At 38.2% G+C, this 105040-nt stretch overlaps 1 protein-coding gene across 3 annotated transcripts; it reads left to right on the top strand.

Annotated features, from left to right (window-relative positions):
- Positions 1-39160: 39160 nt before the first annotated feature.
- Positions 39161-104791, top strand: SPATA7 (spermatogenesis associated 7). 3 transcript variants are annotated; one of them, XM_058165402.1, is made up of 11 exons: positions 39161-39244; positions 62566-62643; positions 70115-70207; positions 77487-77534; positions 88027-88148; positions 89458-89882; positions 90021-90081; positions 94875-94921; positions 96506-96583; positions 100547-100601; positions 103604-104791. In XM_058165402.1, the coding sequence occupies exons 2-11, from the start codon at positions 62580-62582 to the stop codon at positions 103703-103705; spliced, it is 1095 nt and encodes a 364-aa protein (XP_058021385.1). In that variant the 5' UTR covers positions 39161-39244; positions 62566-62579; the 3' UTR covers positions 103706-104791. The 3 variants fall into 3 exon arrangements, with proteins under 3 accessions (XP_058021385.1, XP_058021384.1, XP_058021386.1); XM_058165401.1 differs by having other exon boundaries at positions 89455-89882; XM_058165403.1 differs by lacking the exon at positions 70115-70207 and having other exon boundaries at positions 89455-89882.
- The last annotated feature ends 249 nt before the right edge of the window (positions 104792-105040 follow it).

The raw sequence follows: 105040 nt of genomic DNA, 5'->3' as shown, positions 1-105040 counted from the left end.
AGCATTGTTCCAATATCTCAGGGACTGCCACAAAGAAGAGGAAGTCAAGCTATTCTCCAAAGCACTTGAGGGCAGGACAAGAAGCAATGGGTGGAAATTAATCAAGGAGAGAAGCAACTTAGAACTAAGGAGAAATTTCCTGACAGTTAGAACAATTAATCAGTGGAACAACTTGCCTCCATAAGTTCTAAATGCTCTAACACTGGAAGTTTTTAAGAAGAGATTGGATAAACATTTGTCTGAAGTGGTGTAGAGTTTCCTGCCTAAGCAGTGGGTTGGACTAGAAGAATTCCAAGGTCCCTTCCAACTCTGTTATTCTTTTTTTTATATAATTCTTTATTTTTTAATATAATAATTCCATTTTTAATTAAACAGTGTGTTGTCCTGGTACAGATATCTTTGTAAAATGATAATCAAGATTTACAACAATATTCATTACATTAATATTAATTCTATAATATTAAAATGATAATATTAAACATAATAATCATAATACGTGCTTCTCTCTCTTAACATATCTTCTTTATTTCACTAATCTTTTTCTTTTGTTTCCCTGTTTCTAACTTCCATTTTTATTACCTAACCATTGATAAAATAAGTCCCATATCATATAATATTCAGTTTGTTCTTTTTCCTTAATTGCTAGCGTTAGTCTATTCATTTCTGCACATTCTAATATTTTCCTCATCTCATTCTCATCTGTGGGGATCTCTTCACTTTTCCAATTTTGTGCAAGTATAATTCTAGCTACAGTTAATATATGGATAATTAAATATGCATTCCCCTTACTATATCTTTCGGTTAAAATCCCCAACAAGAATATTTCTGGCTTTAAATCAATATGCTGCTTTATGATTTTTTCCAGCCACATATGTATTTTTGTCCAATTTTTTTTTATTATTTTTTTTTGCTTTTGAGCATGTCCACCACATATGATAATATGACCCAGATATCTGGTGGCACTTCCAGCATTTAGCCGACTTATCTTTAAACATCTTTGCCAACCTCGCTGGTACAAAATGCCATCTATAAAACATCTTGTTATTCTGTTATATATAGTCCATCTCTGAAGATATATTAGGTTCAACTTTTAACTTCATAAACTAGATATCTATTTTTGCAGCTGGAACCATTTGTTTTCATTAAAAGGACTGGAAAAACCCACAGGAACTAAGAACCATACTTTGGCCTTAATGAGAAAAAAAGCTTTACCTTTAAATATTGAAGAAAATTCCAGTTAAGAGAGGTTGAAAAATATACATGAAATTCTAGTGTTACAACTTTGGTGAAGAAATAAGTCCATGGGAAGTCATAGGAATCAAGACAGTGTCATAGAAAATGCATCTTATAGAAATAGAAATTCATAAAATAATTTGTAAAAATTAGCTTAGATTTGTTAAGGGAAAGTGTTACTAAACTACTGTTAACTCATTTTTTGATCAGGTAACTTCCTTAATAGATTATGAGAATATTGTAGACAAAGTACAACTTGACTTCAGCAAAGGATTTAACAAAGTACATGCTGATTAGCAACTTAATTTAAGTGTGTGCAGGATGACATGATAATTGAATGGATACACAGATTTCTCAAAAATCATGCTCAGAAACAGAGATTATGCTGGATATTCTACTCCTCAATGTTTTTCTTAATGTTTTGGATGAAGATGTAAAGGGAATGCTCATCAGGTTTGCACATTTCACAAAATTGTGTGGGTGGTTGTACCTTCTGGAAGACAGGAATCAAATCCCAAACTCATCTCTGTAACTTAGAGAAATGGACTGAAAAATAAAATTGAACAGAGACAAGTGAAAGTCCACTTAGAAGACTAAAATCAAATTAGAGATAAGAGTACATCAATAATAGTATGTAAGAAAAAGATCTTCAAATTAGTAGAGCTGAATATGGGCTTAGAATGTAATATGGCTGTAAAAAAGCAAATGCAATTTTAGGCTGCATGGAAAGTATTATTTCCAAATCAAAATTACTCCATTAGATTCTGTTTGGGTCAGAATACTCTTCAAGTACTCTGTCCAGGGTTGAAGCTAAAAAAGCAGGAAATAGTTATTCTTAGGCCAGATAAAACTATTATGTAATCATTGAGCAGGTGGGTCCCAATCTAAAGGCTAATAAGAAAAGCTATATGCCCAGGGGTGGGAATCACTTACCTTCCCTACAAGTTTGCAAATGTGAGCGTGCTTGTGCTCACTCCACTCACACGCACCTTGTCTGTGCATGTGCATGGCCTTCATTACATCAGGTCGGGTGGGCGGAGCCTCCCGCCGTTGCCGCTACTAATTCGTGCACTCCAGAGATAACCGACTGAATCCCACCACTGTATATGCCCATTGATTTGAAAAGGTGGGAGAAAAATGCCTAGGATTTAAAATACCACATTTGTCTTGATTATTGTGTTCTGTAGGAGGCAAATTTTCAATATATATATAATAATATATATATATATATATATTAAAAAATATATAATATATATATATATATATTTGACGAAGTCTCATTCGTCATCTTCAGGCTCAAGAAGCTCCCAGAAGCACGAAGCTGAAGCCTGAAGATGACGAATGAGACTTTGTCAAACGTCGCCAAGACACTTCAATTTTACGGGAGAAAACCCAACAACCAAAGACCTATATATATATATATTAAAAATATATATATATATATATATATATATATATATATATATTAAAAAATATATAATATATATATATATATATTAAAAAGGAAGAAACAGCTGCAATCACACATTACTCCCAGAAGCACGAAGCTGAAGCCTGAAGATGACGAATGAGACTTTGTCGAAACGTCGCCAAGACACTTCCAATTTTACGCGGGAGAAAACCCGAATAACCAAAGACCTACATATATATATATATATATGACTTCTGCCTTGTCTGCAAAAAAAAAGAGAGAGAGAAGCATCTTAGACATGTTATCGTTGTGACCTTCAGCTCCAATCAATCCTCTGAATACAGGGTTAAGACACTGAAGAACTAAGATTTATTGTACAGCCTGGCATGAAATCTGACACCATCACATCTGAAGACTGATTCCCAGAAATTAGTATAGATTGAGAAAAAGGCAATGAAGATGAGGGGACTAAGAAATAAGCCCTTAAAAAAGAGAGAGATGAATTGGAATATGTAGTCTTGAAAAACATGAATATTTGAAGGGCTGGTTGAAAGGAAATCAGGACTTTTTCTCAATTGTTTCAGAGTGGAAAATAAAAAAGTGAATTAAAATTACAAGAAAGCAAAATTCATCTAAATATCGGGGGAGGGGGGAACTCCTTACAACAGGAACAGTTCAATAGTGAAATCAGTTCCCCAGAGAAGTAAAAGATTGATTGGGAACTGTTTTGGGTTCCATCAATCTAAAGGTCAGAAGCTAGCTTGGATCTCTCCCCCCATCCCCACCCCCCAAAAAACTACGGCAGAATTGACAATAGTAAATGGTAAAGGTTCCCCTCACACATACGTGCTAGTCATTCCCAACTCTAGGGGGCAGTGCTCATCTCTGTTTCAAAGCCAAAGAGCCAGCGCTGTCCAAAGACCTCTCCGTGGTCATGTGCCCAGCATGATTAAATGCCAAAGGCGCATGGAACATTGTTACCTTCCCACCAAAGGTGATCCCTATTTTTCTACTTGCATTTTTTACCTGCTTTCGAACTGCTAGGTTGGCAGAAGCTGGGACAAGTAACAGAAGCTCCCCCCATTATGCAGCACTAGGGATTCAAACCGCTGAACTGCTGACCTTTCGATCGACAAGCTCAGCGTCTTAACCACTGAGCCACCGTGTCCCTTTGACAATAGTACTGGTAATTATTTCTAAATATATACATGAATTAGCATATGTAAATGTTATACAATCTGTGCTCTCCTCTGTACTTGTTTTTAATGACACTTGGCTAGAGCCTAATTCTGCAACATTGAGTTCAAACAGCTGCAGAGATGGTGAACTGTTTTCTGAGTCTCAATCAGGGGTGAAATGCTACCGGATCGGACCGGATCAGGCGAGTAGGTAGTGGAGATTGGTTCTGGTTCACCGATCCAGTAGCAATCATTGGCTGGCCACGCCCCCGAACCAGTCCACGGCCCGCAGTCCAGCCTTTGCAAGCTGGACACCGGAACACCGAGAAGGCAGCTCGCCACCTGCTCGCCCTTAGGTCAGGGGCCGGGGCCCACTCCCCGAGGCCCCGGAGTCGCCACCTGCCCCAACCGGGTCAGGGAATGCACCATTCCCCGACTCCAGCCTTTCCCTGGAGCTGCCGCCCACTCTTCCTTTGCCCACTTGCTGCCCGCTCACCGCCTGTTCGCCCTCCGCCTTTGGTCAGGGCCCAGGGATACCTCATTCCCCTGAGACCCCAGAGCCACCCCCTGCTCGCCGCCTGCCTCAACCGGGTCAGGGAATGCACCATTCCCCGACACCAGCCTTTTCCCGGAGCCGCCGCCCGCTCTTCCTTTGCCACGCAGCGTATACTTACTTTCTTCCAGTGGCTGGCTGCCAGGAAAGGCAAGCGTCCAAAAGTTACTGAAGTCCCTCTCCTTGAATATGCCACCACCATTGCTGCTTGTTCCATGCACCGGCTGCGCAAGCGCACACCATTTATTTCATTTATTTATCAGCGGCAGGTTGGGTGTGCACTTGCGCAGCTGGCGCATAGAACAAGGCGGCATATTCAAGGAGAGCAACTCTGGTAACTTTTGGACGCTTGCCTTTCCTGGCAGCCAGCCGCTGGAGGAAAGTAAGTATATGCCGCGTGATGAAGGAAGAGCGGCGCAGCTCGGGACAAACTGGTGTCGAATGGTGCATTCCCTGACCCCATTGAGGCAGGTGGCGGCTCTGGGGCCTAGGTGAAGGGAGAACAGGTGGCAAGGGAAAGGGAAAAGGCAGAATAGAATTTTTTTTTCCCTACTGGGTTCTGTGGGCGTGGCTTGGTGGGGGGGTTGTAACTGAGTGGGCATGGATGTGAGTGACATTGAGTTTTTGTTTTTGTTTACATTTATATCCCGCCCTTCTCCGAAGACTCAGGGCCTCAGGGAATGGGGCGTCCCTGGGCCCTGGGCCCTGACCAAAGGCGAAGGGCGAACAGGCAGCGAGCGGGCGGTGAGTGGGCGGCAGCTCTGGAGAAAGGACAGAGTTGAGGAATGGTGCATTCCCTGACCCCATTGAGGCAGGTGGCGGCTCTGGGGCCTAGGTGAAGGGAGAACAGGTGGCAAGGGAAAGGGAAAAGGCAGAATAGAATTTTTTTTTTCCTACTGGGTTCTGTGGGCGTGGCTTGGTGGGGGGGTTGTAACTGAGTGGGCATGGATGTGAGTGACATTGAGTTTTTTTGTTTTTTTGTTTTTTGTTTTTTTGTTTTTTTGTTTACATTTATATCCCGCCCTTCTCCGAAGACTCAGGGCGGCTTACAGTGTGTAAGGCAATAGTCTCATTCTATTTGTATATTTACAAAGTCAACTTATTGCCCCCCCAACAATCTGGGTCCTCATTTTACCTACCTTATAAAGGATGGAAGGCTGAGTCAACCTTGGACCTGGTGGGACTAAAACCTGCAGTAATTGCAGGCAGCCACGCCCACGCAGGCAGCCACACCCACTCAGTCACAGGACACACCCACCCACCAAGCCACACCCACAGAACAGGTAGCAAAAAATTTTAGATTTCACCCCTGGTCTCAATGTCTCATTATGAATGAGTGAGATTTCCCTAGGCTTTTCTCCAATGAAAGAGAAGTAAAGCAGAATGTCCAGTGTTGCATCTCACTGAACTGTTTTTGAGAGACACATTTAACAGCTTATAAATCTCCATGTCACCAAAAACCACATCCAAGAGGTTCAAGAAGAAAACAATATAGGACTTCCGGTTTGGCACCGTAGGTGATGGCGGTGATCTTTACGATCACCAACCTCTGGATTTTGTGGAATCGCTAGGACAGCTTAAATCTGCTGTCCAGCGGTTCGAAAAACCCTCTCTTCGGGAGAAGAGGAGGGGGTGAGCTGAGGGCAGAGGTTGAATTTCCCTAAAGCCCCTGAGAAAAAGGGGGTTTGAAGGGTTAAGTTCCCTCCAGCAACCCGAAGAGCTCCAGATCCGAGGATTCTTCTGCTTGGGCGGAACCAATCACCACGACCAAACGCCGAGATTTATTTTGGACAATAAAGGATTATACCGGACAGAGCAGTGGGAGAACTTTATGCAAGTAGCCAAGCCGATTCCCCGATACTTTGTAACAAGTTTGAAAACAGCAAGAAAATGGAGGCGAATTGTTAACAAGTTAACGAGTGGAAAGCGAAAGTGATACTTTCACCGCTTGCCATCTGATCTTGGTAAATTGCATGTTATTTGCTACTTCAACTCTTTAACTCTTTGCTGCCTAGAATCTAGGAGAGATTCTCTTTTTAAATATTGCTTTAAAAAAGCTTTAAAGGACTGTGTTTCTCAGAGGTTAAGAAGATTTAAACTGAATATTAAGTTGGAAATAAATAAATAATTTTATAGAAGATGGCAGCCAAACAATTAAAGTCTACTGTAACAAAGGGCTCTGGAATCTCCTCAGCTGGTGCCTCTCCAGCTCATACAGTGGAGACTAGAACATTGAACTTAGAGGCGGTACAAGAGAATTTAAAAGACTTTATGCAAGAAAAATTTAAAGTAATAACTGAGGAGATGTTGGAAATGAAAGAGCAGATATCAGAAATTCAAGTGGGAAATAAAGAAGTTAAGGAAGGATTTGTAATTGCAGTACAAAGTTTGGCAAATAATGTGATTTTATTGGAAGAGGAGGTTGAAGAAATTAAGCAACATAATTCAAAATTAGATAATAAAATGGCTGAATTTCAAAGTAAAATGGAAAAAACAGATGATGAAATAGTTTTGATACAATACAGAAATATGGAATTTGCTCTAAGAATTCGTGGTCTGAAAGAGAATAAAGAAGAGGATTTAAGGGAAATTTTTTCTGAAGTATTTGCTGAGATATTAGCAGCTCGTCCAGCAGATGTGGCTTATCAAATTGATAAAATATATCGTGTGAATTCTTGGATAGCAAGGCAAAAAAAGTTGCCAAGGGATGTTGTTATTTATTTTACAAATAGAACAGTGAGAAATCAGATTTTGCAAGCCTCATATAAGGGGGAGAAGATTCAGATTGCTGGTCAGGATATTTTAATATTAAAGGAAATTCCACCAAAAATGTTAAGGGCTAGAAAGGAATTTGCCTTCCTGGTGAATGAACTTAAAAAACGTCAGATTGAATATAGATGGGATATTCCAACTGGTATAATAGTATATTATGCAGGGAAGGTACATCGTCTCAATACAGTTGGAAAAGCAGAGAATTTTATGTTGAGGCATTAAAGTTGGAAGTCTTTCTCCACTGGATGCTAGAAGAAAGGAGACTGAAGTGAAGGAAGAGAAGTGAAGCAGGTTCAAGAACAGATTGCGATGGAAGAAGATTTATTACAAGTGTTGGAAATACCTATGACGGGTCCAGATTCAAAAGAACAAAGGCTGACAAGAGCTGCTGCTAAACGCAAGGAACAAGAGATGAAGGCACAACAACAACTGGCAACTACTACAACGGAAACAGTGGGAGGAGCAAGGCCTAAAGCAAAATGTGATTTGCGGCTAGTGTTCCAAAAGTTTCCTTTGGCCGATAATGGCAATTAAACTATTATCTTGGAATGTTAATGGTTTGAATTCACATGAAGAGAAGGAAAGTATTTCATTATTTGAAACAATTTAAAAATGACATTACTTGTTTACAAGAAACACATATTAGATCTTTAGACCAGAAATATTTGATAAATTCAAAACTGGGAGTACATTTTGTTGCCTCCTCTTTGGAGAAAAAAAATGGTTTAGTTATATATATAAAGAAGGATATATCAGCAAAATTAATTGAGGTGGATAAGCAAGGAAGATACATTGCTATTGAACTCTTGTTGGAGGGAAAGAAGACATTATTAATAGGAGTTTATGCTCCGAATCAACAACAAGAAAATTTTTTCAAGTTTTACATAAAAGAATAGTATTTTGGGATTATAAATCATATATATTAATGGGTGATTGGAATGGTGTGTTGGATACTCAAAAGACAAAAAGCTTAAGGAAGATATCAAGCGGGCGAAATTACCAAAGGCTTTTTTTGAAATGATGGAGGACTTGGAATTAAGAGATATTTGGAGAGAACATAATACAGAAGAGAGGGATTTTACCTTCTTTTCTGATAGGCACCAATCATTTTCGAGGATTGATTTTATTTTGATTACTAATGACTTGTATTCTAGAGTGAAGAAGACGAAGATTTGTTCAAGAACTTTATCTGATCATAGTCCAGTTTGGATTGAATTTGATCGGGAAAAGGAGGCTAGGAGATCATGGAGGTTGAATGAGAATTTGTTTAAATATGAACAAAATGTAAATGAATGTAAAAAACAAATGAAAGAATTTTTATTATGAATATGAAAAAGAGACATCTATAGAGATGATTTGGGACTCAGTAAGGCTTATATGAGAGGAAATCTTATACAAATGAATATTAAATACAAAAATAAATTGCAGAAAAGAAAAAGGAACTGGAAGAGGAAATTAAAAGAAAGAACAATTATTGATAAATAGCCCAGGAAATAGTAAAATAAAAGAATCAATAAATATATTGAGAGGTCAGTTTAATATGTTGATGGCAGATCAAGTAGCAATTAATTTACAATATGTAAAACATAATCGTTTAATAATGCCAATAAGCCAGGAAGATGGCTTGCCTATTTAATAAGGAAAAACAGAAAATCACGAGCGATTGATAAAATAGAATATAGGGGTAAGGAAGTTTATCAAAAGAACTTGATTAAAAAGCATTTTAGAGTATTATAGTAAGTTATATTCTAGGGATATGGTTGATGATACAGAGATAGAAAGATATTTACAACAACAAAATATTTGTGAGCTTACAGAAAATCAAAGAGAAGAATTGAATCAATTAATTACTTCAGAGGAAATTTTCTTAGCAATTAAACAACTTAAAATCGGTAAAGCACCAGGAACAGATGGTTTAACAGCTGTTTATTATAAAATTTACAAAATGAGATGGTTGAACCACTTAAAGAGTTATTTAATAAAATTCAAATGGGAGGAGATGTTCCCCCTTCATGGAGGACAGCCTTTATTTCGTTAATACCGAAGGAAGATCGAGATGGTATTAAAGCAGAGAATTATAGGCCTATATCACTTTTAAATACTGATTACAAGATATTTACCAAGATATTGGCTAATAGATTAATGCCAGTGATGAATCAAATAATTCATAATGATCAGTCAGGATTTATTAAGGGTAGGCAGATGAGATATAATGTGAGGCAAATCGTAAATTTACTTGAATATTTGGAACGAAACAACCAAGTATCAGCGGCATTCCTTTTTTTGGATGCTGAAAAAGCTTTTGATAGATTGGATTGGCAGTTTTTGTTTAAAGTAATAGAAAAAATGCAATTTGGGGATTTTTTTATTCGTGCAATTAAAGCAATATATCAGAAGCAAACAGCACAAATAATAGTAAATGGTGGGTTAACAGAAACTTTTAAAATTGAGAAAGGCACGAGACAGGGATGTCCCTTGTCCCCATTACTTTTATTTTAACTTTAGATATTCTTCTGAATAACATACGTTGTTCCGATCGAATAAAGGGAATTAGAGTTAAACATCAAGATTATAGATTAAGAGCTTTTGCAGATGACCTGGTTGTTACTGTATCTCAACCAATATACTCAGTAACTGGTTTAAAAGATATAATTGGTCAGTATGGTAAAGTATCTGGATTTAAGGTGAATCAGCAAAAGACAAAGATGATAACTAAAAATATGAATATACAACAAAAGAAGAGTTAGAAAGAACTTCAGGTTTTGAAATCGTTAAAAGGTTAAATATTTAGGAATATATATTACAGCTTCAAATGTTAAATTATACAAAAATAATTATGAGGTATTGTGGCAGAAGGTATGGAAAGAAATGGAGAGTTGGAAGAAGTTACAACTATCCTTGCTGGGAAGAATAGCGGCTATAAAAATGAATGTTTTGCCCAGGTTTTGTTTTGTTTCAAATGATACGGTGTTTAAGAATGATATTAAATTACAGGAATGGCAAAAGGGATTAGTAAATTTGTATGGATGGGCAAAAACCAAGAATAAAATTAAAAGTAATGCAGGATATAAGGAAAGGGGGTCTTAAAATGCCTAATTTAAAATTGTATTATGAAGCAGTTGTTTTATCATTAATTACTGATTGGATTAATTTAACTGAGGAAAAAGTTCTGAATATAGAAGGTTATGGTTTGTTATATGGGTGGCATGCCTATTTATTATATGATAAGAAAGTTGATAAAATATTTAAAAATAATATAATTAGAAATGCATTATTGAGGGTTTGGGGGAAATATCAATACAAATTAGAAGGAAAGATTCCAATATGCGCAAACCGAGACACATGATAGAAAATATAAATATATATCAAAAGATGGAGGTAGTTACTTATAAAGAACTTCTTTGTATGGAAAAGGGGAGTTACAATTAAAATCTAGAGAAAAGATGGGGAAGAAGGAAAAATTATACATGGTTCCAATATGGACAACTACAAGCTAGATGGAAATTAGATCAAAAATAGGTGTTAAGCAAATTGAGGATAATTTGTTAAAACAAATGAGAGATCAAGGTCAACAGCATATTAAGAGGTTGTATAATGTATTAGTAGAAATAGATTCAGAGACTGATTTGGTTAAGGATTGTATGATTAAGTGGGCACAAAATTTTCAGCAACCAATAATGTTGGAAACTTGGGAAAGAATTTGGGTGAGGAATGTTAAATTTACACAAGCGCAAAATATGAGAGAAAATTTTTATAAGATGTTTTATAGATGGCATTTAGACCCCAAAAAATTGTCATGTATGTATCCTAATGTACAGGCTAAATGCTGGAGATGTGATTGTGAAGATGCTACTTATTATCATATATGGTGGACTTGCAAAAAAGTTAAAGCATTTTGGATTAAAGTATGGTGGATCATGCAGAATATTTTGAAAAGAAGATTAAGTTTACCCGCAGTTCTTTTACTAGGAATAATTATGGATTGTACAGCTATAGAGACTAAATTGATTCTGAACTTAATAACAGCCGCAAGACTTTTGATTGCTCAATATTGGAAGAAAGAAGAATTACCTACAATTGAAGAATGGACTCTTAAAGTATCAAATCTGGCAGAAATGGCAAAAATCTCTGCTTACTTGAAAGACTATACACAAGAAAAATATATTTTAGAATGGAAAATGTGGATTGATTATATTCAAAATAAGTATCAGATAAAAAAATATCAAATAGCATATGAGTAAATTTAGGAAATAATTTGTATTAGATATATTTTTGAAGGAGAGGGGAATTGAGAGTGTGAATAAGCGTGGAGAGACTAGAGATTATAATTTAGGAATTATTTTAGATTATGATTGTTAGTTTTGATACCCTGCATTTTGTTCTGGGAAGTCGGGGTGGGGGGTGGGGGGTAAAGGGGAAGGGAATTGGGGGGTTGAGGTTAGTGATGGAGTGATGGTTAATGTACAGGGATTATTGAAGATGTATAAATATAATTAATGTAGGGTCGGGTCTGACCAGTTGCCATTTTAGAACGGTGGGGAGGGAAAAAAGAGAGAGTAGGAGGTAGGAAAGAGGAGAAGAGGAAGGAAGAGGGGTAGAAGAGGAAGAAGAGTGTAGGGTGGAGGGAGGAGAGGAGGTAGATAAGAGAAGGAGAGGAAGGTTTGGAAAGTAAAAGAAGGTAGAAGAGGAAGAAGGTTAAAAGGGGTGGTGACTGGGCAGGCCCGACTAATTGTATATAACTGTACATTGGATGAATTATTTGATAAGATTGTAAAAATAAAACTTTTTTATAAAAAAAAAAAAAAAGAAAGAAAACAATATATTCATCATTGTTTATTCGTCGTTGTCTGAACTGTATCAAAGTAGATGTAGCTCATTTTATAGTTAGGGTGAACCAACCTGATTCTTTACAAGTTGCGCTTTGTCCTTTTCAAAAAGTCATTTAAGAAGTAGATTTGCAATTATGGAGGAGCTTTCTGCCCATTTTTAAATGAATCCCCACTGCAATATTTTGAAGCAATAAAGCTTGATATACAGTTAGTGTGAATAAAGCAGAAAATACATCTCATGTTACCAGGGTTATTGGTTTTTTTAGGTTTTTGGGGGGGGGGGGGGAGTCCTTATATTATATTATTTTTTCAGCAGTTACGTGTTTTTCTAATAGACTATACATTACATTTCTGGATTCTGAACTGCATTTGTTATCAATTTCTGGGTCTAATTCAAGGTGCTGTTAAAGCCTTACATGGCATGGGACTGGGTTTTTGAAAAACTGCCTATCCCTGATTACATCTGCCCATGCCACCAGATCCAGCAGGGCGAGCTTGTTCTATGTTCTGTTGCCTAGGCTAGGGGTCTCCAGCCTTAACAACTTTAACCCTGGCAGATTTCAACTCCCAGAATTCCCCAGCCAGCTGTGGAATTCTGGGAGTTGAAGTCCGCCAGGCTTATAGTTGCCAAGGTTGGAGGCCCCTGGCCTTGGGAACCACATTAGGCAGATTCAAGGCAGCAAAAAGCTTTTCTGCCTGACTAGGTGGTTCAGTGGCTAAGACACTGAGCTTGTCGATCAGAAAGGTCAGCAGTTCAGCGGTTCGAAGCCCTAGTAAAGATCTCCTGCGTGAGCAGGTGGTTGGACTAGATGATCTCCAAGGTCCCTTCCAACTCTTACTATTACACCATGTTATGGAATACTCTCTTCTTGAAGTGAGCTCCATCCATTTTCTCTTTCTGAATATCCCTCAAAACCTGGTTGTGCCACCAGGCTTCAGTATCCCAGAAGACTAGTGAACAAGTCAAGTGGCTCTGTTAACTATTAACATTCCTTCATCCAATTCTTCTTTTTTAAGACTTTTTATACTTTTTAATGTTTTAATAAATCACCATCATTATTTTAGTTATTTAACTCTTTTTGTTGTAATCCACCCAGAGTTACTTATTTAGTAAGAGGGGCAGGTAATAAATCCAGAATGGTTTTACAGTTTCATAGAAGGAGAATAAAATTGCTGCACTGTTGAATTTCCCAGCATGTTACTTTTGTTAGGAGAGGACATTTTAATATGTGAAGGAATTAAAAACAAAGAGAGAAACAATCTTGTCCCATCTTTACCCATGCCTGATTCAAGAACAATTGTAGAGATGGTGGGAAAAATGAAGAAACAAAGAATACTGAAAATCTTTTTCATTTAATTTTATCTTCAAATGGTAAAGCCAATCCACTACAGGGCTTTTCACTATAAATAGAAGTTTATGGTGTTAGTAAAAATAGACAGAAAGTTTTCCCTCCTCTCATTTTCCTGTGGGTATTAGAGAGTCATTCAAACATTAGGAAATATTTACACATGAAAATACATTCAGTAGTTATTTTATGGAACCTACAGCAGAAAGATGGGGAAACTGTTACAAATCCATGTGGATATTGGGTACCTAAAGAAGCTGTTAATAAATGGCATATGAGTAAATTTAGGAAATAATTTGTATTAGATATATTTTGAAGGAGAGGGAATTGAGAGTGTGAATAAGCGTGGAGAGACTAGAGATTATAATTTAGGAATTATTTTAGATTATGATTGTTAGTTTTGATACCCTGCATTTTGTTCTGGGAAGTCGGGGTGGGGGGTGGGGGGTAAAGGGGAAGGGAATCGGGGGGTTGAGGTTAGTGATGGAGTGATGGTTAATGTACAGGGATTATTGAAGATGTATAAATATAATTAATGTAGGGTTGGGTCTGACCAGTTGCCATTTTAGAACGGTGGGGAGGGAAAAGAGAGTAGGAGGTAGGAAAGAGGAGAAGAGGAAGGAAGAGGGTAGAAGAGGAAGGAAGAGGGGTAGAAGAGGGAGAAGAGTGTAGGGTGGAGGGAGGAGAGGAGGTAGATAAGAGAAGGAGAGGAAGGTTTGGAAAGTAAAAGAAGGTAGAAGAGGGAAGAAGGTTAAAAAGGGGGGTGGTGACTGGGCAGGCCCGACTAATTGTATATAACTGTACATTGGATGAATTATTTGATAAGATTGTAAAAATAAAACTTTTTTATAAAAAAAAAAAAAAAGAAAGAAAACAATATATTCATCATTGTTTATTCGTCGTTGTCTGAACTGTATCAAAGTAGATGTAGCTCATTTTATAGTTAGGGTGAACCAACCTGATTCTTTACAAGTTGCGCTTTGTCCTTTTCAAAAAATCATTTAAGAAGTAGATTTTGCAATTATGGAGGAGCTTTCTGCCCATTTTTAAATGAATCCCCACTGCAATATTTTGAAGCAATAAAGCTTGATATACAGTTAGTGTGAATAAAGCAGAAAATACATCTCATGTTACCAGGGTTATTGGTTTTTTTAGGTTTTTGGGGGGGGGGGGGGGGGCCTTATATTATATTATTTTTTCAGCAGTTACGTGTTTTTCTAATAGACTATACATTACATTTCTGGATTCTGAACTGCATTTGTTATCAATTTCTGGGTCTAATTCAAGGTGCTGTTAAAGCCTTACATGGCATGGGACTGGGTTTTTGAAAAACTGCCTATCCCTGATTACATCTGCCCATGCCACCAGATCCAGCAGGGCGAGCTTGTTCTATGTTCTGTTGCCTAGGCTAGGGGTCTCCAGCCTTAACAACTTTAACCCTGGCAGATTTCAACTCCCAGAATTCCCCAGCCAGCTGTGGAATTCTGGGAGTTGAAGTCCACCAGGCTTATAGTTGCCAAGGTTGGAGGCCCCTGGCCTTGGGAACCACATTAGGCAGATTCAAGGCAGCAAAAAGCTTTTCTGCCTGACTAGGTGGTTCAGTGGCTAAGACACTGAGCTTGTCGATCAGAAAGGTCAGCAGTTCAGCGGTTCGAAGCCCTAGTAAAGCTCTCCTGCGTGAGCAGGTGGTTGACTAGATGATCTCCAAGGTCCTTCCAACTCTTACTATTACACCATGTTATGGAATACTCTCTTCTTGAAGTGAGGTCCAGCCATGTTCTCTTTCTGAATATCCCTCAAAACCTGGTTGTGCCACCAGGCTTCAGTATCCCAGAAGACTAGTGAACAAGTCAAGTGGCTCTGTTAACTATTAACATTCCTTCATCCAATTCTTCTTTTTTAAGACTTTTTATACTTTTTAATGTTTTAATAAATCACCATCATTATTTTAGTTATTTAACTCTTTTTGTTGTAATCCACCCAGAGTTACTTATTTAGTAAGAGGAGCAGGTAATAAATCCAGAATGGTTTTACAGTTTCATAGAAGGAGAATAAAATTGCTGCACTGTTGAATTTCCCAGCATGTTACTTTTGTTAGGAGAGGACATTTTAATATGTGAAGGAATTAAAAACAAAGAGAGAAACAATCTTGTCCCATCTTTACCCATGCCTGATTCAAGAACAATTGTAGAGATGGTGGGAAAAATGAAGAAACAAAGAATACTCAAAATCTTTTTCATTTAATTTTATCTTCAAATGGTAAAGCCAATCCACAACAGGGCTTTTCACTATAAATAGAAGTTTATGGTGTTAGTAAAAATAGACAGAAAGTTTTCCCTCCTCTCATTTTCCTGTGGGTATTAGAGAGTCATTCAAACATTAGGAAATATTTACACATGAAAATACATTCAGTAGTTATTTTATGGAACCTACAGCAGAAAGATGGGGAAACTGTTACAAATCCATGTGGATATTGGGTACCTAAAGAAGCTGTTAATAAATGGCATTAATGTTGTATTATGTGTTAGCTTTAGATCAGAGGCAGCTTGTCTCTGAATACCAGTTAAACAGGTTCTATCTGATTGGAACATGTGAGAATAGCACACTGGACTAAGAGAACTTCTACAAAAAGCGTTTTTTGTGGTTTTAAGCTTTTGTGTTTTTTCCCCCAATGATGTACAATTGCCTTCGTGCTGAGAACGCATGAAAAGATTGATGTATTGCTTGAAACTATTGCAAGTGCAAAATCAAACAAAATAACTTCCCTCTTGCCAGAGATCATCATGCACTGGTTATGAACAATAAAACCACTGTTAGAACAGTACTACAGAACTAAGAGCATGTCTGGGGCTAAATTACAGGTCACAACATTATTCCTTTTAAAATTGGACTATCTCCTAACTTGATATTTTATCAGATGAAATCACTAGGGATTTAACAGATTTCAACAGATTAAATCACGAAGCAATGCCTGCCATTCTATAAACCTCAGTCCTATTGCAGTATTACTCCTCTCTCTCTCTCTCTCTCTCTCTCTCTCTCTCTCTCTCTCTCTCTCTCTGTGTGTGTGTGTGTGTGTGTGTGTGTGTGTGTGTGTGTGTGTGTGTGAAATAAAGCAGGAATGCCTTATTTCCAAGAAAGTCCAAATAGCATTGACAGCGGTGATTTATATTGAGAATTGGTCTTGATGCCTTCCAGCGTACATTGGATTGCCAATCCCATTGACCTCTATCCATAATTAGAGATAGTAAATTATATGGAGATTATACCTAAAGAGCACAAACTGGGAATATACATTGTAAATTTGATTCTAATCAAATGGAGAGGCAGCTAAGCCAAATTCTTTCAGGAAATGGAGTTGTACCAACATGTATAATTTCTGATTGGATATGCATAAAACCAATAACTAAGCAACAATGCATGGCAATTAGATGAGGCTACTGTTTCAAGTGATTAGAATGGGCTTGTTTCACCATATATAATTTAACTACAATGTAAATGAAAGAAAAGGGGGAAATGCTACCTTAAAACCGAAATAATATATTGTAATCTATCTCCCAGCGTCCGGTGCGTTCCCATAGAGAGGGACTCCTCAGGGTGCCCTCAGCCAAACAGTGTCGACTGGCGGCCCCCAGGGGGAGGGCCTTCTCTGTGGGGGCTCCTACCCTGTGGAACGAGCTTCCCCTCGGGCTTCGACAACTACCTGACCTTAGGACCTTTCGCCACGAACTTAAAACCTATCTATTTCGTATGGCTGGACTGGCTTGAGTTTAATTTTAAATTTTAATTGAATTCTGATGGGTTTTAAATTTCTGTAATTTTATGGGGTGTAATGTTATTTTAAATTTTTTGGCAAATGTAATCAGTTTTTTAAGGGTTGTTTTAATTATTGTGTATGTTTTGTTTGTATTTTATGTGCCTGTTCACCGCCCTGAGTCCTTCAGGAGAAGGGCGGTATACAAATTAAAACATTATTATTATTATTATTATTATTATTATTATTATTATTATTATTATTATTATTATTATTATTATTATTATTATTAATGTACATCCCAAACACTGCAGCTGAGTGGTCGCCTTTAGCAACAGCACTTAGACTTATATACTGCTTCATAGTGCTTTTACAGCCCTCTCTAAACGGTTTACATATTGTATAGTATATTTCCCCCAACAATCTTGGTCCTCATTTAGCATTTATTTTTCTTCTTTGCAAAGGGCCAGGTTGAGCATGTACAGTGGGATAGAGAAAATGACAAAGGTCAGCTGATGTGATAAGAGTGTAGACAGCGGGGGTGGCTGGGCTGGGTTGGGGCTGCCCAGGCATTCGACATTGTGGGGGAGTGGCTGCTTTGTGATGCACCACTGGAGCTTCCCCAGTATGGAGAGAAAGATGGGGAGAAAGATAGACAAGTATGGAGAGTTGCAGCATCACTGCAGCTAGTTGTTAGTGGAGGCAGATTTTGATCGCATCCCAAAATTCATAATTCTCTTTGTTCAGCATTGTCATAATTTCAAACAGTCACTGAACAAATGATCGTAAACCGAGGAATACCTATATCATTTAATAAGAGAGTGGGATACATCTTAAAGGTCATTTAGCAAAACTTTCTACTCAGCACAGGCTCTACTAAAGAATCTATGACAGATGACCACTCAGTTTCTGTCAGAAGACCATTGACAGAAGAGAACTCAGTATATCATGTGGCAGTATGCTCCACTAGCTGACAGCTTGAATAGTTTATTCTGATTTCTAATCTGAACCTATTTCTTTATGATTTTAACCATTTGTTCTGTCTTATGGTCAAGTTAAATACAGAAGAATTCCTCTTTCTCTTCTACGTGACAACCCTTCAAATACCTAAAGACAGCTATCATATATCTCCTTAGTTTTCCTTTCTGTGGGCTAAATATCCCCAAATATCCTTTAACTGTTTCTCAAAAAACTTGTTTCACCATCCTGCTATCCCTCTTTTATGCTTACTCCAATTTGTCATAGTCCTTTTTATATATATATATATATATTTATATTTCTTTTTGTCACAACAGTATACACAAATAATTGTCATATATAAAACAACATATCTTGAAATATATATATATATATATATATATATATATATATATATATATATATATATATATATATATATATATATATATATATATATATATAAGTAAAAAAAAATGCATCAACTTTATTAATTTGATATAATGAAGGGAACAATAGGACAGGAACGGTAGGCACTATTGTGCTCTTATGCATACCCCTTATTTGAAGGATTGTGTCCGATTCGGGACACAAAGGTATTCCAAATGGAGTCTGACCAGGGCAGTCTTGAATAGAACAATTGTTTGCAGTGATCTGTGTTTCTATTAATGCACCAAATATTGTATTTGCATTTCTTCCAGCTGCATCACATTGCTGGCTCAAATTTAACCAAGACACCCAGAATCCTGTGGTTATTACATGTATTACTGCTAAGCTAAAACTTCCTCATCTGGGAAATACTTGTGCCTTACATCTTTCATAGCCAGATAAAAGAAATTTACATTTCTGCCTGTTATATTCCATCTCATTCATTTAGTGCGCAATTCAAGGCTGTTTAGAACTTTTCAAACTTCTCTCTTTCATTTCAAATACTGGCTACTCTTCTTCATTTTGTGTCATCTGCAAACTTTATGTATAACTTCATCTTAGCAACTGACAAAAATGTGGAACAGGAGACAACACAGAGTTTTGTGTTACTGCACTCGATTCTTTCCTCCAAGCTAAAGGGACACTATTAATTAGCACACTTAGCACATAGTCATTCAACCAAAGATGAGTCCATCCAACGGTGGCATCATCTAACATATTTACCATTTTATGAAGGAGGATACCATTTAATCAGCTTTTCTGAGGTCCAGGTGGCACTGTGTCTATGATATTACCCTGATCTGAGAAGCTAGTAATTTTATCAAAGGAAATTAGTTATTTTAGCATGAGTTGTTCATGACCAATTCATGCTTCATTCTATTAATTCAAGTACTGTATGTCTATTCAAACATTCACAAACATGTTGCCTATTATCTAAATTATAGTCCTTGTCCATATTAAGCTAATGGCTGTGTAATTCGCTAGGTCCTCCTTTTTCTTCTTTTTGAAGATGGGGTTGACATTTGCTCTCCTTCAATCTTCTGAGATTCGACCAGTCTGGAACAATTAGCAGAGACTACCAAATGTAATCATCTTCACTAGCTCCTTCAGAATAGAATAGAATTGAATTTTTTATTGGGCAAGTGTGATTGGACACACAAGGAATTTGTCTTGGTGCATATGCTCTCAGTGTACATAAAAGAAAAGATAAGTTCATCAAGGTACAACATTTACAACACAATTGATGGTCAATATATCAAAACCATAAGGATTGCCAGCAACAAAGTTACAGTCATACAGTCATAAGTGGAAAGAGATTGGTGATGGGAACGATGAGAAGATCAATAGTAGTGCAGACCCAGCAAACAGTTTGACAGTGTTGAGGGAATTATTTGTTTAGCAGAGTGATGGCCTTCAGGAAAAGGACACGTTCCCGTGTCTAGTTGCTCCAGTGTGCAGTGCCCCACAGCGTCGCCTTGAGGGTAGGAGTTGAAACAGTTTATGTCCTGGATGTGAGGGATCTGCAAATATCCTCACGGCCCTCTTCTTGATCCGCGCAGTACACAGGTCCTCAATGGAAGGCAGGCTGGCAGCAATTATTTTTTCTGCAGTTCTAATTATCCTCTGAAGTCTGTATCTTTCCCGTTGGGCTGCAGAACCGAACCAGACAGTCACAGAGGTGCAAATGACAGACTCAACAATTCCCCCGCAGAACTGAATAGAACTGAATTCAAACTTTGGAATATAACCCATTTTGTTCTGGGGAGCTTTAATTCATTTAACTTCATTTTTTTTTCTTAATATCTCCATGTCTATCCTATCTGGCATTTCTCTCCTTTTCCCAATGGTATAACTCTGATCGACTAGAGATTAATTTAACTTTGTAAAAAGGACAGACACAAAACAGGCATTAACAAATTCTACCTTCTCTCCATTTCCTAATACTGCTTCACCACTGCCCCTTCCCTATGGATCTACACAATAAGTCCAATCTTTACATTTGTTCAGGGACTTGCTGAGCGCTACATTGTGCTACAAAATTACTTCTAGCAATTATTGGGTAGGGACAAGCTGGCAAACATGTGGAAGGGGTCCAAGATAAAGCAACACTGCTGAGCTAACTAAGAGAATCAAAATAACTCATTCTAGTTGTGTAATTATTGAATTACTCCCCCTCACCTAAGGCACTGAATATGTTGCTTTTCTTAAAAATTATATTTGAGCCAAATTATTCCCGCACTTTGCCCTTTATGCAAAGGACATTTCCATTGGGTGAATGCAAGTTCTACCTAATTGCAATTTCTAGATTTTAGCCCATGAGGTAATCTTAGTGGAGCAAAATCATATTCAAGGTAAATGTAATCTATTTTCAATGCGAATAATCACTTTTAGCATTACTTTTGGCAAGCGCCATCCTTTAAAATATGTCTATTAATGAAGCTTAGGACAGACATCATATGAAAGAAGCTATCTGTGTGAAGAGAATGCGCTGTCGATTCATTCTTTAATAGGCATTAAAAGCACCATCAATTGTTAAGAAATACTTTTTACAGAAAACAAAATTAAGGCTATTTTAAAATACTGATTTTAGTCTAGCCTATGTCCACATAATATTATGTGTGACAATTGTCCTACTAATTTTTAGGTATCCTAATGAATTTCATTTCATAAGAAGCCATCACATTTCTAGCAATTGTCCTTATTTTTTGTCTTTTAATTATGTCTTGCCAAACATTTTCAATGTAAGTGAGAATTATGACATTTTGATGATCTTTTTAGGACTTGGAGGAAAATATGCAGATATTTTGGACTACAAACTCATAATCCTTTCCACCTTTGCAGGAGAGGGATGGTAAGCATGCTGGTGCACTTATGCACGCCCCTTAGAGACCTCTTAGGAATAGGGTGAGGTCGACAGTAGATAGTCTAAGGCTAAAGTTTTGGGGATTAGGGGAAGAAACCACAGAGTCAGGTAGTGCATTCCAGGCATTAATGACTCTGTTACTGATGTCGTATTTTCTGAGTCATTTTATATGCTACGTTAGGTCTGACGACGGTGAAGTTCTAAATTGTCTAATCCCAAAATTTGAAGTCTGGTGGCATAAGGTATTCTGTTGTGAGCAGAGGAGTGGATGACTCTTCTTGTAAAATATCTCTGGACTCATTCAATTGTATTAATGTCCGATATACAGTGTGGGTTCCAGACAGATGAGCTTTATTCAAGAATTGGTCTAGCAAAAGTTTTGTATGCCCTAGTTTGCAGTTCAATATTACTGGAGAAGAAGCTACGCAAGATTAGGTTAACAACTTTTAATGCTTCTTTGGCAATGTTGTTACAGTGAGCTCTGGCACTTAAATCATTTGAGGTCCTTAACAGAGTAGGGTCGTCTACAAGGTCGTATCTACCCAGTTTGTATTTAGTTTTTGATTTATTTATTTTTTTGCCAATATGTAAGACAGAACATTTGTTGATTGATGAAATATAAGACCTGGTCTTATTTTTGGGGAAGCACAGGTAATTTACCCCTTCTTTCACCCCACTGAAGTTACAAACATTGGCTCTGGGGCCATTTCCCAAAATGTACCCTTTTAGTTAGATGGACCAAAAGTCTGAACAAAAAGAAGGTACTGATATTTTGTGTGTGTATGTGTGTGTGTGTGTGTGTGCGCGTGCACTTGTGTATTTCATTAGAGGATAGATATCAATGGACAAAATCAAAGATGTCATAATTTTCACAATAAAACTATGTGTAAACGAATAGTTTTGGGCAATCTTTTCATAGTTTCATATGGATTTATGGATTTGTTAGCTGTGGGATTTTATTTATATGTCATAACTATTCTCCCTGCTGGGTTTTCTTTGCAGCTTGAAGAACAAATAAACTAATAAAGACTGATGTTGAACTTAGATCCACCTTTTGATAAGCCATTCTTAAAGTGGCTTCTCAAGATGAATTTGCTGAAAGTCTAATTTGACAGATGCTGGGTACAAAAATGACTCTTTCATTTCCATTGTCATGTTACAGCTTTGAAGATGTGAAACATTCAAAAACCGCATCTAAAGCAAAGCTAAGGATCAAGTTTCATTTATTATTGCCCCACACTCTTCCCCCCACAAATCTCTTAATTTCTATATAATTGCATACTTTGCTCATACAGTGCTGACAATTTTACCTCCCATAGGTGTGGATATACAGTATTTCTACAAGTACCAGGTTAAAAACAGGGCTTTTGAGTTGTTGTCAATGGTGATAGTAGGGGTGGAAAAAATAAATATTTACAGAAGTCCCAGTAATCACAATTTGCAGTTTCAGTTGCAATCTGTTACATCTTCCAATCTTAACATTTTTTGCAGCCAGCTTCCTTATCCTCTAATGCTGTCAAACTGGCAGCCAGTGGGCCAGATGTGTCACATGCAGAACACACCTACCCCAGCTCCGCAAAGGGAAAAAACGTCAGGATACGTCATGTGACAGCAACACACCGAGTTTGACACCTGTGCTCTAATGGAAGCATTCTCTGGCATTCCTTCAATATGTGCCTCAGGTATTCGTCATCACAGTGCTCCTGAGGGAGGGAGGGACGGAGGGAGGGAGGGAGGGAGGAAGGAAGGAAGGAAGGAAGGAAGGAAGGAAGGAAGGAAGGAAGGAAGGAAGGAAGGAAGGAAGGACAGAAACTGTCGGGGCATGACTTTGATATTGTTAGAGCAAAATCAGATGCGGCATTAACTGTGTGAATGAAATTGGCTGCATTTTTTCATGATAAAAATATCAAGAAATATGTCATTAGAATGAGGGCTATGAAAAAAGAGTCATTTTGTTGGTGATTTGATTGAACCTCCTAATTAAATTTCAGAATTAAATTGGGGTTTCAATTCAATTTGTTGAACCACATGTGATGACTCACGTGCATGTGCATGAATATATTTTTTCCAATTCAATTCAGAAATCTGAACTCAATCTGATTCAATAACTCAGTTCAAGTAACTGCACTTAATTGGATACTTTTCTGAATGGGTTTCAAACTGGATTTTGAACACATGACTACAGATCGGTCAAGCTGGGGAGGATACATTATTTTATCTTCTTGCTTTAATCCTGACAGAAAGTCTTTTGTTGCATTTCATGGTTAGGTACTAGTAGTGCCAGAAAGTAAAATTATAAAAAGGGGGGATTCTTCTTTAATTACCCAACATCCTGATGCTGCTCAGAATCCCCTTTATCTACTATTTACAATATACAAATATAGTCTATATGTTAGCTAGTTATGATCCCCTGTCTATTTAGTTCAGTGGATATTTGAATTTCATATTATAGAAATATAGACAGTGTTGGAAAATGGCTGCCAGGCACAGAGGGACTTGCTTAGTCTCTCTCTCCCCCACCCCGTGTGTTTGTGTTTGTGTGTGTGTGTGTGTGTGTTAAAGTGGAGCAGAATATTCAGCACCACACTGGGTGTGGACCAAATTTCACCTAAGCTTGTTTGTGTCCAATAGCAGCTGCTTGCAACCAAGAAATATAATAGTCAGAATAACAGAATGGCAGAGTTGGAAGAGATCTTGGAGGTCTTCTAGTCCAACCCCCTGCTCAAGCAGGAAAATCTATAACATTTCAGACAAATGGTGATGGCCTTTGGGAAAAACTGTTCTTGTGTCTAGTTGTTCTGGTGTGCAGTGCTCTATAGCGTCGTTTTGAGGTAGGAGTTGAAACAGTTTATGTCCAGGATGCGAGGATCTGCAAATATTTTCACGGCCCTCTTCTTGATTCGTGCAGTATACAGGTCCTCAATGGAAGGCAAGTTGGTAGCAATTATTTTTTCTGCAGTTCTAATTATCCTCTGAAGTCTGTGTTTTTCTTGTTGGGTTGCAGAACCGAACCAGACAGTTATAGAGGTGCAAATGACAGACTCAATAATTCCTCTGTAGAATTGGATCAGCAGCTCCTTGGGCAGTTTGAGCTTACTGAGTTGGCGCAGAAAGAACATTCTTTGTTGTCCTTTTTTAATGATGTTTTTGATGTTAGCTGTCCATTTGAGATCTTGCGATATGATAGAACCCAGAAATTTGAAGGTTTCTACTGTTGATACTGTGTTGTCAAGTATTGTGAGAGGTAAGCTTGTTTGTGTCCAATAGCAGCTGCTTGCAACCAAGAAATATAATAGTCAGAATAACAGAATGACAGAGTTGAAAGAGATCTTGGAGGTCTTCTAGTCCAACCCCCTGCTCAAGCAGGAAAATCTATAACATTTCAGACAAATGGTTATTCATTTTAACCTGTTCTTTAAAATCTCCAGTGTTGGAGATTTTCTGGAGGCAAGTCATTCCACTAATTGTTCTAACTGTCCTTGCATTCAGATGTTCTAATAGCAGCAAAACACTACATCTACATGTTCCACTTCATAAAGTCTTCCTTGGCCTACAAAATAATTGGATGGCCAAGTCTCTTGTTCATTTTCAAGAATCTTATACTGCACTGACAGCAACTGCGCCTGAACAATGAATAATTCCACGTACAAGTGGAGGCATGACCTTAACGGTGTGGCCTGTTCACATTACTCCAGATATTAATTTGAAAAATATCATTATTTGCTTTATTGGTTGGTATTAAAAAGTCAGATGGCTGACATTCTACCTTTTCAATATCCCTGGCATTTAATCCACAGCTATGCACTTGATTAAGGAGCTATGGCATTAAATAAGAAAGGGTAATTAGCCCATTTACTATTGCAAATTGCCATTGGTATAGTAGATTATCAGGACTATTTTGCGCCATGTCTTCCCGTCCATTTGAGGACATTGTTGAATGTGAAGGCTAACTTCTTCAGGAGAGATATCTTGGTGCCTAGATTGGACTGTTTTCATTTAGACTATAGATAGGAATTCTTTATGATTTTGTTTAAATTTTCATTAAGAGATAAACTTTTTTGAAGCTTGGAACTGAACTTGGTTTCAGGCATGGACTGGAATACAATTATCGTTCCAGTTCTGAACTTCCCTGAGTTTTGCAATGTATTTTTTATTTCTCCTTCGCATTCTTTCTGTTATGTGGGGAAAATGTCTAAAAAACACATATGGATCTATCTGATACAAACACAATTCACATCTATATTATTTTAGAATGCGTCAATTTTAGTTAGAGTACAGCCGTCATGTAAAAATTCAGATTCTAGATTACGAAGGAGATACAGGTAGTTCTTGACTTACAAGCTTTCATTTAACACTGGTTTTACATTTTATAATGGATTCACTTAATGAATGCTGTAATCAGAAATGGTCACATGATGACTCGCTTTAAGACTGCACTGACTTACTATAGTAATTCAAGTCCCAAATATGGTCGTAAAGTAAGGATTACCCATATTGCTAGTTGTTGCAATTATTCTGTCTTTGAATTTTAGTTAAATATTGAAAGGATAGTATCTTTTCTGTAAAAGGATAGTGGAGAATGTGGTCCAATTCTTGCAAAAGCTCAAAAGAAAAAAAGACTCATTAATTCTACAATACTTTCTTTTCTTTTGGTTAATAATGTACCTCACTATTTCCCATTTTCTAAAATCTTTATGTCTCTCCATTCTATTATATGAACTGCACTTGAGGTACAAAACAGAATTATAATCCACTAATATGTATAATGTAACCCACAGTATAGAAATAATTACTACTGCTAAATTCAGTACTAACTGTATTTTGAATGTATGCAGGCAGTAAGTTGGTTAGTTCTAGATTTCTTCAATTTAGTGTCCTCCAAACATTTTGGATTATAATTTCCATAATTCTCAGCCAGTATGGTCAATGCCGATTCCTTTTTAAAAAACTGCCTAGGAGAAGATGGAAGGAATCAGAAATGTATTTAGTTCAAACCTTACAGCCTGCATAGATGTTGGATTTGGGGGGGGGGGGGAAAGGCATGTAATCCAAATAATTGGTAAAGTAGAACAGGTGGACCCAACCCTTGGTCCATGGTCCACTGCCAGGCTACAGTCTGTTCGGAACCAGGCTGCAGAAGTGGTGGATGAGTGTACTGAAAGCGGCGCATTCACATGTGAAACCATCCCCTCTCCCGCCACCTTCTCCACTGGTCCAGAGAGCCAGAAAGTTTGGGGAACTCTGAAGTAGAGTACTGAAGATTTCTACAGTTTGCATGGTTATTAACCTTCTTTAATATATTACCAAAGATTTTATTGACATACTGTGCAGTTAATTAACTAGGATAATTAAACAAATCCATGCACATTTTTCCCTGTTTGGAATTCCACGAACCAGATACGGAGGTCATTGACATTTAATGCAGTGATCCTGACCTGATTGGAATAAAAGTGATCTAAGAAGATAATTACCCACATTGCAACATAAACCCTAGATCAGCGATTCTCAATGTTCCCTTCACCATGGACCCTTTTAAATACATTTTGTGGCCACCGACCATGGCCACGGACCCCCAAGATTTAATTCAATAACATTTCTTCAAGTCTTTGTGAACCTTCTGTGAGGACATTGCACCCCAGAGCACATTGCAGGGCTCTGTGGCTCACAGGTTGAGAACCACTGGCATAGATCATTCATTCTTAATCTTGGATTTCTAGATGCCTTTTGACTAAAATCCTAATATCTTGGCAGAGATGATGCAGTTGTAATTCTGTTCTGGACATTCAGTATTAGGAAACCTTTTTTCTAGAGGAAATAATCATATAATAATAAATAATTCTCTGATCCTACAGTAAATCTATTTTGATTTACAGTCACCCATGGCAACACTAGGGGCTAGAAAAATCCAATGCTATAAGTATTAGTTTATAAAACTTTGTTATTTTGATTAAAAATATTCATATCTGTAGGCTATTGCCCTTTGTTCCAGTAGATTAATCCTTCTACATGAGAGGGGTGAGGATCAGAGGTGGGTTTCAGCAGGTTCTGACCAGTTCTGGAGAACTGGTAACAGAAATTTTGAGTAGTTCGGAGAACCAGTAGTAAAAATTCAGACTGGACCCACCCCCATCTATTCTCTGCCTCCTGAGTACCAGCTGATTGGGAGAGAATGGAGATTTTACAGTATCCTTCCCCTGCCATGCCCACCAAGCCACGCCCACAACCCATTCCATGCCCACCAAACCACACCCACAAAACTGGTAGTAAAAAAATTTTGAAAGCTACCACTGGTAAGGATGATGAAGAAAGTGATTCAAGATTGAGAAAAAATTGACAGAATGAGGGAGGACCCTGGAATATCCTTTACAGATGGAGATGTAGACATTTGTGCTTAAGCTTTCAGGGATAGGCCTTTTATGGCACCTAATTAGCAAATAGGAAATGTCCAAATCATCTTTACTAACCTAATGCTTTCTACATATGTTAGACTGCAATCCTTCAAATTTACCTGATTGCTATGGAATGTGCAGTTTAACACATATGTTGAACACCATCACAGGAAAGACTAGCATGAAGCACTACATTAGGGCTGATAAGCTTGATATATACACAGCTGAGCTTTTAAACCACAATACTGCTTGTCTGTGTGCCCCTAATTCTTTTGATCATTTGTCTCTTTATTTGCCTGGCTAGGTTTTCTGAGACGAAAATTATTTCCGATAATTATTTTTTCTGGAATCTCAGGATACAATAATTGAATCAAATTATATCATCTTATTTAAGCATTTGTCATTTGCTCTCTGGGACTATCAAATTCAATATCCTCGCTCTATTAATAACTTAAAATAATAAGTTTAAATCAGACTAGAGGTTTGAGGGAGGGAGAGAGGGAGAAAGGAAGGAACTGATAACTACCCATTATTTGTTTGTCAATCATTTATATATTTTCTTATTTAAACATTTTATGCTATTTTCCATTAACATATATCTCAAAAGGTGGTGGGGGGGAAGAGATCTTAAACATACAATAACCAAATGGAAAACTGAATTCAATTCTGTTTGAGGCATAACTTTTCTATGTTTCTTCAGAACAAGCTACTTCAGTTCTCTCTTGTACATTGTGTCATGTTTGATTAGGTAACAGCATTTGGTATTGCATCCAGTATTCTCCACGTGACTATGATGAAAACACATGGGTGGGACAAGCTCTTATTTTTATAAGGTTTAGAACTTAGAAGTTAGGTTTATTGTCACTTTAAATGTACACTAATCGGCATACATTAAAATGAAATTTCATTGCATACAACTCTCAAAGGGTCACCACCTCCAATATACGTTACATAAACATGGCCAAAAAAATTATGCTTACATATATTATATGACACAGAAAAATAACACAGTCTAATTCAGATGTATACATGTAAATGGCGAGAAAAATGAATTTTGCGAGTTCACCAGACGGATGGCATAGGGAACAAAGCTGTTACAGAATCTGGTAGTCCTGGCAAAAGTACTTTGAAAACCTCCTTCCAAAGGGCAGCAACAGAAACAGACCGTGAAATGGGCATGTGGGGTATCTAACAATGCTTTGAGCGCTAAGCTCATAGCGCTCATAAGCAGTATCTCGAATAATGGGAAGCAAGCTTCCAATAATCTTCGCAGCTGTCCTTACCACTCTCTATACGGATCGTCTATCTGAGGAACTGCTATCACCAAACCATACAGTGATACAGTTTGATAAGAGATAGAAAGATAGAAGAAGGATAGAGAAGAAACCTACTCACATAACTTTGAATGCTCTTTCCTACTAGAACAAATGTGATTATGCATCCCTCAGCGTAAGGCTAGCATATTTGGATGGAAACATCAAGGTGACCATGAAATGACAGATTAGTTTCCTTTGCCACCTAACTGACATCCAGTGGCCATCCACATTATTTCAGCTAAGATGTTCATTTAGCTATGGAGGAAGGAGAACAACAACCATACAGTAACCTAATGCCTCTCACTCCCAACTCCCAAAGTCAGTCTAGGATACCATGATCAATGGTACTGAAAGCTGCTGAGAGGTCCAAGAAGCCAGAATTGTTGCATCACTCCAATCCTGAGATCTCCAAAGGAATCTACAACCAATGCCATTTCACTGTTCTGCTCCAGACTAAAGCCAGAATGTAAAAGGTCCAACTAATCCAGTTCTTCCAGGGTTCTTTGTATCTGTATACCAGCCACATTCTCAATAATTTTCCCTAAAAAAAGGAAGATTGGAGACTGGACATGAGTTGTCTAATACTGTTGCATACAAGGATAGTGTCAGGCATGAAAAAACAGGTTCACATATAAAGATTCAAATTAACTGATTTTTTGCTTAAAGTTTATGCACAGGAATCTTCTCAACTAGCATCTGATTAGAACCAGATTAGGGTCAATGGCATTCGGGGTGGGGGATGAACTTGGTTCATTTGTGGCTACATAGCAGTGGTGGGTTTCAAATTTTTTTACTACTGGTTCTATGGGTGTGGCTTGGTGGGCATGGCATGGTTTGGTGGGCGTGGCTTGTGCGTGTGGCAGGGGAAGGATACTGTAAAATCTCCACTCCCTCCCCAATCCAAGGGAAGGTTACTGCAAAATCCCCATTTCTTCCCAATCAGCTGGGACTTGGGAGGCAGAGAATAGATGAAGGCAGGGCCAGTCAGAAGTTTTACTACCGATTCTCCGAACTACTCAAAATTTCCACTACCACTTCTTCAGAACTGGTCAGAACCTGCTGAAACCCACCTTTGATACATAGGGATTCTAAGCTGATCCCTGTTTTAACTCCTTCCCTGATTCTGTCAGTCTTCCTCCTACAAATGCCCTCTCGAGAAGAGGGCTCACCACTATCTCCCAGGGCTGCCTTAACAGCATTATGGGCCCCAGGCAAAGCAGTGTACTGGGGCCCCTACGACAACAACTCACAGGAAAAAAAATGTAAATGGTCGATAAAATTACTGTATTTTTCAGAGTATAAGACGCACCTTTTTCCCTCCATAAAAGGGGGTGAAAATTTAGGTGCGTCTTATACACCAAATGTAGCTCCGCCCACCCTCTGGCCCCACCCTTTGGCCTCTGCCTCCCACAGTTTACCTCCTTGCAGCAAGAAGGAACAGCCCATTTCAGCTTCAGCACAGCCTAATTAGCACAAGTTGGTTGTCCCCGACTCTCAGCTGTTTCAGGCTCCACGGATTGCCATTGCCATTGCCTATTGCTGCGTGGGCCTCTGCTGCTTGCTGCAAGGAGGTAAATTGCTGGGAGTAGGTTTTTTTTTCTTCTGCTAATCAAGTTATGCTTAAAATGAAAGTAAAGCAGGCTATTTGCTGTTTGCTGCAAGGAAGCAAAATTGCTGGGAGGCAGATTTCTTTTTCTTGTTTTCCTCACCAAAAAAAGGTAGGTGCATCTTATAGTCCAGAGCGTCTTATACTCCAAAAAATATGGTAAACATATATTTGCTTGTTAGTATTAATTTTAAAAATGCAGTAAAATATAATAATGTTGCTGTATTTATACAAGGTGCATTGAAGGGTTAACATACTCAGATTAGAATGGGGGCCCCTATGCTCGTGGAGCCCATGGGAAAGTGCCCATGAGGACCATGCGTTAAGGCAGCCCTGCTATCTCCTTCAGGGCATGCTTTTCTGCACAGAAGCATTAATTAGCACTTGGGCCTAACCACATACCGCATCCCAGGATGCTTTAAGCAACCATGAGGAGCAATAGTCCAGAACGCATGTAGCCAAACTCACAACCTCAAAGACCTTATCCACCTCCAAAGATATTGCTGAGCCAGACTACAACTCCCAGTAAGCCAAGTGACTTTATCTGATGAGACTATTATTATTTTTTTACAGCAAGGGCTGCCCCAGCTCCTCCTTTCTCAGGAAGGACCGTGTACCTGAGACAGAGTTGTTTGATTATTCACTGATACAATGAGGACAGAGAAATAATTTCACCACAAAGTAAATCCTAATATAGACTATTAGGGTGCTTGCTAAACCTCACTCTTTGACTTCCTCCAGGTTGAAGATACCTTATCCTGAACATCAGATGGCCTTATCCAGTTGCTACATGAACTTGTTAAACAGGAGAGGAAAGAAAGCATGGAGCCTTGAGACAAACCACCGGGCAGAGACTGTGGTCTAGACCTCTCTTTCACTCACAACAAAACTGGCCCTGGAGGAAGGAGAAAAATCAGTGCAACATAACACCGCCCACCCTCAAACTCCAGGCCAGGGAGAAAAATATTTTCAATTAATCTGACCTTGGAGTAGCTTTTGCTCAGAGCTCTTTGTGCAAACACTGTCCTACTTTACAAATGTAAGGTCATTACATCCTCACTAAATATCTAAATGTACTGATCTCTTAGTTTTCACAGGAATACAATTTCAAAGCCTAACTCTCCATTTGAGTCTTTGTTCCTAGATAGTTGATCCTCAGAAATATAAGATGCATGCCATTTAAAAATAAATAAAAATAAATCAAGAATATGAGCCTCTGTCCAGAATACAGAGTCTATTGGTAAATATAGGTAAAATGTTGGACTTAGAGCTTATCATTCACATCAGAGCAGTAAAAACACTTGCAATTTTCTCTACAGTGGTATAATTATTTTACTATTTAAATGATAGTAATTGCTTCTTGATGTACAGTACATGCATATAAACAAATGTGCATGTGAAACTTTAATGCAAATTGGTGGTTTGTTTCCTTTTTTCAAGACCCCTTTCCTTGTTTTACCAGATTTTTGGGGGCAGGGATGCCTAGAGAAAATGAAAACAGGTGAACAATTGATGACAGAAGAAATGATGGCCATTTTCTTCACTGATTCTGTCATGTTGATGTAGCATTAACCCAGAGTAGATCTAGTGAGGAAATGCTAGATGCATCTGATTTCACATCTTTCAATTTTATCCAGGTGGATGAAGTACTCAACATTGGATGGACTTCTTCCTCTATTGCTAAAGACAGAAAAATGATAGCCTGTGGTTTCCCTGATATTCTCCTGAAGCAGAATTTATAGTTCAGGGGTTAACACATAGTTTCCTGTACAAGAGAGGATAGCAACCAGAGTTGTGAAAATTGAGCCAGTATGTATCCCTCAGGGATACAGCATCACGCAGTACAGGACGAGTTGTACAAAACGCTGATGGATATTGTTTCTGAAATGTGTATTAGATTTGTCAACAAGCTATTTAAAGGCCTCTCTTCATTCACATCCTTCCTGTTGGTCCAAGCTTCTGGATCATTACTTTTAAATTGATGTTGAAGAAAAAAACCACACACAATAATTTAGACTTCCTGGCAAATTCTATTTTGAAAGCATGGTTTAAGAATTTGTTGCATGAAGAAATTAAGGGATTCCAAGAATCTTGTGAAGTGTTTATGTCTGCTATATTCAAAGAAGGCTAGTTCTGGTCAAATGTCCATCATACTGGTAGCTTATACTGGTTGCTTAATCCTTTTCCTTGTTCCATGCTGCATTCCTTATAAATTTCTCTTTCCTTATGTAAACAATTGTTAGCTCTGTAGCAAAATACCAAAACAAAAAAAATCTATATACTAAATAGTATTTGTGTTGTACGGCACAGAAGGCAGGACTAGAAGTCAGAATCTCCCAATCTGTAGCTCGATGCCTTAACCACTACAGCAAAGTAGCTGTCTACATACTTCACAGCTGTCCTGAACATTTCTCTACTTCTTTTAACACCATTTATATTTTTAAAAAATCACTCAAACAATTTTCCATCTTTGCTCTTTCAGTCAAACCCTGGATTTAAAAAGCAAAAGGAGAGTTGTTAGATACCAATTCCAATAATTAATATACATACATACATACATAGGGTACATATGTACACATATAGTGTGTCATGCATTCAATTGTCATATAAATACTGTGCAAAATAAAATAAAGCTGCTTGAACCAGGAGCAGTCAACTTTAGGGGCATAGTAGATATATATGAAATTTGAGATCATGTTGTAGATTATCCTAAATTGATGCTTGGCAATTCACAAAATGGCTGCTACAGCAAGTACACCCAATGACACAATACACATACACAATACACAAAGGACAAAATGCCAATTTTGCTGTGCCCTCAGGCTGATCACAATGTACATCTGTTTGCTTTCTGGACAAGCATCACACTTATAAACATTTCATGAGTTAGTAAAGGTAACACATCTCGCTGTAAAACACTGGACAATGTCTAGAAGACAGTGAAGAATTTCACTGGGATGAAATTCCAGGATTTCTGGATTCCGGGATTTCTGCAATTCATCCACAATAGCTCAATTTTTACTCTCCTAACTGCGGTTGCCTCTGTGCCTATCATTTAATTATTTTAAATAAATTTTGAACCACACCAAATTTCCTATTAAATTCAGATGAGACAGGAAGTCTGGCAACAAGAAGAGGTTATGCCTTTTATCACCTTACTGCTTCTTCTGCTAACTAAAGGGAATTACTAATTGCAATTCTTATTTTAAAACTTTTGTCTCCTGACGAGGGAAGAAATTATATGATTATTGACTCTCATGAATGTGCTATGTCATCAAAGCACAGGTCAACAAGCACAGTAACCAAAACTAATAAATATAAGCTGTGTTCAAAGTTATGGCTTGCTATTCTTGTTCAAAAGCATTCTTTGGTGTTGATCATATTTGTGCTTTTTTAAGCAGAAATGGGAGGAGGGAACAGAACACTTATTAATTTGCTTTTATTTATGAGTCATTCCATGGAGAATTTGCATTAGCTTGTGTCCCACAGTTTGGTTATGTTTATAAAATCAGAACACTTCGCAGGACATTCCCTAAAGCCACATTTTACTGTGTTTTGCTAAATCTCTCATTTTTGGCAGCTGACTTAAAAAAACCCTTCTGTCATCCATATACCACTCTGAAACTACATAGAAAGTTAATAGTTAAGTCTGTATCTTTTGCCTAATAAATAGGATGGTTGCTTAGGAATCAAAACTATTTGGAATACAAAATAAGACCCTTGGTGTCTCCTTCTGCAGCAGTTCCAAGTTTTTTCTTTATTACCAGGTGAAAATGAGAGGATAGTAATAAGTCATCACAAGATATGTTCTCAAAGCTCACAAATCAATGAGAATGACTAGGATTCAGTAAACAATATGGACCTAAACTTCTCTAAGTAGTCCAATTTCCTAAAATATGTCCTTATTCATGGTTATAAATCAATATTTCAATTCTAAGGTTTTTCTCCTGGGCTCATCAGTATTAAAATTAAGCTTACCAGATCCACACCATCAAAAGTTTCGATGTTGTTTTTAATTTGATTAGGTGCTACCCAAGGGGTTCAGCAGGTTTCGACAGGTTCTGGAGAACCGGTAGCGGAAATTTTGAGTAGGTCGGAGAACTGGCAAATACCACCTCTGGCTGGCCCCAGAGTGGGGTGGGAATGGAGATTTTGCAGTATCCTTATTCTGCCACGCCCACCAAGCCACACCCACAGAACCAGGAGTAAAAAAAATTGAATTCCACCACGGGAGCTACCCATGTTGGTTATAAAATGGGCAGCTATCTAAATGTTTTAAATAAATAATAAAACCAGTAGAGGGCAACAAATAGTTGGGCAACCTATGTTTCCTTCTTGCCATCTAGTGGCTTTCTGGATTTCTGCTGACCACAGTATGGTAATTCTAACTTAAAAGTAACTAGATTTTTGCAATAATTTTATTAAGGTTTTTAAAAAGAACAATAAAAGATAGTACAAGATGGAAAGCCGGGGGGAGGAAGAAGAAAAAGAGAAGAATGCCCCTGTAAGAAAATGATTTCCCACTCTTGTCACAGCAAACATAAACCCCCCATAGTTAATATGTATGTTAATATGTATGAGATAAGTAACTACTACTTCTTACCAATTGACAGCAAAAAATGTACTTCTAAAATATTAAAATTTGTGTGTGTGTGTATACACACACACACAGAGAGAGAGAGAAAGAGAGAGAGAGAGAGAGAGAGGGAGGCATAAAAGGGTCCAATCTTCTACTAATTTGTAACTTAACAAGAGACCATTTCCTCTTAAAATAACCAAACAAATTCTAATACACAACCCATTCCAAATGTCAATCATTCCAGAGACATCTGCCCCAGAAAGTATCCTATTGTAATAAAATTCCATATTTCAACTCTAAAATTTTAACTATTATATGGTTCAAAAAAGTTTAAACTGTTAAAATAAACCAAAACTCTGTAATAGTAGCAATTCTAAAAAGTACAACTGAGAAAATAAAAAAGGTCAATTAGAATTACCGTGGATCATCAATAAATTTGCAAGGATTTTTAGCTCCTAACACAGCAATGAAACAAAAAGTCCCATCCATCCTAAATTAAGTAACTGAAGTTTAGGACTGGAAGAAAATGAAGAAAGGGTTGTAAGTTCCATTCAATAAATTCACACCAATTCTGAGACTTTCATGCTCTTTTGTTATGTTGAAAGTTGAAACCCAAATACAGTATCTCTCTTCTCTTCTCTTCGCTCTCTGTGCATATGTGTATACACACAAACTTCTTGTACAGGGTTTCTAGTGAGGTGGGGAAGATAACTTATTAAAATGGCAACCCTAAATTACTCATGCAAATTTTGTACACTTTGCTACAACCTTCCCTCCCCAGTGTGGAAAGTGGACATCCAAAGAATGTCAACCTGCCCAGGAGACCTCTGAAAGAAAGACTTCCACTCCAGAATGAAGATGAGTAGAAGGCTAACTAAGTTTGGAATCACAATTTACTCTCCTCCTACATCACTACTTAGGAGCACGGCATAAGTTCTCACATATATTCTCTATTAGCACTTGAGCAATTGTGATGTTACGGATTTCAAATCAAGTAGAGACATGGTGATACACTACTAGCAGGTGTTCATGTTTTATCTCGCAAGGCACATTAATAGCATATTCAGAAGGTTTTGTGCTTTCTCCAAGATTTGAAAAACAGTACAAAGGATGATTGATTTCTTTGCAACTTGCTGCAGTGAGACATACTTTTCTAACCTTTATTGTGTGGAGCTGAGAACTTGGGGACTAATTTTTTTTATTTAAAAAAAGCATTTCTCTAAATAGAAATAATTAGGGAAGCTTTTAAAACTCTCCAATAAACATGACTACTTTGAAATAAAAATGCATTATTTATGAAGAGCTCAGTGGGATTACTAAAATCACTTAGTTGGAAGAAAATGTTCCCTAAATCAGAGCAGATAGTGCAGAAGTGCAGCAGAAGCTAGACAAGGGCACCAATTCGATCTTCTCGCCTCCAACCTGTGTTTCTATTAGCACATAAGCTAAAAGGGGGAGGAATTATCTTACATTTTGCTTCAGGGTGCCAAAATCGCTACAGCCAGCATTGTTTCCCAGCATAAAAGCAGAAGAAAATATAGAGGGCAGGTATTGAAAGCCAAGGTGGGGAAAGAGACAATCTCAAGTAATGAGATTGTTGGTAATGTTTCTGTTTGGGCTTCTATACAGCAAATTACTTCCTACTTACACTTGAGATACTCTCTACCTAAAAAGTGAACAGCATACAAACCAACCGTAGGATCTTGCCTAGTTTCCATCTACTCAATCCTTTTCACTTAAAATCAAGGGGAGGGTGGAAGGGGGACACAATGAAATCTCCCCAAAGTAAACCCTTGCTAGAACCATATTCCCTTCCTCAGGGCTCATTCATCTGCCCATTACAGGTAGTCCTCGACTTACAACAGTTCACGAAGCAACCACTGAAAAAAGTGACTTATGACCATTTTTCACACTTATGACCGTTGCTGCATCCTATATGGTCACATGGTTTCCATTTGGATGCTTGACAATTGATTCCCATTTATGACTGTTGCAGCATCACGGGGTCACGTAACCCCCCCCCTTCTGCAACCTTCGGAAAACCAAAGTCAATGGTGAGGGTAGGGGAAAAGAGATTTCCTTAAACAATTGTGTTGCTAATTTAACAACTGCAGTGATTCACTAACAGATGTGTCAAGAAAAGTGGTAAAGTGAGTTAAAACTCACCTACCTACCAACATAAATTTCTCACCTAGCAACATATATTTTGGGCTGGATTGTGGTCTTAGGTTGAGGACCACCTGCAAATACCCTTGTGCTAAGGAGGCCTCCTTCTAAAACAGGGATGTCCAAACTTGGCAACTTTAAGACTTGTGGACTTCAACTCCTAGAATTCTGGGAGTTGAAGTCTACAAGTCTTAAAGTTGCCAAGTTTGGACACCCCTGTTCTAAAACAAAGGTAAGGCGGTAACCCTGCTCAGAGGCAGGTAGCCCAGGACCCTCACTCTGATTGATATGAGCATCTGCACTGCAGCTGGTCTCTTTTTTTAGAATAGAATTCTTTATTGGCCAAGGTGTGATTGGACACACAAGGACTTTGTCTTAGGTGTATCTGCTCTCAATATAGCTAAGGAGAATAAAATACATTCATATTGATATATTGATCATCAATTGTGTTGTAAATGTTGTACCTTTATGAACGTATCTTTTCTTTTATGTACACTGCGAGCATATGCACCAAGACAAATTCCTTGTGTGTCCAATCACACTTGGCCAATAAAAAAAAAAAAATTCTAAGAATAAAAAGATACAACACTTAGTGATAGTCAATGTTTTGTTATTGTTGTTGTTGTTGTTAGTTGCAAAGTCGTGTCCGACCCATCGCGACCACAAGGACAACGTTCCTCTATGTCCTCTACCATTCATTTAAACTCACGCCTACTACTTCAGTGATTCCATCCAGTGATTCCATCCAGCCACCTCATTCTCTGTCGTCCCTTTTTTCTTTTGCCCTCAATCTTTCCCAGCATTAGGCTCTTCTCCAGTGAGTCCTTTCTTCTCATTAGGTGGCCAAAGTATTTCAGTTTCATCTTCAGGATCTGGCCTTCTAAAGAGCAGTCAGGGTTGATCTCCTCTAGGACTGACCCGCATCAGGAGGCTCTTTAGTTCCTCTTCGCTTTCTGCCATTAGAATGGTATCATCTGCATATCTGAGGTTATATTATATAATTATATTACATAATTATAATTATAATGAGACTTCATCGAAACGTCGCCAAGACACTTCCAATTTTACGCGGGAGAAAACCCGAATAACCAAAGACCTATATATAATTATAATTATATATATATAATCATACTAGAAAACAAGTAAAAACAATATAAATTGAAAGATACAAGCAACATGGTTACAGTAATAAGTGGGACGAGAGAGATACTAGGAAGGAAGAGAAGAATAATAGTAATACAGTCTTAGTAAATTATAATAATAATAATAATAATAATAATAATAATAATAATAATAATAATAATAATAATAATAATAATAATAATAAGAAGAAGAAGAAGAAGAAGAAGAAGAAGAAGAAGAAGAAGAAGAAGATTTTAATTTGTATACCGCCCTTCTCCCGAAGGACTTAGGGCGGTTTACAGCCTGTTAGACAGTGTTGTGGGAATTAGTTGTTAAACAGAGTGATGGCATGGGAGGGGGAGGGGGACTGTCCTTGTGTCTAGTTGTTCTTGCCTTCCTGCTATCTTATAATACTCTCCACTTCGATTCCTTTTTTAAAAAAAATGCCCCCTCCCGTGCTCGAGAGAGACCCACAACGTCTCCAACTAGCCTCTCTTTTCATCGGAGACTACAGCCTTGCCACCGAAGCTGGCCTGCCCCCCCACCCCCCGGTGACCCCACGACAGGCGGTTTCCAAGCAATTTGTTTGCCCTGCCCGGGTGACCGGTTTATGGTTCCTGTTGTTATGGGAATAATCGCACCACAGCGCGGACCAAGGCCTTCCTTATAGCCTTTGCAGACTTCCTGAGAAAACGCCGAGCGCTTCTCGCCTTCGCCCGGCGCTGTCAGGAGCCGCCGAAGGTAAAAGCCTCCTCTGTCTCTTCTCCCCCTCCCCTCTTGGTTGTTCCTTCAGCCAAAAAAAAAAAAGTCGAGGAGGATGAAAAAGATCCGACTCGGGAAAGCAACGCTCCTTTTACGCGCCTCCCTGTTGAAGTCCCTGCGGTGGGTCACGGAGAAGGCAGGATGGTTGAGAAAGAACCGAGAAAAACTTTCCTTTCTTTCTTCATAAATACTGACATTCCGCGCGCACCCCCAACCTCTCAATTCAACACTGTCCTAGAATAACTTCGCATTCCGTCTGGCACTGACTAGATGTGCCGGTTTTTGCTTCCCTGCCAGACCCAGAATTGTCATTCAATGTTCCTCTGGAAAACACAGTCAGAGGTAGCTCTCCAAAATGAAATGAAAATGAAAAAAGAAGGACCAGGGGAGACCAAAGACTATCTACAATTGACCTCACCCCATTCCTAAGAGGTCTGTAAGGGGCGTGCATAAGAGCACCAGCGTGCCTACCGTTCCTGTCCTAATGTTCTCCTATCCAATTTGTATGGTTATTTCATGCTTATATATACTGTTGTGTTTGATAAAATAAATAAATAAATAAATAAATAAATAAATAAATAAATAAATAAATAAATAAATAAATAAATAAATAAATAAATAAATAAATAAATAAATAAATAATAGCATTGTTCCAATATCTCAGGGGTTGCCACAAAGAAGAGGGAGTTGGGCTGTTCTCCAAAGCACCTGAGAGTAGGACAAGAAGCAATGGGTGGAAACTAATCAAGGAGAGAAGCAATTTAGAACTAAGGAGAAATTTCCTGACAGTTAGAACAATTAACCAGTGGAACAACTTGCCTGCAGAAGTTGTAAATGCTCCAACACTGGAAATTTTTAAGATGTTGGATAACCATTTGTCTGAACTGGTGTAGGGTTTCCTACCTGGGCAGGCGGTTGGACTAGAAGACCTCCAAGGTCCCTTCCAACTCTGTTGTTGTTGTTATTATTATTATAAAAGCTGCCTGAGTTTTGCAAACATTATGGCTGCTTTATCAGCTCCTATATTTGGTGCTCTCTGAGCTTGCTTGTTTTCTTGCAGGTGTTTTATTACCCTGACTAGGTGACATCACTAGCACTGAGGATGTTATCTAGTTTGGGTAATGAAACACCTGCAAGAAAACAAGCAAAATCAGAGAGCACCAAGGACCCCTCATTTCAAACCTGAGCTATAAATATTCTCCTTCATTAGTTCCTGTACTGTCCTGTAGTTTGCCAAGTACGGTAGAAATATTGACCTTAAGGAGCTTGTAACATCTCACCTGATAGTGCATTTAAAAATCCCAAGAGAAATCAAGTAACAAAAATAAGAAAAGGGCTTCTGTGTGATTATACAGACATCTTAACTTAAGGATATAATTTGTCATTCGAGTAGAGACTTTCTTCCTCCCAAGGCTGACTTTCTGTTTAACCTAGCTGGCTGACTATCAGCTTAGATTCCCTGAATAAAACACAGAGGTGGAATATATTTTACTCCCAATATATTTTGGAATAATATATGTTCTCTTCTATTTTTGTTATCAGATCCTCTTTAATACTAGGAAAATGATTCCAGGTACCACAATCTTATTTTAAAGCAATTGAAGAATGTAATCCTATGGACTAATAATGAACTAATTCAACAATCTTTTTATAGCCCAAATACCCATGCATCACAGAGTGTAATATTTTATTGTGGGCACCATATATAATATTTAACAGGTAAAACAGAAAATTTTGCCTGCTGTTAGCCGATGGCATATTAAACTCTGGCTAATGTAGAACAGAACAAGCCAACCAGTTCAGATGCTTATGTTAATGTAGAATAGATGCAGAGAGATCATGTACATGCTGTATATCCATTGGTTATTTTTTAATTAAACTATGTGCTTTCAACAATTTGTAGCTTTTAGAGTTCATACATGATGTTAGAGGAATGTGTTGTTTTGCTGTTTTTGCAAATTAAAAAACAGTATGTTTCCCCAGCAATAGAAAATCTAATTTCTTCCTTGATTCCCTTCAAATCAGCTACACTAAAATAGGTTTACCTTTCTCAGTGATTGCTGGTGTTTAGCAGGATAATGATTGTCAGTCAGAATAGCATAATAGCTTATGAAATTATTATACTATATTGCTAGTCCCAGCTCATAATGCTAATTGGCATGTTGAAGAGCAAAAAGTCCATCTGTTTGGAGGCACTGACATCATCTGGGCCACCTTTCATCACATTAAACCATAAACATTAAGACCTGGTCCCAGAGTTATTTTCTCTTTCCCATCTCTTTCAGCATTTTCCTTTTTTTAATTGTGTTTTTCTTCTTAAAACCTAAACCTAAGGATAGGGACAGTGGTGCTTTTATTATTCTGCAATTTCCTCTTGAAATCTTTCAGCCTGAAGACCAGACACTGCAAATGCTTTAAAGAAGCAATCTAATTAGTTGGCTACTGTTGAAATGTCTGACTGATTAATATTCCTTTGAACTGAAACATTTGCAAGAGAGAATGCCTTGAAATGTCACACATAATAATAAAAAGCGTGAAGCCAGCCATTCTGGTTTGTACATTGTACTTCATATGGCTTAGAATTACATGTGAATTGGTCGCAATGGCTTGCTCAACAAACAGTAATTAAACTATGCCAGATATATTATCTCAATCTGAATCTGAATAACAATTTATGGAACCCCTAGCAGTAAATCATTGTAATAGAACATTTCTGATTCCTCTGAACTGGCATCAGAAGAAAATTTTCTGTAACTATTTCTTTTATCACTTTCATCTGTACTTGAAGCAAGGAAACTTAGCCATGAGTGGCCATTGTTGAACAAAAGGGCAGAGCTCCAACCAAGAAATTTCATAACTATATTGCACATCCATGGGGAAATATGTCTTGTCTCACTGTTTAATAAAATGAAATGTGCTATGTAACACTTCAATAATCTGTGGAGAAAAGCAAGGTTTACACCTGGGCAGGAAAAACCATGGGTGAAATTCAACAGGTTCTGACAGATTCTGGAGAATCGGTAGCAGAAATTTTGAGTAGTTCGAAGAACCAGCAAATACCAATTCTGGCTGGCCCCAGAGTGGGGTGGGAATGGAGATTTTGCATTATCCTTCCCCCAGGAATGGGGTGGGAATGGAGATTTTGCAGTATCCTTTCCCAGCCACACCCACCAAGCCATGCCCACAGAACCAATAGAGAAAAATTTTGAATTTTACCCATGGAAAAAACCAAAGGTACAAGTACAGATTAGGTGGAACCTGGCTCAAAAACAGTAACTGTGAGAGGGACCTTGGACTTCTAATAGACAATCACTTAAACATGAGCCACCGCCAAAAAAGCTAATACATTCCTTGGTTGTATAAAGAGAGGCATCAAATCAAAATCGTATGAAGTTTTAGTACCGCTTTATAAAGCCGTAGTAAGACCTCATCTGGTATACTACATCCAGTCATTACATTACAGAAAAGTTGTTGAAATTTTGGAAAAAGTGCAAAGAAGAGCCACTAAGAAGATTAGGGGCCTGGGGACTAAAACATATAAAGAACGGGATTTGGGTTTGGCTAGTCTAGAGAAAAGATGGACTAGGGGGCAGGGGTGAAATCCTCCAGGATCGGACTGGATCGTGTGATCTGGTAGCGATCGTGGCTGATAGTTCGGCGATCTGGTAGCGATGGCAGAGCAAAGCTCTGCTCACCTGCCCGGGAGTCATTCCTTCCTTGTTTAACCAGGAAGTAACATGTTTTTTACCTTCTGCACATGCACAGGTTTTGCGCATGCGCAGGTCTTTGCGCATATGTGATCCGTGCACGCACTTCCAGACTGGTGAGGAAGGTAAGTAGATTTCACTCCTGCTAGGTGGGGGGATACAATAGCAGTATATCAGTATTTGAGGGGCTGCCACAAAGAAGAGGGAGGTCAACTTATTTTCTAAAGCACCAGACAAGGACAAGAAACAATGGATGGGACCCAATCAAGGAGAGAAGCAACCTGGAATTAAGGAGAAACTTCTGAACAGTGAAGACAACCAGTGGAACAGCTTGCCTTCAGAAGTTGTAGGTGCTTCATCACTGGAGGTTTTTAAAAAGAGACTGGATAGTCATTTGTTTGAAATGGTATAGGATATCCTGCTTGAAGAGGGGGCTGGACTAGAAGACCTCCAAGGTCCCTTCCAGTTCTGATTCCCTAACAATCCCAGAATTTATTAGCACAATGTTGAAATGTAGCAATATTATGATTATTATTTCATGTCCTGAAATAGAGAAGGAAAATAATTAAAGGATCCTAAATAGTGGAATGAATAGTAAAGTTGCTGCTGTGAACCAAGCTAATCCTTAAACAAAAACTATGCAAAAGATGTTAATAATTAGCAAAGTTCCAGCCCACAGAGGAAGGCCTCTAGTTCAGGGGTGTCAAACTCATGTCGTCATGGCGGTGTCACATGACATATCAGAACTTTTTTCCCCTTTGCTAAACCAGGCATGAGTGTGGTCAGCATGTGACACATCCGGCCCGTGGGCTGGGAGTTTGACAGCCTTGCTCTAGTTCAATGTTTCTCAGCCTAAACAAAAGTTCTTGAGCTTGAGAGACACTGCTTTAGTTGATTATTCAATCTCTTATCCCCATCAAAGCCAGTTCTTCTTTTCTCCATAAGATATCCTGAATAACTGTTTCCTGTAACAACATATTTGCTGTGATTCCACATCCAATATTCACGATTTATCTAATCATTACTAAAAAACAACAACACCCAAATGAGCAAGGTTCCTACAATGTATTCTATTTGTGTATCCTATAAAATATGCTAAGGCAATGTTGTGGTCCGCCAGCAGCCTGCGGACCTGACAAAAGAGTCAGACAGTGAGAACACTGGGGAAGACAATGGGCCAGTTCTAGAGTCAGGGGAAGGCCTGGACGAGGGCTCTGCATCAGAGGCAGAGATGGGGCCAGTGCCATCTAGGAGCGATGTGCGGACTCTGGAGCCTCCAGAGGCGGACAGCTGAGAGGCAGAGGAACAGGAGGAGCCTGTTCCTAGTGCACGCATGTGAAGAGCTGCCAGAAAGCAAAAGTAGCTGAAGAAAAGAGGACAACTCGGAAGTAAGGCCAGAAGAAGATTGGCCACTCCCATAAGGCTTAAAAAAGCAGCAATGAGCCGTTGGATTCTTTGTAGAAAAGCAACGTTGATTTCCGTGCTTCTTGTCCTTATTCAAGCGTCCCTTGAACTTTGTGGGGGTTTTGCCAAGAAAAGCTTTTGGCAGGTTGCCAAAGACATCAAAGGTTGATGATAAGGCCGACGGACTGATTATTAAGAATTTTGTTTGGATTAAACTGAGAATGACTTAATTCTCAGCTGTTTTAATAAAATAAGTTGTTGAGAACTGAATTGTGTTTAGTAATCACTTCTTGGGCCTTTGTCACAACAGGCAACACCACAAAAACCACATGAGAGGTTGGTGTGAAGTGGGAGCCTAGCGTTAATACTGGTAGTCCTCGACGTACAACAGTTCATTTCGTGACTGTTCAAAGTTACAATGGCACTGAAAAAAAGTGACTTATGTTTTTTACACCTAACAACTGTTGTAGCATCTCCCTGGTCACGTGATCGAAATTCAGATACTTTATGATGGTGGCAGTGTCCCAGGCTCATGTGATCACCTTTTGTGACCTTCTGACAAGCAAAGTCAATATGGAAGCCAGATATACTTAAGAACCATGTTACTAACTTAACAACTGCAGTGATTCACTTAAACCACTGTGGCAAGAAAAGTCTTAAAATGGGACAAAATTCACTTAACAAATGTCTCACTTAGCAACAGAAACTTTGGGCTCAACTGTGGTCGTAAGTCGAGGACTACCTGTAAAATAATGACTGGTTGTATTTGAAATTTATGTTTTAAAGTATTTTAAAATGTTCTAAGAGAGGAATATGGTGTTTTTCATGACACTTTCCTGCTTTTCCATTTAGTAACTGTCTTCTTGAGCTATCTTTTTGTTTCATTGCCATTTTTGACCTATTTTTTTAAGAACCTTTCTCATGGCAATCTTGAGGAAACTGTTGTGACCAAGGCCCAAGTAGTGATTACTAAACACAATTCAGTCCTCAACAAACTTATTTTATTAGTCCAAAACAAAATTCTTAATAACCAGTCCATCATCCTTATCACCACCCTTTGATGTCTTTGGCAACCTGCCAAAGGCTTTTTTTGGCAAAAAACCCACAAAGTTCAAGAGACACTGACTAGAAGCATGGAAATGAATGATGCTTTTCTACAAAGAATCCAATGGCTCGTTGCTGCTCTTTTAAGCCTTATGGGCGTGGCCAATCATCTTCTGGCCTTACTCCCAAGTTGTCCTTTTTTCTTCAGCTACTCTTGCCTTCTGGCAGATCTTTGCATGCTTGCACTAGGAACAGGCTCCTCCTGTTCCTCTGCTTCTCTGTTGTCCAACTCTGGAGGCTCCAGAGTCCGCGCATCACTCCCAGATGGCCCTGGCCCCATCTCTGCCTCCGATGCAGAACCCTGGTCCGAGCCTTCCCCTGACTCCAGAACTGACCCATTGTCCTCCCCAGTGTTCTCACTGTCTGACTCCGTTGCCAGGTCTGCGGGCTGCTGGCGGACCACAACAGAAAGAGAAGATCAGAATTTATACTTCAGCTCTTTTTTTTTTGCACAACTTCTGCAAAGGGTGCGCAACTTGGGCGTTCTCCTGGATGGTCGGCTGTCTTTTGAAGACCACTTGACGGCCGTCTCCCGGACAGCTTTTTTCCAGGTTCGCCTGGTCCGCCAGTTGCGCCCCTTTCTAGACCGGGATGCCCTATGCACGGTCACTCATGCCCTTGTGACGTCTCGTCTGGATTATTGCAATGCTCTCTACATGGGGCTCCCCTTGAAGAGCACCCGGAGGCTCCAGTTGGTCCAGAATGCGGCTGCACGGGTGATAGAGGGAGCCCCTCGTGGCTCCCATGTGACACCTCTCCTGCGCAGACTGCACTGGCTACCTGTGGCCTTCCGGGTGCGCTTCAAGGTTTTGGTAATTATCTTTAAAGCTCCATGGCATTGGGCCGGGATACTTACGGGACCGTCTACTGCCACTGATTTCCTCCCACCGACCCGTACGCTCTCACAGGGAGGGACTCCTCAGGGTGCCGTCAGCCAGGCAGTGCCGGCTGGCAACACCCAGGGGAAGGGCCTTTTTTGTGGGGGCTCCCGCCCTGTGGAACGAACTTCCCCCAGGACTTCGTCAACTTCCTGACCTTCGAACCTTTCACCGCGAGCTTAAGACACATCTTTTTATTTGCGCAGGACTGGACTAGGATTTTAAATTTTTAAATTTGGTTTTAATGGGGTTTTTATTATTCTATTGGGGTTTTAATATTCGGCCGTATTTAATAAGTTTTTTAATTGGGGTTTTAACTTGTATTTATGTATATTTTACGTGGCTGTTAACCGCCTTGAGTCCCTCGGGAGATAGGGCGGTATATAAATATGATTAAATAAATAAATAAATGTACCTGCTTCCAAGAAAAGCCTTTTTGGGATATAAGACTTTATCACTAGTGGTGGCCAATAAAGGAATAGGAGCTTAATACTACTTTTATGTCAGATCGGGGCTTTGCACAGTTCTCATCCGACCAGCCAGGAAATAAGATGAGGGGTTATATCAGAAGTTTCCATTTTTTTTCCAGGCTACACAACCTGTTAGTTAAAGATAACAAAACCTTGGAATTCCTTAACAAGAGGCAAAGCTCTAATGACAATAAATTGGCATATGTATGTATCAGAAGTGATTTTCACTTATCTTCGCTACCAGTTTGGAACTGGGAGCATGCGTGCATGTTTGCTTCGCTTGCGTGTAGCGCTTCTGCGCATGCGCAGTGTCCATGATGACATCCAGGCAGGTGGGTGGAGCCTGCCACCGCTGCTACCAGTACACTCGAACCGGGGCGAACCGGTAGAAACCCACCACTAGTATGCATGCATGTATGTACTGTATGTATGTATGTATGTCCTTTGTCTCTCACAGAACTCGAGGTTTCTAAAAACATGGTTTGAAAACTCTGGTTTAGATTAATACAGCATCGAGTACATACATACACAAAACTATTCATAAAAATATTAGCTATTGTTTCTGGCTTCTGGGCACAGAGAAGGCTCTAGGCTAAAACAACTACAAAATTAAGCTGCCATAGCTGCACCATTCCCCCCACCCCACCCTTTTTTTTAAAATTAACTTCCTTGCAGCTGTATGGATATATGAATGGAGACAGAAAGATCAGAGAAGTTAAACACTGAACCTGTCTGTTCATGGTGATTTTGACCTTGATCAGGCCATCTTAGCTTTTATTCTTACACATGCACACGCACATGGGCGCACGCGCATGCACACACACACATGGAGGAAGGGGGAAGGAGGGGGACGGGGGGGAAAGAGGCAGAGAGGGGAGGATGGGAGAGAGGGAGAGGAAAGGAGGAGAGGAGAGGAAGGGAGGGAGAGGGAGAGAGGGAGGAAGGGGGAGAGAAGGAGAGAGAGAGAAGGATGGGGAGGGAGGGAGTGGGAGGGAGGGAGAGAGTGGGAGAGAGGGAGGGAGGTTTATTTATCCCTCCGGGATGCCTTATGCACAGTCAATCACGCCCTCGTGACATCTCGCCTGGATTACTGCAATGCTCTCTACATGGGGCTTCCCTTGAGGGGCATCCGGAGGCTTCAGTTAGTCCAGAATGCGGCTGCGTGGGTGATAGAGGGAGCCCCTCGTGGCTCCCGTGTGACACCTATCCTGCGCAGACTGCACTGGCTACCTGTGGCCTTCCGGGTGCGCTTCAAGGTGTTGGTGACAATCTTTAAAGCGCTCCATGGCATAGGGCCGGGCTATTTACGGGACCGCCTACTGCTACCAAATACCTCTCACCGACCCGTGCGCTCTCACAGAGAGGGACTCCTCAGGGTGCCGTCAGCTAGGCAGTGCCGTCTGGCGACACCCAGGGGAAGGGCCTTCTCTGTGGGGGCTCCCACCCTCTGGAACGAACTCCCTCCAGGACTTCGTCAACTTCCGGACCTCCGAACCTTTCGTCGCGAGCTTAAAACACACTTATTCATCTGCGCGGGACTGGATTAGATTTTAAAGTTATTGGTTTTAAGGGGTTTTTACTATTTATATTGTTTTTAATAATTTGGCAATAGAATAAGTTTTTTAATCGTCGTTTTTAATCTGTATTTATATGTATTTTAATTGCCTGTGAACCGCCCTGAGTCCTTAGGGAGATAGGGCGGTATATAAATAAATAAAATAAATAAATAAATAAATAAATAAATTTATTTTTTATTTATTTATTTTGTCACAACAATATATGTAGGTATCATACAAAAAGATTATATAGTATATAAACACTTATATGAGTAAATATAAGGAGGTATAAGCATATATATATATATATATATATATAGGAAGAAGAAAAGAAAAACAATAGGACAGGAATGGTAGGCACGTTTGTGCTATTATGCACACCCCTTATGGTCCTCTTAGGTGACGTCAATAGTAGAAAGTTTTTGGTTAAAGCTTTTAGGATTATGAGAAGAGACCACAGAGTCAGGTAAAGTATTCCAAGCACTGATGATTCTGTTACAGAAGTCATATTTTCTGCAATCTAGATTAAAGCGGTTGACATTAAGTTTAAATCTATTAGTTGCTCTAGTATTATTGCAATTAAAGCTGAAGTAGTCTTTGACAGGAAGGACATTACAATAGATGATTCTGTGAGTTAAACTTAGGTCTTGTTGAAAGCGACGGAGTTCCAAGTTTTCTAAGCCTAGGATTTCAAGTCTGGTGGGATAAGGTATTTTATTGTTTTCAGAGGAATGGAGAACTCTTCTTGTAAAATATTTCTGGACACGTTCAATTGTATTGATGTCAGAGATGTGGTGAGGGTTCCAAACAGGCGAGCTGTATTCTAGAATTGGTCTAGCAAATGTTTTATATGCTCTGGTTAGTAGTGTGGTGTTTTTGGAAAAGAAGCTACGCAAGATTAGGTTTACAACTCTTAGAGCTTTTTTTGCTATGTAGTTGCAGTGGGCTTTGGCACTTAGATCATTTGACATGAAAACTCCAAGGTCTTTAACGGGATGGGGGTCGTCTGTAAGGTAATGTCCATCTAGTATGTACTTAGTGTTTGGGTTCTTTTTTACTATATGTAAGACTGAGCATTTGCTGGTTGAAATTTGGAGCTGCCAATTTAATTTGTCCCCATAGTTAGGTTGTCCCCATAGTCCTGGAAATGATAACTTCATAAATGGCTTGTGGCTAGAACATAAGCATACTCTTCTTTCAGAGTATGTGGAACTATTTTCAGTTTCTTAATTTGTATCACCTGGTAGATAACTATGAAGTTAGGTCATACACACAATTACTATCTAAGAGAATAATCTTCATTGAAATAATCTAACTCCTTGAATTCTGGTTTAGAGAAAACAAAAGATATGACTTTGTTCCATATAGTGATCCTGTGATAAATGTATTCAGTATTCCAAGATGGCTTTTAATATTTTATTATTTCATTATTTAATAAATACATTTTCATTATTTAATAAATAATGATTTTTTTTAAAAAAAAATGATGAGATAGATAGAAAATAGATAGCAAAGAGTATAGATTCTTTTTTTTCCCCCTATCACAGCAATATAGACTTTCTCAGGACATGGAACTCCAATCAGAATAAAAAAATTTAAGATCTAAATCATCCTATCCATTTGTTTAACTGTACCACTTAATCAAGGGGGTAGAGAAGCCACGGCAGTTACTATTGATTTTCTATGCTATAGTGGTAGCACAATAGCTACCTGGCGGTGATTAACTCCTGTTCTATTTTTAAGCTACAATAAATCCATTAAATGCATTTGGTTTAATCAATTCAACTCAGTTGACCAATAAATGTTTAGAACTTTTTAAAAAGCAATACGTTCAACAAGGAGTCATGCCTGAGTCACAAATGAGGTTTGATTTAGAATAAATGGAGATCTTTTCAGAAATGGAACAGATAATTGAAGGGAAACCATTGTTTGCAGCAGCAGTCCTTTCATCGTTAGATTCCAGAAAGGTCAAGATACAGCAATAATACTCGGCATGTGAAATCTAGATGTACTGGATGCTTTCATAAAACTAATTCTGCTAGCAGATTAATACCGTAAACAATATCTAAAAAGCAAAGAAGGATTTGCTTTAATTAGAGCTGGAATAAAGGTCCTTTTGGAGAGATTCATAGATAATGCAGAGTTGAAGTGTATTCCCTTTAACTTAAATTTCAAGAAACTTGTGATCAAATTTGAGGATGAAGGACAACTCATCTACCTTTCCCTTTATTTTGCTGTCATATTTTGTGAATTCTGCTTGAGGAAGTCTCTGGGGGTTCTTTTTGTGTTACCTTCAACTATGCCAGGGGTCTCCAACCTTGGCAACTTTAAGACTTGTGGACTTCAACTCCCAACCTATCTGCATAGGTTGGAGACTGGAGGCACTGATTTGCAATGGTTAAGCTACTAAATTTTGGGATGCCATGGGGATCAATTTTTTTTTCTTTTAGACTTTTACATGAAATTGCAGGGAGAAGTTATCTATCAGTTAAGAGTGTGGCATCTCCAGCATGTTGATGGTATTTAAATGTATATTACTAAATTAAGCCTGCCAAAGTCTTGTCCTGATGCCTGAAGGTTCTTTGGCTTCACAATTATTGCTGCATGCATGGATGAAAGTCATCACCAGGAGGGCTCCATCTGGAGCAGAAGGATCTTGCTACAGTGATTCACACCATTATTACTGCTGGATAGAATACTGTGTTACATAGGGCTGCCCTTGAAATTTACTGAGAAACCGCAATAGGTTCAAAATCCAGTGACCTACTTCTCCAGTGACTTCTTTTCTAATGTTCCATGCCTTGACTATATTATATCTGTATTATCTTCCTTGCATTGCTTATTAGTAAGCTTTCTAGTACAATTCAGAGTGCTACTTCTAGCCTTTGTTGGAAGAAATGTCCATCTGGGTTCTGTTCCAAGTGGGGAGAAAGACACTGGAAATATGGAGGCTGCTTGGAAAGCTGCTTTAATGGAGCAGAATCATTAACCACATAGTTCTGGTGTAGCTGAATACATGGAGCGGGGAGTGAGTGTTATTTATACCCTCTCTTGGGCTTTGAACTTGAGCTCCCTGTTCCTGTGGCAAGGGCTGGTTGCTGTAGGGGTCGTGTGCAAATCCTAGGAGTTTGTCTGATATAAGTCTGGTTGAACTCTGCTGGGTGATGTAATATCCCCAGGTGCCATGTGGTGAGCTCTGCTGCTAGATGGGTAGAGGGCTAATCCTTTTATGTCCTGAGGGTGAAGATCTTTTGTCTTGTAGATAAGATGGCCCAGTCTTTTGTTTTGTAAATAAGCTGGCACCAAAATATCTGCTGGGGATAGGGAGCTGGGGCTGAGTTTCTGTCTCCAAGGGCATGTTTCTCAATTTCTCATCCAGGGAAGTATAATGTTCTGCCTTTTTAATATTTCCTAAAATATATCATTCTTCCAAGAGGGATGGGTGCTAACTTTCTTCACCTATAAGGCCCTTTCTGGCTTGGCACCTAGATACTTCAAGACAACCAGAATCTTAATGAATGAAGCAAGCAAACAACATTAAGATGAGCATCCACGCTAAACATTTATTCCCTTGAACTTTTATTTTTAAGTTTTCAAATATGCTGTTTGCTGTGGGCTTAGATTATCTGTTCTCTTTTTTTTACCAAATATTGGCTGAAAGGATACGTCCCCATCATAATCTATCTTCATAGGCTTCGTAGGAGGGGCTTTTGTGATCATGAAAATAAAATCCTGAAATCTGATTGTCTGCAATGTTTTCAATGAGACCCACAGCACAGCAAAATATTTGAGAGGCGCTTTGGCTATGACAGAAGCAATCATTTCACCTGGTTCTGTCTCTATGGGGAGGCTAAATGACAACGAATAGACTACCTACTGTCTATTAGCTTACCTATGTTTGGATGTTACAGGAGGGAATGACAAGTGTGTACATTTTACTACTGTATATAAGCAAGTTATAAAATGTTGATCACTATTTAGAGATAAGGGAAAGACCCAAGTTGGAGTTAGAAGTGGCTTGCACAACCCCACTTTATTGCAAAGACAAAGAAGCACAAGGTAATGACTAAACCATATATTTTATATTCAGAACATCAAAGTTCTGTTTCTTAACATATGATGAGATATGATATTGTTGCCATTACGGAAACTTGGTGGGATGAAACTGACAAATGGAACATACAGCTAGAGGGATATAAATTATTTAAAAGAAATAGACCAAATAAAAGAGGAGGTGGAGTTGCACTATATATAAGAAATAACTACATCTCTACAGAAATAGAGCACAACAATGATGAAAATCATCTTGAATGTATTTGGGTCAATATAAAAGGGGTGAAAAACGATATTGCCATAGGTCTATACTATAGGCCACCCAACCAAACAGAGGAAGTAGATGAACTTTTTGCTAGTCAGCTAACTAAGGTATGTAGGAAGCACATCACAGTAGTAATGGGGGATTTTAACTACCCTGACATCAACTGGGAAACAAACTCTGCACCAAGTGGAAGATCCAACAGGTTCCTAACAAACCTAGCAGACAACTTTGTTTCCCAAAAAATAGAGAAGGCGACAAGGGGATCAGCTATATTGGACTTAATTCTCACTAACAGAGATGAAATGATAGAAGGTGTTGAAGCTACAGGAACCTTGGGGGCAAGTGACCACGCAATATTGGAATTCGACATTAAGCAAATACAAGTAGTAGAACAAAGTCAAACTAGAGTCTTGGACTTTAAGAGAGCTAATTTCAATAAACTTAGAGAGAGCTTGAGAAGGATTCAATGGATGAGAATCCTCAGGGGGAAAACAACTCAAGAAGCTTGGGAAATTTTGAAAAGTGAGATTATAAAAGCACAGTCTAACACAATACCAATGAAGAAGAAAAATAGTAGATCTCAAAAGAAACCAGCATGGATGCATAAAGAACTATCTGACAAATTGAAAGACAAAAAGGACAAATATAAAAAGTGGAAAGAGGGGCAAATAACTAAGGCAGAATATCAGCAAATAGCCCGAGCCTGTAAAGATGAAGTGAGGAAAGCTAAGGCTCACAATGAACAAAGGCTAGCGACAAAAGTAAAAAATAACAAAAAGCTTCTTCCAACATGTTAAAAACAAGAAAAAGTCAAGGAAACAATTGGCCCATTGCTGGGAGAAAGTGGCAAGAAGATGACAAGCAACAGGAGAAAGCAGATCTACTTAACTCATATTTTGCATCTGTCTTTACACAAAAGGAAAAACAATCCAACCTATCAAAACAGCACTACAAAAGCAGATTAGAAACACAAGTTAAAATAGGGAAGAAAATGGTAAGTGAACACCTGTCTACCCTAGACGAGTTCAAATCACCAGGACCGGATGGATTACACCCCAAGGTTCTGAAGGAACTGGCAGACGTGATCTCAGAACCACTGAACTATATCTTTCAAAGATCCTGGAGCACAGGGAGCTGCCAGAGGACTGGAAAAGAGCTGATGTAGTTCCCATCTTCAAAAAGGAAAAAACAGATCCAGGAAACTACAGACCTATCAGTCTGACCTCAATACCGGGAAGATTCTGGAAAAGATAATCAAGCAACGAATCACCGAACACCTAGAAGCAAACAAAGTAATAACCAAAAGCCAACATGGGTTTGTCAAAACAGATCATGCCACACTAATCTTATCGCATTCTTTGACAAAATGACAAAATTAGTAGACCAGAGGAATGCTGTTGATATAATTTACTTGGACTTCAGTAAAGCATTTGATAAAGTAGACCATAACCTACTACTAGATAAAGTAGAAAAATGTGGGTTAGACAGCACCACCACCAGATGGATTCGTAACTGGCTGACCAACCGCACTCAACGTGTAGTCCTCAACGGAACTACATCCACATGGAGGAAGTATGCAGTGGAGTACCCCAAGGCTCTGTTTTAGGCCCAGTACTCTTCAACATCTTCATCAATGACTTGGACGAGGGATAGATGGGAACTCACCAAATTTGCAGATGACACCAAGCTGGAAGGAATAGCCAACACTCCAGAAGATAGGTTCAAGTTACAGAAAGATCTTGACAGACTTGAACATTGGGCACTATCTAACAAAATGAAATTCAACAGTGAAAAAAGTAAGGTTCTACATTTAGGCCAAAAACAAAATGCACCAGTACCGTATATGTGGTACCTTGCTCAATAGTAGTACCTGTGAGAGGGATCTTGGAGTCCTAGTGGATAACCATTTAGATATGAGCCAGCAGTGTGCAGCAGCTGTTAAAAAGCCAACACAGTCCTGGGCTGCATAAACAGAGGGATAGAACCAAGACCACGTGAAGTGTTAGTGCCATTTTATAATGCCTTGGTAAGGCCACACTTGGAATATTGCACCCAGTTTTGGTCGCCACGATGTAAAAAAGATGTTGAGACTCTAGAAAGAGTGCAGAGAAGAGCAACAAAGATGATTAGGAGACTGGAGGATAAAACATATGAAGAACGGTTGCAGGAACTGGGTATGTCTAGTTTAACAAAAAGAAGGACTAGGGGAGACATGATAGCTGTGTTCCAATATCTTAGGGGCTGCCACAAAGAAGAGGGAGTCAGGCTGTTCACCAAAGCACCTGAGGGTAGAACAAGAAGCAATGGGTGGAAACTGGTCAAAGAAAGAAGCAACTTAGAACTAAGGAGAAATTTCCTGACAGTTAGAACAATTAATAAGTGGAACGACTTGCCTTCAGAAGTTGTGAATGCTCCAACACTGGAAATTTTTAAGAAAATGTTGGATAACCATCTGACTGAGATGGTGTAGGGTTTCCTGCCTGGGCAGGGGGTTGGACTAGAAGGCCTCCAAGGTCCCTTCCAACTCTGATGTTATGTTATGTTAACATCTTTACCTAAAGGATTTATGGGAAACAGACATGGGAAAGGATTCCCAGTTCAGGAGGACAAACTGTTTTGGGCTACAGAGCCTATAACTTCTTGGCATTGATAGTCCTGGCTAGGAATTATAGGGATTGAAGTTCAAAATAATTATTTGATACAGATTGCTTACTTTTAAGTGAAACAACATGGGATTGGGTAGACAGTTAGAAGCAGCATCACTTCTAATATAGTCATTCAATCAAAGCATAGAAATTATAAGCTTTTGGATTCATGCATTTGTATGTCTTGTATGTGTTATATGTCTATATAAAGTATAACACATGTAGCATATGAATCCACCATCCAGTTGTAGGTTGTCAGTGAGGAATGAAAAAACCCTTAAAACCTAAAACATTTCTGTCCTTCTAAATTAATCTTTGCCAACTACTGTAGCAATCTTTCATTGAAATTAAAAATGGTTGGCCAAGTATTGTCTTATACAATTGGCTGCCATGTAGAATTTAGCCATAAATTTTAGCTTGCCTTCCTTCCTTCCTTCCTTCCTTCCTTCCTTCCTTCCTTCCTTCCTTCCTTCCTTCCTTCCTTCCTTCCTTCCTTCCTTCTTTCGTCTCAGTGTGAATTTTTTCCTTAGTTACAGTGTTGGTGACTGAACAAAAATAGTTTGTTGTAGGATTGAGAGAGAGTTACTGGCTCAAGATAACCCAGATGGCTTTGTGCCGAACACAGGACTGGAACTCGCAGTCCCCAGGTTTTTAGTCTGATGCCTTAACTACTTCACCAAACTGTCTCTGTATAAATAATTCATATTGCCCTAAAAAGGGAGAAATATACTTTCTAGTGAGGTCTACATTTTTTCAAAAACTAAAGAAAAACAGAGCATATGCATGACACAAGCCTCAATGGCATATCCTAGTCATATCAATCATCATAATTTGTGTTATAGGATAGCCCAATGCTGGACAAAAAGGCCTTTCTCACTTCCTTGCTAATGACTTCTTAATTATAATGTTTGTTTTGATCAGAAGTTAGCTATCCATATCCCATGTGGAATTGAACATTTACTTAAATCAGGGGTGTCAAACTCACATCGTCATGGCAGCATCACGTGACATATCAGGACTTTTTTGCTTTTTGCTAAACCGGGCATGGGCATGGCCAGCATGTGATGCATCCGGCCCACGGGCTCGGAGTTTGACAGCCCTGAGTTAAATTGAAACCAGAGTGGCTAAAATATTTTTATTTATGTTGGAAATGTTAGAAACTTGACATTTGGGGTCCAAGATATGTCCCATGATTCTTTTTATTTTTGTTTAAATCATTTGATTTGCTATTATTTAGAACAGGGGTATCCCATCTTGGCAACTTTAAGACTTGTGGACTTCAATTTTAGAATTCTCAAGCCAGTATGGTTGCCTGAGGAATTCTGAAAATTAAAGTCTACAAGTCTTAAAGTTGCCAAAGATGGGTAGAACAAGGCAATACTTTATATGGATGCTTATGTTAATTTGATATCATAGTTATGCATCATCACTTTCACATCTAAGCACAAACTATACTGTGTAGTCTATCATTTTCCATTAGTGCTGCTGCCTTTTTTCACTTGAAGTGTTGCATTATTTATAGCTATTAGACTCCCATTCCAAGATAGCATTTTCCCATTTCAGTGCAAAAGGATGGCTTTCCAGACTGAATTGTTTCATTTAAACAAATCTTTAAAAAAGGGAGATGTTTGTTTACCAAGTCTGCTTATGCTGAGAAGCAAAGTACGGAAGGCAGGTTGCTATTCATCATTTTTTCTCTGAACAGGTAGACAGATTTACAAAGAAAACACTGAATAAGTCACCCACAGTTCTTGTTTTCTAAGAATGCCTCTTGAGGATAAGTCAGGCTTAGAAATATTTTTGCAAATAAAATAGGACAGTAGTTTGCAGCATGCAAGGTTCTGTTTTTTTAAAAAAAAATCAAAAATCTAATTGAGTCGGGTGTGGCAGAGAGGTGTTCATGAGATTAAATCAATTGAAACAGTTTTTGTGACCCTAATTTGGAGCAATGACTACAGGAGACTAGGACCAAGGAGCTCTGGTTTCTAATTTGTCTTCAGTCATGGAAGAGAGTAATCACTCTCTCTTAATTCATTCTAATTTACAGGGTGTGGATGAAGGGAAAAGCATGGATAAGGAAGTTATTCCTAGAGAAAAGGCAGGATATAAATCTAATAAATAAATCAGTCCTTTGAGATAGTGCAAACAAGAAGTATTGTGAGTAAAATAGTAATAAGTAAAATAAAAGAGTCAATAAATATATTAAGAGGTCAATTTAATATGTTAATGGCAGATCAGGTGGTAACTAATTTACAATATGCAAAACATAATTTGTTTAATAATTCTAATAAACCTGGAAGGTGGTTAGCATATTTATTAAGAAAGAAACAGAAATGATGTATAATTGATAAAATAGAATATAGAGGTAAGGAAGTATATCAGCAAAATTTGATTAAAAAAGCTTTTTTAGAATATTATACTAAGTTATATTCTAGAGATGTGATTAATGATAAAGATATAGATAGATATTTACAGGACCACAGTATCTTAGAAATTACAGTAGATCAAAGGGAAGAGTTGAATCAATTAATTTCTTCAGAGGAAATAGTGTTTGCAATTAAGCAGCTTAAAGCGAATAAAGCACCAGGTACAGATGGTTTGACAACTACTTATTATAAAAATTTACAAAATGAGATGATTGTACCACTTAAGGAGTTATTTAACAGAATACAAAGGGGAGGAGAAGCTCCTCCCTCATGGAGGACAGCTTTTATTTCATTAATACCTAAAGAAGATCGAGATGTTGTTAAACCAGAGAATTATAGGCCAATATCGCTTTTAAATACTGATTATAAGATATTTGCTAAGATATTAGCGAATAGATTGATGCCACTGATGACTCAATTAATTCATAATGATCAAACAGGATTTATTAAGGGGAGACAGATGAGATATAATATGAGACAAATTGTAAATTTACTTGAATATTTGGAAGGAAATAGCCAGGTCTCAGCAGCATTCTTCTTTTTGGATGCGGAAAAAGCTTTTGATAGATTGGATTGGCAGTTTTTGTTTAAAGTAATAGAAAAAATGCAATTTGGGGATTATTTTATTCAAGCAATTAAGGCTATATATCAAAAGCAAACAGCTCAAATAATAGTAAATGGTGGATTAACAGAATCTTTCAAGATTGAGAAAGGGACTAGACAAGGATGTCCCTTGTCACCGTTATTATTCATTCTAACTTTGGAAATATTATTGAGTAATATACGTGGTTTAGATCGTATAAAAGGAATTAGAATTAAAAATCAAGATTATAAATTAAGAGCGTTTGCAGATGATCTGGTTGTTTCTTTATCTCAACCAATACATTCAGCTGTATATCTAAAGGAGACAATTGATCAGTATAGTAAGATATCTGGGTTTAAAGTGAATCAACAGAAGACAAAAATGATAATTAAAAATATGAATACACATCAGAGGGAAGAACTAGAAAGAATAACTGGATATGAAGTATTTATTTATTTATTTATTAATCATATTTATATACCGCCCTATCTCCCAAGGGACTCAGGGCGGTTTACAGGCACTAAAAACAGATAAATAGAATATAAATACAATATAAAACATTTAAAAAACTTATTCTAAAGCCCGTCCAATTAAAAATAGAAATAAAACCCAATTTAAAACCCAAAATTTAAAATCTAGCTCAGTCCTGCACAATTAAATAAGTATGTTTTAAGCCCGCGGCGGAAGGTCCGAAGGTCCGAAAGGTGACGAAGTCCGGGGGGTAGATCGTTCCAGAGGGTGGGAGCCCCCACAGAGAAGGCCCTTCCCCTGGGCGTCGCCAGACGACATTGCCTCGCTGACGGCACCTGAGGAGACCTCTCTGTGAGAGCGCACGGACGGTGGGAGGTATTCGTCGCAGTAGGCGGTCCCGTAAATAACCCGGCCCAATGCCATGGAGCGCTTTAAAGGTGGTCACCAAAACCTTGAAGCGCACCCGGAAGGCCACAGGAAGCCAGTGCAGTCTGCGCAGGATAGGTGTCATATGGGAGCCACGAGGGGCTCCATCTATCACCCGTGCAGCTGCATTCTGGACTAACTGTAGCCTCCGGATGCCCCTCAAGGGGAGCCCCATGTAGAGAGCATTGCAGTAATCCAGGCGAGACGTCACGAGTGCGTGAGTAACCGTGGATAGGGCATCCCGGTCCAGAAAGGGGCGCAACTGGCGTACCAGGCGAACCTGGTAGAACGCTCTCCTGGAGACGGCCGTCAAATGCTCTTCTAGAGACAGCCGTTCATCCAGGAGGACGCCTAAGTTGCGGACCCTCTCCATCGGGGCCAATGACTCGCCGCCGATGTTCAGCCGCGGATTTAGCTGACTGTACCGGGATGCCGGCATCCACAGCCACTCTGTCTTGGCGGGATTGAGCTTGAGCCTGTTTCTCCCCATCCAGACCCGTACGGCCTCCAGACACCGGGACAGCACTTCGATAGCTTCGTTGTAGTTAAAAAGGTTAAATACCTAGGAGTATATATTACAGCATCGAATGTAAAGTTATATAAAAATAATTATGAGGTATTGTGGGGAAAAGTAATTAAAGAAATGGAGAATTGGAAGAAGTTACAATTATCATTGTTGGGAAGAGTAGCAGCTATAAAAATGAATGTTTTGCCTAGATTTTTATTTTTGTTTCAAATGATTCCAATATTGAAGAAAGATGCAAATTTACAAGAATGGCAAAAAGGGATTAGTAATTTTGTATGGAAGGGTAAAAAACCGAGAATAAAGTTAAAAATAATGCAAGACATTAGGGAAAGAGGGGGTTTAGAAATGCCCAACTTGAAATTGTACTATGATGCAGTTGCTTTAGCTTTACTTTCTGATTGGATTAATTTAACAGAGGAAAGGATTTTAAATATAGAAGGTTATGGTTTGTTATATGGATGGCATGCATATGTAATATATGACAAGAAAATTGATAAGATATTTAAGAATAATATGGTCAGAAGTGCTTTGTTGAGGGTTTGGAAAAAATATCAATATAAGTTAGATGGAAAGATACCAATATGGACTATCCCCAGACATATGATAGAGAATATAAATATATTACAAAAAATGGAGGTTATCACTTACAAAGAGCTTTTGACTATGGAAAAAGGGGAATTACAGTTAAAATCTAGGGAGAAATTGAGGGATGAAGGGAGAAATTATACATGGTTCCAGTATGGACAATTGCAATCTAGATGGAAAATAGATCAGAAAATTGGTATAAGGCAAAGTGATGATAACTTGGTAAAACAAATAAAAGATCAAGGTCAACAGCATATAAAGAGATTATATAATGTATTGGTTGAAATTGATTCAGAAATGGAGTTGGTTAAAGATTGTATGGTAAAATGGGCACAAAATTTTCAACAACCTATAATGTTAGAAACATGGGAAAAAATTGGGTGAGGAATGTTAAATTTACGCAAGCACAAAATTTAAGAGAAAATTTTTATAAAATGTTTTATAGATAGCATTTAGATTCTAAAAAACTGTCATGTATGTATCCAAATGTGAAAACAAAATGTTGGAGATGTGATTGTGAGGATGCTACCTATTATCATATATGGTGGACTTGCAAAAAAGTTAAAGCTTTTTGGATTAAAATATGGTGGATTATGCAGAACATTTTGAAAAAGAAGATCAAGTTTGTTCCACAGTTCTTTTTATTAGGAATAATTCCAGATTGCACTGTTATAGAGACAAAACTGATTTTGAACTTAATAACTGCTGCAAGACTATTGATTGCACAATATTGGAAGAAAGAAGACTTACCTACAATTGGAGAATGGATTAGTAAAGTATCAAATTTAGCAGAAATGGCAAAAATTTCTGCCTACTTGAAAGACTGTACACAAAAAAATATATTTTGGAATGGAGATAGTGGATCGATTATATTCAAAATAAGTATCAGATTAAAAATATCAATTAGTTTTTGAGTGAAGTTAGGAATTGCTATGTTTAAGAAAGAAGGGAATTGATAGTGTGATGGTGTGAAATGGAATATGTTTTATGTTATATTTTAGATTATGTTTGTTAGTTACAATACCCTGTATTCTGTTCTGGGAAGTCTCGGGGGGGAGGGGGGAAATGGGCGGGGAAGGGGAAGATTATAAATTGATTGATTGCCATTGTACAGGAATAATGGTAGAATTAAACAAGTTGGAATGGTGTAAAGTCGGGACTGCTCGGTAACCACTCCCGAAGGGAAAGGGCAGGGAAAGAGGAGTAAAGAAGGAAGAAAGTAAGTAGGCAGGTAGGTAGGTAGGAAAGAAGGGAGGGAGAAGAAAGGATAGGAGGAGAAGAAGGAGGAGAAGATAGAGGGTTAGAAAGGATGGTAGTGAGAAGTGGGAAAGAGGAGGGGAAGTAGGAAAGCGAGGAGAAGGATGGTGGGGAAAGTAGAAGAAGGATGAGAAGGGTAGAAACGATTAAGGGAGGGAGTGGCGGTTGAGCAGGCCTGATTGAGCATAATTTGAGTATAGGATCGATTGTTGGATAAGTGATTGTATTGTACACTGGTCAAATTGTGGGAATTATTATGGAAAATAAAAAAAATTGCCCGGAAAAAAAAAGTATTGTGAGTACTTTTAATGCTACCTGCATTGTAAGGTTACAGTAACAAAATCTTCCAAGTCGGAAAGTATCTCCCCACCCCCACCCCGACGCACACACCTTTATTCTCCTAGGGAGAATAAAATAGGGAGGGTCTCTTCTGAAGCATTTTTTATCCCCATTCCTTCTTTAGATTGTGTTTATCAGACTGTTGCCAAGGCTGCAATTTTCCCTTCTGTCTTCTAACATTGTCATATACTATTGCAGTAGAATAGAATAGAATAGAATAGAATAGAATAGAATAGAATAGAATAGAATAGAATAGAATAGAATAACAGAGTTGGAAGGGACCTTGGAGGTCTTCTAGTCCAACCCCCTTCTTAGGCAGGAAACTATTTCAGAACAATGGTTATCCAATCTCTTCTTAAAAACTTCCAGTGTTGGAGAATTCACAACTTATGGAGGCAAGTTGTTCCACTGATTAATTTTCTAACTGTTCTCTTTAGTTCTAGGTTGCTTCTCTTTTTGATTAGCTACCGTATCTTATCTACAGTAAGTACATGCTTTATTGGCTATTAATATTGACTAGTTGATTTTGAGTGTTAACAAGGTTGACCTCAAAGAAAATCAAAATTAATATTTCAATATATCCTAATTGCTTTTTCCCCCCACAGTATCCTGACTAGCTATGAGGATTCCCAACCATTCCTTGATGGGTCCTTTCAGAGGACATATGAGTATTAAAAGCAGTCGTAAGTATTTAACATTTTCAGCAAGAGAAATGTTATGTGTTCCAATTAATACTCTTAATAATGCAAACTGTCTTCAGAAATAACAAAAAATACTCCTATTTAATTCATATATTTATGCTGTCCTTCAAAATGAAAGTAGGCAAAAATTCAAATATGTAAATATGGTACCATTTGATTAACATATTGAGACACTTAAGGTGATACAGAATAAATAATTTGTTACAGTGTTTCTCAACCTTGACAGCTTGAAGAGATGCGGACTTCAACTTCCAGAATTCTGGGAGTTGAAGTCTGTACCTCTTGAAGCTGCCAAGGTTAAGAAACACCGGTTTATTACAAGTTGATTACTTGGATGCCAATGGTTTTCATTCAGTGATTTTAAAAACAATTTCAAATTATTTCTTTAAAAATGTAGACTATGATTTGTAACTGTTTGGTTTTTCAGGATCATTATTTTATCCGTATTTGAAAGCCAGTTAAGTAATTATAGTAAATAGGCAATAGAGTTTGGATAAGTCAGTAAACTATGTTTGGATTAAAATATCTGGACGGCACTTGGAAATAGCAAGTGTAGACCAGTGGTGGGTTTCAAATTTTTGTACTACCGGTTCTGTGTGTGTGGCTTGGTGGGCGTGGCATGGCTTGGTGGGCGTGGCAGGGGAAGGATAGTGTAAAATCTCCATTCCCTCCCCAATCCAGGGGAAGGTTACTGCAAAATCCCCATTTCTTCCCGATCAGCTGGGACTTGGGAGGCAGAGAATAGATGGGGGTGGGGTCAGTCAGAATTTTTACTACCAGTTCTCCGAACTACTCAAAATTTCCACTACCAGTTCTCCAGAACTGGTCAGAACCTGCTGAAACCCACCTCTGGTGTAGACCAATTGCTTCATTGCACAAAGACTAATCAGTGATTTCATCTCTCAGAATAATGCATAATGGATATAATGGAAAGTTTTTGGTTTTGATTGGGTTTCACAGCTTTGACTGATATCTTGCTTTTGGCAAAGTATAAATGTTTATAAAACCAAAAGATCAGGGGTGAAATCCAGCAGGTTCTGACAGGTTCTGGAGAACCAGTAGTGGAAATTTTGAGTAGTTCGGTGAACTGGCAAATACCACCTCTGGCTGGCCCCAGAGTGGGGTGGGAATGGGGATTTTGCAGTATCCTTCCCCTGCCACGCCCACCAAGCCACACCACACCCACAGAACCAGTAGTAAAAAAAATTGGATTTTACCACTGCAAAAGATTCTTCAAATATATAGAGAAAGTTCTAAAGGGATGAAATATTTCTACTCTACCTTTTTTTCCCCTTAATTTACATCAACATTTTTAACAAATAATCTTTATCAGACCTACATAGTTCATCCTGTATGATAAATGGATTCCAAGGATTCCAAATGGATTCTAAGGATAGCTCATAAGAAAATGTAAGATAATCATTAAATCAAACCCAAAACGAAAACAGTCAACTAAATCACAATTGAATGATTTATCTAAAAACCGAATATCTTAAAATCAGAATGCTAAGCACTACAATGATTTTATCCACTTGTTCACTAAATTTGGAGAGTGGAAGCATTCGAAGAGCCTCAGGTGAAAACGGTAGCAAACTGATATGAGGTGAAAGCAAGCCAGCAAATACCTGGATGCTAGAGTTTATTGCACATTAAAAATTCAGAAACAAAATGAAGTGATATGATTTCTTCTGCATAGCCTTAGGGTTGGGAACCAATCTAGAACTTGTACTGGGACTTAGCTGAAATGTCTATCCTGTCTTTAGTAGCAGCCCAACATACAATATGTTGAGATATGTAAGTCTCAGAATTACCAGAGCATGGATATGTAAAGCTTTAAATGTTCTTCTTGCAATTCATGAGTTATAGTTACTTTATGCATATGCTTGATGATGGTAACATTCAAGATGATTGATTCTCTTTTTCTAAGAATTTGTGAAAGCCCAGGCCTGGATCTTTCCCAAATGTTGATGTTCTTATTTCTGCTTGTTTTCTTCTAATTCAGGAAGATAGGATTGGAATGATAAGTACATTGTCATTCAGCCTAAATCCTTGCAAAGAGATGCCAATAACACAAATTAGTTAACTTAATTAAGTCATCTCTATCCTGGAGCTTATTGGGATTATAGCTCACAGAATTCTAAGTCTTCCTCATTTTTATGCTGATGACTGATTGAGTTATTATATTCTGTATGATGTAAACTGATGTAATCCCTACTGGGTTTCTGACTCCCTTCTTCTTCCCTGGACAACTTTAAATGCAGAGGTTGTAATCTTGATACTAAAAAAATAATCACACCCAGGATCTTCATTTTGCATTCGACAGCATCATTTTTATGCCCATTTAGGAATGAATTTAAATACCACTCCTGGTGCTTTGCACAGGTGGTTATTTTATGACGTTCCTATTAAATCTAGGCTAAGGCATACGACCAACCTTAAACTGACTGATACTTTTGTGTGGATCCCACCCACTTATCCAAAAACTTTAAGTGAGCACTGGAGAGTTTTAATTGTGGTTCCAAGCATGGTAGCAGACAAAATAGCCAACCCAGTACATTTCAGCTCATGCATTTTGGCTCATCAGCCAAATGGTAGAGGCATGTTTTATTGCCATTTGTGTTGCATCAATCAAGCCTGATTATTGCTGCTTTCAGATTTACAACAGGAAATTTATAACTTCAGATATGATTTATTCAAAATGTAATATGCCAAAGGAATATATTACAGTTTAGTCTGCAGATACAGGGTAAATTAGTAATTACAAAACAGCAGTTGTAATGTCATAGTGGGTTTGGAATAAGGAAAATATTCTTGCCGAGAAAACTATTGATACTTTTTTCCCCTGCTAATTTATCACTGTTTGTTCTCCCTAAAAATGATTTTATAGATGATTTTAAAATGAAAAGTGTTTTTTTTTAAAAAAAAAAGCACATTTCAGTAACAAATAATTTCTATTACAGATAAGGAAGCCACAGAAGGATCTCAAGGCTACATAAAGCATTACATGCATCTAAATCACAAAATGCATTCTCAGTTTCAAGGTTTTTAGGAGCATGAGTATAAATAGACTTATTTCTAAAAACCTGGAAACTACTGCAGCATACAGAACATTGACTGATAATCATGAATTAGATTATCATCTATTTTCTTTGCTCTTAATATTCTGATAGTTTGCGGAGTAGTTGACATCCTACCTTTAATAGCAATCTATAAATGTAAAAGCCTTCTGCTAACATGGTGTTATTTATGCATGAACACTTTATACTGGTCCAGTCACATGACTTTGGTGATTAACATAAAATCAGTATATAAACCGCCTCCCGAGAACACATTTTGACTTGCATTTAAAGTAGACAGAGACTAAGTGAAACTCATGGTGGAGATGTATGGCCAAAATAAATAAGTTCCCATCTTTGGCAGAGTTAATCTAAAATAGAGCACTAATTAAAACCGATGCAATATGTTCTGGTGGTCTCAGTTAGAATGCCGACAGATGTACAGTATATCATAGAAGTGAGTACATCCCCTCATATTTTGTAAATATTTAAGTATATATTTTCATGTGACAACACTGAAGAAATGACACATGGCTACAGTGTAAAGTAGTGAGTATACAGCTTGTATAACAGTGTAAATGTGCTGTCCCCTTAAAATAATGCAACACAGAGCCATTAATGTCTAAACTGCTGGCAACAAAAAAAAGTGAGTACACCCTAAGTGATAATGTCCAAATGGGGCCCAAATCTGGTACCAATTTACAGCAGGTAAAAAAGGTACAATTTACAACAGGTAAAAAAGTACCCTTGAATATAGCCAATAATTGAAATTTCAGGAGCAAAGTTAGATCCATTGTTAAACGATGCACTGGAGTAATAAATTCATGCAGGGCAAACTAAGCTCATTTTTATGCTGATGGGTATAGATGAATTTTAACTATTTCTAACTCATTATTGTCCTAAGACATCGATATAGCACTTCAAATACTTTGCTGTGCAATGAAAAAGAGTAAAAGTTAGTTATCATTATAACTATACTCCAAATATACAACTAGTTTCCAACAATGTTCTGAATATACTATATATTAAAGACAATAGAACTCTCTGGACAACATGAGTCAGCAATAGGAAATTCATGGACCACATACAGCTCTCAGGCTCTCTTTGGGTAGCCTGGTAAAGACCTCAGCTTCTTGACCTTTGCCCATTATTTATCCGTTGAGCACTGGAAAAGCCTAGTGTGTGCTCAGCTGTGTTCTTAATCAAAATCAATAATGGGGATGGGGAAAATTTCTGAGTTGGATATATTTCATGTTGGATAATAGCAATAGCACTTAGAGCTATATACCTCTTCACAGTGTTTTACAGCCCTCTCTAAGCAGTTTACAGAGTCCACATATTACCCCCAACAATCTGGTTCCTCATTTTATCCACCTGGAAGGCTGAGTCAACCTCGAGCTGGTCAGGATCGAACTCCTGGAGTAAGCAATGAGTTATAGCCCTGCAGTACTGCAGTCTAACCACTGCACCACCACGGCTCAATAATGACAAAGCTTCCTTAGGTAGCTTTTATCCATATCTGAAGTCAGGGATAAACCCTGGATTTCTGCCCTTGCATAAAGCATTTAATAACAGCTTATAAAACTGTTATTCTAGTACTAGATTTCATGAGGATCAAAGAGTTCCAGGATTCCAGATATGACATCTATTTCTGGTGTCCTGTGTTGGCAAGAACTTTTGCACACTTAAAATCCTGGTGTCACTGGGTGAATACATGCATAGAAACTGCCTTCATAATATGATTAATATTTTGCCTTTAGGTTGCAAAACAGGCCAGCTTGACCCTGAATGCCTATCATTTATTAAACTTTCATTAAGATTGCTTTATCCTTCTCTAATGCTGTTAATAAAATATAGAGATTAACATTATAATTAAAATTGCCTGTCATGATGCAATGGATTTACCAATCAATCACTTCTCTAGCTTTCAACTGCAAATCCAAGTTTCAACTGATATAAATAATGTGAATCAGGGAAGAGGAAGAACAACTTCAGATTTCTAACCTAAATTTTGTTTTAAATCAGTGTTATCTACCTGCAGAAAACTAGCCATGAAACCTCTGTGTCACCATTGGAAAACAAACCTTAGTGGAAAATTGCTCTGCTCATAAAAAAGCTGAGAAGTAAACAGAGAGATATTTTACCAGATGTTTTTATAGAGTGTAAAGGGGTGGGGAGGAACCAATTTCATTGTTATTCTTGGTAAGAATTAGGCTTTCCCTATTTGAAATAATTAAAACCACTTATCTAGATTCTTAGCATACATATAAGCATTGGGTAGATTTGGGAGAACAAAATGTTACTTGCTTCAGAGCTAAGCACTTTCTAGAGAAGGTTACAAATAATTTTTTCAATGTATATTTTATTTGAAATAAATCTTTTATTAATATTAAAAACTGCCTCTTATGTTCAATTCCCACATAGGAATTATTTTCTGAATATACCTATACATTTCAAGTGTGCACCTAACCTAAAAAGATTGCTGCAGTTGCTAAAAAAAAATCCAATACAATTTACATTTTATCTGGAAAAAAATGCCTTCCTAAATATGGTTGATTTCATCACTGGAAAAATCCAAAAGAAAATGTGCAAACTTAGTTTCCTGAGCAGATGTTCAATAGTTTAGCTGTTGGAAAGCTTAGTCGTGCAAATAATTAAACAGATAAAAATGGCATGGACATAATTATTGGTACTCAAACCTAATGTTTTGTAACATACTCTTTTGAGGTAATAACAGCAATCAAGGACTTTCTGTAGCTCTAAATATGACTTGTATACTTCTCAACAGCAATTTGTCCCACTCTGTAGCAGTTGACTTAGGTTTGACAGGTTCTTTCTTCCAATTGTGAGTTTCAGCTCTTTCTATAGATGTTCTATTGTATTTAGGTCAGGACTGATAGCAGCCACTTTAGTCCTGTGTTTGATTTAAAACCATTCTTGGGTTCTTTTAGATATATTTTTGGGTCATTCTGTTGGAGGACCTATGATTTATCTATGACTGAGACAGCATTCTAACACTGGGCTTTATGTTTAGAATGGAATGGAATGGAATGGAACAGCAGAGTTGGACGGGACCTTGGAGGTCTTCTAGTCCAACCCCCTCCTCAGGCAGGAAACCCTATACCATTTCAGGCAAATGGTTGTCCAATCTCTCCTTAAAAACTTCCAGTTTCAAAGCATTCACAACTTCTGGAGGCAAGTTGTCACACTGATTAATTGTTCTAACTGCCAGGAAATTTAGTTCCAGAATGCCTTGATATGTTCTGATTTTATTGTGCCCTGCCTAGATTCAATGCATCTAGTATCTTAGACAACAAAACAGCATCATAACATTATGGAAACTTCTCAATTTTTCACTTAAAATCCTTTAAAAGGATTTTTTTCTTCTTCTGTGAACATTGAGTTGCTTTGACTTACCAAAAAGCTGTAATTTTGTTTCATCTGCTCCAAGGACATTCTCCCAGAAGGACTTGTCAACATGCTGTTTAGCAAATTCCAGTCTAGCTTTTTTGTGTGTGTCTGTCTTTCAGAAATGAGGTCTTCCATGCTCTACTAAGGAAGCCACTTTCAGAAGGTCAGAACTGGATGATGAGACTTCATATTGTTGTACTTTGATCTTGGAGCTCAGCTAGAACAGATTTGAAAATCAAACTTCTCCATGCATGTAAAGTGGGAAGAAAATGACACATTTCACTTTTCCCTTTGCTTTTTAGCAATTGGCCTAAGCTTTTTTAATAAGTTTTGCAGCTTTCTTTTCTCTTGTTTTCAGTCATTTTGAGACTTTGTTTCCACCAGAATAATTTTTTATCTAATAATGATAGTGTATAAGATGAATATTTAACCAAGTGTTAAGTTTGGAAAGCAAGAACAGAAATATAAACAGTCATTTCAAATTCCTGAATGTTTTGCATTCATGTACTCTCCTTTATACCAACTAAAGTAAAAGTTTGGAGGAGAGAGGAGAGAGACTAATTAAAAAAACCAGCTTGGAGTTTGTATACCTAGAAAAATGGACATCTGTAATTTTTTTTTCTATTCCTTAGCTTCTGAGGTAAAAAAAATCATCAGCTTTTAAGTCTTTTTAAATGAAGATTGTGTTGGAAGATTAAACGTATAATATTCTTTAAGAGCTATATATAAGAGGTACCATACCAAGAAAAGTGGATTTAATAAGTATACATACAAAGATTTCATTCATTATATATTTCTATTCATTTATTTATTACTTCATGATAAAGTGGTACAAAAAGAAGAAGCCACATTGAAATACCACTTCCTTTACTTCAAGCATCACAATCAGAAAATGCATTTCTCCAGAAGTATAAGAATTCCTCAGAAATTGATGTGCCAGATACTTAAATCCATTAACTAGAGTATTTTTTTTTAAATTTCCTTAGCCTTTTCTCTAAGTTCTTCCTGCAAGCTCTCAAGCCAGTACATTATTCAAGATCACATGGCTATGCATTACAGAAAACTGCTCACCGCCAAAGGTATTTACTACATAAAATATATTTTTTCCTCAGTCATCTGACAATTGTAGTTAAGTGTGGATTCAGTTTAACTAAATTTGTGCATCATAGATCTTTCTCATACCCAAATGTCTTAATATTATTTTTTTAAAGATCACTTCCAAATGTTATATTATATAATTGTCAGTTTTGTCTAAAAAAAAATTTAAAATGAGTTCCATGTTATCTTGGACAAAATCTGTAATCTGTTCAATGCCTGCTTCCTCCGGAGTTCATGAAAGATTTAGCCTAAGCTAACTTAAACTTTCTGTTTCTGTTCTTTAAGATACAAGTAGGCCTTGACTTATGACTGCAATTGAGCCCAAGATTTCTGTTGCTAAGTGAGAGATTTGTTAAGTGAATTTTGACCTATTTTACAACCTTTCTTGTCACAGTTACTAAGTAAATCATTGCCGTTGTTATGTTAGTAACATAGTTGTTAAGTGAGTTTGACTTCTGCATTGATTTTGACAGAAAGTTACAGAATAGAATAGAATAGAATAGAATTTTATTGGCCAAGTGTGATTGGACACACAAGGAATTTGTCTTGGTGCATATGCTCTCAGTGTACATAAAAGAAAGAAAAGATACGTTCATCAAGGTACAACATTTACAACACAATTGATGGTCAATATATCAATATAAATCATAAGGATTGCCAGCAACAAGTTATAGTCATACAGTCATAAGTGGAAAGAGATTGGTGATGGGAACTATGAAACGATTAATAGTAGTGCAGATTCAGTAAATAGTCTGACAGTGTTGAGGGAATTATTTGTTTAGCAGAGTGATGGCCTTCGGGAAAAAACTGTTCTTGTGTCTAGTTGTTCTGGTGTGCAGTGCTCTATAGCGTCGTTTTGAGGGTAGGAGTTGAAACAGTTTATGTCCAGGATGCGAGGGATCTCTTCTTGATTCTTGCAGTATACAGGTCCTCAATGGAAGGCAGGTTGGTAGCAATTATTTTTTCTGCAGTTCTAATTATCCTCTGAAGTCTGTGTTTTTCTTGTTGGGTTGCAGAACCGAACCAGACAGTTATAGAGGTGCAAATGACAGACTCAATAATTCCTCTGTAGAATTGGATCAGCAGCTCCTTGGGCAGTTTGAGCTTACTGAGTTGGCGCAGAAAGAACATTCTTTGTTGTCCTTTTTTAATGATGTTTTTGATGTTAGCTGTCCATTTGAGATCTTGCGATATGATAGAACCCAGAAATTTGAAGGTTTCTACTGTTGATACTGTGTTGTCAAGTATTGTGAGAGGTGGAAGTATGGAAGGGTTTTTCCTAAAGTCTACCACCATTTCTACGGTTTTGAGTGTATTCAGTTCCAGATTGTTTTGGTTGCACCACAAGGCTAGTCGTTCGACCTCTCGTCTATATGCGGATTCGTCATTGTCTCGAATGAGACCAATCACTGTTGTGTCATCTGCGAACTTCAGTAGCTTAACAGATGGATCATTGGAGATGCAGTCATTGGTATACAGAGAGAAGAGAAGTGGGGAGAGCACACAGCCTTGGGGGGGCCCTGTGCTAATTGTACAGGTATTTGATGTGATCTTGCTTAGCTTCACCTGCTGCTTCCTGTTTGTTAGGAAGCTTGTGATCCACTTACAAGTCTGTTCCGGTACCTGTAGCTGGTTTAGCTTAGTTAGAAGAATGTCTGGAATGATGGTATTGAATGCTGAACTAAAGTCTACAAAGAGGACCCTTGCATAGGTCTTTGGAGACTCAAGATGTTGTAGGATGTAGTGCAGAGCCATATTAACAGCATCATCTGTTGATCTATTTGCTCGGTATGCAAATTGCAAGGGGTCTAAGAGCGGATTCGTGATGGTTTTCAGGTAGGAAAGCACTAGCCTTTCAAAGGTTTTCATGACTACAGATGTTAGAGCAACTGGTCTGTAGTCATTCAGTTCCTTGATGGTGGGCTTCTTGGCACTGGGATGATGGTAGAGCGTTTGAAGCAAGAAGGAACATAGCACATCTCTAGTGATTTATTGAAAATATGGGTGAAGATGGGGCCAATTGGTCAGCACAGACTTTTAAGCAAGAAGGAGTTATCTTGTCTGGGCCTGGAGCTTTTCCTGGCTTTTGTCTGTGAAATAGGTCCTGCACTTCCTTTTCTGTGATCACTAGGGGTTGTGAACCCAATGAAATGGGGTCAGTTGTAGGAGGCTTGGCTGTTGTTGGTGTGTCTGAGATAAGGGTTGTGGAGATAGGTGGCTGTAGTTTCCTTTCAAACCTGCAGTAAAACTCATTCAGGTCATCTGCCAGTTGTTGATTACCTTCAGCCTGGGAAGGAGGTTTGCCATAGCCGGTGATATTTTTAAGAGTTTTCCACATGTTTGCTGGTTCATTTGCTGAAAATTGATTCTTTAGCTTTTCAGAGTAGCTTCTTTTTGCTGCTCTTATCTCCCTTATTAGTGCATTTCTGGCCTGATTGTACAGCATTTTATCACCTTTTCTGTAGGCTTCCTCTTTGGAATGTCGTAGGTGATCATGTGACCCTGGGACACTGCAACTGTCGGTTGCAAGTTTGAAAAACAGTTGTAAGTCACATTTTTCAGTGCCTGTCAGCCCAACAACCCTTTCATTAGGGGTGTTACTTGGACATTGCCATTATAACTTTGAACAGTCACTAAGTGAACTGTTGCAAGTTGAGGATTAAAAGGAGCATGATAGCCTTATATTTCTCCGTTAATCTTCTGACATTTTTGTTCTTCAAGATCCCAGATAAGAGTCCCAATGCTATTCTAGTCTGAGATCTTGGACTTGTGGTTTTCTTGCTTTTTTTTTATAAGTCTCAGATTTTATATGGTCCTGAATGTTATTAAAGTACCAGAAGGGATATGGAGCTTTTCTGCTGCTTCAGTTTGGCAATGGCAAATCAAACAATTCCCCTTAAAGAAGAACCATACAGAAAGCTAAAATGGATTTTTTTTATACTTTGGACCACTATTTTTTTTAAAAAAAGTGCTGTCATGCCAACGACTTCCCTAATTTTGCTTTCTGTTTGAAGTAACCTTTAAAATTCATAGCAAAGAAACTCTGATGACTGAAAGCAAAAGAGCCAGATTTCCCCTCAGGTGGGTTCATCAATGTATAAACAGATCTGAACTACCAGAAAGTATTTTAAAGTTGAATTTGTAATTCATACTTGCTACATTCTCTGCTACGTTGAGTAGCTTGCTCTCAGTATAACTGCATGAAGTAGAATAAAAGACAACAAGAAAACAGAGAAATTAATTCAAAAGTACTTTATAACCTTCAGCATTTCAGCATTATTATATTTATTTAAGCAGTTTATCTACTGCCTCAATTGTAGTTTTCTCTAGAAGGTAGGTATTAATAACATACAAAATAAATTCTAATTAATGGTACAACTGGTACAGAGAGCCAGTTTGGTCTAGTGGTTAAGGCACCAAGCTAAAAAGTAAGAGATGGTGAGTTCAAGTCCCTCCTTAGCCATGGAAGCCATATGGATGACTTTGGGCCAGTCACTCTCTCTAAGCCCAATCTACTCACAGGACTGTTGTAAGAAAAATAGGAAGAAGGTGTGTTGGAGATGTTCTCCGCCTTGAGTTTTTCATGAAAATAATAAAGGCAGGGTACATACATACATACATGGTTTTATTAGTCTATTAGTCTAGCTCTATATGTCCCTATGCCTCTGTACTCATTCTCAAGGCATTCTACAGAAACCGTTTCCCCCCCTCTAGAAACCATAAGAATTTGATGCTTCCCTTGCTTATGGGTGGGAGCAGGCTATTCTACGGGAAAGGATTTGCCCCAGACAATGCATGTGTTTCCATTGCACCTAGAGGGACTTCTAGTAAATATTCCCTGGCAGTCTGGATCAGTTAGAGAGAATCTAGCTGGTAATTGTGGTCTCTTAGATAGCTGGACACCAAACCATATAGACCAGGAGTGTCAAACTCGCATCGTCACGTGACGTATTGCAATTTTTTCCTCGTCACTAAACCAGTCATGGGCGTGGCCAATGCATGATGCCTCTGGCCTGCTGGCCATGAGCTTGACAGCTCTGTTATAAAGCTTAAAAGATAGCAAACAGAAACAGAAACACAGTGCCATCCAGGGGTAGGTTCTACTTATCTGGACTCGCTTAAATTTTATATTATCAAATTGATTTATGGGTTTTAATTTTTTTGTAAATTTTAGAGGGTAATATTTTATCTATAAGTAGCCATATCAAATAGGTTTTTTAAGGGTTGTTTTTAGTTTTGTATTGTTGTTTTCTTTCTGTATTTTATTCGTGGCTGTACACCGCCCTGAGTCCTTTGGGAGAAGGGCGGTCTATTAATAAAACTATTCTATTCTATTCTATTCTATTCTACTACCGATTCACATTGTGCCCGCGCGTGGAAGAAGTTTCTGCGCATGCGCAGAAAGGTTTTGATGACGTTTGGGTCAGTGGGCGGAGCCTCCCACTGGTTTTATTACCAGTTCTATAGAACCGGTCTGAACCGGGGGCAACCCACCACTGGTGTCATCTATTATAGGTCATGCAGAAGCAGTATAACAGGACAGGCCTGGTGAACATGGGCTGCTTCATTCTGTACAAGCTAAAGTTTTTGGGTTGGTTTCCAAGGGCAGTCCCAAGTCCTTGCATTATTGCACTAGTCTAATCCAGAGATGACAAGGATCCCAGTATCTGTCCTCATACTTCACATTCCAGATAAAAGATTCCAGGAGATAAAATGTTTAGGGGTTATTTCCTGACCCATGGAGATTTCAAAGCTGATTTCTTCATCGCTCCCCTAATGAAACTGCTTTCAACTTAATTTTCAAACATTGCAATCCAGTTCTGAGTTCTACTGGAGAATCTAACATTGCATTCAAATATGTGAGGTGGGTCACTAAGCAAAATCTCTACAAGAAAAAGTTTAGGTAGCATACAGGAACATGCTTTCTTTTTGATAATCCTATGCAGATCTCTGAGGGGTATGAACGAAACAGCATATTAATAATACACTATCTCCATGGGTGTTCTATTTGTTTCATGGACTACAATCATGCAGAAAAATATATATTTGCTGATGTATAGGCATGCTTTGGATTAAGAAGACATTTTTCTTCTAGCTTGATTGGTTTTCATAATTTTCATGATTTTAGAAACTATACATGTTCTTCTCCTGATCTGTCTGAACTGCCCTATATTATAAGAGAGAAGAAATTGTAGTGGTGTTAAGTCCAAGAGAAGTGGTGTAGGGTTTCCTGCCTGGGCAGGGGGTTGGACTAGAAGACCTCCAAGGTCCCTTCCAACTCTGTTATTATTATTGTTAAGAACACCCTGCAGTATAGGATTCTCTAAAACAAAGAGCCATAGAAGTTGCTCAGGGTTGGATGCCAACTCTGGGTGGAAGGGGGAAACTAATCTGGCTTCAGCAGAGATCGGCAGTTGTGAATCCTATGACCTGTATTTGACACCACTTCTGTTTTTCCTCTCCTATCAAAATAAAGCCTTGCTCTGTCAGGAGAACCCTGATTCTTATTTATTTATGTAATCAAGGTTCAAGGCCATCCAACACCTTGACAACCCCTGGCAGCTTACAAATAAAAGAAAACCATTTGCAAATAATCAGGTCACCCTCTTGAAAAGAATGCACTCCACCCCCTTCCCCCCAGGGAACCTTCCAGGCTGTATAAAAGAAAGGATAAGTGGCATGTCTAATAAAAGAAAGAAAAGGGGATTCTATACATTGCTGGCTTAAACCCTGCATATACTGATGACCATTTATTTCTGCACCAGCATCCCTGTCCTAATGTTCCCTTTAATTGTATTCATTTTATGTATTCAATTCATGCTTATACTTATATATATTATCTAATACGCACTCGACAAAATAAATAAATAAATAAATCTCATCAAAACTAAAAGGAGAAATTCCTAATATTATATGGAAGACGTTGACAGTCTGCTCTGCCATTCCACTGCTCTATGATCTTGTGATACAAAAGCAGGAAATGGACATCATCCATAATTTATGGCAGCAGCTTTGGAGGGGACTCTAAGGACCCACTTTCTGGGAGGCTGCACATAACCTTGTTTTAATTAATTAATTAGAAGAAAGTATTCCCTCTGAGCTGCAAAGGCTTTCATCTATTGACCTTCATACATCTTTCTGCATCTGCTAGCTAAATTGGCCCTAAAGATGATAGTTTGAAGTCATCTCCTGAATGAACATGTTTATACATTTTAAATTTATTTTTTATATTTGTTCAAATCTACTTTAATTTTTGGGTGAATTGAAAAACCACTATTTTCACTTTTTTACTTAATGGTCCTATCATGGTTAGCCAGTATAGATATATAGAAAAGAAAGGATAGAATAATCTTTAATATACTAAAGGAATGAATGAAAAGATATTAACAGGGCAATAGCTTTGAATTAGTATTGTACAGACCTGCAGAATATGCATCTTGCCTAAAAACTGGACTGTCTCTATTCTATATCCATTATTACTAGACTAAAATTTGCTGAACTGTGGAAATTCCTCTTATTATTCAAGCTGCCTGCCTCCATTTTTAATTTCCATTTTTGTAAAGCCTTTTTTCTTTTACTAACAACCAAGATTCAAGCAGTAGTAAGCTCACCATGCGCAAAAGGATATGCATAATGTTTGTAGCAAGGTCAATTTGGAAACGTATGTAACCACTGTTTAGAAACATTTGTTCCCACTCTGTATTGAGCTAAAACAGAAGCTCTATTTATACTATTCGTTTATAGGTCTGCATCGTTTCTTCCCTTTCTGAAACAGTTTTAATGTGTATCACTTTTTAAAAAAGTATACAAAGTGCCAAAGAAATAAAGGGAAAGTTGTGGAGGATACTTTGAAAACAAAAATGTATGCCGATAATGTCCCTGAAACACTGCAGGTAGATTGCGTGGCTTAGATAAGTTGAGAAACAGGGTTGACTTCAAACAGAAAAGCAAAAATCAAATCACATAGCTATTCCTTGATATGAATTATGATATGAGATATGAATTATATCTCACGATTACACTCTTTTTTACAGTTGCACTAGTAGACGTTTTCACTTCATATTGAATAAAGAAGCTATCATCAGTTAATTTATAAGTAAAACATCTAAATATGATTCCTTAAGATGTTAATTGAACCCAGGCTATAATAACCTCTGTTTCCTATTGGTTGTGAGCAAGCTATTTATTTCTCTTTTCTGCATTTGAAAATGGAATACTGCATTGAGAAGATAAACATTTTTCTTGTTGTTGTTAATTCAGCTGCTGTTGATTCATCTGCTCCAAAGAGTTTGAACACAAGCATTAAATGTAGGTACAACTTGCTTTGTTTTCCAAATAATGTCTGGTTTCATTTTGTTTGGACTGGAAATGTTTGTTTTGGACTCTTTCTCTCTCTGTCCCCTAGCCCCAGCTCTCAAACTTAAGTGAGGGACGTGTGTACTTCATAGGCGGCTGATTGTATCATTAACAGAAGAAAAGGTTCAGTTACATGAACTCCAGGTTTCTTGCAGGATATCCCAGAATAGCAATAAACTTATCACAGGGGAGCAATTGCCACCTAAGGAGGCTTTTCAAACATGACTGATGGGGAAGAATTTGGACAGGGGTGTCAAACTCGTGTCATCACAGCGTCATCATGTGACGTATCACGACTTTCCCCCCCCTTCACTAAACTGGGAGAGGGCGTTGCCAATGCATGATGCATCCGGTCTGCAGTCCACAAGTTTGACAGCCCTGAATTTATTATTATTATTATTATTATTATTATTATTATTATTATTATTATTATTATTATTATTATTATTATTTATTATTATTTATTTGATTTTTATACCGCCCTTCTCCCGAAGGACTCAGGGCGGTGTACAGGCAGAATAAAATGAACAATACAAAATACAATTAAAACGGAATTTAAAAACTTATTCAAATTGGCCTGAAAATTTAAAAATTTACCAACGCTAAAACCCCATTTAAAATTAATATAAATTTAAACATTTAAAATTCAATTAGCCAGCTGCCGAATGAAAAGATGTGTCTTCAGTTCGCGGCGGAAAGTCCGAAGGTCAGGTATTTGGCGTAAATCTGGGCGAAGCTCGTTCCAGAGTGTGGGAGCCCCCACAGAGAAGGCCCTTCCCCTGGGGGCTGCCAGCTGACATTGTTTGGCGGACGGCACCCTGAGAAGTCCCTCTCTGTGAGAGCGTACGGGTCGGTGGGAGGCATGTGGTAACAGCAGGAGGTCCCGTAAGTACCCAGGCCCTAAGCCATGGAGCGCTTTAAAGGTCGTAACCAACACCTTAAAGTGCACTCGAAAGGCCACAGGTAGCCAGTGCAGTCTGCAGAGCGGTGTTACGGGAGCTACGCAGCCCCTCTATCACCCGTGCAGCTGCATTCTGGACTAACTGAAGCCTCCGAGTGCACTTCAGGGGGAGCCCCATGTAGAGAGCATTACAATAATCCAAGCAAGAGGTAACGAGCGCATGAGTGACTGTGCACAAGGCATCCCGATCAAGGAAGGGGCGCAACTGCTGAACCAGGTGGACCTGATGGAAGGCCCTCCTGGAGACTGCCGTCAAATGGTCTTCAAGCGACAGCCGATCATCCAGGAGGACACCCAAGTTGTGCACCCTATCCTTTGGGGCCAATGTCCTATCAATTCTATTCTGAGTAAAATGCCTTGTACATGAATGGCATCAAATCTACACAAATTGTTTTTGCTGTTACTATTAATAGATAATAAGCAATAAATGAAAAAAAAGGCCTCAAAAGAATGTATGAAAAGATTCTTTGGCATCATTATCCTAATTTAAGGTAAAAGAATTATCTTAATAAGCCGTAATGGCTTTCTCTGCCAAATAACCTTGAAATGGTTTCGGAACAACAGATTTAAGAAACTGATTACTGTATATCAGAGGTTTCTTCCAGTTCTCAGCTCCTCTGTTAATTCTTAGCTTAATTTTTATTACAGAACAAAATATTTGCTGAGCATGCATTCTGCCTCTTCCTTAAAAACATCTTAAAATGATTCAAGAAATGCAGCTACATTAACATGGGAGAAATAGCAGAATCTGCATAGCTTAGTATAAATAGCTGAGGAAGTGAAAAATGATAGCAAGAGTGATTCATGTTATAGGAACATCACTGCTTTGAAATATTAATTAGATGTTTTCAGGGGTAATTATTACTGACTTAACTAGGTACTGTACTTTCAGTAGAGCAGTTTTTGGAAATAAAGTGTTAACAATTTCTGATTTTGCCACTAAATGTTAGTTTTAATTTAATAATCCATTGTTCTTAATTTTATTACAGAACAAAATATTTGCTGAGCATGCATTCTGCCTCTTCCTTAAAAACATCTTAAAATGATTCAAGAAATGCAGCTACATTAACATGGGAGAAATAGCAGAATCTGCATAGCTTAGTATAAATAGCTGAGAAGTGAAAATGATAGCAAGAGTGATTCATGTTATAGGAACATCACTGCTTTGAAATATTAATTAGATGTTTTCAGGGTAATTATTACTGACTTAACTAGGTACTGTACTTTCAGTAGAGCAGTTTTGGAAATAAAGTGTTAACAATTTCTGATTTTGCTACTAAATGTTAGTTTTAATTTAATAATCCATTGTTCTTAATTTTATTACAGAACAAAATATTTGCTGAGCATGCATTCTGCCTCTTCCTTAAAAACATCTTAAAATGATTCAAGAAATGCAGCTACATTAACATGGGAGAAATAGCAGAATCTGCATAGCTTAGTATAAATAGCTGAGAAGTGAAAATGATAGCAAGAGTGATTCATGTTATAGGAACATCACTGCTTTGAAATATTAATTAGATGTTTTCAGGGTAATTATTACTGACTTAACTAGGTACTGTACTTTCAGTAGAGCAGTTTTGGAAATAAAGTGTTAACAATTTCTGATTTTGCTACTAAATGTTAGTTTTAATTTAATAATCCATTGTTCTTAATTTTATTACAGAACAAAATATTTGCTGAGCATGCATTCTGCCTCTTCCTTAAAAACATCTTAAAATGATTCAAGAAATGCAGCTACATTAACATGGGAGAAATAGCAGAATCTGCATAGCTTAGTATAAATAGCTGAGAAGTGAAAATGATAGCAAGAGTGATTCATGTTATAGGAACATCACTGCTTTGAAATATTAATTAGATGTTTTCAGGGTAATTATTACTGACTTAACTAGGTACTGTACTTTCAGTAGAGCAGTTTTGGAAATAAAGTGTTAACAATTTCTGATTTTGCTACTAAATGTTAGTTTTAATTTAATAATCCATTGTTCTTAATTTTATTACAGAACAAAATATTTGCTGAGCATGCATTCTGCCTCTTCCTTAAAAACATCTTAAAATGATTCAAGAAATGCAGCTACATTAACATGGGAGAAATAGCAGAATCTGCATAGCTTAGTATAAATAGCTGAGGAAGTGAAAAATGATAGCAAGAGTGATTCATGTTATAGGAACATCACTGCTTTGAAATATTAATTAGATGTTTTCAGGGTAATTATTACTGACTTAACTAGGTACTGTACTTTCAGTAGAGCAGTTTTGGAAATAAAGTGTTAACAATTTCTGATTTTGCTACTAAATGTTAGTTTTAATTTAATAATCCATTGTTCTTAATTTTATTACAGAACAAAATATTTGCTGAGCATGCATTCTGCCTCTTCCTTAAAAACATCTTAAAATGATTCAAGAAATGCAGCTACATTAACATGGGAGAAATAGCAGAATCTGCATAGCTTAGTATAAATAGCTGAGAAGTGAAAATGATAGCAAGAGTGATTCATGTTATAGGAACATCACTGCTTTGAAATATTAATTAGATGTTTTCAGGGTAATTATTACTGACTTAACTAGGTACTGTACTTTCAGTAGAGCAGTTTTGGAAATAAAGTGTTAACAATTTCTGATTTTGCTACTAAATGTTAGTTTTAATTTAATAATCCATTGTTCTTAATTTTATTACAGAACAAAATATTTGCTGAGCATGCATTCTGCCTCTTCCTTAAAAACATCTTAAAATGATTCAAGAAATGCAGCTACATTAACATGGGAGAAATAGCAGAATCTGCATAGCTTAGTATAAATAGCTGAGAAGTGAAAATGATAGCAAGAGTGATTCATGTTATAGGAACATCACTGCTTTGAAATATTAATTAGATGTTTTCAGGGTAATTATTACTGACTTAACTAGGTACTGTACTTTCAGTAGAGCAGTTTTGGAAATAAAGTGTTAACAATTTCTGATTTTGCTACTAAATCTTAATACTGCATTATGATTTTTACTCATCCAGCTTTAATATCCTTAACTAAACCTTAGATTGCTTGTTTCCAGTCCCTCTTTTCTCATTCTTACCCACCCAATGGAATATATAGACCCGTGATGGCGGGTCGAGCCCGTTGCTCTTCCCGTTGTTCTGGCCAGCTGGCCTTCATAGATGCGGGAGTGCCAAAAACTGGAAGAGCAGCTCCCTGGCATGCATGCACACACCAGGAAGCTGAGCTTCCAGTTTCCGGCATGCACATGCGCACTGGGCAGCTGGTCTTCATGTGTGCATGTGTGCCAGAAATCAGAAAACCAGGTGACCGGCATACATGCACATGCCGGAAACCAGAACCTCAGTTTCCCGGGACACATGCACACCGGGGAACTGCTCTTCCGGTTTCTGGTGCTCCTGCACCTGCGCGCCAGGGAGCTGCTCATTCAGTTTCCGGTGCTCCCCTGCACATGCATGTGTGCTGCCATTTTGGCACTTGGTGCCAAAAAGGGCCGCGGTGTGGCTCAGGCAGTAAGAAGCCTGTTATTAAAACTCAGCTGCCTGCAATTACAGCAGGTTCTAGTCCCACCAGGTCCAAGGTTGACTCAGCCTTCCATCCTTTATAAGGTAGGTAAAATGAGGACCCAGATTGTTGGGGGGGCAATAAGTTGACTTTGTAAATATACAAATAGAATGAGACTATTGCCTTACACACTGTAAGCCGCCCTGAGTCTTCAGAGAAGGGCGGGATATAAATGTAAATTTAAAAAAAAAAGGTTCCCCAACACTGATATAGACTAATAAGGTTTTGTTTTGTTTTTAACAAGTAACTATGCCTGAGAGGTTCTAATTAAAATAACTTCAGAACGATAACCTCTTTCTTTTTTGTTTCTTTCTCTTTGTCTATTTTTAGATTGTAAATCCTTTGGGGGCAATGTCCTATCAATTCTATTCTGAGTAAAATGCCTTGTACATGAATGGCATCAAATCTACACAAATTGTTTTTGCTGTTACTATTAATAGATAATAAGCAATAAATGAAAAAAAAGGCCTCAAAAGAATGTATGAAAAGATTCTTTGGCATCATTATCCTAATTTAAGGTAAAAGAATTATCTTAATAAGCCGTAATGGCTTTCTCTGCCAAATAACCTTGAAATGGTTTCGGAACAACAGATTTAAGAAACTGATTACTGTATATCAGAGGTTTCTTCCAGTTCTCAGCTCCTCTGTTAATTCTTAGCTTAATTTTTATTACAGAACAAAATATTTGCTGAGCATGCATTCTGCCTCTTCCTTAAAAACATCTTAAAATGATTCAAGAAATGCAGCTACATTAACATGGGAGAAATAGCAGAATCTGCATAGCTTAGTATAAATAGCTGAGGAAGTGAAAAATGATAGCAAGAGTGATTCATGTTATAGGAACATCACTGCTTTGAAATATTAATTAGATGTTTTCAGGGGTAATTATTACTGACTTAACTAGGTACTGTACTTTCAGTAGAGCAGTTTTTGGAAATAAAGTGTTAACAATTTCTGATTTTGCTACTAAATGTTAGTTTTAATTTAATACGAGAATCACTTTTGGATTATTTTTAAAATATGTGATGTCATTGATAAGCGGTTGAACTTGAAGTGATTTGTGAAGGGATGACTATAATGAATTTAAAGTGTAATGAGTGTTCTTTGGATGAACATGAATAGAAATGCACTGTAAATTGTGATATATTTAACGGGCCTTATGTACAAGGGTTGCAATGTATGGCTGTGAAAGTTGGATCATAAGAAAGGCTGAGCGCCAAAGAATTGAGGCCTTTGAACTATGGTGCAAGGCCATCAAATTGGTCAGTCCTAGAGGAGATCAACCCTGACTGTTCTTTAGAAGGCCAGATCCTGAAGATGAAAATGAAATACTCTGGCCACCTAATGAGAAGGAAGGACTCACTGGAGAAGAACCTAATGCTGGGAAAGATTGAGGGCAAAAGAAGAAAGGGACGACAGAGAACGAGGTGACGGGATGGAGTCACTGAAGCAGTAGGCGTGAGCTTAAATGGACTCCAGAAGATGGTAGAGGACAGGAAGGCCTGGAGAAATGTTGTCCATGGGGTCATGATGGGTCGGACATGACCTCGCAACTAATAACAATGTACAAGGGGTTGCGGGGGTTGGGGTTTCTTTTCTCTCTCTCTCTCTCTCTCTCTCTCTCTCTTTTGGATATCAAAAATGTTCATAGCTCTCAAAATTGGCTCCTACTTAATCTTTGCTTAGCAATAGAAAAATATATTTTATTAGGTAATTAGAGTGATTTTATGATATTAGCAGCTTTCTGTCTGATGGGATTTTCTGTAACCTGGATTTTCTTATTCATAACATGATTATTGCTGAGAAATACACATCCATTAAAATACTTTACAGGTTATTGCATAAAACAAAAAGCATTATGATAAATACTGATCCTTAATTTAATAATCCATTGTTCTTAATTTTGTTAACATTTAACTTAATAATTCACTGTTCTTAACTTGTTAAAATTTAAATTCAATAATTCACGTCTTTAATTTATTAACATTTAGTCCATTGTAATTCAGAACTTGCAGCTTGGAAGCAGCCTTATGGAAGATGGGAAAAAAAGTAATTTAATTAATAGCAAAGCATAAATATAGAGGACTTTTTATGATAGTTTATGGCCTTCAGAAATTGAAACCAGTTAGAGAAAAAAATGGTGCAGGAGGAAATTGGCATTATATAATTAAATGTATAGGCTTATGCAGTGTGATTGTTTAGATACACAGTCAGTGTGATTTAGCATGACCTTTCATGGTGTATATCAGGGGTCTCCAACCTTGGTCCCTTTAAGACTTGTGGACTTCAACTCCCAGAGTTCCTCAGCCAGCAAAGCTGTTCTGAGGAACTCTGGGAGTTGAAGTCCACAAGTCTTAAAGGGACCAAGGTTGGAGACCCCTGGTGTATATTATTATCTGCTTGGAAGAAGTACCATATTACAGGGTAAATTAAGACCTAAGGGAATAATAGAATACACTATCCATTACTTCTGAACTGTTATAATTTACACATAGATAGCAATTTTGTTAGAAGAAGATAGGAGAGAAATGTTTACTCTCTTCCAACCTCTTTTATCTTCATAGTTGTATGTTCCCAGATTATTTCACCTCCATTGAGATTGTTTGGGATGAGTTTGACCCTGTGGCTCCTGAGGACATGGACAGGTTGCTGGGTAGGTTGAACGCCACCACGTGTTTACTGGACCCGTGCCCCTCCTGGTTGGTACTGGCCACTCAGGAGGTGACACGAGGCTGGCTCCAGGAGATTATGAATGCTTCTTTGGTGGAGGGGATTTTTCCGGCCGCCTTGAAAGAGGCGGTGGTGAGGCCCCTCCTCAAGAAGCCTTCCCTGGACCCAGCTGTTTTAGGTAATTATAGTCCAGTCTCCAACCTTCGTTTCGCGGCGAAGGTTGTAGAGAGTGTGGTGGCATGTCAATTACCCCAGTACCTGGATGAAACTGTCTATCTAGACCCGTTCCAGTCCGGCTTCCGGCCAGGATACAGCACTGAGACGGCTTTGGTCGCGTTGGTGGATGATCTCTGGAGGGCCAGGGATAGCGGTTATTCCTCTGCCTTGGTCCTATTAGACCTCTCAGCGGCTTTTGATACCATCGACCATGGTATCCTGCTGCACCGGTTGGAGGGATTGGGGGTGGGAGGCACCGTTCTTCGGTGGTTCTCCTCCTATCTCTCCAATCGGTCGCAGACGGTGTTGACAGGGGGGCAGAGGTCAGCCCCGAGGCGCCTCACTTGTGGGGTGCCGCAGGGGTCGATTCTCTTGCCCCTTCTGTTCAACATCTATATGAAGCCGCTGGGTGAGATCATCAGTGGTTTCGGTGTGAGGTACCAGCTGTACGCTGATGACACCCAGCTGTACTTATCCACACCGGACCACCCCAACGAAGCTATCGAAGTGTTGTCCCGATGTCTGGAAGCCGTACGGGTCTGGATGGGGAGAAACAGGCTCAAGCTCAATCCCTCCAAGACAGAGTGGCTGTGGATGCCAGCATCCCGGTACAGTCAGCTGCAGCTGCGGCTGACTGTTGGTGGCGAGTCATTGGCCCCGATGGAGAGGGTGCGCAACTTGGGCGTTCTCCTGGATGAACAGCTGTCTTTGAAGATCATTTGGCGGCCGTCTCCAGGAGAGCTTTTTACCAGGTCCGCCTGGTTCGCCAGTTGCGCCCCTTTCTAGACCGGGATGCCCTATGCACGGTCACTCACGCTCTCGTGACGTCTCGTCTGGATTACTGCAATGCTCTCTACATGGGGCTCCCCTTGAGGTGCACCCGGAGGCTCCAGTTAGTTCAGAATGCAGCTGCGCGGGTGATAGAGGGAGCCCCTCGTGGCTCCCATGTGACACCTCTCCTGCGCAGACTGCACTGGCTACCTGTGGTCTTCCGGGTGCGTTTCAAGGTTTTGGTGACTATCTTCAAAGTGCTCCATGGCATAGGGCCGGGATACTTACGGGACCATCTGCTGCTACCGAATACCTCTCACCAACCCGTGCGCTCTCACAAAGAGGGACTCCTCAGGATGCCGTTGGCCAGACAGTGCCGGCTGGCGACACCCAGGGGAAGGGCCTTCTCTGTGGGGGCTCCCACCCTCTGGAACGAGCTTCCCCCAGGACTTCGCCAACTTCCCGACCTCTGAACCTTTCGCTGCGAGCTTAAGACACATCTATTTACTTGCGCAGGACTGGACTAGATTTTAAATTCAAATTGGTTTTAATGGGGATTTTATTATTTTTATTATCATTTTAATTATTCGGCCAATTATAATAAGTTTTTTAATGGATGTTTTATTTGTATTTATATGTATGTTTTTATCTGGTTGTGAACCGCCCTGAGTCCCTAGGGAGATAGGGCGGTATAAAAATATGAAAAATAAATAAATAAATAAAAATAAATTGGAATATGATCATTGAATCCATCTCTTATGATTTACTCATTTGCTCACTTAGCAATCCCACATTCTGGGTTTCAGACCATTTTATAAGCCAGGATGCAGCAGTGAGGCTTATACAGTCTTGAATGAATGCCTTGCCTTCGAAAGTTGTGGGTGCTCCATTACTGAAGACTTTCAAGAAGAGACTGGGCAGCCACTTGTCTGGAATGGTATAGGGTCTCCTGCTTGAGCAGCGGGTTGGACTGGAAGACTTTCAAGGTCTCTTCCAACTCTATTATTCTGCACTGAGATGTTACAGGCAATATCTTTATGGTGTCCCCAACAATTCAAAGCAGTTAAGGAGGCAGACATTGAATGGCCCAATTTCTGAATTTCTGCAGTCATGTTACCCAATTTATTAGCTATCCTTTCTATACTTGCAGTATTTGGAACTACATTTCCTATACCAATTCCTTCTTACCGTATTCCTGTTGTATCTCTTTTTTCTGCAGTTAAATGTAGTACCAACACTGCTTCATAATGTTCACGCCGTACAAATTCTTTACATGATGGAATAAATTTAAACATATGAATCTAATGTTTCTACTTTTCAAGAAAAAAATAAATTCCTCCAAATACCTTTTCTCTTTGCTATCAGATTATTTAATCAAAGTCATCACCCTAAAATTCTTTTGCTTTCTCAGTTCTAATAATTTAATAATACTATAAAATTATCTAATAATCTTATTAGATTATCCAAACTTCAAGTACTTTTGGTATAGCGATAGTCATATAAGAAAGCCATATTAATTTATATTCCACCTTCTTCAAGTCAAAAGCAACAAAGGGATGCCCTATAATTTTAATTTCACTTAACAACCTCTGAAATGTTTGGCCTAATTTTAACTGTTTTCAATTGTTTATGTTTCTTTTTCTTCCCTTTCCTGGAAATTTTAAATCTCTTTTCTGTATTTTCTTCTCTGTCCCTGTCTTTACCTCTTTTATATATATTTTACTTTTAAACATGGTAATGTTCGCAGGTCAACACATTAAATATCAATGAAAAAGAAAGTTTAGAGGGGGAAAATTATTTGGCCCAATATTGTTAATAATAACAACATCTTACCTGTTACTAAAATTTGCTGAGAGATTGATTTTTTTTTTTGGAGGAAAAAATAAGACATCTTAATTTAGTTTTTTCTCTCAAACCTTTTAAATCAGGCATGTGGCCCTCGACAACTAGTAATGCAGCCCTGCAAGATCATAATGAATATATATGAAGTTTGTTATTTATTATATTACATATTTTATACATGGCCCAAGACAATTCTTCTTCACTCGGTGTGGCTCAGGCAAGCCAAGTGGTTGGACTAGCTTGGTTTAAAAATGTATAGTTAAACCATGCTAAAGAAAATGTTGAGGTGTAGGTAAAGAAGGATCTGCAAGCAGATACCCAAGCTTGGTGAGCACCAAGAACTCTACAGCACAACCCTGAGCTATAGATAGTCTCTTTTATTAGAAGATGATAAGGAAAGACAATAACTCTTTGTGTCAAAACTATCATTTACAGACAGAGACCAACAGAAAAGAGAGAAGCTCATCAAAGCTGTTGAAAAATTCAAGAAAGAAGTAGCATTGATCCATTCTATGCCATCAGGTCATTCTAGAGGTGTTTCCACTAAGAATCTCAACGTAAGATGATATCCTATGTAGCCCAGTAGTGGGTTCCACTTACCTTTGCTAGCGGTTCAGAACTGTGAGCATGAACGCACACGTGCTCATTTTGCTCATGCACAGTGCTTCTGCGCACGTGCAGAACTTCTGCGCATGCGCAGACCATCCATGATGACATCCAGGTGGGCGGGCGGAGCCTCCCGCCACCGCCACTACTGATTCGCCCAAACAGAGGCGGACCAGTAGAAACCCACCACTGAGATAGCCTGTTTTGGAGGCAATGGATAGGAAGTGAATGTCTTTTCCAAAGGACTATATTCCAGTGTTTGATGACTGCATGAAAACCAGTTTAGGGTTTTCATTAAGTTAGAGAAAGCTTAATGCCCTAATTGTCTACTATAAAAAAAAAACTTATTTTCCTAAGGTGTTCAGTACAGGCATCAGTAAGAATAATCTATTTTCAAACTGTGTAGTTTTCATTTGATTTGATTTTGCTCAGATTACATTATTACATTTTTTATTTTATTATTACATTATTATTGCATTAATTAATCAGAATAATTAATTAATTAGGGATTGTGGTCAATGTTAAATTTCATTTGTCTTTTCCAACTCTATTTTATGACCCCTTCAGCAAAATGAGCTATGTGATTTGAGATGATCCTGTGAGTTAAAATTATTATGAATGTCAGTAGGATGATGAATCAATGGTGTTTCTTCCTACTCATATTTTCATAATTCTATCCACCATCCTCATTAGGTGTGAAATGATACAATTTGATTTCCCATCTACCTGTCCATGGAAGATGACAGCCTCTTTTACAATATCAGTTCCAAAGATAAATTCCTGCTGATTCCAAATCATATCCTGTTATCATTCTTTTATAACGCATGATCTACCTGTCACCAATTCTTGGCCCCTAATTGAATGAAGTAGGAATGAGGATTCCAAGGAACATTTTAGAATGCCTGTGCTTAAACAAATTTTTATATGCTTGATTTTTTTCTTCCACGAGTAGAATGCATCTTTGCTTTTTTTAAAGAAATAAATAAATCTATTGTGATAAAGCTAGCCCAGCTAAACTTTTACTCTGCTATGTTGCCATTTTTATTGGAGATGTTTGATTTTAAACATGGGAAAACTTCTAAACAGCAATTTCTTCCTAGAGTGTGGAATGGTAGAATTTGATTTCCCACCTATGTTTTTTAACAACCGAATCCGCTATATTTGTTCTCCTTTCTAAGATTTGAGGCATAAAACTCTAGGGTACAGATGGACATTTACATTTTTAAAACGTTCTATCCATTTTTCCTAAATTCTCAGCAGTTACCAAATCACCTGAATTTGGTTCCAAGAGCGAGATCATCTCCTTTGAGAAAAGAGGAGCAGAAGCCTTCCAAACTGTCCAAGAAAATGTATGCAAGTCTCCAGCCCTCGATTTTGAAGGAAGAAGATATTCAAGGTCCAGTTTTATCTCGTACATACAGAAATGCACTCCAGCCATGTGCATTATCTCTTTCCCTGTCTCCTGGGAAATTATGTCAGGGCCCTAAGAAGAAATCTACTAGTGGAGATCTACTGGACACACATGCTGATTGGTTTACGGAGACAAAACAGCCTTTTACCCCAAAGCTCTTAAAAACAACAAGTAAATCATTTCTTTCAAAATATAGATATTATAACCATCCGTGCCGGAAGAAAAGCCTTTCTTCTCATACACAATCACACAAAAGATCAAGAAATGTTTGCAGGTAAAGGGTTTGTCAGCTTATTATCAACAGGTTTAAAAATAGTTGGTGAAGCTGAACCAATCTCAGCTTCAGACAAGTAAATTTTAAACTGCTGTCACTGTTGCTGATATATTTTATTTTATTTTTTTCATCTTCCAGGTCTATGGATAATGAGTGGCTAAGAGCTCATGCGGATGACCCTCCATGCCATCCACTCAAGGTTTCTTATTGTTCAGTAATGGATTAAATTACACAGGCAGTAACATTCATAAATATCAACAGTAGTATTAAAATGTATTCGGCATTGCTCAGTTTTTTATTTATCCATAATGAAGTTTGAATTCTCTACTCCCATGCACTTGGAAAAGAAGTCTCATTAGATTCAGGGAGTCTAATTTCTGAGAACGCACGAATTAGATTGTGTTGTGAATAATGTTATTTGATTCTTCTAAGTAAAACTAGTTATGAAAGCAATTTAAAATTGTACTTCTTTGGGAAATCTGGTATTTCAGAGTGGATAATGACAGTGGTGTTTTGTGACAGTAGACCTAAAATTACAGAACTGCTTTGAAAACACAATGTTTAAAAACATATAAAAGCCATAACTCAATCAAATGCAGACTTCTCCCTCCTAAAGGAAAATGTAAAAACATAAATCAGGTGTTCACTAATGTAGTCAGAAATTATGCGGAAAAAACACACAGTTATTTTGCTTTTCAGAAAAAAGCTGTTTTCCTTTGAAAGCAGATTTTCCCAAAGACATGCAGAATTAAAACTTCCATAATTTGCAGGCAGTATCTATGATTGTAGTCTAACAGCAGATGTGCAGAGTTGCTTTAAAGGAACAAGAGAGCACAAGTCTCAAATTAACGTTTCCCGTTTTCATTTGCTTTTTGGTCATTGCAGCATATAAACATCAGAAAAAGAGAACAGTTTGAAAAGTGATAATACAAGTACTTCATTGGGCTATTTCGTATCAAATGTGTATTCATGTAACATTTAGCACAATAATTATTCTGTCTCTTCCCACTATATATTAGCATTGCTTGTATTGTCTTTGGAAAACATCAGCCAAGCACCAAATGCCGGTTGGGAGGTTCAATTAGGAGCCAGAGAGTTTAGCAATATCACTGGGGAAAAAAATGATTAGGGATCTTCAGATTTTAAATCTTAAAATAAACACTTCATCACCCTAGGTTTTTATAGGTATAAAAGACCACACACATCCTGAATTAGAAACAGCTACCAGGGGTCTACCTCAATCACTGGCATTTTTCACAATAGTTTTTTTTTTAAAGTAAAAGGTATTGATTATACAATATATACCATACTTCATTCTGATACTGAAAAATATTTTGTTCTATCAATTTTTCAGTAAGTACAACTGGATTAGTTGGGTTTGTGGCCTACCCAATAGCTTAAAACAAAGAAGAATATAGTCAGAATCTGTCTCTCTCTCTCTCTGTGTGTGTGTGTGTATGTGTGCTTTGTAGTGTTAAGCAACTCAAGGCAGCACACAGAACAAGCGAAGAACACAATATACAGTTAAAACAACAACAACCAAAAATCACAATCCAGGGAATAAATAATAATAATAATAATAATAATAATAATAATAATAATAATAATAATAATAATAATAATAATAATAATAATAATAATAATAATAATAATATTTTAATTGGTATACCGCCCTTCTCCCGAAGGACTCAGGGTGGTGCACAGCCAAAATAAAATACAAAAAGAACAACACATACAATGCTAAGAACAACCCTTAACAAACTTATTCAATTGGCCAAATTTAAAATACAGTAACACCCTATAAAATTTACAAAAATTTAAAACCCATAAAAGCAAATTAAAATTTTAAAAATCAAGCCAGTCCAGCAAGACGGAATAAATAGGTTTTAAGTTCGCGGCGAAAGGTCCCAAGGTCGGATAGTTGTCGAAGTCCAGGGGGAAGTTCGTTCCACAGGGTAGGAGCCCCCACAGAGAAGGCCCTCCCCCTGGGGGCCGCCAGTCAACATTGCTTGGCTGACGGCACCCTAAGGAGTCTGTTGTGTCTTGTCCGCTCTCACCGCAGCCGGGGTCTGCTTATCTGCTCCCGAACACAGAGGAATTTATGCCTCCCGGCCCCAGTTCTGGCTCCATGCCCAAGCAGGCTGCAGAGGAGGGAGCATCCCCCGGCCCCAGCCTGGCTCCATGCCCAGGCAAACGGAGCAACTAGACCCCTCCCACTCCTCCACAGCATGTGAGCCTGAGGAAAGTTTACTTCCAACAACAGCTGATTGGAGTGACCCTCGCATCAGAAGATTGGATAGGCGGAGGCAACAGAAGGAAGGGAGGGGCAGGCCTTAATGAGTGCTGAGTCATGGAGCCACACCCCATGGCCTATATAAAGGATCTGCTTTCTGGCAGTCTCTGAGTCAGGCAAAGTCGAACTTATCTTGCTGAAGTCACTTACTGGTCTCCTGCCTGCTCTGAGGACTTTGCTAGGACTTTGGGCAGAGCTGCAGAGGCAAGCCTGATTCGGATTTCCCTGACCCGGCCGTCAGCGGAAGAGTGGGACACGACAGAGTCCTTCTCTGTGAGAACACACTGGTCGCTGGGAGATAGAAGATGGCAGTAGACGGTCCCGTAAATATCCTGGTCCTAAGCCATGGAGCGCTTTGAAGGTAGTCACCAATAGCTTGAAGCGCACCCGGAAGACAACAGGCAGCCAGTGCAGTCTGCGCAGGATGGGTGCTACATGGGAGCTCCGAACTGCTCCCTCTATCACCCGTGCAGCTGCATTCTGGACTAACTGGAGTCTCCGGGTGCTCTTCAAGGGGAGCCCCATGTAGAGAGCATTGCAATAGTCCAAGCGAGAGGTAACGAGAGCATGAGTGACCGTGCATAGGGCATCCCGGTCTGGGAAGGGACACAACTGGCGAATCAGGCGAACCTGATAAAAAGCTCTCCTGGAGACGGTCGTCAAATGGTCTTCGAAAGACAACCGCTCATCCAGGAGAATGCCCAAGTTGCGCACCGTTTCCATCGGGGCCAATGACTCGCCCCGATGCAGCATATGAGTGGGTTCTTTTTGACCGGGGCCTCCTGAAAGAACCATACTTTTTTGATGTTTGTGTTGGACAGCAGATATTCCATGTGATCACAAGAAATCTTTATTTGTATTTAATTTGAGATGGCATTCACACCTGAGAGTGTGAAGCCTTTGGACCAATCTGGTAAATAATCAGCTATTTGTGACATACAGTAGGATGTATTCAAAATATTTCCTTCAGTGCAGCAGCCAACATCCAGATAAGCAGGGATTCGTGCTAGGCAAACAATCAAGGAGAAAACAACACTGCAATTAAGGAACTACCAAGGAACAATCCACACCCTCATCAAAATTGTTAGGGCAAGCTATTGGATATAAACAGAAAGTAAACCCCATATTCACTTTCACTGATGATGTTACCTAGTTGGGTAAAGATATGTTTGCAAGCAAACAAGTTCAGAGACCACTACGCATGGGACAGTTTTTTATGTTCATCAGAGGAAGGAGGTGGGGTTTTTGACTCTATATGTATGTGACCAACATCTGTTCCTTATGGGAATGTGGGTTCTGTGTCTGGCAGGCAGACTGCTGTATTGTGGGAGCTTGTTTCCCATTGTTAGTTTCCTGTTGGCAGAATTCTTCCATCATTGCATCTTCCAGCTTCCTGCAAAGACTCAAACGTGGTGGCATCTTGGGGAATCATTGTTTTTTCACTGGTATTTAAAGGGAACAAAGGAGAGTGCCTCAGTAACTTTGCAGATTCTCCTTCTAACACCAACCATTCAGTTTTTTAGAGAAACCCCCAAATCACTAGCCGAGATGCTGATCTAGTGTGTGTGTGCATCAGTGGTGGGTTTCAATTTTTTTTACTGTCGGTTCTGTGGGTGTGGCTTGGTGGGTATAGCATGGCTTGGTAGGCATGACAGGGGAAGGATACTGTAAAATCTCCATTCCCTCCCCACTCCAGGGAAAGGTTACTGCAAAATCCCCATTTCCTCCCAATCAGCTGGGACTTGGGAGGCAGAGAATAGATGGGGGCGGGGCTAGTCAGAATTTTTACTACCAGTTCTCCGAACTACTCAAAATTTCTGCTACTGGTTCTCCAGAACTGGCCAGAACCTGCTGAAACCCACCTCTGGTGTGTGTGTGTGTGTAAATTTAAGGATCAGCAGTAATGAAATTGATTTCAGATCAATATTAAACTACTTTTGTCAGACAGAGGAATAAAAATGGTGGTGTGGAAGTGTCCCTAATTATATCCTGTCAGACAAAGGGTGTGTAAAAATATGCAGGATCTATGCAAAAATCGAAACTGGATTTGATTCAGTCTGGGTATACAAAAGGAACACATGCAGGCAGATACAGATAAAGTATATGCAATGTATATTGTATATTCTATATTTTAAGAGCTGATTTTGTTGTCCTGCATGAACAAGTATTTTCCTTTTATCAATTATTAAGGCCTTTTCAGAGAGACATTTTGTGCCTTGTGATCTTGCCCATTCAAACTGGGGATTTTCCCCCCTAGAAAAGCAAATAATAGCATAGCACACATGCTCAAAATGTAATTACTGTGAAGCTACCTAGGATTTTGCATTGCCTTGAAGGATTTTGCATTGCCTTGAAGCTTATTGTTATTTCCTACTTGTACTTTGCCAAAGGCAAAAGAGCATTGATCCTGACACTGCATCTAGGCAGATGCCTCCTTGGGCTTTGACAAGGGCAACTGGAGAAGACAAAGCTATGTATTCTCTCGCACACTTTGTCAACACTTGGGGTGAATGAGGACTGACCTGTCCTCTGCAGCATTCATTAAAACTTTGCAATGCAAAGTCAAGTAACATGGCTGTTTTGGAACAAATGTTTGCCAAAGCAAATATGTATTCAATGATTTGCCCAGCCTCAATATAAAGCAATGAATGAGATAAAGCAATTGCTTATGTCTTTTTCTTTGTGTTTAAAAATCATAGAAACATTCTGGGAACTCGACTACTGTTCAAACACTTCTTCGTGCAAAGTGAGTTCTGCATTTATTTTTAATAAGGACACTGTTCCCTGTGCAACAAAATATTAAAATTGTGGCTTTTTCAAGAAACCTGAAATAGGGAGACAACTCCTTTGTAAGAACCTAACAAGGGTTCTGAATGACCCAGGCAAAGGGTCCTATGTAGTCTGGCTTTTTCTTTTCTATGGGCTACCTGCTGCTGCTTAGTCTGGAAACAGGATAAATGATCTGTCTATGCTAACATTATCACCTCAATGATGAGAGCAGGTGATATGCAAAACCCACATATGCAAAAAATATCAGGTAGGCATTCCATGCAGATTACCTACCTCTTTTGCAGCCCTTGGAATAGATTTTGCCATGCTTTTTCTGCAGGGTGGTGGTTAGAGAGCAGAGCACTCTTTGCTTACAGAGTGCTTTGCTTACACTCTTTGCCATTGTCTTTCCTAGTTCTAGTATGTTTGGGAAAGTTATTTTAAATTTCTGAAGAACTGGAGTCAAGATGATGAGCTTAAAAGTCTTTTTCAACCACATTTGGGATCAGTGCTGGTTCACTATCAAACTATGCCCTAATGTAAGTTGTTAGGTTTTGCCTTAATGTAATGGATTTCTGACAACGGTTTGGGTAACCTTTTGATAGCCAGATGTTGCACTTGGCTTTGGGGAGGACTGAGGGCCAGATTGGCTGATCCTTGTTAAACTGACTCGAGAGATAGTTTACTTATTCCCTTTCATTTTTAACAAAATATTAAGCTTATTTTAGGGCTTACTGAACAGGTTTTGGATGTTTACATCTCATAATGATGTGGAACTCTTTTTTTTATTTTGTTCATTGTGATTTTAAAAATCACTACAGGAGGTATAAGAAAGACTTTGCCAAAGCCAGAAAAGCTTTGATCCTGACAATGCATCTAGGCAAATGCCTTCTTGGGCTTTGACAAGGGCAGATGGAGAAGACAGAGCTGTGTATTCTCCCGCAAACTTGATGTCAACACTTGGGGTGAATGAAGAGTGACCTGTCCACTGCAGCATTCAGACTTCAGGGGCTATAGCTGCAAATCTATAGCTTAGTGCTATTTATGATGTGATGCAACTATGACCCAAAAAATTCCTTCATTTAATACAGTGTGAATGCAGCTATGAATTTATAGCATCTTGACAATCTCCAGACATGTGAATAGGCCTCTTGAGTAGAATGACAGATGAGATGGCTCCATATGTTGATGTTATAACCCAAACTTCATTCTTTTGTACTTGCATCCTGCTGTCTGACACAGAAACATACGTTACAGAGTTTGTGTAATGACATCATGACACAAGTTTTGCTATTTCCCTCCCATGGACAGTGGATAGTTGGACTCCAACTCCCAGAATTCCTAACCAGCGTGATTGTTAAAATTCTGGAAGCTGAAGTCATCTGGAGGGCAGTAAAGTTGAGGAAACTAACATCATGTCTATATGATTAGACTGACTTTCAGGTAACTCATTTCAATAATATTTGCCACTTTTAATGTAAGTAAGTTGTAGGAAGAAAAGAATTATTAAAACACGAGAGCGGTTTTTCCACGGATATTCTTTTTTTGTTTCTTTTTTAAGAAATGAAGAGTTGAAGTACCTGCAGTTGCTTCAAGAAATTACGAATTATATTTTGCTTAGAAGTTGTTACTGGAAGAAGTGAGTCAGATATTTTTTCAAATAATTTATTTCTGTAAATAGTATGTAAAACATGTCCTCCAAGGGTGAAATATTTTCTTCATGTTGGCCTAACTTCCATCTGTGTTGGGTCTAAATTGGAATAAACCGTTAAAGATTTCAATATATACCTTTCTTTAATTAAAATCACAATATGTAAAATGATCCAACAGTAAATATAGGACAATCTAAACAAATTCTAACAAAGCACTGTTGCATCTTTGTCCTAACAGCAATAATACAACTTTTCTGTCAGCAAATTCAAATGCTTGACTGATTCTTCAAGATGCTGAATGCTTTAATTGCTCCTTTATAAGATGCCTGTGCTCTAACAAAAGAGCAATAGTGGCAATTTGCAGTTTAAATTCATAGCTCTGCAATGTAAAATTCTAGTTCCCTTGCTCCTTACAATCCAACTATTTACCTTATTCAAAGAACAAGAACCCACTTTTATTACTTAGCTTTCCGGTAGTCAGCTCCCCAGTAGGGAAAGCCAAATTTTTCACACCCCTCTTTGAATGATGATGATTCCTTACAAGCTAAACTAAGATGCCATGAAAGTTATACACATAAGGCTAGACAATACCATACATATTTGACACTTCTTGCATCAATTCCAACATATGTACATGTGATTAAACATAAGATGTCTTACACATTAATATGACAATAAGATGTCTTATACATAAGATGTCTTACACATAAGATGTCTTACACATTGGAAAAAAGAATCTAAACACTAAATACAAACTCGATGGACATTATCTTACAGATGACCCCCACCCTGTTAAAGATCTTAGATCTAATGATCTAAGTGCCAAAGCCCACTGCAACTACATCGCAAAAAAGGCTTTAAGAGTTGTAAACCTAATCTTACGTAGCTTCTTCTCCAGAAACACTACACTGCTAACCAGAGCTTATAAAACATTTGCTAGACCAATTCTTGAATACAGCTCGCTTGTCTGGAACCCATACCACATGGGTTCAGACATCAATACAATTGAACGTTCCAGAAATATTTTACAAGAAGAGTTCTCACTCCTCTGAATACAACAAAATACCTTATGCCACCAGACTTGAAATCTTGGGTTTAGAAAACTTAGAATTCTGTCGCCTTCGACATGACCTGTGTTTAACTCATAGAATCATCTATTGCAATGTCCTTCCTGTTAAAGACTCCTTCAGCTTCAATCACAACAATACAAGAGCAAACAATAGATTTAAACTTAATATTAACCGCTTCAATCTTGATTGCAGAAAATATGACTTCTGTAACAGAGTTATTAATACTTGGAACACACTACTTGACTCTGTGGTCTCTTCTCAAAATCCCCAAAGCTTTAACCAAAAACTGTCTACTATTGACCTCACCCCATTCCTAAGTGGTCTGTAAGGGACATGCATAAGAGCACAAATGTGCCTATCGTTCCTGTCCTATTGTTTCCTTTCATTATATCCAAATAATATAGTTATTACATACTTATGCTTATATATATGCTTATATATTATATAGTTATTTTCATGCTTATGCTTATATATACTGTTGTGACAAAATAAATAAATAAATAGAAATAAAAATAAAGATGGAAAATGCAAACAGTAGAATGTGTTTCAAAGTTTTAAGTTGTTTTATTACATACTTAAAGAACTCTTTTGACTGAAGTTATTTAAAGTAGCATTGTATTAGTATCAGGGTGGCCAATATTACTGCAGTAACTTTAGTGCATTAAGCATGTGGCAAAGTAATATCTATTCCATTAAAAATATAGCTATTGATGATAAATTTACTTGTTTAGTACGGATCCCAACTTTCTGTATGGAAGTACTTATATCACATAAGCAAACATTAGCAAAACCCAGGAGCAATGTTACCTCTAATTAAATGGTCTTAAAAATGGATGGTGACATTCCATGATGTGGATGACATTGGAAATGAACCTTGCTTGCCAATATAGCTTAAAGAAATTATTTTATCTCCCATCATCCTTTGTAGCATATGGTAGGACAGTAACTTCATTAGCCTAAGGTTGTTCTGCATTGTAAAGATGCTTTTGGTATAGACCAGTGGTAAAATGCTACCAGTTTGTACCGGTTCAGGCGAACTGGTAGTGATTAAAACTACCAGTTCGGGTGAACTGGTAATAAAAAAAGCTACTGGTTCCTCTGAACCGGTATTTCCAATGATCAGCTGTGCCATGCGATTTAAAATCGCTAGAAAGGAGGAAATCCTGCTTTCTAGTGAATCTAAATCGCAGGGCACAGCTGATGCCTCCCTCGCTGTTCTACTTACCTTCCCACGCCTCCTTTTGGTGTGTGCTATATATGCGCGCACGGTAAAAGTAAAAAAAAACAAAAACATGCGCGCACGGTAAAAGTAAAAAAAAAATGTGCACACGGTAAAAGTGAAAAAAAAAAGTAAAAAAGGGACACGGTGGCTCAGGGGCTAGGAAGTTGAGGCTTGTCGATCGAAAGGTCGGCAGCTTGGCAGTTCGAATCCCTAGTGCTGCCGTGTAACGGGGTGAGCTCCCGTTACTTGTCCCAGCTTCTGCCAACCTAGCAGTTTCGAAAGCATGTAAAAATGCAAGTAGAAAAAATAGGGACCACCTAAGGTAATAGCATTCCGTGCGCCTTTGGCGTTGAGTCATGCCGGCCACATGACCACGGAGACGTCTTCGGACAGCGCTGGCTCTTCGGCTTTAAAACGGAGATGAGCACCGCCCCCTAGAGTCGGCAACGACTAGCACGTATGTGCGAGGGAAACCTTTACCTTTACCTTTATACATGCGCATGCATGCAGTGCACATTTGGGGCACATTTTGCACAGCCAGCAAATCAGTGGCAAACTGGTTCAGATTTCACCACTGGTATAGACCCCTTGGATTTTTCTCTTTACAATGCAGTACTTCATATTTTTTAAACCATAGCAATCACATTTACTATTTTCTGGAACTTTTTCAACTGTGACACCAAAAGTTCAGGAAACAATACTGACAATAATCGGAAGAACACAATGTTGGGGAAGGTTGTTCCAGTTATCACAAAAGTAGTTATTCCATGGTGCAAACTAAATAGATCATCAACATTTGGATTCTTGTGCTTTGTTGAGCAGAACAAATAGGGCTGTTTCAGGAAATTTAAATTCCTTCCAATGCTAAACATTTTTAATTTTAAGGTCAAATGTGTAGAGAAAATAATAGCTCAAATACAACATTGATAATTGTTTGAATGCTGTTTCATATTATGCATTCATGCATAGAATGCTTGAATTAAAATGTGATGGCTTAAAACATGATTGTATATGTACTTTATATAGATGATGTGTGCTTGTTTGTTTGTTTGTTTGTTTACATTTATACCCCGCCCTTCTCCGAAGACTCAGGGCGGCTTACAGTGTATAAGGCAATAGTCTCATTCTATTTGTATATTTTTACAAAGTCAACTTATTGCCCCCCCAACAATCTGGGTCCTCATTTTACCTACCTTATAAAGGATGGAAGGCTGAGTCAACCTTGGGCCGGGCTTGAACCTGCAGTAATTGCAGGCTTTGTGTTCTTAATAACAGGCCTTACCAGCCTGAGCTATCCGGCCCAGCTGGGTGATGTTCAGCAAATATTAGATAATATTGCATCAAAATACATGGCTTATTCAGTGAGGCTTATCAGTGAGGCAAATATGAGTGGGTTGTAAGTCTATGCACATTTATCTTGGTGTAAATCCCACTGAATTGAAATTAAATTATCTCCCTTTAGACATATCACTTTAAATGATCTTGAATCTTGTTTTTCATGGGGACAGTTTTATCTTTGGATAAAAATAACATGGATATTCTTAGGTGACTCTGAAGAGCCAGCAGTTTGTATTTTTAAGTGCCTTGAAAATAAAGTAATATCTGTGTTATTATATTATTGATGTAGTTTGTTTTCTTTTTCTTTCTTTCCTTTTAAGGTCACTAGGTGATATAATTCGAATGCATATTATCAACAGGTGTGACCTTGATGAGGTGAGTAATACTCATAAACACTGCAATATATTCCAGGAATAGTCTTATGCATGCCTAGAAAAATTTATATTATTTAGGCTACTACACTTTTTAATTAGGAGAAAAAAATAAGGTGCCAACGTGAAATGAGAGCTACAAAATGAACTGTAATAAGTTCAAAAGAAAAAAAAGGGAAATGTTTTCTTGTATCTCCAAAGTACAACTGAACAAAACAATATTTGATTGAATAGGAAGCAATCTGCATTCTGGAATAGCCAAAGTCTTGCAACAAATAGTCTTGCAACAAATATTTGGATTTTTCATTTCTGCCATTTGACACAACAGATAAGGTCAGAGCGAATGTTTAACTCTCTACTTATAAGAGGTGGATCCTTACATACAAATTGTAAAGCCACGGGGAAAATGCTCAACTTCTCCAAGTTTCAAAGCATCTTCTTTAGCATGAAGCCTGTACTAATAGTACAAAGTGCATATTGAACGCATGTGAGAAAAGAGGATGTGTTAAATACACATAGAATAATTTTGCCAGAAAGATTTAATTTATGTTATCTGAAATACATGCTCTTTGGAAGATGGACTCCTGTGTGCCACTAAAGGTGAACAGTTGTCCTGGGCCTAAAAAAGTGAAATATATTAGAAAATCTTAACCTAAATTGGCCCAATGTTTATCAGTTCCAGAGTTTGGTTTCCAACTGTGGTCACAGAGGATTGAGTTAATTCTCTGTGACCACAGAGAATGAATTAATAGAATTAAGGAGAAACTTCCTAACAGTGAAAACAATTAGCCAGTGGAACAGCTTGCCTTCAAAAGTTGTGGGTGCTTCATCACTGGAGGTTCTTAAAGACGAGACTGGACAGCCACTTGTCTGTCTCTTCCAGCTCAATTCTGATTGATTGAGATGTTTCTAGGAAATGCATCTATTTGATCATTTGTCCTACTGGTCTTTTCTTTCCTGAGAAGGAAAAAAAGAACCCTACATTTTTATTAGCTTGCTGAAACACTAGCCTTTAGAAAGCAGGTTTTCTCATGTAAGCCTTGAAGTCTTAAATCTCAAAAACTGATTGGGAAAAAGAAGCAGCTATAAAACTGTATTGGCATTCTTCATCAGCATTCTCTAAAATAAGAGGTTATGTGAGACTTAACCAGATTCTCTATAAAGACAATGGTGTGATAATCTAGTTAATTGCAGAATAATTGGATAGTAGAGTGGCTTTCTATGGGATCACAGTAATAGAATGGGCAATTTTAGCAATGGTAAGGTTCAGACAGTAGTGTAAATAGCATTCAGTAGGCTGAACAAAATCTGTTAAAGAACAATTGGAACAGAATTCAAGTTGATTTCTGTAAATTATGGTCCTTGGCAAAAATTACTCATTAAAGGCAATTGATTTGTAATGTGCCCGAACCAAGGCACTCTAGAATTCATCTTTTTAAAGGTGACATCCCACAACTACAGACAGATTTTAGCTATAGAGAGCTTTTAATATTATTGTAACAAATACTGTATAAACAAATTGATAACTGTGGTAATAGCCCTGTAAATTTGTTACAGTAAGCGTCTAGCTTGTTATGGAATAAAAAGTATGGATCTGAAAATTAATCTGTCAAATCCAAGACAGTTGTGATTGGCAGGAATGAATATCTGCAAATTATACATAAATAATGAAAATTATAGCAAGGTAGATAAATTTATATATTGGTAGAATATTACTGAAGATGGGGAAATGATTTATGGAGAAACTTTTAAGATGTACAAATGCTTTCATAAAGGTAGGGTACTGATTTGGTGGGAAGCATGAATGTTTCTAGCAAAAGTAGCAAAAGTTACAAATAGTAGCAGATAGCACCAGAAGGCAGGACAAGAAGCAATGGGTGGAAACTAATCAAGGAGAGACGCAACCTAGAACTAAGGAGAAACTTAACAATGAGACCAATTAGTCACTGGAACAATTTACCTTCACAAGTTGCTGGTGCATTAACACTGGAGGTTTTTAAGAAGAGATTGGCAGTGATTTGCCCAGAATGGTATATTGTCTCCTGCTTGTGCAAGGGGTTGGACTAGAAGAGCTTTCAACGCTATTAAAATAAAATAGAATAGAATAGAATAGAATAGAATTTTTTTTTATTAGCCAATTGTGATTGGAAGCACAAGGAATTTGTCTTGATGCATATGCTTTCAGTGTACATAAAAGAAAAGATACGTTCATCAAGAATCATAAGGTCTAAATACCTTCTGCCCTTAGGGAAGTGATGGTTGGGTACATCAGGAGAAATGTAAAAGTGCTAATTCTGGTTTCCTCCTGCAATTTCAAAAAAGTGTAAGATATATTCTGCAGTGTTCAACAAGCACCCCAACAGATAAATGGACAGTCCCTATCATCCAGTTTTCTTGGAAATTCTGTTGGTTGATGATAAAGTTCTGAAGTAGACTATTCGAGAAATAGGGTTTTTTTACTACAAGGATTCACTACTTTTATGGAGGATTAGGAGGATGTGTTTAATTGGTTAACTAATTTCTTCTTGGTTCACATTAAAAATTATAAATTTGTTGGCAGCTTTAATGCAGCACCAGCTCTCAAAACATCTAGGATCTACAATCAAAGCTTTCCAGCTTGTATGTGGTTCCAACTGGGCATTCCTGCTCTGAATTACAGAGGTCCTACACAGTTCATGTACTTGACACATCTTTATTCATGTTATTGGGGTATAAAAGTAACAGAAGTAAACAAACTGCAGCTTCATTAGAGAGAATGAAGAGAGAAGAAAGTTAGATTGCACATCTCTGGTTCATTATGAGCTACCACATTGCATGAGATGTAATGACATGTTTGGACACTGGGAGCTCTTTAGGTTGAAATTATGCCTGTGCAGGAGATATTTCTAGGAAATTAGTCTGACCTAAACACTTGGATATAGCTATAATAATAATAAACAGTCCTGAATCCAATTTTAAAAAAATCTCTTTCTTTTCTTCCCCGTTTCCCTTTCCCACTTTTTAAAGGTAAAAATACAAAGAATTTTTCAAACCCTGGAGGAAGACTTGAACATTTACACTCAGCTGCCTGATTCGTCTGAGTTACACTGCCTTGAAACACAGGAATAGTGGTTTTAATATAAATTATATATAGGCCCTGTCTATAGCCTTCTAAAATATTATATTCAAACAAGAGTACAGATTTCATAATAAATATAGGGGAAAAATTACTATGCTGAAAGCAATTTAGATAGTACAATAAACCCTAATTAATCTGCTAATACAAATTGGATTTCTAAATTCCTCTAGGCACAAGTATTTTTGTAGACTGTATTAATGAGGTTCTCAATTCTTATGAACATCGATCCTTCTATAGACAAGAATGGCACCGTCCTTTTAGATATATAATTGTACTTAAATAGCTCACACCAAGATACTTACAAACCTACTTCCCCTGAATAGAGAATTAGCACATGTTGACTATAAATACCAAGACAACAATTTGGAGACTTAGAATTTTCTGTGTCTCTTTGCTGCCATCTATTGCTCCTCCACATTTTTGCAATTCTGGAATTGCAACTTATCTCGAAAGAACATGAAAGCTTATTTGCTATCTAATGGTCTGTCCGGACTTTTGAATGTTAGCTCTACCAGAACAACCATCTCAGATGTTAGATTGTGAGGTCAAGCAATACATTTATAATTTGTACATTGATCTTTATTATTTCATTGTTGTAATTACCTGGCTGAAAAGTAAGCTTTTATTTTAAATAGCATTAAAACTTTTTAAGTACGGTAGCTTTTCATCATGTGATATTTACAATTTATATAAAAAATTTACACTGTTTCCATTTATGTATCACTGCATTGTTACAGAAAGATGATATCAGCAAAGGGTCAGCAATGTGGGTCTACCAGAACCCAATTACTGATTTCTTGAATCACCAATTTCTTGTGATATATCAACTAACAAGACTTGATTATCTTGAGGGACTTTAGTCATTAAAAAATTATGGGTTTTTTTGTCTTTGGAGATTCTCAGTCATCCAGGTCATGTTTCAAAAAGGACCTTTGGGGCAATTTTTTTTTTTTTGGTGCCCATCCAACAGCCTGTAGGGTGATTTCTATATGTCAGTTATTATAATTTATTTGAAATGGTTACCTGTGCCTTATATTTTACAGCAGAAAGATGGGCATAGAGAGATTAAATACATATTATGGCCTGTTTACGTTTCAGATTAATAGTGAAATTGTATAAACGTTTATTTAGAAATCCTGCTGAGTTAAGCATGCTGTACATCTAGGAAGCAGAAGAACCTTCCAGAATACATTTAGGAAAAATATCATTGTTCACTTATATATTCCTCTTATGGTGACCACACTGGTCTTCTACCTCCCTTATGTTAACTCAGTTCCAAAGAAACAGTGTCGGTTTTTATCAGAATGGAAACAACTGGGAAAAAG

The sequence above is a fragment of the Ahaetulla prasina genome, chromosome 1 (genome assembly GCF_028640845.1).
Source record: "Ahaetulla prasina isolate Xishuangbanna chromosome 1, ASM2864084v1, whole genome shotgun sequence".
Classification (NCBI taxonomy): Eukaryota; Metazoa; Chordata; class Lepidosauria; order Squamata; family Colubridae; genus Ahaetulla; species Ahaetulla prasina.
This window is presented reverse-complemented; position numbering and strand designations above follow the sequence as displayed.

Bases quoted from the DNA above. Each gene is read 5' to 3' on its own strand.
- SPATA7 (XM_058165401.1), top strand. From the start codon at position 62,580: ATGAGGATTCCCAACCATTCCTTGATGGGTCCTTTCAGAGGACATATG. The intron at 77,535-88,026 runs GTAGGTACAACT...TATCATTTACAG, and splicing joins TTTGAACACAAGCATTAAAT to ACAGAGACCAACAGAAAAGA. The intron at 89,883-90,020 runs GTAAAGGGTTTG...TTCATCTTCCAG, and splicing joins AGATCAAGAAATGTTTGCAG to GTCTATGGATAATGAGTGGC.